Source organism: Alosa pseudoharengus, unplaced genomic scaffold (assembly GCF_046254945.1).
Source record: "Alosa pseudoharengus isolate Yale_2024_CS ecotype anadromous, Long Island Sound unplaced genomic scaffold, YU_APseudo_1.1 YU_APseudo_1.1_scf_1, whole genome shotgun sequence".
Classification (NCBI taxonomy): Eukaryota; Metazoa; Chordata; class Actinopteri; order Clupeiformes; family Clupeidae; genus Alosa; species Alosa pseudoharengus.
In genome coordinates, this window is record NW_027468564.1 from 48,873,210 (window position 1) to 49,007,377 (window position 134,168).

The 134,168-nt window shown below is 40.8% G+C and overlaps 2 protein-coding genes and 5 long non-coding RNA genes across 7 annotated transcripts; 5 read left to right on the forward strand and 2 right to left on the reverse strand.

Annotated features, from left to right (window-relative positions):
• Nucleotides 1–38,758: 38,758 nt before the first annotated feature.
• Nucleotides 38,759–40,941, reverse strand: LOC143131515 (uncharacterized). The gene is made up of 4 exons (XR_012988112.1): nucleotides 40,757–40,941; nucleotides 40,026–40,056; nucleotides 39,409–39,527; nucleotides 38,759–39,061 (listed from the first exon to the last, which is right to left on the reverse strand). It is a non-coding gene; the product is annotated as an uncharacterized LOC143131515 (long non-coding RNA).
• A 27,184-nt stretch (nucleotides 40,942–68,125) lies between these two features.
• LOC143131529 (uncharacterized) lies at nucleotides 68,126–68,850 on the forward strand. The gene is made up of 2 exons (XR_012988114.1): nucleotides 68,126–68,255; nucleotides 68,744–68,850. It is a non-coding gene; the product is annotated as an uncharacterized LOC143131529 (long non-coding RNA).
• A 12,171-nt stretch (nucleotides 68,851–81,021) lies between these two features.
• Nucleotides 81,022–83,140, forward strand: LOC143131521 (uncharacterized). The gene is made up of 3 exons (XR_012988113.1): nucleotides 81,022–81,209; nucleotides 81,748–81,838; nucleotides 81,986–83,140. It is a non-coding gene; the product is annotated as an uncharacterized LOC143131521 (long non-coding RNA).
• Nucleotides 83,141–87,592: 4,452 nt separating this feature from the next.
• LOC143131304 (sialoadhesin-like) lies at nucleotides 87,593–96,011 on the forward strand. Its single transcript, XM_076290836.1, has 13 exons — nucleotides 87,593–87,653; nucleotides 90,276–90,337; nucleotides 90,523–90,822; nucleotides 90,908–91,135; nucleotides 91,326–91,631; nucleotides 91,729–91,944; nucleotides 92,244–92,588; nucleotides 92,702–92,956; nucleotides 93,214–93,477; nucleotides 93,859–93,940; nucleotides 94,104–94,158; nucleotides 94,294–94,529; nucleotides 94,857–96,011. Exons 2-13 carry the CDS (start codon nucleotides 90,298–90,300, stop codon nucleotides 94,969–94,971), a joined length of 2,442 nt encoding a protein of 813 aa, XP_076146951.1. The 5' UTR covers nucleotides 87,593–87,653; nucleotides 90,276–90,297; the 3' UTR covers nucleotides 94,972–96,011.
• A 7,874-nt stretch (nucleotides 96,012–103,885) lies between these two features.
• Nucleotides 103,886–106,001, forward strand: LOC143131508 (uncharacterized). The gene is made up of 4 exons (XR_012988111.1): nucleotides 103,886–103,982; nucleotides 104,683–104,713; nucleotides 105,234–105,352; nucleotides 105,699–106,001. It is a non-coding gene; the product is annotated as an uncharacterized LOC143131508 (long non-coding RNA).
• A 3,690-nt stretch (nucleotides 106,002–109,691) lies between these two features.
• LOC143119330 (uncharacterized) lies at nucleotides 109,692–111,208 on the reverse strand. Its single transcript, XM_076280760.1, has 4 exons — nucleotides 111,166–111,208; nucleotides 110,880–111,117; nucleotides 110,544–110,789; nucleotides 109,692–110,445 (listed from the first exon to the last, which is right to left on the reverse strand). Exons 1-4 carry the CDS (start codon nucleotides 111,206–111,208, stop codon nucleotides 109,692–109,694), a joined length of 1,281 nt encoding a protein of 426 aa, XP_076136875.1.
• Nucleotides 111,209–128,709: 17,501 nt separating this feature from the next.
• LOC143131535 (uncharacterized) lies at nucleotides 128,710–129,500 on the forward strand. The gene is made up of 3 exons (XR_012988115.1): nucleotides 128,710–129,086; nucleotides 129,214–129,301; nucleotides 129,446–129,500. It is a non-coding gene; the product is annotated as an uncharacterized LOC143131535 (long non-coding RNA).
• The last annotated feature ends 4,668 nt before the right edge of the window (nucleotides 129,501–134,168 follow it).

Sequence of the window (134,168 nt, forward strand, 5' to 3'; positions counted from 1 at the left end):
CGTCCATAAACGTATGCACAGCCTTATTGGCTCTACAAAAATCACGTAGCATAACATGGGTGGTGGTGGTGGGGGAACGCACCGTGGAGGTTCATTAGAAATGGTAAGGTGGAGACGGAGAGTGTGTGGGACAAGGAGAGACAGAGAAAGGAAAGTTTATTCCACATAAGCAAAAAAGCAGAACCTAATTATGTATTCCCCCTTTTTTCTCAATACTGCCCCCAGGTGTCCACAACTAAAAACTGTTGAAAATATAACAAAATAATAAAGGTCTGCTATTAAATAAAGCAATTAACTAAACAAATAACTAGAAATTGTCATTCTTACTAATTTTAGCTATACAATTGTCCCTTAGAATGACGGTTTTTATCTTGGGTTAGATGTGCGAAAGGCACCGTTGCTTACAAACAAAAAGGTCGATTGGATAGTCAAAATGTCCAGGATTTTTGTCAGACACAGGTGGCAACCCTATGGTTAGCATAGTTAACATTATTAGCATTGCTAAATGATTATTGTTAGCATAACTGCTAGCAAACATTAGCTGAGTTAGCTAAGTAACATCAGTGTTTCCCCTACAATGTATTCATCAGCGGTGCAGCGCCGCTGCTGGAAATCAAGCGCCACTGCAAAAAAAAATTGCCTAATTAAAAAAAAAAAAAAAAAGACGCAAGTGAACTTCAGGAACAGCTGCCGTTCGTTCAGGTTTCATGTCAACAAATAATAGTAGGCTAACGTTGAAGGCGCAGTCAGGATTCCACAGGAGATCACGATTGTTTGTGTTTATGTTTAAGTTTATTAGCAGACGCATTTTGGTGCAAGAAAACGTAGCCTACATTATGTTAACCAAGGAACCAAATTAAACACGCCAGCGAGATAGCTGCCCCTACCTTCAGTAGCCTATTCCCAGATAAATTCCACGCATTGTTTCGTTTTTGTTTGTGATACAGGCAATGATTTCAAGCCGTGTTGCTAATACCTAGGCTGTGAAACTAAGGTCTAGCTAGCCTACTGGTGGGTTTAATTGAATTTGAGTAATAGGATACGCAACCATTTAGGCTACATCTGAGATAGTTTGTAATTCCTGTAGAGCTCACCAACATTATAGATATGATACAAGACACTTATCTGCTATAATCCAAGATAGATTTTCTTCGAGTTTTTGAGCATTTATTTTACCAAATGACATGGGAAACATAATTAATTTAATCCACATATGCACCATGCACAACAACGCTACTAAGTTTGTTAAAACCTTGAGAATCAAGCAAGCCGTCACGGCATTAAAGTGACAGGCACTCAATTCGACTTGCACAGCACCTGACATGAAAGAGAAGTCTATATAGTTTATACAGTGCTGTGCAAAAGTTAAGACACCCATGCTGAAATTGACTAAAGGGAGGAATAAAAAAATACTTTGCCTTTTGTCTTAATGCCTTAATTAAAAAAAAATAGGACATCAATTATTTTTTAATGTATCATGTATCATAAATAAACAAATGTTATTATATAAATAAATGTCAACTTATGCACAGCACTATTCTAAATAGTAATAGTTTGTACAGTGGCCTACAGTGTACCGTTGTACAGTGGCTAATTACTAATAATGTAAATGAAAAAGGTGAAAGAAAAACATGAATAATCCTGTTGAAGTACTGCAATAATCATGCTTTGTAAATGCTTGTGTTGATGGTTATGTCATAATTTGTAACTCAATCTGTCCATTTCTTTCACAAAATCCACCAGAAGTCACCATTTCAGGAATCATTTTTTCCAAAAAATTTTTTTGGGGGGGGGCTTTCTACGATCAACAGCACCGCTGCTGGAAAATTTTCTAGGGGAAACACTGAACATGGTTAGCATAGTTAACATTTAGCATTGCTAATATAGATAGATAAATACTTTATTGATCCCCAAGGGGAAATTCAAGGTCTCAGTAGCATACAGACATCACACACAACATGCACTTACAGCAGAAATGGTAGGCCTAAATATAATATATAACAAAACTCCACTGTACAATAGAGACAGTAGAAGATAAGAAAAACTAACAAAACTAAATATACTATATAAATTTAATTTAAAAAAAAATTCAGTGTGCGAGGATGATCAAGCATGAGACGCTTGCAGTGACAGGGCCGGGACGGGCCTGTAGTTCTGTGTGCATGGTAAGGTGCTCCAGAGAGTGAGTGTCATGGTGAAGGTGCAAAAAGTAGTCCAACAATGCAAGAATAAGGTCTAGAAACCAGCATAAACTAGATGTACCGCAGAGCGGTACAAAATATGACCGCCGCCCAGTCCAGCACATTTTTTCCACAAAAAGAAATCACGCTGAAAGGCCTATATGATTCTAACTGTCTCAATAAATTGCATTATCCACACTCAATTCTCACTGGTATCTGCTAGACAACAAGTACCAAAACATGATTAGTTCATAGATTTCACATGTAAAATTCATTTTATACAACCCCACCTCCATCTTGCCTGTTTATAATTCTGAGAAATTCTTGATTGTTTGTGTTATGTTTATGTTATGTGTGTGTGTGTGTGAGTGTGTATGTGTGTGTGTGTGTGTGTGCGTGCGTGCTTGTGTTTGTGCCTGCGTATGTGCCTGTGCATGCAAGCGTACATATGTCTACTGTGTGAGTATGTGTCATATACGTATGATTACTGTGAATGTATGTATGTGTGTGTGTGTGTATCTGTGCACATGTGTGCACATGAAATGGGTTAACATGACCCCTGGAGGCAAACATACAGAAAAAAATGGTCATCCTAGGCCCTACAGTTCTCAAGATATTCACAGAGAACTGTGTCTGGCCTACCCTCCTTTCGGGGGGTCCAGTCCAGCGGGGGGGCTACAGATCAAAACGAAAAATGACGGTTCCATGCTATCCATGTGGGGGTACATGCCCACCAAGTTTTGTGTACCCCGGTCTTTCAGTGTCCCGGGAATCCTTGTTGGTGTACGTCACTAAATGTACACATAAATTGTTTTATTGTAAGGCCCCCCATGAACGAAAGTACACAAAACTTGGCATGCATTCGGAGGGTGTCATAATGATCCTACACTTTCAATTTCGTGCAGTTTTGACCATGTCAGCCAGAGATATTGTGATGAAAACACCTAATTTTTTGCTTTTTAATTTTTAACTAGGTGGCGCTATACATGAAATAAGTGGTAATGGGATGGGTTGACATGGCCCCTTGAGATCAACATACAAAAAAAAGGTGGACCTCCTAGGCCCTACGGTTCTCGAGATATTCACAGAAAACTGTCTCCGGCCACCTACAGGCCAGTTGGTGTATAGTAACATAAATTAATTTATTGTGTGGCCCCCCATGAACGGAATTCCACGAAACTTGGCGTGCATTCAGAGGGTGTCATAATGATCCTACACTTCCAATTTCGTGCAGTTTTGACTATGTTAGGTCACAGATACCTGCGATTACAACACCTCATTTTTACTTTTTTGTGTTTAACTAGGTGGCGCTATACATGAAATGAGTGGTTATGGAATGGGTTGACATGGCCCCTTGAGATCAACATACAAAAAAAAAATGGTCCTCCTAAACCTTACGGTTCTCGAGATATTCACAGAAAACTGTGTCTGCCCTACCCTCCTTTCGGGGGGTGCAGTCCAGCGGGGGGGGCTACAGATCAAAACGAAAAACAATGGTTCCATGCTATCCATATGGGGTTACATGCCCACCAAGTTTCGTCTACCCCGGTCTTTCAGTGTCCCGGGAATCATTGACAGAAATTTGGACATGCGAAAAAGAAAAAAAGAAGAAAAAAAAAAAAAAGAAAAAAAATCTGACTAAACCTATATGACCGCCGCTTCGCTGCGCGGCGGTCATAATAAGAGAGTAATTTATAATGTAGACAAGGTATTATAAAAACTATGTCAGTGCAAGAATAGGTTGAGGTACAGCCATTCAGTATTGTAGCAGAAGCCATGGTCATATGTGCTAATATAGCATGAAAAATTCATAGGTGCCACCCTTTACTGTCTATGGTGCCACCTACATCACTATCAAATAGAACGCCGCCATATTTACAACCGATCTCGCCCAGTATGGCCACCCACACTGCACATTTGAATGTGTGTGTGTGTGTGTGAGAGATATGTGTAGAATGTTTTTAATTTTAGGCTCCGATCCTTATTTGTTACCCCCAGATTTATTTTGTCCCTTATTATCTGCCCCAGGCTTGCCCCGATGTTGTTCATAACCCCTCCCCGTACAGTGGGGATAGCTTGAAGGCATTCAAGAGTAGCTACCGTTACTGATGCCTATCAATATGCTGTGGCTGGATGGGTCAAAAACGTGAAAGTGGGCACCTGGCCACCAAGGATTTATATTTAATCATGGAAAATGTAAGTATTATGTAAAAACAATTCAAATGTCTGATTTTGGTGGTAGTTTACTCTGACTAGGTAGTAGCAAGTTGTTAGTTAAGTGGCTAACAGCTATCAAGCAAGCTACCACTCATTTTAGTGTCATTTAGCTCACAGCTAGCTGTCATTAATCTGGATAATATTCTTTAATGTCAGATGTGTTTGTACCTATTTTATACAGTCCATGGTTTATACTCATTGAAAGAAAATGAAGGGAAGGGAAACGAGGCGATTGTGACTTTATGGGAACAGTTTGTGGTGGGTTACTCTGATCATTGTTGATGTCAGTGCTGCTAGTGAGCATTTCAGCTTTCTGCTAGAGCAGCGGTTCTCAAACTTTCCCCCCTCCATCCTGACTCGGCTCGCGTAGGCTACACCATCCAAAACATAAAAACATAACACATTCTTTTGACGCATTCCGGCATTAGCCGCCCTATGATAACAAATAACAAATCAAAATGTTCTATGAGCTCTCACACACAACAAAAAAAACAGTGTGGAAAACAACATCATGAAACACACAGAAGAAAGAAAACATAGGCTTAAGGTAAAAATATATACATTTTAACACCTTTCCGACATTGCCCTTTTCATCTCGTGTAGCCTACCCCCTAGTGGAACCTCGCGTACCACCGATGGTACACCTACCACAGTTTGTGAATCCCTGGGCTAAAGCTTTAGCTGTTTAGTTTTAAGGCTAGCTTCTACCTGGATTGTTCTAAGGAGGTTTACAGAAGATCTACAACTCCAACTAATATAGTGCTGTCCATTACAGCATAGTAGGATAACTAGCCTTTGAAAAGATATTCATTATTTAACAGTTTGTTCTTCACCTAACAGGTCCATCATTCACAGGCTCTTAACACTAAGCCAACATGGCCATGGGTAGTGGTGCAGGAGCACCACTAACGTAACGGCACACTGCACTTGTATGGCTGGGCTGGGAGAGGTGTGCTCCCACGCTGCAGCACTAATGTTCTCACTCCTAGCTGCTGTTGAGCGCAGAGAGGGACAGACATGCACGGACAAAGCACGTGCATGGGAAGAGCCAAGGCAAAAACTTGTCAAATATGATGAGTTATCAAACATCTTTTAAAATAAGGAGAAAGGTAAAAAACAAGATGAGCACCATCACATGAAACCATCCACTGATGAACTCAAGCTGTTTTTTGAACAGCTCCACCACAGTGAAAACCAGGAGGTCATCCCTAAGAGAAGTGCCATTTTGTCAGTTGTTGAAGGCCATTCCATCAGATACATGCCCAAGACTGTACAGTTGGACATGCCACCACCTCTTCCTACACTGTACTCAAGCACCAGTATACAGTTTAGAAAGTAAGACATATTAACCATGCCTTTTTCTTGCAATTTCATCATGAATACACTCCAGAGATTATATGTTATGTAACAGTGTCATAGTATATTTAGGACAATGAAGGCTAGTTGGTTTTACATAAAGTGTGAAATATCATTGCTGACAGACTTATATGTTTTTATCAGATGGGGTCTGCAAAATGAAGACACTGCCAGGGAGTTGTACCTGAAGGCCATGCGAGACCTCCATGTCAACTTTAGCATTACAGCATCAGGGCTCATCATCAACCCGGACCTACCATGGCTAGGTGCATCGCCAGATGGTGTGCTGACCTGTGATTGCCATGGGGCTGGTATGCTGGAAATAAAATGTTCTTTTAATGCTAATGGCCGTGCTCTCAGGGATTGTGTCAGCGACCCACATTTCTGCCTTACTGTGACTGCGGAAGGTATGACGCATGCAGTTTTCAACAGCTATCAAGAAGAAAGGTCATGCCATGGATTTTTGTGAATGTTTCTTCTACATATGCAAGATTTTAGTCATCTTTAGTTCAAATGATATTCAACTTTATTGTCAATGCACAAATTAAGTACCAGTAGTCTAAAATGAAATGCAGTTTTACATCTAACCAGTGGTGCAAATAACTGACATGCCCAAAAGGGCCTTCATGAAATGCGTCGCTATACTGTTCATACACATTTTAACCGGCCAAGTTGAAGAGCTATTGTCCGTTATTGTTCGTACAAATAGGCTGATTCATGTTCCCTTGCATTTTTCAACTGTGAGGTCCATGGTTAGTCTGGCTTTCACCAGACCAAGCTCAATCTTTTAAGAAATCGAAAAAGAAATCGCCGGCAGATCAGGCTGGGTACATCCAGCCTAGTCCATGGTAGACGCCCGAAAAAAAATATTGTTTCATTTTGCGATTGAGATATCCAAGCTCTGGCGTCCCCGCTGCGACGTGTTCGCCCCCCTGTTTCAGAGCTATTCTAAATGCAAAAATGCATAGAGGGACTTGTGACAAAACCGTGACTGTTAACAAACTAGAGCCTAATAGAAAGCTGTTAGCTTTCCTAAGCTACATAAGGTATAAGCTAGGCCCACACAACATAAATTGTCACTAGGCTATGCTGGCGACCCAAATAAAATCTGCTTTGCGAACCAATGGCTTACAGTATCAAGCGGACTTAAGCTGGCACCTTGTGGCGAAAAGTTGTAATACATTTCACACAGCTGCGTGAATCACGGAAAGCGCAAATGAAGTGGCCACTTCTAAATGGGACCCAGTGTACAGTAGCTGAAGGTCTGTGGCTAAAGCAGCCATAATGAAAGTGTTATCATTGTTTGGATACTTCACACACACATGCTTTTTAATCGCATAGACTACAACTACCAAGCTGGAAACAAAGCACATCGATTCCCCTCTCACACCCTACACACGCACTTCAAACAAACACACAGGCGTCTCAGTCTCACGCATGTATAGCATACCTGTCAACACTCCCGTTTTTCCCGGGTTTCTCCCGTATTTCAAGGTCATCTCCCAGCACCCTCCCGTTTTGTTATTTCTCCCGGAAAACTCCCGTAATTTGCATGGCCATCAAACTTCATTTTAAAATCATTGATCCATTCAGGTTACCAGGTTGTGTATGAAATATACCCTACACATACACGATCACTTAGTTTCAATTTCAACTGTTTTGTCATAGGCTAAAACCTGGCAACCCAAAACCCAAATAAGGAAGCGGGTGCCAACTGCGCAGCCTGAGTCTCGTCGTAAGCAAGCGGGCTAGTTGAATGGCCTACTCCAGAACTAGCTGTTGTGAAACTGTAATTTATATAAACTGTTATTGAGTGTTGTTGAGTGTTGTTGAGTGTTGTTGATACACTGAACTTGTTCCCTCGGAACCAAATCTGACAGCAAGCAGCTTTGGAGTTTTAGAAGTAGGCTGCAGGCAGGCAGCTGGTGGATACATAACTGGCATGCGTAAGGTAATGGTAAGGTAAAAGCAACGACCGAAATGCAGTGTTGAAACACGTGTATGAAACGTATTAAATATGCAAACACAGATCCGGTATAAACACTAAATGCTAAATGTTGACAGGTATGATGTATAGCCATAGGCAAAACTGTATCGGACCGGTGTAACGTTGGTAGGCCTAAATCAGCCATCGCACAGAATAATTTTTGTAGCACGTGCAACAAATATGTGTACCTACAGCCCTGCCCTGGATACATCTCTCAAAGTGCGCTCTAAAATAATTGGTTTAAATGGAGATCATCACAGGTGCGTTAATAAATCTACACTGCGGCGAGTTGACACAAATTTCACTTTGACAAATTTATGTAGTCAATTACGTTGTCTCAGCTGAGTGACTGCATTGACCTGTCCTTTAACATTGATGGTTTACCTCTATTCAGGAATTCTGGAACATGCATGTGGCCTGTCCTCTGTGCAATGCACTTGAACCCCATCAGTCTTTCCCATCACCCTGTCATGTGGAGGGGCAAAGCCAGCAGACCTTCATTTCCTCAATGACACGGTTGCTGACATCAACGACCTACTTTCTGGTGGCTTGCAACACAGAGACAGACTCTGTATTGTCTGCGATGCTCCCGCAAAAGCTTTTGTAAAAAATGTTAAACTTTGCACAGGGTATTATGGATGTGACAGGTGTGAGCAACAAGGGGAATGGTACGGCAGAGTAACGTACCAGGAAACGGAAGCTGTAGCACGTACGGACATCTCTTTTCGTCAGCAAACAGGCTGAACATCACCATGGCAGCACACCCCTCCTTGATTTGCCCATTGACATGGTGGAGTCCTTCCCCATTGACTACATGCACCAAGCTTGCCTGGGTGTCATGAAAAAACTTTTGATTATGTGGTGCAGAGGAGAGAAGGGTAACAGAATGTCTGACTCGCAAATTAAAGAGGTAAGCAGAAGGCTCACCAGCCTCATATCCCATTTACATTTGCCCGAAAGCCTCATGACCTGAAGGGTGTCGAGAGATGGAAGGCGATAGAATTTAGACAGTTCATGCTGTATACAGGCAAAGTTGTCCTGAAAGGAATTCTAAGTGAGAGCCTATTTGAGCACTTCATGGCGTTCAGTGTTGCAATGTGCATACTAGTAAGTCCTGCTTTGGTCCAACAACAGTCACAGTATGCAGCTGCCCTCCTAAAATACTTTGTAGCAAGAGGTTGAGAACTTTATGGAAAAGAGTTCCTTGTGTACAACACTCACTCATTGCTCCACATGGCAGAATATGCAGTCGATTTAAGAGGCTTGGACAACTGCAGCGCATTCAAATTCGAGAACTATTTACAAATTGTGAAAAAGATGGTTAGAAGTGGAAGATGCCCTGTTGTTCAAGTTGCAAAGCGAATTGAGGAAATACAAAAACACTTGCCAATTGCAACCGGACAATTTTTTTTAGCAGCCTTGTGATTCAGGAATCATTGGAGTGATGAGGTTTAAACAAAATGACTGTGTGCTGAGGTGGATCCCAAAAGAAAACCTGAAAAAAAGTGCAATTAAAATTCCAGTTAGAGAAAAAATTATCTTCATGGCCATTCTACATGATTTATGACCGTATGTTGTTGTTGATGCTGTCATTATGTATTTATGCTGTTTTGCCATTTGTACCATTTCTTATATACACTGACTACACCCTTTCATTGACATTGTCCTCTTTCCTTCTTGTTTATCTATCTTGTTCTTAATTACAGAATGTATGAAATAGTGGAGTTCGCGGAAGAGGGGGCCGTGGGGATTGTGGCCAGGCAGTGGACCTTCACTATAGGAGAGGTAAGGAAACACGTATACATGAGTACATATTATAAGTACAAGTTAAGTATATAAGTAATAACACTTAAATGTTTGTGAATTGATAACATCAAAATTATTGGTTTGCTTTGGGTCTTTTTATTTCAGACATGGTACTGTTTCTGGCACCCAAAGACCAGACCAAGCTTGCCAAAGACAAATCGGTGCCTGATAAGAAGTCATGGACCAAAAGGCAAATAGGAAGAAAGTTCTCACATACAAGTAAGTTAACTATGGCCGCGTTCACTTTACACTCAATTAGGATTATTTTGCTATTCAGATGACGATCCTATCACCCTGGCTGCATGTTCATATTGCACAGTGCAATAAACTTTTTTCACAGCAGCCATTTTTTTAAACATGTTGAATCAAATTCAAAATGAATATATATTTTCCATGAAATAGTCCAAATTTTAATTTTCAACATTTGATATGTTGTCTATGTCCTTTTTGCTGCTAAATATGGATTTACGAGGCTTGTACCTATTAGGTAATGTACCAGTACATCCATACATTTACAAAAACACTACACAATTTCTAATCTGCTTTTGTTCAACCTGACTTTATCACTAGATGACTGGGAGCAGGTTGTCAGAAGGTGCCGAAGGTCGGAAGCCAAATCAAATGTGGACACGGAGTTGGAGGGGGACCAAAGACGGCCAACCAAATATACCCAAGAAGGTATACCTAAATTCTTGGTGTTGTGACTTCAGTGTAGTACATTCAGCTGTGCGAGATCATAGTTTCTTATCCTTGGGTGGGTGGGTTAGAGTTGGATGTCTCGAGACCTGTCTCGAGACCACTTTTACGTGGTCTCGGTCTTGTCACAGTCTCGACCGTCTTTGGTCTTGGTCTTGTCTTGGTCTCGGATCCCTCGGTCTTGTCTTGGTCTCATTGTCTTGGTCTCGCGGTCTCGGGTCGACATAGTGGTCGGGAGATTTGCAACAAATATGTCCATGATACAAAACATAACATTCGATAATGCAACATTAAATTATTTCGCCTTTCACGCCCTTCAAATGCAACCTTTCAAATGCAACCAATCAATGACATACATGTATTTTGTTGTGATTAAGAAACTGGCGCTCATCCAATCAAAAGACGCAAGTGTAGCCAGCGCGAAACGTTAGGTTTACGTCGTAGCTGTCAGTCTCAGTCAGACCTAGTAATAATAATGTCAGCGAATTCCGCCATCATTAAATTTGCATTCACGGAACATAAAGAAATTTGCAGTCCAGGGGCAAGAAAGAAGCATTCTGCAAAATGCAAGTTTTGCAAAGTCTCTCTCTCTCATCATTGTCATGCAATTGCTATAGCCTACATAGTTTATCTCACCCAGTCTACGAAAACATTTACAGTGAGTGAGCTCACAGTCACACACATTCATGACATGCTCTGTCTCTGCATTGTTCTGTCTGTAGTTGAAATAATACCTTCTTAAATTTAATTTAAACTGGGACTGAACCTCTTACCCCAGCAGGGTTCTCAAGTCTCACGCAATGGGCGTGAGACACACGCAATTCAACAAGTTCACACACCACACCTTGCATTTCTCACGGAGAAATATTAGGCTATAGGGATGTCATGTCATGGCATCTGCATAATTATTAGAGGAGGCGCAGGGATACGAGAGGATTTCTCGCAGAGTTCAGAACTAGCGCACCACTCACCAGCAAAATCAAAAAAATAAATAGCCACCGACATCCAATCAAAAAATAGTAGGCTATTCGTTGTATCCGGGTAAAATTCCAAAATAGCACATCTCCTCCCTACAACCACGTTATGCTTGTGTGGGGTTACACGTTTAAGATTTCAAAACTGCACCAACATTCTTTTTATTCAGAAATTCAACTGTCTGTCATTTGGTAAACCAGCCTACTTATGGTACTTTACAGGGTGTGTAAATCAAGCCTTTTCACGAACATTTGGCCTAGCCTACTTTATGGCAAAATTATTTCTTATCTATAAACTAAACTAAACTGTCGGTCATTAAGAAAACCTAATGATTGTGTCGTTATAGCTTTGTGTAAGCCAGACATCAGCAACGTTCATTTTACACGACCAATCACTCTCGTGGCTGCCTGCACTTTCCCTGTCGTCACGGCTGCAACTTTCACACTCGTTTGTGCTTTTTAGCGCCGTGTTCATCAGGTCGCGGGACACCGATCTGATCCTCCATGGACCATGTCAACAATGAATGAAAATTAGCTTATTATTAACGAGTGTTATCAATTTGAGCGAGTATGCTACACATAGGCCTACATTTTTTTCTAAACATACAGGACTGCTGCAGACAATGACCTGCCAACCACCATAATGTATAATGAACTTGCTGTCCTCGGTTTCGGCATGCACATGCTTAGTCTAATGATTCAGTGACAATATAGGCTACTCAAGTGAATAAAGCAATTAGCCTAATAAATAAAATATTTGTCTCACTCAGTACATATAGGCCTACATCTCGTAAATTGGTGAGCCATAGAATATCCCAGCGTCACGATTATTATATTTCAAGATTCCAATCTATCCCACCTAAATATGAAAAGTTATTTCTACTGACATGCTTCCTGGTGACATAAAAAAACAAATGGTTTCCCTTGATAAGGCTGACATAAGAGACATAGGCTATGCATTATACTTTCCCAGACAAAAACAAGATATAGGATGTAAAGATTACAATGACAAATTCAAGGTCTCAAAGGGTTAATGCTTCTTTCCAATTTTTTTTTATAATTAGTGAGTGAGTGCACCCCCCCCCCCCCCCCCCAATCTCACTCCAAGCTGAGCTCAAAACTTGAGAACCCTGCCCCAGTATGCTGCTCTTATTCAATTGAAGCAAGTTATGGTGTAACACCAGAGACTTTCTAATGTGGAGACACAGCACTCAAAAAATCCTCCATAGAAATGCATGGGGCTAGTTTGCAACGCCAATATGGCCGTTGTCTACACATATCCCACCCCTTCCTCGCCAAAATGTCGACATGTGTATACATTGAGCGAATCATGTGGTGTGAGTTGACTACTTTGAGCCAATTATGTGCTGTGTTGTGCAGACATTGTTCCAATCATGTGTTGTGAACTCGACACTGGAGCACGGTTGGTGTGATGAAGCCTTGCGCACGCGCATTCCTGCTGAATAGGATGCCCGATGAGTACCCAAAAAGCGTTGCAATATGGCCGCCGAGTGGAGGGACATGCCTAAAAGGACTTTGGTAACACTAGCTCGCTTTTTTTTTTTTTGGTCTCGGTCTTGGTCTCGGTCTCGTCTCGACTTTGTCTTGGTCTTGACTCAGTCTGTCTTGGCCTTGGTCTCGTCTTGGTCTCGGTCTTGATACCCTCTGGTCTTGGTAGTGTCTTGGTCTCGGTTTAGGCGGTCTTGACTACAAGTCTAGGGTGGGTGTGGAGGTTTTGGTTACATCCAATTAATCATTTAAAAAAATGAATGTCATCCAACCAGAGCAAATGCTGTCAACTGTGAAACTGTAAGGTATTCCTGCCCAAAAATCTTTGCTGCGCATCACCCATAGAGTAATTGTCTTTATTTCTGTTAAGATGAAGCCCTAGCAGGACAACCCCAAAAAAGAAAAAAAAAATTAATGAGGAAGAAGCAGCAACATAATGGTACATACATTACTCTTTTTTTTTGGGGGGGGGGGGTATTTAGGCCTACACTAACACTAGATTGATAACCATTTGATTCTGCTTTAAAGGAGGGGTTGAGAAGGCATCTCTTCCCCCACCACCTCCACCCCACCTACCACAGCAGAGAACCCAGTCTGAAGGGTGGTCTTATGGTAAAGTGTACACAAGAATTACTCTGATCCAGCAAGTATTTGAAACAACAAAAACATGACCAGAATTATTATCTTATACCTTACAGTGTTTCCCCTACAATGTATTCATCAGCGGCGCAGCGCCGCTGCTGGAAATCAAGCGCCACTGCAAAAAAAAGTTGCCTAATTAAAAAAAAAAAAAAAAAAGACGCAAGTGAACTTCAGGAACAGCTGCCGTTCGTTCAGGTTTCATGTCAACAAATAATAGTAGGCTAACGTTGAAGGCGCAGTCAGGATTCCACAGGAGATCACGCTTGTTTGTGTTTCTGTTTAAGTTTATTAGCAGACGCATTTTTGTGCAAGAAAACGTAGCCTACATTATGTTAACCAAGGAACCACGCCAGCGAGATAGCTGCCCCTACCTTCAGTAGCCTATTCCCAGATAAATTCCACGCATTGTTTCGTTTTTGTTTGTGATACAGGCAATGATTTCAAGCCGTGTTGCTAATACCTAGGCTGTGAAACTAAGGTCTAGCTAGCCTACTGGTGGGTTTAATTGAATTTGAGTAATAGGATACGCAACCATTTAGGCTACATCTGAGATGTAATTCCTGTAGAGCTCACCAACATTATAGATATGATACAAGACACTTATCTGCTATAATCCAAGATAGATTTTCTTCGAGTTTTTGAGCATTTATTTTACCAAATGACATGGGAAACATAATTAATTTAATCCACATATGCACCATGCACAACAACGCTACTAAGTTTGTTAAAACCTTGAGAATCAAGCAAGCCGTCGCGGCATTAAAGTGACAGGCACTCAATTCGACTTGCACAGCACCTGACATGAAAGAGAAGTCTATATAGTTTATACAGTGCTGTGCAAAAGTTAAGACACCCATGCTGAAATTGACTAAAGGGAGGAATAAAAAAATACTTTGCCTTTTGTCTTAATGCCTTAATTAAAAAAAAATAGGACATCAATTATTTTTTAATGTATCATGTATCATAAATAAACAAATGTTATTATATAAATAAATGTCAACTTATGCACAGCACTGTATATTCTAAATAGTAATAGTTTGTACAGTGGCCTACAGTGTACCGTTGTACAGTGGCTAATTACTAATAATGTAAATGAAAAAGGTGAAAGAAAAACATGAATAATCCTGTTGAAGTACTGCAATAATCATGCTTTGTAAATAAATGCTTGTGTTGATGGTTATGTCATAATTTGTAACTCAATCTGTCCATTTCTTTCACAAAATCCACCAGAATCACCATTTCAGGAATCATTTTTTCACATTTTTTTTTTTGGGGGGGGGGGCTTCCTACGATCAACAGCACCGCTGCTGGAAAATTTTCTAGGGGAAACACTGCCTTATGTAGACGTGCCACTTCGATCACCAAGACGACCAGGATCCCCAACCTCTGAAGGTAAACTGAAGCAAGTGAAAACATAAAAACATGGGAATTAAATCTTATTGTAACTGTAATATGTGTCTCAACTATTTATTGTAATTTGTAACAAAATCAACAAAAACAACAACCCTTATTTTACACTTTTCTATAGATTCACTGCAATTTTCACCAGCGCAGGATTCACCTCTCCCAGAATGACGGTAAAGTGGTGCCAAATGCTCCTTACAATTACAAATACAAGTCACTCTGACTTGCAACCTAAAAATATAAAAATGCTGTACTTTATGCAGACGCCTTACTTTCCTCTCCTGCTCCCTCCCCTCAACATGGAGCCTCAACAACAAACGGTAAAGTGGGACATATTGACTCTGTGATCATGAAATGACTCATGAAGTGAAGGGGCTATATGTAGAGAAATGTTTGCAAATAATAGGAAACTGCATCACTGACCAACTGATGTGTATTGCAGAGGGGACTGAAACAATGCCCATTTGGGCGAAAAACATACAGGGTAAGACTTTGGGTTAATTCATTTCAAAGGTTTTTGTATGAGTAATTATTTTTTATACCCTCAAGGTTCAAACGAGTCATAAAATTGCTATGAAAACTTCAGAGGGTCTGTTCCAGTCATGGAAAGTAGTTAGTAGTTCCAGTTAGTGATGGGCAAATGAAGCTTTGGTGAACCACTAAACCACAGCAGTGTGAAGCTAGCAACACTAATGAAAAAATCCAATATGGCTGCCACATGTAGATTTTTCAACATAAAAGTCCTTACCCAAACCAGTATATGTAACCAAAAATATTGGTTTGCTAAGGACTTTTATGTTGAAAAATGTAAGTGTGGCGGCCATCTTTTTGCTTTTCAGCTGGTGTCGCTAGGTTCACACTGCTGAGGTTCAGTGGTTCACCAAAGCTTCATTTTCCCATCACTAGTTCCAGTCATATAGTCAGCAAATATCAGGGACATCTTTTATTCAATTTTAAACTGTATTAATCAAAATGTGGCCTGTATTGGATTTATGATCAAGGTATGTGATTTATTGGGTTTCTTTATTAGGCCTATGTCTGTCCAAAAACAAGGCATTTTTTTATATAATTATTTGTTCTGCAGGTCATGTAAATTCAGTGTATAAACCCTGTATAAAAATTGACATTTCAATATTATTTACAGCAACACTCCAGGTCCTTTTAAGAAAAGTTAGTGAACTGGAGCAGACCCAAAAGGGAGTCATCCAGCTCTTGCGGGGGCAACAGGTGGCTCAGGCAGGAGAAGCTATTGACATTAACCCTGCAATCACCATCGCTGAATTGACGGAGTTGGAGGAGCGTTTGCTGGACCAACTATTCAGAGCCAAAATGGTACATGACAAATGCACAGCAATACAATACGTTGTGATCCCCCAAATTTCAACGGAAATGCTTACTTCAAGGGTTGTGTTGATTTTCCCCTTTGTTGCATAGATATCCCACCTCAGTCTGATAAGTGGGTCAAATGCAGGAGAATGTGTTAGGAGGGTGATGCAGGCAGTGGCAGCCAACGATGTTTGGAGACAGTATAGCCTGAAGGGGAAGAAGGGGAAGCTGCCACTGCTCGGAACACGAGTATGCGGCATAATAAAATGTAAGTAAACCTCAACACCTTACCCAAATGACACAAGCTACAAAGCAACTGAACCGTTACATTTTGTTTAGGCTAGCTAACAAAAAAGTCCATTGTAACATTTTCTAACTGACAGATTAGCCTAAGTGAAATAATTTCTCCAATTTCAGAGGTGGTCATGAAATGGAAGCCGGAGCTGGGGGAGAAGGTGGTGGAGCTCCTCATAGGGGAAACCCTCAAATATGCCCCATCAGCCCATCTGAAACAAATGGTGAGTATCCACGACTTCCAGCTGGGGCTGCCAGGAGGATACATGACAGCCTGGTACCTTCCCGCTCTTCCATTTTTCAAATGAGCAGTTTAACACAAATCTGACACTTCCCAAACTAAATTTTCTTCAAATCTGTAGCTGGTGCACCAGTAGAACGTAAGCTTAGCTCGGTCGATCATAAACTCATGCGTGTCTTAAACCGTTGAAACAAACTAGTTTTCTGTTGCACCATTGAACCCCGTAGTTAGTAGCTACTAAATATTGTCGCATAGAATTACGTTTTTACCATTGACCACCAATCATTAGGCGTGTTCGTCTTCATGCAGATCTGACTTAATGTGATGCATGCTGGGTTGTTCACAGCACGTGAAGTCAGCAGCAGCAGCAACTTCCAAATTAAATTGATTTAAATAAACGGTGTATATTCAAATGTGAAATGTCGCTCGTTCTTCTTAAATCAATGAATGGGCAAATGAGGACTGCACCTGCAGATCCGCCTATGTTTTTGAATGCAAAATGAGGACTGCATCTTCAGATCCGCCCAGAGCTGTTTTTTTAATGCAACATCCTGGCAACATTCTGGCGACCTCCAACATGGGTTTCAATGTTGCTATAACGTTGCGGTTACGTGGCCATTAAGTTGCAGGAAGGTTGCCTGCATGTCGCGGTAATGTTGTTAAATAACGTGGCGGCAACATCACGGCGTCTTTCACTTTTCCGGTGGCCGCCACGTTGGAAATTAACGTGGCGGCAACGTAAACATTGGTTGGAAAATCACGTTGCGGCCACGTGATGGCCACGTTAGTGTGTTTGCTGGGTACAGCCCTACAGGCTACTGCATGCAATCTGACTCCTTATTCACAACACTTCCATCGCCTTCCCTCCCCCTCACCCCACCCCCATTTAAAATCCATGTAGGTAATTTTCAGTGTCTATTTTTAGGTAATCACTCTCGGACTGTCAGGGGGTACCACAGTGAAGGAAACGGTTTGGAGGATCTTGAAGACGGCCATCAAGAATGACCTTGCCAAAATGGTTACCTGGCGGGGAGTCAATGGGAAAGTCAGCTTTGAAAAGCTGCACCTAAAAGCACTTAATGGGTAAGTTTTTTTCACTGTAATATAGTCTCACCAAAGGCCCCTGCAGGTAGGCTTTACGTTGTGAGATCATCATAAATGTACTCTGAATTTCTACCCCTAAAAATGACTTTAGTGACTTAAACTGGTTTCACTAAACAATTTCCGAGTCTACAGTACACTAAGTAATTATTTTTCCTTTGTCTTTGTGTGTTGTCTGTATTTTTTTCTTAGATGCTGTCAGAAGAAACCCTGTCTGCTCTGCCACCACAGAGGCAGATATCGCACAGGCCATCAAACTACTGGGCTGGGGATAGGGAAGGAGGGCGGACAAAATGCCTGCCAACAGCCAGCCAGGAATCAGCCAATGAATAAATGGAAATTTAATGAAATTAATAATTAAATAAATAAATAAATACAAATTGAAATGCATTTAATCTTCTTGTTTTTTTTGTACAAACCTAGACATACACAACATAATTAAACCTTATGACCCTAGATACTAGGACATAGTAATTAATAAATAATAATTCATTAATAATAAACTCACATAGACATATAGCAGATTAAAAATTAGAATATCTTTTAAGAGGAATATTAATGTAGCAGCAATCATTTGGCATAATTATGGCCTCACTTTGGGTCACTTGTGGCCAAGTTTTGGCACATTTGGGCTCTTTTTGGGACAGTTATGGTCATATTTTGGAATGCCACAATTTGTTTTGGGGGAGTTTTCGCCTACTTTTGTTTTGATTCTGGCATGCCAAATTTGGGCCATTTATTGGCTGTACATCCTTACAAAACTCTGCCAAAATGGCAAGCCAGTTTTGGGGCATAATGATTTTTCTATCTGTAGCGAAAGTGTTGCGTGCATGACTCTTACTGATGCACATGATAGGATTTGTGTACCTGTAACAAGGATTTGTGAACCTGTAGTCCCTATTTTGTGTTTACAAGGTATACCTGTAAGACAAATATGTACGACTTCAAATTTACTGTTACAGATTTGTGACTTTAGAGTGTGCATGTAAAGTTAAATGTGCTTACGACAGGTATATTTGGTGCAAAACTAATTTGTACAATCTTTCCTCGTAGCTCAGTGGCTTTGATTTGTATCTGTAGAGCTAGGGGGGCGGGCACTCAACAGACAACCTTTTTGGCCAATCAACGGTGCTGAATTTTCATTTGGACACCTATCCACAAGTTTCCTGCCAGTGGTTAGCCTACTGAAGAAACTACTTTCTTTTACTGTCTATGATGACACTTTAGGGGTCTAAAGACATTCCTGTTCAACATGCACTTAGTTCTTTATGGTTTGTATAATATTATTTTCTTAAAGTGCCCATATTATGACTATTTTTCAACAAGTTAAAATAGGTCTATGAGTTCCAGAAAACATGTTTCTGAAGTTGTTTGCTGGAAATAGCTTGTAGGAAAAGATTCTTACCTACCTCTATTACACTCTTTTTCAGTCCCTGTCAAAGTGTGCTGTTTCTGTTGCTCATTACATATTAATGAGCTGCTGCTCACTTACCCACACCCCACTCCATTAACTGTTACCAGGGTCATTCGTGCCAAATCAACAAATGCCTCCAGCCTAGCCTGACCATCTTGGCTTTGCTTCATCATATTACATTACAAAAGTTCACATTCGGTATCATGTTTCAACACACTTTCACAGATTTCATCGGGGTAAATCCAGCTGGTACCATCTTCATCCTATTGCCTGACAGTTCAGTCTAGACATTGTTTGGACTGTATGCTCACTGCAATACGGTGAATAAAGATCAACAGTCTCTCAGCATCTCTCGTCTTCGTTGGGTCCATCCGACGCTTGGTTCCAGAGTGCTAATTGAATCAAAGAGGTACAGAGGTGTTTTTTTCCCACGACACTATCTACTCTCAGACTTTAAGCATACAATCTGGCTCTCTTATCTTGTTCAACTGTTTCCTCTGCCCACAACTGTTTCCAAATAAAAGTCCCCATTACAATAATTCCCTATTAAATACTTTAACTGTAGCCAGTTTTAAACTTTTGTAGCCAGTTTTAAAACTAGACTTAAGACCAAACTGTTCTCAGATGCTTTCTGCTAACTTTGCCGAGTTACAAATTCTGAATCTGCCTTGATAATTATTCTACCTTGGCTTTCGTTACTTTTTTACTACTTCTGCCTTTGTTTTTGCTTACTAATTATTCTTTATTTTTAAATGATTTTACCTTGTGTTTTATGTTTTCTTTTTATTATGATCTTTACCTTTTGAACTATTCCTTCTATGCTTTTATTTGTTATTATTGTTTGGTTTTGTTTATGTAAAGCACATTGAATGACCTCTGTGTATGAAATGCGCTATATAAATAAACTTGACTTGACTTTAACCATTTAAACTATTAAACTATTTAACTGTTAGTCTAGGTCATGGGTTCCCAAAGTGGGGGTCGCGGGACACCGAGGGGTGGGTCGCGAAATGATTTCCTTAAATCAAATAAATGTGGGAAAAATAAAAGAGCTGTCACTTGACCGCACTTTAAAGACAGATTTTAATTCCAAGACGCTTTCTGAGTTCTGGATTTCAGTCGAGAGGGAATATCCACAGCTATTCAAGGCCGCGATGGACGTACTGACGCCGTTTGGCTCCACATACCTGTGCGAAAAGACTTTCTCTGCACTGACATATATTAAAAACAAATACAGATCGCGTCTAAATGTGGAGGATGATCTCCGTGTGGTCGTCTCCACAATTAAACCAAGAATGGACTTGCTGTATTCCGCGCATAGCGCGCATCCATCTCATTAGATGAGATTAACGCTGAAACATAGTTGGCAAAATGTAAATTTGCGCAGCAACAATGTACATATGTTTACAACAGTTTGTGGATATTACCCTGACTGAGATATTCTTCTGTTAAAATGGAAATTAAAGTAATGTTTCAAAGTTAAGTTTGCATGACAGCAATAATGTGCACTCATGTTACAAGGATATTAGTTTTTGACTAAGGTATTCTGCTTTTATCATATAGTAAATTTCTATATGTAAAATCATAACAGGCTGCTCTGTTCTTTTGTGTTGTCGTTAAGCCCGTGTTTGGATAAGCCTAGTGCATATGGCCGGTGCGCACATTTTATTTTATTTTTTGAGTCACATCCAGGGATAGTGGGGGTCGCCAGTCTCTGGCACGGTTATTTTGGGGGTCGCGGGTTGAAAAGTTTGGGAACCCCTGGTAGGTAGTCTAGCAACTCTCGGTAGGCTTGCAAGCTGGAAAAATGAAACTTCTATCAGGCCAATCACATCGTGATTGAACAGCGTGAACAGCGGTCTTTGAATCGCGACTTGAATTAAGCCTTTTTTAAATTGGCAAAAGTTTGATCAACTAGCCAACTAACTCCGCTGGTGGGAAAATGCATGGGACTCTATGTTATAGCGCTATCCTATTGCATGCAGAGGAGATTTAAAAAGACAACCACCCAGTAGTGGTAGGTCAGTCACGAACGAATCAGTTTGTTTACGGGTCTTTAAAATGAACGACCTGAACTGATTCGCCTTTCCAGTTCTTGTTTCTTTTGTTCAGCTGAATCACACTGACCTAGTGCTGCTGTGAATCAGCTTCCTAGGGTGAGAGCCAAACCAATCGTATGCTGTTGTCTGTGTTGTTTCTAAAACGTTCTCATCGAATTAGCCAATGAGGGGCAGGAAAGCATAGCAACCGTTTACATGGAAAAAAAAAAAACAAATGGGCTAGCGAGAGAGCATATCATAAAAAATAATGATAAAAAATAAATGGTTTACATTAACAATACAATTTTTACATTTCAATATTAGCATTGTCTAATGGTAAATGCTAGCCTGGCGGGCCATCCTATATCATTGAAATGTATAGTCTGGAATCGAACCATTCACCTCGCTTAATCCAAGGGGCGGGCAGAGAATTGTCTTTCAAACTGCCTAGGCATGCAATAGGCCAGCGCTACGACCATATCCGTATTCGGTCGGCAAAACGGCAAATACATCCTTCTTCGAAAGGAATGACTTAAGTGCATTGTGTTGCTCAACTTTCAAAGAAAAGCACAAGTCCAACTCCTCCAAAGTTGACGCCAACGCCGATTCAAACAACCGCTCTTCGTTCGCCATAGCCACCTTTCTTGTTGTTCACCGTCGCAGGACTGTCGTTATCCTGTTAAGCCCGCCTTAAGACTCTCTAACAAAATAGAGCGCTGTGATTGGATGATGTCCACGGTGTCAGCCAATAGAAATCCCTATGGTTTGATACTAGACGTAGCCTGGGTTTTCCCATGCTGCCTTGCGCGCGCGATTCAATTCGCGCTGCAAGGCAGCCTGGAAACCATGGAGCAAATTTTCGCCTGAGATAGGGGACCAATCACAGAGCGGGGAGGGTGCAGCAAGACGATGATGTCGAATATGCGACACACCGAAGCAGTTTGTTTACATCCAACATGGCAGCCGAAGCGAAGGTACCTTTCGACGCAGCCTTAGATAGTGTTTTAAGTAGCTTGGAACGCAAGTTTACTTTGAAAGAAGAGCAACTTTTGGCGTTGAAACATTTCGTGACCAAGAAGGATGTTTTTGCCCTGCTACCAACAGGCTTTTAGCCTGGCTAGCGTCACGTCATCAAGTACAATTGAAACGATTGGCTATGAACTAGGAACAGGCGCATTTGACAGACATTCGTAGCGCCCAATAAACGGCTCTGGGCATTCGTAAAGCACGCCTCAAATACGAGGAAATGAGCATGTGGTTTCCAGACCCCGTCTCATTTGAGATGAGGGTATGACGCTAGCCAGGCTATACTAGACGTACAGGCTGAGCAAATTAATTTGCCGCCGCTAGGGTGCGTCTAGATTTGTAGGCTAGGTAAATGCATGCTGTCTTTGTATTTTCTGTGTCATGCCAGGTTAATAAAATAATTGAATGTCTCTTCAATCTGTCTTGTTTGTTCTTTCATTCGTTCGTTCTCACAAAGACCCCCACCTGTTTGACTGCAGTCTGTCGTTCTTCTCGTTCAGTCAGTCACTCGTTCTTGGCTAGCCCAGAGTGATTATGGCTCTGTAGCCTAGGCAAAATGGGGACTTGAAACCTTTTCATCAATACAATCTTTCTGCCAAGCCTTTAAACATGTTTGTCGGCATAATGGGTCTTTGTTCCTATATGAATAAACAAGAAATTAGCTGATCTATCCATAGTCTACTCTATTTACCTTCAATATGTCAATTTAATGTAAGGTGAATGAACACATTAGCTATTGCTGCTTTGTCTAAAAGTATACATAATCATGAAGTTGCAGCTATATTTGCCGCTACTACAACTACAGTGTTGTGTTGACCGTTTGCATGATCGTTTGTGCACGAGGAGCTGAGAACCTGCATTCCATGATTCACCGCTGAACTACGTTGTACCAGAAATGCGACTGAACGAGCGAACAAACGAATCATCTTGGCGAACTGAACAACGCAAACTGTGTCATTAGAAAAAACGATAAAATCCATCACTACCACCCGGCGGATTGAGCAGTGCCAATGGTAAGTTCCCAGACAATACATCTTGATGTGGGTCTGGCTCGTCAGGCTAAAAACTGTCAGTTGTCATCAACTATGACTCCCATCAACTGTATCCTCTGCCTACAACTGTTTCAAAATATAAGTCCTCACTAGCTAGTTAACATTGTAAGCAAAGTCAACATTGTTAGCATAAGTAATAAAAACATTAGCTAAGTTAAAGTAACATGGTTAGCCTAGTTAACATAGTTAGCAAAACTGCTAAAACACTTTAGCTAAGTATAGGGTTGCCAATCGTTCCGTAAAATACGGAATCGTCCCGTATTTGCAAGGAAAAAGATGTGTTCCGTATTTGTTCCGTATTATTGAGAATCAACTCGTGCAAATCCATGACAGATCAGTATTATAAGTTAGACTATGAACGAAAAATACACAATTTGTATGAAATAAAGGGAAACTTTGCTGCTGTCATTTATCCCTCTCAGTTTGTCGGTCATCACTATCCCAACAGAGAATGCACTTTTCGTTTGAGCCACTGCGAGTCACGTATATTACGCTGATAGCGTAGCGTGAGATGACATGTCTTGTCATGAGTTTTACAGTGCATCTGTGCAAGATAAACAAATAGGCTAGCCTACTTGCTGCAGAGACAGAAAAAAGCCAGAAATAAAATAAGGCTTCACCAAATTCAGAGCTTCTGGAGCTGCTTGTGATGTTCAATATATTTTTTTCTATGACAGCATATCCGCCAGTTCAGTTTTCAGAGTTATTTGGTTTGAGTATAATAGGCTACAAACAGTTATTTCTTTATCAAGTGTTTTTGCATTGCATTTTAGTAAATAATAGCTCACAATTTTGTAAAATGATGCACTATTTAGTACAATAATACATACATAATTTCAATACCGCCCCCCCCCCCCCCCCCACTAACTGAAGTGGATGCCGGTGTACTTACTGAAGTGTATTATCGAAACACCCCCCCGTTCCTTATTTTCATATCAGAAAGTTGGCAACCCTAGCTAAGTAACATGGTTAGCATAACTGCTAAAATACTTTAGCTAAGTAACATCAAAGATTCTATAGTTAACTAAGATGAATCACCAATAGAGTATCACAGTCCTGCCCCTCCTCCGACAGAGCTTAGTTTCCGGAAGTAAATTTCCCATTCATTTCTCCCATTGACGTTTTGGAAAAATCCGTATCTAAAGAGTTTTAGAGCATGTCTTAGGCTAATCAGCTACGGCGTAACTCATAAGCATACAACATATCATTTCAAGTGAAAAAACGAATAGAAAGTCCAAAAAAAAGTCAAAGGTACAAGAATGTGTACATATTTTCATTTCCGAGCGAAGGAACTACTCATCCCATAAACCACCGGGCCTCACTGAAAAATATATAAGCAGCACGAACCAGTGCGAAATCATTCATTTCCAACCGGCGACAGCAGCGAACCCTCTCCTCCAAACAATGATTTTTATATAGTTAAAAGCAGTTATTTCAGGAGTAATCGTGTAAATAATAGTGTTTTGGTATTGAATGTTATATTTACCATCGTGTATTTTATATCGTGTGTGTGAAACTGATTTCGTCCTTGAAACTGAAATATTCACGGGCCGGGGGCATGGACGGTTTGCTAACCATTTTACTGCAGTGTCTACCCGGTGGTAGCATCCAGCTTTGCTATCAGCTAGCTAGCTAGTTCAAAGGTTTAAGTTCTTAATGGGGATATACAGGGCTTTTTATGCCTCGTCTAAGTTGATGTTTCATATAAACAACAATTCATGTTCATAGAAACAACAAGGTCACTAAAACATAATATATTTCATACCTGTGTTGAAGCATGTAGGCTAATGTTAGCAGCATTATAATGACATTCTAATGTCTGAAAGGCTAATGATTAGCTAGCCTATCGGCTACCTGAAAAGTTAAGTGTTCAAACTAGCATTTACCATGTTCTATTTGATGGTGTATAGAGCTGCACAGTCCCGCCCACAGCCGATGCCGGATGTAAAAATTCAATGCAATTTCTCCATTGACAATTGCGGTGTAAGCCATAAAAACTTAACTGCACGTGGTAGACTTAAAACCAGCTACGGTTGTACTAAGCGATTGTATATGCTCCTATAGACACCAAGAGTTTGTGGGGCACTAACCTTGTTTTGAGATAAATGCATTTTATTCGCGATCTCTTGGATAAGTACTTCATTACCCACAATCCCACAGTGATGCCTCTGATTGGTGGAAAGGCCGTTATGGTCATAGTTTGAAACTTTCTCAGTGGAAAAATACTGACAAACATGGCGGAGTTTTTTACTGCCTATGGCGAAATCTTAATGTGATTAAAAACTTTCTTGACGAATATTGGTACTTGTATCAACAAGAATTGGGGTTTATACATCACACGAACTTAGTCAGGGCCAATACACTATCAAATAGACCACTGTAAATGTTAGTTTAAACACTCAAACTTTTCAGGTAGGCTAGCACTAGCCGACAGGCTAACCTTTAGCATTTCCGACATTGTATGTCATTACATAATGCAGCTAACATTAGCCTACATGCTGCAACACAGGTATGAAATATATTATGTCCAAAGGGGTGAAAGCCACTTTAAATCGGGTCACATTATTGACTGTTGTGTGTCCGAGAGTCAGTTTGTGGGTTTTGTAAGGGTCAGCAGCATGAGGGACAAGACCTACAAAGTTGTGGTGAGTTAAGCAGGGAGGTTGGTGATGTTAATGCTGCTAGCAGTGCTAGTTAACATTAGCTAGGCTACTGTAGCCTTCATACTGTATGATTCATATCAATCATTAATCTAGGAATACTTTGTGCATTTAATGAACATTTTGTGTAATAATTCATGGCAAATTAATAAACTGAATATGGTGGTCCAAGAGCAGACCATGCACCAGTCCATGCATCAGCCCGACTGAGCAGTGATGACAGCATAGGATGAGTCAGGTAACGTTACGAAGCACTGCCGTTAACGTTAACCGCTTTCACACACACGATATAAAATACACGATGATAAATATAAAATTCAATATCAAAACACTATTATTTACACGATTACTCCTGAAATAACTGCTATTAACTGCACATTCACTATATAAAAATCACTGTTTGGAGGAAAGGGTTCGCGTGCTGTAGCCGGTTTTGAAATGACTTCGCGCGGTTCGTGCATTTTATATATTATTCAGTGAGGAGCGGTGGTTTATGGGATGAGTAGTTCCTTTGCTCGGAAATGAAAATATGTACACAGTCTTGTACCTTTGACTTTTTTTGGATTTTCTCTTCGTTTTTTCACTCGAAATGATATGTTGTATGCTTATGAGTTATGCCGTAGCTGGTTAGCCTAAGACATGCTGTAAAACTCTTTAGATACGGATTTTTCCAAACGTCAATGGGACAAATGAATGGGAATCTTACATCCGGCACCTAACCGCGTTTTGGCTGTGGGCGGGACTGTGCAGCTCTCTCGCTTTATCAACCGTCTCTGGTAACATGGTTAGCATAACTGCTAAAAACATTAGCTAAGTATCATATGGTTAGCACAGTTAACATTGTTAGCATAGAAAACACTAGCTATGTTAGCTAAGTAACATGGCCCTGACTAAGTTTGTGTGATATATAAACCACAATCCTTGTTGATACAAGTACCAATGTTCGTCTAGAAAGTTTTTATTCACATTAAGATTTTCGCCATAGGCAGTAAAAGACTCCGCCATCTTTGTCAATAATTTTCGCTGATTCAAGTTTCAAACTGTGACTGAACGGCCTTTCCACCAATCAGAGGCATCACTGTGAGATTGTTCAGGATTGTGGGTAATGAAGTACTTATCCAAGAGATCGCGAATAAAAGACATTTATCTCAAAACGAGGTTAGTGCCCCTTGAACTTCTGGCGTCTATATGAGCATACACAATCGCTTAGTACAGCCGTAGCTGGTTTTGAGTCTACCATGTGCAGTTAAGTTTTTATGGCTTATACCCGAATTGTCAATGGAGAAATTGCATTGAATTCTTACTTCCGGAAACTCCTGTGGGCAGGACTGTAATGCTCTATGTAACGAAATGGCACTAGTTCCGGACTCCTAAATAGGCGTGTTAAAACAAACTTTTCTCTGAATAATCAATAATAACATATACATATAATTGTGTATACTATTTTACAGTCATTGTTTGTGTGTGATGCCAATGAAACACTCTTTCGGACACGAAATGAATAATTTAATTTTCCCCGTTAACCGAGCTAGCTAACGTTAGCACAGTAAATGGAAAGTGAATGGGAATGTTCGCTAGCTAGCTAGCAGCTAAGAACTTTGGTTAAACTTATATATTGTTGCAAACAAACCTGAAATAACATATGTTCAGCAACTTTGTGGTAGTCTACTAGTTCTAGCAAAAAATATGTTAGGTTAGTTTTTCAACCATCTCTGAGTCTAGAGCCTCTGAGAACAGGTGGCTGTGCACCAGAGCTTTGAGGAGACAGTGACAGATCACGAACAAAGCTATTTTTGTCTTTATAGAGCTGCACAGTCCCGCCCACAGCCAAAACGCGGTTAGGTGCCGGATGTAAGATTCCCATTCATTTGTCCCATTGATGTTTGGAAAAATCTGTATCTAAAGGGTTTTACAGCATGTCTTAGGCTAACCAGCTACGGCATAACTCATAAGCATACAACATATCATTTCGTGTGAAAAAACGAAGAGAAAATCCAAAAAAAGTCAAAGGTACAAGACTGTGTACATATTTTCATTTCCGAGCGAATGAACTACTCATCCCATAAACCACCGCGCCTCACTGAATAATATATAAGTATTATTAGGTTAATGATTGATATGGCTCGTACAGTATGAAGGCTACAGTAGCCTAGCTAATGTTAACTAGCACTGCTAGCAGCATTAACGTTACCAACCTCCCTGCTTAACTCACCACAACTTTGCTAGGTCTTGTCCCTCATGCTGCTGACCCTTACAAAACCCACAAACTGACTCTCGGACACACAACAGTCAATAATGTGACCCGATTTAAAGTGGCTTTCACCCCTTTGGACACTCACTAAAACAATATATTTCATACCTGTGTTGCAGCATGTAGGCTAATGTTAGCTGCATTATGTAATGACATACAATGTCGGAAATGCTAAAGGTTAGCCTGTCGGCTAGTGCTAGCCTACCTGAAAAGTTTGAGTGTTTAAACTAACATTTACAGTGGTCTATTTGATAGTGTATTGGCCCTGACTAAGTTCGTGTGATGTATAAACCCCAATCCTTGTTGATACAAGTACCAATATTCGTCAAGAAAGTTTTTAATCACATTAAGATTTTCGCCATAGGCAGTAAAAAACGATAACGGCCTTTCCACCAATCAGAGTCATCACTGTGGGATTGTGGGATTGTTCAGGATTGTGGGTAATGAAGTACTTATCCAAGAGATCGCGAATAAAAGGCATTTATCTCAAAACAAGGTTAGTGCCCCACAAACTCTTGGTGTCTATAGGAGCATATACAATCGCTTAGTACAACCGTAGCTGGTTTTAAAGGAGAATTCCGGTGTGATATTGACCTAAAGTGTGTTGAAACATGATACCGAGTGTGAACGTATGTCTCATAGCCCACCTCAGCTTTTCCCCTGCACTCCAAAATCTGGCGCTTGTTAGCCAATGCTACCAACAGCTTTTTCAATGGTGGTGCTTCGGCATCGGGCTAGCCATGCAAATAAATCACTGTTTTACACCATTTACGAGGCTCAATGTATCTCCACACTTCATTGGTAGACTTCCGAGGGCCCTGACATTTAAAACGAGACATTGAGAACTTTGAAAAAGCACTGGTAGTTTACTTACAAGACGATTTATACAGACAGTATCTTCACGATGTTTAGCGTTTGCAGCCATCTTGAATTTAGTCACGATAAGTCGAGCGACGAGTAAGAATGAACAGGTATGATAAGGGATCAGATTCCAAAAATAATTCTGTGGAAATGCATGGATTCCAGTTTCTGTAGCTTTTTCAAAGTTCTCAATGTCTTGTTTTAAATGTCAGGACCCTCGGAAGTCTACCAATTAAGTGTGGAGATACATTGAGCCTCGTAAATGGTGTAAAACAGTGATTTATTTGCATGGCTAGCCCGATGCCGAAGCACCACCATTGAAAAAGCTGTTGGTAGCATCGGCTAACTAGCGCCAGATTTTGGAGTGCAGGGGACAAGCCGAGATGGGCTATGAGACATACGTTCACACTCGGTATCATGTTTCAACACACTTTCGGTCAATATCACACCGGAATTCTCCTTTAAGTCTACCACGTGCAGTTACGTTTTTATGGCTTACACCGCAATTGTCAATGGAGAAATTGCATTGAATTTTTACATCCGCCATCGGCTGTGGGCGGGACTGTGCAGCTCTATTTGTTTCGTTGGAAAATACAATTTCGGAATGTTAGGGAGACATGTGGCTTCTAGAAAATGGCTTCAAAACTTGCTGAATGCAGGGCTAAGGGATTGGTCATATTCCGTGAAAATGTTAATTTCTCCCATAGAAATACATAGACACTGGACCTCCTGCTAGACTCCTAAATGGGCGTGACAGCTTCGAACCCCACGTCACAACGTGCCAGAATTTACCCTCTTATGAATAGAGCTGCACAGTCCCGACCACAGCCGATGCCGGAAGTAAAAATTCAATGCAATTTCCCCATTGACAATTGCGGTATAAGCCATAAAAACTTAACTTAAAACCAGCTACGGCTGTACTAAGCGATTGTATATGCTCATATAGATGCCAAGAGTTCATGGGGCACTAACCTAGTTTTCAGATAAATGCCTTTTATTCGCGATCTCTTGGATAAGTACTTCATTACCCACAATCCTGAACAATCCCACAGTGATGCCTCTGATTGGTGGAAAGGCCGTTATGGTCATAGTTTGAAACTCTCGTAGCGAAAATTATTGACAAAGATGGCGTCAAAGATGGCTGCCTATGGCGAAAATCTTAATATGATTAAAAACTTTCTTGACGAATATTGGTACTTGTATCAACAAGGATTGTGGTTTATACATCACACGAACTTAGTCAGGGCCAATACACTATCAAATAGACCACTGTAAATGTTAGTTCAAACACTTCAGGTAGCGACGGCTAACCTTTAGCATTTCCGAGATTGTAGGCCTATGTCATTACATAATGCAGCTAACATTAGCCTACATGCTGCAACACAGGTATGAAATATATTATGTTTTAGTCAGTGTCCAAAGAGGTGAAAGCCACTTTAAATCGGGTCACATTATTGACTGTTGTGTGTCCGAGAGTCAGCTTGTGGGTTTTGTAAGGGCCAGCATGAGGGACAAGACCTACAAAGTTGTGGTGAGTTAAGCAGGGAGGTTGGTAACGTTAATGCTGCTACAGTAGTTAACATTAGCTAGGCTACCGTAGCCTTCATACTGTATGATTCATATCAATCATTAACATAGGAATACTTCTTCGTGCATTTAATGAACATTTTGTGTAATAATTCACGGCAAATTAATGTGGTCCAAGAGCAGACCATGCACTTGTCCATGCATCAGCCCAACTGAGCAGTGATGACAGCATAGGATGACAGCAGAGAATGTCTAATAGAGTGGTGAAGTCCCGCCCCTTCCGTTTGCCTCCATGGGACCTATCTTTCAAATAAATTTGAACGGCAGTCTATGGCGAAAAATAAATTATTTTCTGGTCCCGGTTGACTTGTGCCTTGAATTACCCATATGATGTTTGTCAATTTTAAAGACAATTTTTCATGTAAAGACATTTGCAGTTTGTTTCGTAACTATTGAATTACAACATTGTGAAAGATCGTAATTCCAACGACTACAAACCCATCAGTCGCGCTAGTGACGTTAGCTCATTCACAGCCACACTAGATTGTACAAGCATACCAGCAACAGGTCTTAATTGGGCTTTCCTTGCCGAAGAAAATACCATGAGTCAGAGGATTAAACACATCAGGTAAGTTGTATTCGTCCATAGACTGTACATTACATACTGTTAAGTGACATAGCAGGCAGCAAGATGCAACCGTTAACTAGCATAACAGCTCTTATCGTTTCATTACGTTGGTGACGTACATCGTTCGAGACGAGAGATGTAGTCCACTGAGTGGATTCGCACAAAACCAACATAACTTTTGAAGTCTATCGAACAACAGTACTTTCTAACGTGAAAAATTATCTTTTAAATTCACACACATCATATGTGAAATTCGTGGCACAATTCAAACTGGACCAAAAAATAATTGTTATCTCTCCATTAACTCCCGTTCATAATTTTTTGAAAGATAGGTCCCATGGACCGGAAGTAGAAGGGGCGGGACTTCACCACTCTATAAGGGGAGAACTGCCACTCGGAAAAGTTCCGGTTTCTGAACTGGTTGCAGTTTCTTCTGTGGTTCCACATGAGGGCGCTCGTCCACGAGTGCAGAATGCATGGAGGTCTATGGAGCTGTACCCCTCAAAAATCCACTTTTCTCGGGATATCATTTTTTTTCAAGTAATTTGAATATTGTATTCGAAAGGGGAGGCAAAGAAAATACACTTGGTGGAGTATTATATTTTTTAAAGTCACTTAATTGTTCTAAAAAGCCTTTCAAACGTGTCAATGACGTCACTCATTAGCACAATGCTAGCGTGTTATGGGCAACAACGACCCAAACTGTAAGAAATCAAAAGGACATAAGTACTCGTTCATTCCACTTTTGACCTATAACCCATGTTGAAGTTATACAAACTACAATCAAATCTGAGATTTGTCAACGACAATCAGGTGAAAGAGACAAATTTAGCCGTCTAGCTCCATTGACTCCCATTCATTCTGCACTCATGGCGATCGCCCCCAGTGGAAATATGGTGGAACTGCAACCAAAATTCGGTACAATGGGACTTAATACGGAGTGGCAAGGCTCTCCGTAGACGGGCTCTGATGACAGTCAGGTACGGCACACCATGTTGCTAACGTTAACGTTAACCGCTTTCACACACGCACGATATAAAATACACGATGATAAATATAAAATGTAATAAAAACACTATTATTTACACGATTACTCCTGAAATAACTGCTATTTAAAGGACAATTCCGGCGCAAAATGAACCTAGGGGTTAATAACACATGTGTACCGAGTTCGACCGTTCGCTGGGATTTGTTTTCATGCAAGTCGAATGTGACCAGTTTTATTGCAAACCGCTTATTAGCGGTTAACGCTAGCCTTCGGGGCACACGTACAGTAGAAATAAATCACTATTTCTATACCACTAACAAGGCTCAAAATAGCACCACACTTACACAGTAGCATAATGAGGGTCTCTACATGTAAACCGAAGCATTGAGAACTTTGTGTACAGGCAGTTTATTAAAAAGAAACACATTACCGTTCACGTCTGGTTCACATATACAGGCAGGCGATGTGAACTAAAATCAAACGTAATTTGCTCAATATAGGCCTATCAGAAATAATAGCTCCGATGTAACATAACTTGTGTAGTGTAGGCTACTTACTTAGTGGATCCATGTCCCTCTGGTAGCCTATGGATCGCCGCCGCCTGTGTGTGGTATTGACTACAGCTTCTAGCTCTCTCTCTCATAGCCCTTTCACGGAGCTCCCGCAGCTCTTCGTTGGTATTCCGACTCGAAAAGATAAGGACGTCCAATAAGGGTTCATCCTTGATGTCTTCAAATTCGTTCAAATAACCTGCCATCTCTTATGTCTCCTGTTGCGTTCAGTGCTTCTCTTTTGCACAGTCCTTCTGCAACAACGTTTCACCCGAGATTCACTTCACATCCCAGTTGTAACCAAGGCGCCTGCCTGTATGTGAACCAGACGTCAACGGTAATGTGTTTCTTTTTAATAAACTGCCTGTACACTTACAAAGTTCTCAATGCTTCGGTTTACATGTAGAGACCCTCATTATGCTACTGTGTAAGTGTGGGGCTATTTTGAGCCTTGTTAATGGTATAGAAATAGCGATTTCTTTCTCTGTACGTGTGCCCCGAAGGCTAGCTTTAACGCTAATAAGCGGTTTGCAATAAAACTGGTCACATTCGACTAGCATGAAAACAAATCCCAGCGAACGGTCGAACTCGGTACACATGTGTTATTAACCCCTAGGTTCATTTTGCGCCGGAATTGTCCTTTAACTGCACATTCACTATATAAAAATCACTGTTTGGAGGAAAGGGTTCGCGTGGTTTATGGGATGAGTAGTTCCTTCGCTCGGAAATGAAAATATGTACAGTCTTGTACCTTTGACTTTTTTTGGATTTTCTCTTCGTTTTTTCACTCGAAATGATATGTTGTATGCTTATGAGTTATGCCGTAGCTGGTTAGCCTAAGACATGCTGTAAAACTCTTTAGATACGGATTTTTCCCTACGTCAATGGGACAAATGAATGGGAATCTTACATCCGGCACCTAACCGCATTTTGGCTGTGGGCGGGACTGTGCAGCTCTCTCGCTTTATCAACCGTCTCTGGTAACATGGTTAGCATAACTGCTAAAAACATTAGCTAAGTATCATATGGTTAGCACAGTTAACATTGTTAGCATAGAAAACACTAGCTATGTTAGCTAAGTAACATGGTTAGCATTGTTAATATAAGCAAAACGTCCCGCAACTATTGCTAATCGCTAATATTATGATAACTAATGTAATGTCAAGCAGTGGCTGGCTATCGGGCAACCTGGTATCAGCTGGCTTGGTGATTTAAAAGCTAGCTAACAGTTTCTCATCCATGATAGGCAGTTTAGTAATCGATATATTCCACACACATAACTAAAAGTTTGTCCCTTCACAGGGCTGCCAACTTTTCAAAAAACCTTGAAGTGAGATTTGGTGGGGCCAACCAAAATGTTGCTGCGGAAATTTTTGTTTGGCTCATTCAGCATTATTACCGTACAGTAAAAAAAAAAAACGTACATCAGTTCTCAGGAAAAAATGAACTGTAAAATTTCACAGTAAAAAAATTTCACAGTTCAACTTAAGTTTTTTATAGTTCTACCATTGCCTTTACAGTTCGACCATGAATATATCATGACTTGACTATGAACTCTCCCATTACTATGAACTTCATGGTCGCACGTCTGATGCGGACTTTAAAGTTTACAGTTAATAAGTAAAGATGATGGTTGACTGCAATTCAGTTTATAGTCAGACTGCGGTCTTCATAATTATGAGGTTTATGAAGTTTACAGTTCAACTAAACATTTTCAATCACATCACATATCAATCACATCACATATCACATTTCTGGGATAATACCATGAAATAAAACATGAATTCCCTCTTTTTATATCCTTCACATTCCTGTGCTACCTCTACTTTTAAGCCTGTGGTCATCAAATAGACTATGCTGTGTTTACTTACTCACATGTATCGACTAAAGTTTAACAACATGACAGAAAAACTTTTGATTAAAGAACACAGTGTCATCCATTATCACTTATCATGAACACATCAAAATCGGTCATGCACTGTTAATAAATACTTCATGGTTGAACTGTAAAAGATCCATTAGTTGACAGTGTTACTATGAACTATCATAGTGAATTTTACAGTAAAACCATCAAATTACCACAAACAAATTAATGAGAATACCAGCACTCTTTTTATGGAAGCCATAGCTATGTAGCTACAGTATGACACCATGTGTGCAGGAAGACCATCTTACTCAATTTAGCTCTAATATTATCAGGGTCCTTGACTCTTTAGCACCTGCCAAGGTTAAAAAGACTTCAGTAAACCTAAAACACCATGGAGGAATATCACAACATTAGCAAATCAGAAGAGAGAATGTAGGAAAGCTGAACGTAAATGGAGAAACACTAAGCTTCAAATTAACTATATGACATCTTCAAAAAGAGACTTCACATTTATAACTCTGAGTTACGTAGGGCCAGGCAATCTTCATTAATTGTAACATTATTAACGCATTAATAACTCCTGTGCTCTTTTTGCCATTGTTGATAAGTTAACAAATTCCCCAACATAACAGAGCTACCTCAATATTTCAAGTCAACAAAAAAATGTAATGACGTTGGTTCTTTTTTTCCATCACAAAATTGAAAATATGGCCTACAGGCCTAGACAAAATGTAGCCTCCTTATCTGTATTTACTGCTATTGATGGCCAAACCCTTGAAAAAACTGTGCTGCAACTTAGTTCATACCTGCTGTCTTGACGCTCTGCCTAAACTTCTTTAAAAGTGTTTTCAGCTGTTTGGCATTTGGGCTTTTGCAAATTGTGAACCGTTCTCACCTCAGGCATTTTCCTAGCAGCACAAACCTCTCATGTTGTGTTTGCTGTCAAATGTGACCGATTGACAATTATTTTCTCTCAAAAATATTGTTACCTTATTCTGACTACCATGAGGCACCATGACACAGGGCACCTGAACACACAAAACAATTTTTGATAATTTTCATGACAATTTGAGTGTTTTATTTAACACCCATGTGTATTCCCGGTCTCAAATATGACCGGCCATTAGAAATGAATCTGTGAGAAAATGGTCAGTGTATAAAATTGAGTCCAGACACATACTTATTGATTAGATGGACTGTGTGCTTCTGTACATTAAAACACACACACAAACACACCCTCACCCCCCCCTATTTGCTTCTATGCCAGCCCCCACTGGAACCTTTCCCCAATAGAATCTTCCCCTTTCTGACTTGCATGAGCTCAGGTCAATGAGGCCTACAGGCCATAAACAGCAAATGGAAGTTCAATAGGTTATATCTATAGAACACACGTTCATACAAAGGTCTATCACACCATTAGATTATAATATATGTTCTACTATGGATTTATAACAAGTTATAATGCAGCGGTCATTTCTGACCGGGAACACAAAACTAGTAAACATGAAACGAACATAACAGGAGGGTTAAAAAAAGAAATCTGGATTAATCTATACTTAACAATTACAGGCATATTTCAAGCCTCCCCTTTATAGACAAGGTTATTGAAAAGTAGTTGAAAAGTAGTTTTCAATGACAACCTCCAGTCAGGCTTTCCTCAACATCATGCTGAATGCAGACTCTGGTAAAATATGATACATATATTTAATAAATTCAAGTCCTACCTAGTAGACAAGGACTACTTTGTTTCTATCAGCACCTATGTATCAGAGAAAACCACCATGCCATATGGGGTTCCACAGGGATCTATTCTTGGGCCCCTTAACCTGTACCTGTTTAACCTGTACATGCTCCCTCTTGGCCAAATCTTTCAAGAGTACAAGGTAGCTTATCTATGCAGATGACACCCAGGTCTACCTTGCTCTCTCACCAAATGATGTTGGTCCCATTGAGTCACTGGGCCAATCCCACAGACTTTGGTACACATTCTCGCAAAATTTGTAAGGGCTTAGGGCTGTCCCAATGCCGCATTTCAAAAAGCATGAGGGTTTGAGTATACACACTTACTGAGCCCCGTTCCATGAGTCTGCATTGGACTTCACCACAGGTAATTACCCACAGTTCAAAGCGTTGTGACGTTTACCGCAGAGACCAGAGAAATCCAGAAATTACAAAGGTAAACAACAGCACAACACACGTGCATAGTGCACGTGTCAGCAACGTCTTTGTTATTAACAATTGTGAAGTGCTGTCCCAATTCCATTGATACCTATGCCCATGTGGTTTCACACACTCACTCACTTAGCACCTGAGATCAAATAAGTCTGTCATTGTCTATACTAAATGGCCTAGGCCTAACATATATTGCAGACATGTTTTCACAATATAAACATACCAGGTCTCTTAGATCTACTGACGCTGGTCTGCTGGTAGTGCCCAAGGTCAAAACTAGGTTGAAATGGCATTTAGCCATATGGTGCCCACTGGAACTCAGATGTTATAAAGTGCATTTTTTATTTATTATTATTATTATTATTATTATTATTTTGTCTTTAGTGCTGTTTATATTAGGCTACTGTTTACATTATTGTGGGCTACATATTAATCTTGTGTCATTAGCCTACATGTAAAGCACATTAGATGACCACTGTGCATGATAATGCACCACCTTCTTTGTATCACATTGCACTTTTTTGCACTTCTGATTAGACACAAACTGCATTTTGTCTCTTTGTACTCTGCACAATGACAAAGTTTAATCTAATCTAATCAAATGTGCTATAAATAAATTTACAAACTAGAGCCTCAGAATGTAGGCTTCTAAACATGTCATTAGGTTAATTTATGTCTATCAAATATTAGCCTAAATAATTTAATGTAGATACTTTTTAATAACTATAGTTGCCAATGAAACTATTTTAGCTTCCTTAGTTCTATCAGAGACGGTTGATAAAGCGAGACGATTCACAGAAGGGTTCTTCCTGTTCCCCTATGACGTAGGGTTCACTAGCGCCACGCCTTTTTAGGAGACTAGCGAGAGATTCTTTACACTGTGGCCCTATGGAAGAAATCATTTTTTCTCGGATTATGCCCCAGCCCTTAATTATACAGCTCGAGATTGGGCATTTTAATGCATTTTCTGTAATTCACATGTGTTCCTTACATTCTGACATCGACATGGCGTTTTTCAGATGAACAGTTAATGAGAAAAACGACTTTGTTTGCCACTTGTCTGTCTGTTTCTGTAACCCACTGGCACGCGATCTACTAAGTAGCCGAAGGTTCTCTGGAATAAGTTACCGTTGCTTACCACTTCGATGTTGATCACTCAATCGCGAAAATGGATTGCGTTCAAATAGGCTGTATAGCAGACGGCCATACACATAAACTAGGGCAGTGGTTTCTCAACCTTTTTTCAGTGATGTACCCCCCTGTGAAATATTTTTTCAGCCAAGTAGCCTTCCCCCTAACCAGCGCAAAGCATTTTTGGTTGAGAAAAAAAAGATTTAAAACAGAGCACTGTGCCATCAGTGTCTAATTTATTAAACTTTGGAACTAATAAACACATACAAAATTCAAACATTTGGATAGTAATCCATGACTACATTTATTGCAAATTATTTGTATATTTTAAAATCTCACGTACCCCCATTTGAGAACCACTGTACTATAGTATTGCATATTATTGTTTAACAAGTAGGTCATATCACATAATAATCTGGACAGCCAGGGGTGCGTTTCCCAAAACCATAGTTTGCATTGTAACCAACAAAGTAGCTAACTTAGTTAGCAACTATGGTTATGGGAAACGTGCCCCTGGTTAACAAGTTGCTAACTAGCACACCTAACCAGACGTCTGCTTTCTCAATTAGCCTTACCTCTGATGTTTGATAAAGTAGCGCCAATCGATGTATCCCACAGCGCCGCCACACGGCCATATCTTTAGGCCTACTACCCACGCAAATTACAATGGAAATACACCACTTATTTTTTCATTGACATAAGGCTAAAAATATGATGAACACTGGCATTTCTCTTTCAGATACCATATTATTGAACTAGTAGAAGAAAGAGGTAGCTTGTTAATATAAGGAGTGCCGACTTGTCCATCCGATCCAAACAAGTAAACCTGAGGAAAGGAGGGTATAAAGTGTGTGAGGCTAACTTTGAATGGTATGGTTTTATTTGAAATTCACATTTTCAACAAATCCCACAATTTAACACCTGCATACATAGCCACATTCTGCAGTCTACCCACAAGGAAAAGAATAGCACAACTGCCCTAAACCCCCTCCATCAACTGCCAGTAGATGTGTCCTGCATTGAGTGGTAGTTAAGCATTTACAAAACTAAATACTGTTATTGTCTTTGAATTAACTAACATCCTGAATGGAGTGTAGGAAAGCAGGATCTCTTCGTTTGGTTGGATGAAGGTTGAAGTCATATGGCCAGCATTTACAGCACCTAAAACAGAGACAACACCACACAAAGTAAAAAAAAAAAAAAAAACATAATGAATTACAATTATGTTCTTATGTTCTTGAAATTAAGTTACTACACCTGCACATTGCTTTGCTTAATATGATCCTTCATACTATAAATGCTGTGATAACACAATAGGACTGAAGACTATGATACAGCTGGAGAGGCTGCCAAGTTAGGCAAATACTACGACTGACTTCTTTGAGGCCATGAACAGGCTTTTTGATGTCTTAAATTCACGGTATAAATGTCCATTCAAATCCCCTACTCCAGTTTTAGCATCAGTCAAATTGTGATTACAGCACTTGATTACAAACACAAACACTTACTTCTCAGGCGCATCTCTGACCCCAATCCATGGCGTCGTCCTATAGGACCACAAAGCAGACATCAGATCCACCATCTTACGGAGAGCCTTCAGTGGATTGAGTCTTGGACCTTCAGGTTGCTAGAGAACAATACATATAGTGCAGCAATCATTCTCAGTGTGTTAACTAATGTTGAATAATAGATCTTTTTTTCCATACAGAGGGAAGTTTAAATCTAGTTACAGAGTTTCATAGTGACAGGCTGTTGGTCGAAACATGCTTTTCCTTTGGAGTGCCTTTTGTAGAATTAGTTTCAACTTTATTTTGGTAGTGTTTCATGAAGTCTTCAGGTCTGATTGTTAGTAGCCTATATGAAATTATATTTGATATGTTTAACTTTGAAAGTCTGTAACTTGTATAGGGCAATTCCACGCAAAACTGTCACATCCATAATGCCAACTAAATACCATGGCATTGTGTTGGTGTTATGGATGTTACAGTTTTGCGTGGAATTGCCCTATACATTTGAATGGCCACAAGAGCGGACAGTTACAGAACACAGTACATAGCATTGACTTATCCTCTGAATAACACAGGTTCAAGTTCATTCCTCCCTGTCATCGCGGGTTCATCCTCACCATCCATAGCGTCCTTCTGCTCGTCCAACAACTGGGGAGAGAATTAGCAAACATGACGTTCATTTTAGTGCTGCTTGATAAGGGTCTGTGCAAGACCATCCGAGAAAAACTACTCACAACTGATGTAACGTTATTCAACACAATCGTTGAGCGCCACCCTGACTACACATTTGCCATCAGAGACAAACTTAATACAAAAATATGTAATGTGCAGGATCGGGGCAGAGATCAGTAGAGAAAATCGTCGCGTCATCAAGGACAGACAGAGAATATGGCGTAAAACTAAATGTTTCACTAGCTGCTACGCTAGGCTGATAATAAAATTCAGTGCACCAACAACTGTGTACATACGGTAGCTACTCATTTTTTACTAGCAACTAAACACATTTCAAAACTGCTAAATCAATGTCGCTTGCAGTAGATCTGATCCACAAGCTATAGTGATGCCGATTTAGGTAGAGCAAATATCAGGTTCGTAAATTATCTTTGTAGCCTAACTACCAAATTAATCTGGTAGCTAGTGCCTCAGCTAGCTCTGCTATCGGTATCAGATGGTTAGCTAGCTAACGTCAACTAACGTTACTCCTCAATGAGCTAACATTCATGACGGCGACACGAGATAATAATAATGTTATTACCTAAACTCCGCAGACATTTTACTACATAGATAACTCGTTACACTGACACAGACTAATCACAAATACCTTGCCACATTTCAAACTGCCACTTACCTGGAAATCAGACCGCATCTTGCCACGACGATGTACCAAATTCAGTCACCCAGGCCAGCTCCAGTTGGTCACAGCAAGAGAGAGGCGCGAAAATGAAAAATATTTGACGTTTTCATCAACGAGGTAGCGTCAGCGCATTCTGACCACGCCTTTTTAGGAGGCAGGAACTGTGTACAATTCCATTCCATTGTAGAAGCCAGTGCTGCTTTATCTTTGTATATTAAGGATCTTTGGTTCTATAGACTGTAAAAAATAGGTTCTATCGTGTCAGCTGCTTTTGGCGCCAAAAACTTGACGCTGTCATCAGACAACCAAGGGAGACGTTGAATGAAAGATTCTTTGAAGAAGACACTGGTTAGATCCATCCTCCAAGGCTGGACTTATTTTTCAAAGCTGAGTTGACAGAGGAGGTGAAGAGAGATTACATTGGATGAAGGGTAAGTGTAGTTTGTCTTTTTATGTTTGTAACGTTAGCTAATAATAATAGAAAATATGAACCACCATCTTCATGGCTAACATTAGCTATCTGCTAACGTTAGCTAGCTAGCTACTTAACCAGAGCTTTGCTGAGGAGCTAGGGTGAACATAGACCTAGTTTAGAAATAATTCGGCACCTTTTTGTCCCTTCATGCTACAAATAACTTACTATTAATATAGTAAGATCTAGCTCTATCTAGCTAGAGCTATCCCCACTAACACAAAACGTTAAGGGAACGTTCGGGAACGTTAGTGTATGGTTCCCTAAAGGGTAGTTCGAACCAAACCAAAACCTAACGGTTAGGGAACGTTACCTAAGGGTTCCTTAACGTTCCTAAACGTTAAGGGAACCAACCAACCAAAACGTTCTCCTATGGTTGCACAGTACCTTCACACAACGTTCCCGTTTGGTTGTTATTGGTTGTTTTTGGTTGTTCTGAGTGCTGTTTTGACATGTTTATTTTAACCAGCTCCGTTTAAGTTTTTGAAGTAGGCCTAGCATATACAAGGTTTGCAGTCACTTGATATTCACTAAAAATGATTGGCCTTATGTAATCAAATTAAGATAAGGAGTAAGAGAATATATTTATTTTTAGGCTGATATCAATTTTGCTATAAACAATACTTTTGTGCTTGATTTCAGTTTTGTAACCGTATGAAGTGAAAATGCTTAAAACACGAATCTATCAATAAAACAATTTTCACTTCTACATTTTACATTTCACTTAGCTCAATATAAAAGTCCAACCGTTACACCCCCACGCCAGTAGGGGGAAGACAACGCCTGGTCTGCATTCAGAACCGATTGCAGTTTCACGTTGGATTAAACAAACAATAATACTTTGGTAAATAAAATATAAAATATTTTTATAGTAGTTTTCTGCTATCACTAGAATACATTCAGAACATGTTTCATTTGTTCCTGTAGCCTACCATTACCATTTTACATTCACACATGTTACATTATTTGCATTCGAGGCTTCTGATTAGGTGGCAATGACGTCAATGGTAATGCGTCTCTATTCATTCCAATTCCATGCCGTGTTAAATGTGTTATATAGCATTGTGTGATTGATTGCGCCTCTATCAGCGTTAGAAACTGGAGACAATAACAACACAAGCTCCATTTCAGTTTTTGAAGTAACATACAAAATGTTTGCAGTCACTTGATTTAGATCCACTCAAATGATTGGTCTTAAAATCTAAGTAAGGTAAACATCATATCAAGATAATATTTATTTTAGGCTAATATCAATTTTACTAAATAAAAAATATATACTTTTGTGCTTTTTTTAACTTTAAACAAAAATCTATCAATAGAACACTTTTCACAACTAAGAAAATTCACTTATTTCATTTCACAATTCACTTCAGTTCAATCAGACAGGCTCTCCCTTACACGTAGGCCTACCCCCACGCCAGTAGGGGGAAGACAGCGCCTCTGCTTTCAGGTGATCGATTGAAGTCTTGTCCTGACTTCCGTAAACGGTCTCTGTTTGAATTCCGTGATTCTTGAACACCGCTGGAAGAAGTCTTGGAATGGATTACACTCGTCTTGAATTCGATCTCACGAAAGTAAGTGAAATATGTTACAGTTTCATGATGTAGGCCTAGTGGTTGTAATGCAAGGGTTTGAGGTTTAACCTTAAGTCCTTTCACTTGTAGGGCTTTGTTATATTCCGATTCTGCCAAGTTTGTAATTTACCAGAGCACATTGCTCGTTCGTCTTTGTTTGAGCTGTTCTCAACGTGTTATGTTTTGCAGCATTGTATGTTTTGTGTCATCGTGTTAACCTGCTCACGTTGATGTTACAAATAATAGCACTAGGCTACCGTTTCTTTTAATTAGTTTTAGTGTACAGTCAGTCCTTTTAGGCAAGTCACTCGGCAGCAGTGGTGTAGGCTAGTGGATATAGGCCTACTGTATGTAGCTGGATCTAGGCTACTGTGATGTAGGCTAGTTAGCTGTAGTGGGTAGGCTATACTGTGATCAACCCCAAATGTATCCTAGTCTATTTTAAGTGGGTATACTGAGATGGTGAGGCTTTTTAAGTTGGTATAACCTACTGAACAGTCCTGCATATGTAGGCTACACTAGAGCCATAGAGATGGCTATAGATAATGTATAGGCTACACTGTCGGCGGCCATTTTGCAACACAGTTGATCGGATAGACGATTCAAGTGAATAGACCTCTGAATTTTGCCTTCAAAAAGCTGAGATCCGGTAGCCTATCTTGCAATTTTTTGCTATGGGAAAATAACATGGGGAGAGAATTATTGCACTCTCCCGTGGACGAAGAAGTCTGAAATGCAGACATTTTGCTCAACACACGTTTGTCCTCTGCCTTCGAGTGGTAGGCTAACTGTGATCTTCAACAGGCCTACGTTAAGACAGCAACTTAGATTTTTGCTACCCCAGACCTAACTTGCAATGTAACTTGTCATAGGTAGTTAGGTTAAATTAACACCCTGATCTCCTTATAGGCAAAGATGGCAGTTTTGGTTCCTTTTTGTAGGCGAACTTCAGAGGTCTGTTAGGAAGCATACAGGAAGGGGCGGAATGTGTGTAGTAGGCTATACACAGCTGCCATACTGGCTTTACAAACTAAGCCCATGCATTTCTATGGATGCTGTGTCTCCCCATTAGAAATTCTCTGGGCTACAATACAAAAATCAAGTCAAAAGCTGGGCCAAATATCCAGTTAAGAAAATCTGGTTGTGTACAGATGACTGATTGCTGCAATACTATCAATAATAGTTTTCTCTATATGGAAATACGGCTTTGCTCTACTACTGGCTCACAAAAACGTTGTTCTCTTAACGTAGATTCATACACCAAAGCTATGGAAAAATGTCAGCGGCTGATGGACACTTCTAGCATTGAGGCGGAAGAAAATGCGAGCGTCCACAAAAGGCTGTGCATGGTCAAGTGATGGTAAGACCTCTTAAATACAGACTACATTATTTGCACAATTCAAATATTCTTTTTGCAATCAGTGCAGATTGTATGGTCTTTTATTTCAGATGAATCCGTTCCGCAAGCAAGAAAGCATTCCAGGATGGTGCGTGTGCCTGGAAGCCCTGTCTGTAAGTTAACATTTATACATGTATTATTTAAGAAAACCAGTTGAGTCATATTTCCTACCATGGAACTACTGACATTCATGTTTATTAACCTAGTGCATATCATGTTACTGTTCTGATGTATTTGTCTCTTCCTGCCTTTTATTAGGTCAGCAGATGTCACTGCCTCCACCACCTGCATGTGAGTTTTTCTTTTTAGCGATTGTTTAATGTAACAGCATAGGTTTATCTTTTGCAAATGTCATGTGCAAGAAACCTACCATAAATTAACTGACCAATATTCATATTTACTTTCTTTTTAGATGAGTCAACACCACACAGGCAACCAGCTCATTGCCCAGAGCTGGATGGGTCTATTATAACGCCTGCCACTTCATCTTGGGACCCAGTTGAAGGTACAGTGTCTTTGAATTTTCCATTTCCAAGTAAATACAATTTCATGACAAGGAACTTGAGAGTAAGTAACTTTTTTGTTGTTGTAAACAGCACAAGTGACTCATCACACAGAGGGAGGTGGCTTGGCCATGGAGACGGAAATAAGAGGTAAGAACACTCACTTAATTTGTTCACATATGCAGGTATATAATGTATTTAACAACTAAAACTAACACCATCCATTTTCCATAGCAATAAGGACAACCATTACCGCATGGCATAGCGAATGGACGCATTTGAGGAGAAGATGGATGAACTGCTCATGCTCTTAAGGAGCTCCCAGTCACCTCCCTCTGCTCCAGTCGATGACATATTGCTGTCGTCCTGCTCGACAGTCACTGAGCTGCAGGAGAGGAGGAACAAAATGCCCTCCCTCCAGGACTTGTACTCTGGGACCTAAGCGGGCAGAGACCATCACCAAAGACTCCACATATCCTGCACACACACTCTTTAACTTCCTCCCCTCTGGCAGGCGCTACAGATCCCTGCACACAAAAACAACCAGACACAAGAACAACTCTTTTCCCACTGCCGTCACTCTCCTGAACTGCAGATAAGTGGGGTCATCCCCACTTTGACCGTTTACCTGCCCATTACATACTTTATCATTCCAATATACGTCTTGCACTCTACATTTGCACTATTACTTTGCACTCAACAGCCCACTCCATGTGTACTTGTATTGGTATTATGTCTTTGTATATTGTGTTGGTATCTGCCACAATGTATATTGTTGTCTATTGTACAGTGTGTCTATTTGTTGAATGTAGCACCTACCAAAGTCAAATGCCTTATGTTAATATACTTAGCTAACACTAAGTCTAATTTATATATATATATATGTTATAAGTTCCATCGATTTTGCCTGTTCATTCTTTCCTGCTAATATATAATAATGCATTCCTGCTCGTGCTGTTTAAAGTAATTGGTATGCAAAGGTTGCAATGTTAGGGGAGGGTTCCCTAAAGGTTGCAATATTTAGGGAAGGGAACGTTCCCTAAATGCTAGGGAACGTTATGGGAACAGTTAGGGAACGTTAGGGGAAGGTTTCTAAAGTTTGCAACGGTTAGGGAACGTTAGGGGAAGGTTTTTTAAAGTTTGCAACGGTTGGGGAACGTTAGGGGAAGGTTCTCTAAAGTTTGCAACCTTTAACGTTTTATATAACCAAGAACTAACGTTTCCGGAACGTTCAGCAAACTTTCCATGGGAACCAAAACTTGCTCAAAAAATAACCTTAGGGTAACGTTTGGGAACCAAAAACTAACGTTTCCGAAACCAAAAACTATGGTTCCCAGAACGTTTTGGAAACCATAAATTGTTAGCTGGGATGTGTAATGTCAATGTTTAACCGTGATGTTAGTGGCTAATGGCTATCTTCCACATAACATTAGCAGTTAAGCATAATGGAGGTTTGGAAGAAAACGGCCATAGTCTCTCATTTGGCAATGTGACAAGTGAGTGTGATAATTACCTAACTTGTAGCTATTTTCTTGATTAATGCAATTTACTTCCTGCATTTCAGAGCCTTTACTTTTAAGATGAAGAAGTAAAGAAAGCCTTCTCTGCCTTACAGAGGAGTTGCTGGGGGTTCGTGGGCATCAAGATCCCTGTGGAACTAGATTCTGAAGGTGGGTTTAGCACATTTCTGTTTGCAACATATACCGGTATATATAATATATTGCAACTTGACATGTGTGATGTGTTACATTGCCCCTAATCTTTTGAATTCATTTCTGTAATCTCTTTATATATACATATTGCCAAAAGTATTGGGTCACCTGCCTTGACTCGCATATGAATTTAAGTGACATCCCATTCTTAATCCATAGGGTTTACTGTAATATGACGTCGGTCCACTATTTGCAGCTATAGCAGCTTCAACTCTTCCATTCTTCCAGAAGCGCATTTATGAGGTCACACTGATGTTGGACGAGAAGGCCTGGCTCTCAGTCTCCACTCTAATTCATCCCAAAGGTGCTCTATAGGGTTGAGGCATATGCGAATCAAGGCTGGTGACCTAATACTTTTGGCAATATAGTGTATGTATAGTAGGGGTGGGCGATATGGACAAAAAATAATATCTCGATATTTTTTGTGATTTTGACGATAACGATAATTAGTCGATATCCTTTAAAAAATTGTTTTTGTTAAAGTCTGAGTTACTTTACAGCCCATTATTTATGAATAGCATCATTAGGCCTACAATAATAACCAATAACCTAACCTGTGACTTTTTAACTTAATCAACCAATGCATTGTCACTCTATGACACATTTCCAATTCTGCCCCCACTTGTGTGTGTGGCAATGACATGGTCTAGCCAGCTACATTAGAGAAGATGAATAGGCCTAACAGTTTCCCAAGAGAAAGTCTGAAGCTGAAGTTCCTTTCAAACCTTTACATAGGATTCACTGTAAAACTAAGAGCAGACCAACAGAGTAGCTTACATCTCAGTTATTTCCTTCTATGTTTTGTTTTAGAGCAATCACGTAGGCTAGCATTCCAAGTTACAGAATAGAAACTAATGCGTTAGCTTATGGCTAATGTATATGAGAAATCCCATAGAGATGCTAACGGTTAGCATAATCGGTAAACGTAGATATTTAGAGCAAACTTCAGTCCATTTACAAAAGAGTTACATGAGAATAGTTATTTGTTTACAACTGACTATTAAAATACTCAAAGGCTAATGTTTTCTCTCCATATAATACCGTGTAGGAAAAAACGTGACTGTCTCATCAATGCTACTTGAACAGAAGTAAAATCCCAAGTAGGCTACTCTCGGCAAAGATTGTTAACAATCTTTGCTCTCGCTGCACAAAATAAACATTAGGCTGCGTGGGACAACGTTGTGACCCACTAGTGATCACGTGACACTTGCTCTGCTGCACTTCTCCCGCATAGCCTACCTCCTGGGAATGTATGAGTCTTCTGTACGTGATTTCGAGGGTTTTTTCCCCATAAGTAATTTGAATACTCAATAATGTCAATTTGCACATCGTTAAAACAACAATCACGATATTATCGCAGACGATATATATCGCCCACCCCTAATGTATAGGGTTGTTTTGTTACTGTAGGAGATTTCATGTGCTACCTAGATGGGTGCATGTACACTCTCTGTCGGAGGTTTACATTGTATACATCTTGTAAATGTTCAAGCTTAGGCTATCACAGAGAAGCTGAGACTACAGTGTCTTCCTAGCATTAGCCATTGTGATGTTTATTCTGTCAAACAATGAAAATATCGATACCTGAATTGAAAATGTTATACAATGTCACTCGCCCCTTAAACATTTCTCTCTCTCTCTGTCTCTCTCTTTTTCTCAACCCCCCCCCCCACACACACACACACACACATCTCTCTCTCTCTCTCTCTCTCTCTAATACATACCTCCCTCAAACACATATTGTTCTTTCACACGTGTCTCTCTCTCTCACACACAAACACACTCCCCTCTGTCACACATACACATACCCTCTACAGCGGGGGTCTCAAACACCCGGCCCGCGGGCCAGATCCGGCCCGCGTCCGGCCCAATTCCGGCCCGCGACGTATGTCAAAATAATAATGTAATCCGGCCCTGGATACTTTTTAATTGCGACAAACAACGATACTGATTAAAATAGACGATAGTTCCAAGTAGGTTGACAAATCTCATTTGTACTCTGCTCCACCACTATGTGCTAGACATCCAGAGCTTCATTCAAACCCAAAATCGCTGCGCAAAGTTTTCAGGTAATAGGCTACTTGTAATAGGCCTACACGCGAGAAACACAAAGACGTGCATTTGTAATGACGCGGAAGCGATGCAGGCCATAGTGTTGCACAAATTAAAGCAGAAATTAAGCAGAAATAGGCCTACACCAAATGTTGAAAAACGTTTACGTGTGATTAAGTCTTAGGTAGACTGTTATTCACCTATTCTAAATATGAAGGAGAATATCCTTTTGGAGATGACACACATACCTGTTTTTATGCTTTTCATTTGTTTTATAATTTGTATTAATATTTATTTTATCATTATTTTATTTATAAGCTAAGGTTGCTAGCACAGGTGTCTAAAACTAGATAAAAACACTTGCACTTTCTGTTTGCAGTTTTGTGTGGTATTTGAAAAAAAGAACATTGCATTTTCAGAAATAGCCGGCCCTCCAATCAGATGACGTTGGCAGAATTGGCCCCCAGCTCATTTGAGTTTGAGACCCCTGCTCTACAGTGTTTCCCCTAGAAATGTTTCCAGTAGCAGTGCTGTTACGTGCCTGAAGTTGTAATCAAGCCATGGCAGGGGGCTTATTTTTTTAATCTATGGATGTAAATATTTTGGCTGTAGCCTAAACTATTTTACACTTCAGAATTTTAACCATACACACACAGGTGGAATAGTTATGATGATGCAATAAGAAAGTATGAAATGGTCACCTGTGTTCAGCTAGTTAATCTAATTATAATGTAATGGCCATCTATGCTATACAGTCCCTCCAGGATTTTGCGATCGCAACAATTAATGCAAATTCAACAAATCCCCTCAAATTCTGTGTGACCTTGCAATTTTGTCCAAACACCGCAACTTGTCCACAAATTTGACCAATCATTGTGAAATTTCACCTACCACAACAAGTCCCTTGCGCAGAATATTGAGCTCATTCATCAACTCATTTTTGCAGACACGAGAGACCGCCAGAGACTTTTTCGTTTCGTTTTGATGACAATAAATAGAAGGCTAACATTAATGATCTGCTAACTTGCATCTCTCAACCTGGTGTTGCTAGGCTGTGAAAGTAAGTTCATATAGGACTACTTGGTTTACTTGGACTACCGTGTTGGGACTACCGTGTTTCTTACCTTGTAGCATCTACATTGTTCTGCCGAACTTATGCTAACCGTTTCACTAGCTTGTAAACAAATCCATGTCCTTTATCGTTACTTTTTTCCACAGTTTGAAATAGCATAATGCACAACTTCTCCAGCAGAGGGGGAAATATAGCTAATCCTACTAAGGGGGGGCTTTAATACGCATATCAAGATGATCAGTGTGATTTTGGTCTTACTAGCCTTAGTTGCCCTCAATAAAAAAAATCAACTCTTTTTGCAATTTTCCCTTTCTCCCGCAATTCCCTACACACCGCAACTTCCATCACAATTTTTTAGCAAAGTTGTCGCGGAATCTAAAAACATGATACATTCACAAAGAAAATGTGTGTCCTTAAAGGTTGGATTTTTCCTAATTTTTTTAATTTAAGGCATTAAGATCAATTTCCAAAAGATGATTCTTATTCCTCCTTTTAGTCAATTTTAGCATGGGTCTTAACTTTTGCACAGCACTGTATAAACTATATAGACTTCTCTTTCATGTCATTACACTGTGCTGTGCAGGCCGAATTGAGTGCCTGTCACTTTAATTGTTCTTGAATTTCCCCTTGGGGATCAATAAAGTATCTCTATCTATCTCTATCTATCTAAAGGCTATGACATGGGTCGGGAACCTGGGGCTCGTGAGCCACCAGTGGCTCTTTTGCTGGATGGCTGGGGCTCTCGGACGAAATGGGTTGGCAAAAGATGAACAAAAAACTCCAAAATGACAAGGTTTCGTGGCAAGTAGGTCTATCTGAGTAATTTAATATAACTTTCCACCTCACTTGACTCTGCACAATATTGTTACATTCGCGGTTCGTTGCCATGTCAATATCAAACAAAATCACAGATTTCCCTCCATTTCAGTCAACATGAACACTTTATTGTTGATATGTGCGCTTGCTGTAGGCTAGATAAGGAAAATGTGAAAAAGGAAACGTCAGCGAGCACAGCTTGCGAGCGCGAACACAAGCAGGCTGAAATGGGAAAGTTTCCATCCGAAGACTGTTTCTTAAACTAATCATAGACTGTAAAAATGCACTACACATGGCACTAAAAAACGAATAGATTATTTATAGTTCGACTACGGATATTTCACATCATGTTCGAATGCATATTCGAATATCGAATAAAAAGTGACAGCCCTACTCCCTGCATAGAGAGCTGACATTACTTTGGATTAAATGCATCTTTTAAAAATGAGCGTAGCCTAGTAGCCTGGTGTTACCATCCTACGTACTTCCGGCCAAAATTTGATTTCAGCCTCGCACGTAGTCTGGCCCAACCTACAGTATACGGCTCATGTGCGGGCGCGCCAATCAGCGAACAGTTGAGTGATGACGCGGAACTTGCCTGCCGAGTTGCTTGTAGTCCAGCGAAGCTTGTAGTTCAACAGCACAGCAACAATGGCGACGGAGGAAGAGACGCTAGAAGCTATCCGCAAAGTAGTCTCAACTCTCGAGGGCATCACGCAATTAAACCAGGAACAAGAGGCTTGTCTTGTCAATTTTATAAATGGCAAGGACGTCTTATAACTCTCCTTCCAACTGGCTTTGGGAAAAGTTTGATTTATCAGATGGTGATAGCTAAACCTAAACGCACATGTGTACTACATGCATCACTACTTATGTTTTCAAATAAACGTTTGCTGCTCGTTATTCTCCCCCCTACTCTCAAATTACCTTAACAAAATCAATGCAGCATAGGCCTACTTAAGGAACGGAATGTTAGCTACTAGCTACCCTACCGAGCGGGGCTCAAGGCGAGGCGGTGTGTCTTGACGTGAGCTAGCCGGTTACCGAGCGGAGCTCAAGGTAAGGCTGCTGTGATTGTGCTTGACTGGGACTAGCGGTTACCGAGCTGGGCTCAAGGTAAACCGCTCCGTGTTTGACAGAGGCTAGTGTGGCCGAGCTGGGCTCCAGGCGAGGCTACCGTGCTTGTGGACAGTAACGTTAGCCAGTCACCGAGCGTGGCTCAAGGTAGGCTGCGTTGTTTTATGCCGAACAATTGTTAGTTTAACTGAGCAAGCTCCAGGTTAAATAACACGTAGGTCGTCAGTACAATCCAACTTATCCGAGAGTGTAGTCTGAACAGCCCGTGGAGAACGAAGTAAGTTCCGACGAAGCCACCGGGCTGCGTAGAACAACAATCGTCTGATAAGCGGCGAGAAGAGATAAGAGGGAAAACTGGCGTGTGACAAGAGCTGATATAATCTCGGCGACGTGACGCTTTTGGTATACAACTCTCAGTCTGTGGCTGGCGCAAGTTAGAGATATATCCACTACGAAGAGACTGCCCTGGCGGTCAGGTAGCCTGCATACTAGCCAGCGGTCTGTTTACTACTGAGAGCAGAAGTGGGAAGCGTAAGAGCCTGAAGCGGAAGTGGTAAGCGTAAAAGCCTGAACTCCGGCGCACAGCATACGTCATTACCAAACGTTGCTGATTGGTTAAGGGAACTCCAATGATTTTATACCTCAAAATAAGCATCTGCCCATTACGGAGACAGATTATTATTACTTTGTTCCAGACTGTATGACGAAGAGAAACATAGTCACAGGCGGTAAGGACCAGGTTAGTAGCCTAGCACCTATTCCTGAACAATGAAATCAAATCGCAAACTCTCCAGTAACACTTGTTGATCGAGGTGCATTCTCGCCTGTTCCGTATATAATGCGTTATCAATAATGATAATAATAATAGTAGGCTAATAAAAGGAATGTAGCCTAGGCTACCTCTCCCAGGTGCACTCATTATCACCTACTCCTGAACAATGCTGAACTCAAATCTCGAAATTTGCCTGTCCTAGTTTCAGGCTCGACGTACCGCCCCCAGTTGGTGGGTCAGAGTATCACAGTTAATTTGTAGTGCGCAGGCGCTAACCTTAATCATATAGCGCGCATTCAGGACAACAGAAATTGGAGTATGCCTCATGTACGGTACGTGTCAAAAATAACGCACGTCTTCGACACGCGCAAATGTGACGGAGGAGCATACCATTTCATTAAGGCCGTGACGGCCCGTGAGGCTTGCTTGATTCTCATGGTTTTAAGCTAACTTTTGTTGCGCTAACTTTTGCGTTGCGTTGTTGCGCATGGTGCATAAGGATATGTGGATGAAATGAATTATGTTTTCCATGTCATTTCCATGTCAACAACTCAAAGAAAATCTATCTTGGATTGTAAGAGATAAGTGTCTTGTAATGATCATTTTGGTAAGCTCTACAGGAATTACAAACTATCTCCAGATGTAAATGGTTGCATATCCTATTACTCAAATTCAATTAAACCCACCAATAAGCTAGACCTTAGTTTCACAGTCTATGTATGTTAGCAACACAGGGCTTGAAAGTATTGACTGCATATATAGAACAAACAAAAATGAAACAATGTGTGGAATTTATCTGGGAATAGGCTACTGAAGGTAGGGGCGAGCTACCTTGCTGGCATATTTAATTTGGTTCCATGGTTAACATAATGTAGGCTACGTTTTTTTGCACAAAATTCCATCTGCTAATAACCTTAAACATAAACACAAACAAACGTGATCTCCTGTGGAATCCCTGACTGTGCCTTCAACGTTAGCCTACTATTATTTGTTGACATCAAACCTGGAGAGGAACGAATGGCAGCTGTTCCCGAAGTTTACTTGTGTTTTTTTTTTTTTTTAAATTAGGCAACTTTTTTGCAGCGGTGCTTGAATTCTAGGAGTGGCGCTGCATCGCTGCTCAATACATTGTAGGGGAAACACTGGAATTACAGAACTGGCACCAACCCTGGAGTTTCTGGAGGTAAAGTCTTTTTGGATTTTGTTATTTAACATTTTCACTTTATTGAACTGAAGCAAATACTGTATAATAGCTGCTATCGTGGCATGGGGGACTTCTCATGCTTGAAGGGGCGCAGTGGCCCAACTGTAGCTGTCATCTCCACTGTTGTATCTGAATAAAAGGCCTTAATAATAATAGTAAAAAAAAGATTTATTGCTTGAATGATGGTTTTGTTTGTTAATTGAGGCTTTGTGTTATTGGGGGCCAAGCAGCGAAGCTGTGTAGGCACCTATTGTGTTTGTATGTTTTCTTCCCTATTATTCCGCCATTGGAGTCTGGCAGCCCATAGAACCGTTTGATTGGGGACAGTCCAATGAATCATTTCACCAAGTTTCATGCCGGCACCTCTAGCGCCACCAACAGGCCAAAGTTGGATGTGCGTTCATGTGCGTAACTTTTGACCCATTGGCCTGATTTTCAAAAACGAGGTATCTTTGGAATCCTTGGACCAAGCCGAGTTCAACACATCCTATGCCGTCAATTTCCGCCATGATGGATTTTCCGCCAGATTGGATGTTATCAAAAATGAAACTAAATTTTCGCAGGTCACAAATGTTATCTAATCTGAATTATTTTCAGACCATGCCTTATCAATGCATTACTTTCTGGAACAATTGACAAAAGCATGCGTCTGTAACAGCCAATTGAAATTGGTGGCGAAGCCGCCAAACAGTAAGTGAGCTCATATCTTGGCAACCCTTTTAGGCATTAAAATCAAACATGGTACACGGACTAAGGGTCAAATTAGGAGAATGCTCAGCAAAAGTGCATTTTGGCTTGAAACTATTGATGTGTTTGGAATTAAAACTTACTAGTGGTGTCTGTTAATACTGTGGGAGGTCTGAAAGACGACAAATGGCAACTTCTGATGTCACCGTAATCGATCTGGCTGCCATCTTGGATTTTGTCGGAAACACAAAAACATTTTCACAGGTTCATCTTTACAGAATGCCTTATTAGTGCATTACTTTCTGAAGCAATTGACAAAATCGTTTGCTCGTGACAGCCAATCGAAATAGATGGCAACGCTGCTAAACAGGAAGTGAACTTATATTCTATGGAGTCAAAATAGGGTCTTTAATATTGAGAGCTTGTGAAAAGATGTTCACATGTGTAATAAAGTTTTGCAGCTGAAAATGATGTACCTGTAGAAATATTACGTACTTGTGTGAAAGAAATGTGTATCTGTAGAAATGTTTTGTACATATGTGGGGGGAAAATGCGGATCTGTAAAAATATTTTGTACACGTGTGGAAAAAATATGTACCTGCACAAATACTTTGTACGTGTGTGAATCTCCTACGCGATGCTTTCCTGCGCAACACTGAAAGTACGAGTGTGAAACTGAGATACAAGCTTACGGACTTTTGACCCTAATTTTACTGCCTTTCTGAAGAGCCAATCAACACATTGCTTACTGCCAACCAATCAGCGTTCCCCACCGACCACCCAGATTTTGCCGCTAACCCACAGATCTAGATTAGTTATTAAAACTGGTGGTAACAGCAAAGGCAGATAGGTCGTAACATTACTGTAAATGAACACCCATAAGTATTTCTGGACTAAAATATTGCAAAGCGATTTGGTTACTTTATTTGTCATGCTTTTATCAGTTGTAACATAGTCAAAACGTTAAGAATATCATACCAGAACATGAAATAATAACTGTATGATAGCTGCCATAGCTATCCTAGCTGACGTTTATCGTAGCTCATAGTGCTAGAGCTAATGTAACTCGTCAGTTTTTTACGTTGCCCAGCGAATAAGTAGGCTTAATTCTTACATGTCTTAAGTTAAAGAATTGAAAGAAATAGGAAATAAAGAAAACGCTTGAACGGGTTTATCCATTTACATTCAGATCTTGCCATAGACTTCTACCGTCCTGTTCAGTCTATGGTTGCTATAGCAACCGCTGCTGTGCTTCATAAACTGACGAGATAACCGTGTGGTTAAAATACTCCCCAAACACAAAGAAACCAAAACTATGTAAGAAAATAAGATGTTGTATTCCAAACAACAAACCAACAGTCCTGGAAGGGCATTACTATAATCTCACTCACTATAATCTCCTAGCTGTGGATGTCCCATTACAACCCATTCATTTGATTCGTCTATTTGCCGTCCACTAGGCTATTATTATAGGCTTGCAAAGGGTGATAAAATAAACGTGTTCTCATATCAAATAATAATAGCAGATAAACATAAATGTGTGTACAGTATTACTGTTTTTAATCATGAATGACACCACTGAATCACCCTTTCGGAAATGGAATGAATAATTCAACTATTTCGTCAACATTACTGCTAGCTAGAAGCTAACCTATAACGTTACAGTCTAAAAAGCGGATGGGATAGCTAACGTTAACATTACGGCTCCGCTTCAACCCTTTTTGCGATCACAGTATAAATTGAGCTACCACGTCACTCTTAATTAAGTTATAATTTTGCAACCCCAATCAAAGAGTATACCAGAGAATTTCTAATAAGACATTATAGACGGGCTCTGAGTATACTCTTCGATATGAAGCCAATCTGTTTAGCACTAAAATCTAGGTGGTCGGTGGGGAACGCTGATTGGTTGGCAGTAAGCAATGTGTTGATTGGCTCTTCAGAAAGGCAGTAAAATTAGGGTCAAAAGTCCGTAAGCTTGTATCTCAGTTTCACACTCGTACTTTCAGTGTTGCGCAGGAAAGCATCGCGTAGGAGATTCACACACGTACAAAGTATTTGTGCAGGTACATATTTTTTCCACACGTGTACAAAATATTTTTACAGATCCGCATTTTCCCCCCACATATGTACAAAACATTTCTACAGATACACATTTCTTTCACACAAGTACGTAATATTTCTACAGGTACATCATTTTTTCACACATGTACAAAATATTTCTACAGGTACGAAATTTCTTTTCACATGCAGAACTCATTTTGCACAGCTGCAAAACTTTATTACACATGTGAACATCTTTTCACAAGCTCTCAATATTAAAGACCCTATTTTGACTCCATAATATTCTAACCAATCTTTTGTTGTTTGACATGAAACTTTCCGTGACTGCTTATCCGACTCCACATCCGGCCCGTGGGCTTTCCCTGACCGGCCCGCATAAGGTCCGTGAAAGAACAATATTCAAGAGCCTAGCATAGAGATAATGCATGCAAATCAATATCGTTGCTTTTATTTTGAAAGCGACTGCTATTTGTACGCCCATACATTTGTGCGTGGATGCATACGACGTAAACACCCTCACTGATGTGCTGGTGAATAGAATTTATGCTTCTGCGTCGACACAATGCAGTTGCCTTTACGTCGGCGTAAACCTTTCAAAGTTTTGTGTCTCTTATGTCTGCGTCGCTCACCACCGCAAAGGTTGTTAGAATGAACTCCTACTGCTGCTCGTTGGCGATACGAAGTGTTCATTTCAAAACGTTACTGGCAGATAGACAGTTTACAATCGGATAACCCCGTAATTGTAACCAAAATATGTCTGAGTTTATTTGCAAAGCTTATGTTAGCGAACTAGTATGTTGCTACTACCCACAGGTTGCTTGAAGCAGCCGGCTCAACCAGGGGGTCAAGAGCGTGCAGATTAGCTTCGGCATGTTAGCATACGCCATTTTCAAATATGGCGCTGCATGGAGCATTTGGAACCAGCTCCATGCACGAAAATCCATGTTGGGCACGAGCTCTCATGCGCGTACATGTTGGTGGGCGGGTACCTATCCGGCGGCTACAGCCAAACGTTATTCAGTGCGTATTTCTTGAGGATCCTATGAGAAGACGTGCATATTATGGTTGTTTATCCATCATATGACAAATAAACAAATAAAGAAAATTGTATTGATCTTGTTTCGTTGTTGTTTGTCCCGAACAAACGTAGCCTAAACATGATTAAAGACAATAAATTAAACAACAGCGGCATAAAGACCTTGTCTCGTTACACCATGGGTCTCCAACACGTTGCTCTCAACCTATAGCCGCCCCCTTTGGAGCTTGCCAGAGGCTGAAGCACTAGGCTACTACATTTAAACACAATATTGCCGCGAGGCATTCCAGCCTACGAATTTAATAAAAAGTAAACCATGCATAATTAAAAAAAACTCAATTAGGCTACTTCGCTATGCAATAAGGATTCCATTAGAGCACAGTGCACGTTCAATGAATGAAAAAGGCCTTGTCTCACACTTTTTCAACTACACGAAACTTTACAGTGATCATCAAATACCCTCTAGATTTAAATGCCCATCAGCCTCAACATTTAACTATATAATACAAGTCAAAAAGTAAATTAAATCCCATACCAAAACCGAAAATCGTCTGCGTTTGATAGCTGGTATGCCGCTCCAAACAAAACGCATGTCTCACAATAACGTACAATGTAAGAAATAAAGGTCTGCCTCGAATAAGCATACCTCAAATAAATACCTGTGCTTTGCAGCCTAAGTAAATAGCAGACCCTGGACATAATTTAGGATTTACGGAAATGCAATCATACGATGTTGGACGCCTGGCGATGCTCTGGCCGTCTACTGTGCCTCTGACACCGCTGCCTCATTTGGATGGTAACTCCACAGGTGAGCGCGAAGATTGGACGTCGTGGATGCGTAAGTAAACTGTTCTTTGCTGAGTCCGCAGACAACATTCTCTTTAACCGTTACTTTACCATCTGCGGTGTACAACTCAAAGTAAAGACACCACATTTTAGATGAGTTGGGGACGTAATTGTCCGCTCAGGCTGACCGTTCTGTGCGTTATCTTCAATACTATCTTCAATAATATTGAATATCTTCAATATAATTTTCAAAACAGGGTGGCTATTGAGGGCTCTGGCTTCAGTCATTATTGTGGCTACTAGCTATTATTGGCTTGATTTGGTCATGGGCCAACGCTAGAATACGTTTAGAGCACCCGCTATGAGATGGCAAACAATAAAATAAAAAACAAACTTTTTACAAACTGTAAAAATGCGCTACACTTGGCACTAAAAACCGAATAGTTTATTTATAGTTCGACTACGGATATTTCACATCAAGTTCGAATGCATATTTGCAGCAGGACAGCAAGCAGACCGTTCTTAGTTAGAGCCGCTGTGTTATCCAATGAAATTAAGTTGCGCTTCAGGGCGACTCCACTCGGACTCCATGCGCGTTCCCGAGCAACTTTTTCTTCTTCTTGTTACGTGGCAAGCAAAGTATGTGCATTATCGCCACCCTCTTACTGGAGGACAACTCTCTTTTTACAGAATATCCAATAAAAATCGACGTGGTTCATGCGTCATTTCCAGCTTTAGAACTTGGCGCATGGTCAGAGCCGACTGGCGCTGGATCTGAGCCCCAGTGTTCAATATGGCGTTGACTATGAATTGGCCGGATTTACTAGCCTAGCCTCCACCATTCATTTGTATGGAGGGCGGGACTTTGTCACTCTCTCCAGTTATATATAATACCTCCATGGGCTCAACACACAGAGCGAATTGACCAATCACAGTTATGTGCTTAAAGTTAAAGCAAAAACATAGCCTACATTTTTTAAATAGTTTTCTTTGTGCATGTTGATTAACTAATGACAGCCTACTATTGTCTGCTCCACATTTTCGTAGTCTAATTCTGTAGTCTAATTAATTTAATGATGGTAATGATTTAATGATGAAATATTGCTGATGTTGATGAAATGGTGGCACAGGCCTATCGGTTGTACTGACTCCTCCACATTTTCATAACCTAGCCTAATTATATAGATATTGTAGTACTTTTTTATATCAGTCTTTGAAAACTGAAAAAAATGTCAATGTCAAAAAATCATTTTCGAGAATGAGGATTAAATACTGGACATAGATTAAATATTGCTGTTTTTCCTTTGTCTCCCTCACATTTTCATCTGTTCTTACCACTAGTAAACAAAACCATATGATTTACTTAATGTTATACAAGAACAGAATAGAATTGAGTTCAGACTTGAGTTCGGTATTTTGGGTCCGGCCCTCCTCAACAGTCCCAGTTTGTCATGTGGCCCCTTGGGGAAATTAGTTGCCCACCCCTGGCTTATAGCCATATATCTGATGTAACAACATTGAGTTGCATGGCAACTCCAGCTTGTTTGCTTAGCCCCCTCATTGCTGCTTGCAGCTATATTTAATAGTGTTTTTCTTTCTCTCTCTCTTCTCTTTCCCAAGGTGTTTCTATTCCATCAACCCAGCGAATAGATCTACAGTGGAGGAGACAAACACATCTGTCTTCATATGTACCCCAGAGTTCTTACCCCAATTCTCTGGTCATGATGTCTGATTATTGACTAAGCTCAGTAAGATTTTACTTTGATGTCTTTATCTGTTTAGTTCTTTAAGGTAAAGAGTTTAAGATATATTTTTGTTTACATTCCATTGTTACTGAGTGCTTTTTGCCAATGCCAGTTTGTTGTACACTAATGTCTGTAAACTCTTTCCCTAGAATTTACAGAGGTTTTGCTCCAATAAAGTCTTTTTGGTTAAAAAAAAACTTTGTGAGACAACTCTAGATCTGTGTATGAACAGATGATGAAACATACTTTTATAGAAGGCTGGTATTTCAGATCTATACTATACTTAAGTCTTTATACAATTGCAATATTCAGATATTGCTTTTGCATAAATAGTTATTAATCCATCAAAAGACATTACATCATAAATAATTGTTGAGGGGTATCTACAAACAAATTCAATTAAATAACACTCCTATAATGAGGCTTTTACAGTGAAATAATGTTGCTTGTTTAATATTTTTCAGTAAAATTGAATGGGATTTGATGTACAAGAAGTGGCAACTTGATATACATTTTACTGGGGAAAAAATTACATATAGCGTTTACATTTTCATAGTAGAACAGCGAATGCTGAACCGTGAAACATTCACAAGTTGATGTTTTCACCATGAACTTTGACAGTTAATTTCAAAGTAATTTCGACCAAATTACCACGAACTGCAATGAACTTTCATAGTAGAATTGTAAACATGGATGATTGTTTTAAAGTGAACTTTAATAGTTCAACCATGAAGTATTTTATAGTTTTAATATGAAATTTCACAGATCATATTTATACATTTTCATAGTAGAACTGTGAATGCTGAACTGTGAAACATTCACAAGTTGATGTTTTCACCATGAACTTTGACAGTTAATTTCAAAGTAATTTCAACCAAATTACCACGAAATGCAATGAACTTTCATAGTAAAATTGTAAACATGGATGACTGTTTTAAAGTGAACTTTAAAAGTTCAACCATGAAGTACTTTACAGTTTTAATATGAAATTTTACAGTTCATTTTTACCTGGGCAGGTAGGGACCAGGGTCCCAGAGTTTAATTAACATTGGTATCAAAGGGATCTACTATAGGACCTTGGCCTGAACCTGCGTTCATCTGATGCTGTGTCGTCCTAAGGGTGTTTTGTAAGAATTTTAGAAATGTTTGTATATTTTAACTTTTAAATGCATCAAACAGGTGCACTTTCAAAATAAATTGCTTATTTTTATGGAAATATTTGTGCTGTAGCCTAAACTATTTTGCACTTATAACCATGCACATACAGGTGGAATAGTTATGGTGATATTGCAATAAGTTCACAACCACAAAACATATGCTACAATTCACAGTTCAGAAATGTGTGTACATTTCAGCACTCCATGAAATTATGCAGAAGTGGTCATCTATGTTATTCAGCTAGTTCATTTAAGATAAGATATTGGTCATTGTAATGGCCATCTAGCCTATAGCCTACATGCTCTTTTTTTTTCAGGATGTACCCATATCTGGTGTGATGTGAATGTATGATGTGAAAGCATATGGCTTATGGTAACTGGCGTTGATAGGCCTGTATGGGAGCATGTGATTCCTCCGTTTGAATAACAATTATGATAAAAGTTTGTCTGCTTTTGTTTCCTTTTTTGTTGTATGTTTATTTTGCTGTGTGGGTGGATATGATTATATTTTGTCCTTGGGTTGGTTTAGTTCAATTTATCGTTTGGTTGTATTTCATGAGCCGTGTATGTCATGTAACCTTGAATGAACTTATATGACCTGGAAGCGTTAGGGTCAGGGAAAGGACTTCTGAAATGAGTTTGCGTGCACTGCGTTTGCAACGCTCCAGAGATTCTACCGCTGGTACAAGGCGTATACGGTAATTGCATGAATTTATTGTATTTTCTTTATACATTTTTTGTATGTCTTCTTGCAATATTAATGCATGGTATGTGTTTTGTTTGTTGTCTGCCAGTTTTCACGGTGCTCATGACGAGCAAAGAAAATTAAGAGTCATGACATGAAGCATGGACCAGGTTTTATTGACAACAGCAGTAGCTACAGCTTATTTCAGGCTTTATATCAATATTTGTGTCTCATTATTTGATTTTCTTCATATTTTTGCAATAATGTCACTAGGAAGCATGCCAATAGAAATAATTTATTTTATCTGTGTAAGGGATTGGCTGGAACCTGACAATATAAGAACCATGATAATCTATCTATGGCTGAGCAATTTACAAAAATGTACTGACACATAGTTTACATTAGAATACATTAGACTATAATTTCGCCCCAATGAGACTATGTAGAAATGTGTTGCAATTTCAAATGTGTTGTGTGAAGGGTTAGTGAAATATTTAACCGAGAGTAATGGGTGTGCTCTGTGTGCAAAATGCATTATGCTGGCCTAAATTGCATGTCAGTTCAATGTTAATTTTCTCACGAACCATTCATCACAGCAACTTTACTAATATGCGCTAATATCTTTGGAAAGCTTAAATTCCGCTCGTTCACACGATGTGTGATATGTATAGGTTTAGTTGAACCTCATCTGCCAGGTATTTGACCTATACTTCAGCGTGAAAAATACTCAATAATAATTTTATTGAACCTTGAACCCTTACCGTCTCTGAAAACGTAACTAGTCGAGTGGCTCAACAGGTAGATCTATAGATAAAACCATGGATAAAACTCATTTTTGCATCTGGCCGACCGGGTGGACACTTCAGCGTGACAAATCGGGGGTGTGAGCGTGTGTCTCACGGCCAATGCGTGAGAGTTGGCAGCTCTGCGAATTTGTGAAGGCACCTACCAGAGGCTAACTATATTCCAGTCCTAGCCTATGATCAGATAATGTCGAATCAGATTCTGGAATTTAGTTTTACTTTGATAAAATGTGTGACAGGGGCAATGGGGTGCAGTTGCCTGATTGCTCTTGTTCTGTACTTGAGTTTTTGGAATGGAATAATATCTGCTCAGCGTAGCCCACCCACTGAGCAAAGAGACGTTGATACGACGTCTTTTCTAAGTCATTTTTGGACGTCAAATGTAAGTCACCTGGACGTGCAGACTGTTACTCCAGGCGACGTCTTTTTTCGACATCTATTGAATGTCCATTTATGACGTCCACAGTACGTCCGTATAGGAGCTATTTCTAGTCCAAATGTGGTCTTCATGGACATTTTTTCGACGTCATTTTGTGGACGGTTTTTGACGTCATCTTTGTGGATGTCTTTTCATTCAGACTCATTTTAGACATTGATTTTATACTGTACTGCTTATAGTTTCTATGCATAACTGTAGTCCTGTCACGGCCCTTTTACTACTGCAGGTAATTCCCCAGACTCACAAACACATCAGGCTCAAGAACAGTTTACGCTTTTATTGCACAGTTACTAAAATTTACATAGAGGACTCGCAGCAGCCCAGCTATAAACATTGCAGTCCCGTCGCAAGCACCCCCAACTGGCAAGCAGAAACAGATTAATAATGCAGGTAAATAAGTTATCTAGGTGAATATACATTCAAAATACTGAGAGGGCACAGCAATTCATAATTAAACCCACACACAATGATCAGATTACGCTACACCTTAAATTCAGTTCCGCTCACCCAACGTCTTCTGTCCACTCTGCATTTACAGCTGGGCTGACGAGTCACGTAGACAACAGACACAACACATACCGACCAGAGTTTTAAAAGAATAGTCCACAGGACGCGCTCCGATGTAGCCGGTACTGCACTGTCGGCGCCAGGTCATCCACAAGTCCAAATCAGGACGGATCCTTCCCTGAATGTACTTCGGTTGTTCAGCAGACACAGTCAACGTTACATCCGGCGATGTTCATTGGCACTTCCAGCATTCCCCCAGATCGCGTTGTTGCTCGGCTGATGTAAACCTGAGCTGCAACGGACAACAAACATTTATGAGCCACCAGCCACTTTGTCTACCAACTTACTAACGCATAGCAAGTAGGGCTACAGAAATATAACTTTCCTTAACAGGGTACTTAGCTTCTGTTGATGGTGGGCTCTCTGCCGTTGTGCCAGTTGCTGTCGCATCTCCCTCTCAAGGCCCCCTCCTGCCGGTCACCTCGCAAGCTCATATAAAGCACCAGGCCAGGTGAAAGCAAGTGGTTAATCAACCAATGTGAATGAACCCCTCCCCCTTCACAGGTGCACAAAATCAGTCTATTACATCCCCATCAGTCCTCTCCAGGTGTCCCTAGTCAGTCCAATACACAGCCACTCAAGGAGTCCATTAACCCAAATGTTAAAATACACAGCAGGTAACAGCAAAAACAGTGTAACATGCATAGCAATAAGCTGCACATACACCATGCATACACAACAGTCCCATTTCAGAAGGTGGCATGCTGTTCCAGTTAATTTTCCTATAGCTTTATTTGACTTTCTCACCAGCAGATGGTAACTGGAAATGCATACCAAGACATACATTTCCACTTCAAATCTGCTGCCGAGCCAAATGAAGCTTCAGTAAAATTAACTGGAACAGGTTCCTACCTTCTGGACCCCTTACAGTCAGATTAACAATAAATCACAGTCCAATCCCGACTGTTGTTTCCCCCATCTTTACTGCAAACATGACCAGATTATTGCAAACATGACCAGATTCACCTAATGAAAATAAAAACTAATTCTGGGCTCTTTTTTTTTACACATATGCACTCAGCGTTCTCAGGGCAGCAGTCCTCACATCATAACGCCTGCAAACAGAGGGAACAGAGGGAGACTAAAATGAATAAGTTGCAAAACACACAGAACACAAAAAGACCATCACTGAAGCACTACTACTGAGGCGCAAGTCAGGTACATCAAACAAGGGGAAAATAAAGGCTATGAAATGAAGAACATGAAGACAAGCACTACTTCACAACCTAAAGTGTATCATACACCCAATTCCCCAAATGTATAATTGCCCCCATTCGCATCCACTACTACATTCATTTGTTTTACTGGTTCTCTTTTGTATTTAAATGTAAATAATGTTGCCTACCTAGGCCTATGTCTCATGGAAATTATCTAATGTTAACAACTCTCATCTGTGTCTGTAGAAGCTAAGTTGATATTAGCCTGCATGGAGACACTAAATAACAGTTAACTTACTTGCGCCTGATATTTCATTCAAACTAAAACTACATTCACAATGACATCTTACACAGATGTATTTTTGGATATGATATTAACTACCATTCCAGATATCCAACATAATGGTGAAGTTAGCTATTGGAAAAGTTAACATTAACTCCGTCAACATTAGCGATTCTTAGCTCGCTAACGTTAGCTAATTGCTAGCTAGTTCTAACATGACTTAGTTCGGTTTTGGTTAACATTACACTTTGAAACCAATATATTTATAATAAATTCGCGTTTTCAATTGGCATATGCGGAAGTACTGTAATTCTTACCTTGGATATGATGATGGCAGAGTTTGGACAGCTCACACAAGCAGAAAAGTAATAGTTGAAGTTACTGGATTTGAAAACTTTGTCAGGGGTGGGAGGCAGGGGATGAACGTTAGAAATCGCCCCACAATGCTGTGCGGTTCAAGTGCAATTCAAATTGCTGTCAGAGGGTTAAAAGCAGAGCAAGACTGAGAGGCAAACGTTTAACAACTTGTTGAAAGTGTCTTTTTTATCAGCAATCACCAAATGAAAGCTAGACAAAGCCAAAACGATTTCTTTGCAACTAGTAGACACAGGAGTTGCATAGCCTACACATGCTCATTAGTGGGTTTGATCCAGCAAGACCACAGCATGGCTGAGCATGGCTAGTAAACGTTAGCTATTTGCTGTTGTCATATGCTTTAGGCTATGTGATGGCCATTTATCACACTCATTTTAGGTACTACTTTTACGAGGTCTGTAGTTCTGTCAAAATGTATCTTATCGTTGAACAGACTACACGGTTATCTTCCTTAGACTTCGTAGATGTAGTTACTACAATTTGGAAGCGAATTTCGAAGTGTAAATATGGTTTTAATGTGTAAACAGACCAACCGCGATTTTGCAATTAAGTGAATGGAGTCTTTTTAGGTAGGGCTACTAGGCTCACGAAGTCTGTAGTTCTGTCAAAATGTATCTTGTCTATGAACGGACTACATGGTTATCTTCCTTAGACTTCGTAGATGTAGTTACTACAATTTGGAAGCGAATTTCGAAGTGTAAATATGGTTTTAATGTGTAAACAGACCAACCGCGATTTTGCAATTAAGTGAATGGAGTCTTTTTAGGTAGGGCTACTAGGCTCACGAAGTCTGTAGTTCTGTCAAAATGTATCTTATCTATGAACGGACTACATGGTTATCTTCCTTAGACTTCGTAGATGTAGTTACTACAATTTGGAAGCGAAATTCGAAGTGCAAATATGGTTTAAATGTGTAAACAAGACGCCTGATGTTTAATATATGTTAATGAATGGGCACAGTATTATTGTGTACAGTAATGGGCTATCAGTAGTATGTAAACAGTTCATGTGTAATGTGATTTACATAAACTAGTAAACTAGGGGTGGGTTCATGTAGGTGGGCCCTATGACCCCAAAGTATGCCTTGACTGGGCCTCAGGTCAAAGAAGTTTGAGAAAGGCTGATGTAGACGACAAAGCAGCAAGGAGGCGTCGTGTGATCATTTAAACAAGTTTTATGACAAGGTCGATGAGGGTGGGAAAAATCGTACATTTCTGTGCAAACTTTGCCCGCACTTCAGTCACATTGTCTTTTAAGAAAATGCAGTCCATTTTTCGGTTTCAGCAGTCAACAACCTTGACTATTTGAAGATACTAATCTATTGTGTACAGTAATGGGCTATCAGTAGTATGTAAACAGTTCATGTGTTATGTGATTTACATAAACTAGTAAACAACAGAAATGTTAAAAGCTGGTATTGTGTTTCCTGAATTCTTACATTCAGGCATTCAAATGAAATGTAATTAAATAGCATATCAATCATGCAACAATGCAAAAACAATGAAACTAGTGTAGGCCTAATTATATTTTACATTAGTAAAGCAGTACTCTGATGTGCATGCTTTCACAAACTTTTGTGAACAATCTTAGCACTTTAAACATTGACTGTTTTGAAGTGCATGTATAGCAATATAGTATAAAAATAATAATAATTGTGATGATATTACAATTTGATGGGGGGTGGGAGGAGGGGGTGGGTTCATGTAGGTGGGCCCTATGACCCCAAAGTATGCCTTGACTGGGCCTCAGGTCAAAGAAGTTTGAGAAAGGCTGATGTAGACGACAAAGCAGCAAGGAGGCGTCGTGTGATCATTTAAACAAGTTTTATGACAAGGTCGATGAGGGTGGGAAAAATCGTACATTTCTGTGCAAACTTTGCCCGCACTTCAGTCACATTGTCTTTTAAGAAAATGCAGTCCATTTTTCGGTTTCAGCAGTCAACAACCTCAGAACTGACCCTTCAGGCCTCTCAGGAGGCACTGGCCTTCTAACCTAGCGACCACCTGAGCAACCAGCATGATTGCCCTAGCAACCAGCATAGCAACCACGTTATTTATGCGTTTTAGCTTATTGGATGTTGCGTTGATGCAGATAACTTTTGATCCGTGTGCCCGATTTTCATAAATGAGGTACCTTTGGAATCCTTGGATGAGGCCGAGTTCCGTGCCCCAGATCAAACCCACTCTTGCAGTTCCTCGGAACCGCAATTCTAGTTCCTTATGGTATTTAACTCTCAAAGAATTTGTTGCAGTTCGCATTTTTCAGTAAAAAAGTGACTTAATGTGCCTGACATTTTTATTGTAGGCTACTCTTGAGATGTTGACCTTAAAATACTCAGTAAATTAACCCATTACTTAGGCTACCAGTGACCCAGACAGTGGGTAGAATACCATGTTGGAGATTGAGTTCCAAACCACCAACCCTGTGGCTGGATTATGGAAAATAACCCAGCATGGGCTAACATAACCCAATAAATGGTCAAACTGCCACAACCCAGTAATTGGGTGCAGAAATAACCCAGCATTTTTTAGATTGTACGAGGCCTAATACTACTACTACTAATAATAATGATCACATTCATCATGTTGGTAAGAACAATGTTGGTATTTTACATTTATTTTGTATTACTACTAGCCTACTGCTACTAGGCTACTACTACTACTAATAATAATAAATTACTTAAATCATGTTAATTCCCTGCACCTGTTTTAGACGTCCAAAAAAGTGACCTACACCGACGTCCAAATATTCAACTACATATTGACGTACACTCTAAACCCAGATTTAGTTGTAATAAATATGTTAGGTGGTCACTACTAATGTTTGTGTGTTTTGTGAAAACTCTGTCATAACTAAAAGAAATGAGTTGATTGTACTATTTAAATGAAATATACAGTGCACTGATCAAGCAGAGACAAAGATAAATGTTATGTTTTTGCAAGGCAGAGGAGGGGTCTAAAAAAATTCTGCCCATCAACCGTTCCTCCTGCTTCTCAGTCCAGATGAATGACTCCATGCCTCCTGCTGCTGTGACAAATAGGCTACTACATCAAATGGTGGGTGAACTTTCTGATGAACTTGTTGAAAGATTAAAATTCTGATGAAATAACCGAAAATTATGTTCAGTTTGACCAATAGTTAGCTAAATGTTTGTTTACGTGATTAACTTACATTAACCTGAGAAAAGTAAGGTAACATTAGCTCCATTGTTAGCATGCTAGTAGTCTTTCGGACAGTTAGCTCATGGTAGCTACCTTCCAATGGGTGTGTATGCCAGATTATAACAATATCACATATGTTTTCGTGTAAATATACTTGTCTTGGTGCTACTAAGTTTAATTCAGACTTTATCATTGAAATAGGTGTTTCTGTCTGTAGACAGTTTTAGCTAACCATAGCAGCACATGTTGGTTAGCTTTTGGCTAATGTTAGCCGATGTCCATTCACTTATTTGTTGCATTCATAGGTGATATAACAAACTTTTATTTCAACTGTGTAAATGAACATGGACTAAAAAATTGTTTTCTTATGTTCTTTTTTATAGGTTCTTCGTCTTTTTTTATAGGTTCTTCATCTACAGTGGATGTGGAATATTTATGAGTTTAAATGTTGTTTGTTCATGTTTTATCAATAATAAAAGGCATTCCTATACATTGTGATGAATTTCTTTTCAATTTTTAATAAAACAATTAAATTAATACAGTACCCTAATCTTAAAATAAAAAAAACAATAGGCCTATCTACAGAACTTAGTTCATATTTTAATGAATTTGTTAACATGCATTTTAACCTAGTTATTTTATACAACTGCAACTTCTGAAACAATAAGTTAAGTGAACTAAAGATTTTTAGTAAAGACTACATGGTTCTCAAACTTTTTCTTTCATTCTCCACTTTGATCAAAGGGGCATTCTCGAGCCCCACCTGTCCCTCATCGCTCTAAGAAAGTGGTAGGTCAAGCTTAAAATTGTCAAATTTATTGAAATAATGACAAGTTCTAAATATATCCTCTTCAACAGAGTTATCAGTTGGTGCTGCAGATATAATAATAAATAAATACATAACACACATATTTCTGTTTTACAGCAACATATTAGGAAGCATAGGCCATTTTACAGCATTGTACAATGTACACTATATTCAATGAAATACCAACATGCTGCATTAAATGGATCCATAATCCAGTCATACTGAGCACTGCTGGTTGGGAAATATTTTTGAAATAAACTTTGCAGGGATGTGATGTAGGCCTACTGTTTAATACATGGGATCACAAGAGTGCCTCCCAATCAGATGTTTCAGCGATTTCGCTCAAAGGCATAATTGTCGCGATCAAGGCGCCTGTCCCATACTCAAGTTTTTTTTTGGTGAATACAGTAATCTTATTTGCTAGGTGAGGTAGGTGCTTGTCTTTGCCTTGTAACTGGACATTTAACTCAAATGTATCGCTAAGATATATCAAATATATCGCTAAGATAGGCCAGCTTCGTCAAGAAATGTTCATGAACGTGCTTGCAGATTCAAACATGCGCTCTTCCTCCAAGAAGAGGCGACTCGGAGCTCAAACACGCGCGACAGCACTTTATCTCGGGAAAGCCACCTTGCCTCGCTGTGAAACAGTACAGCCTTTTGGTCAGCTACCATCTCTTCGCAAAGTGCGGAGACGCGCTTTTAAGGGCCGGGTTTTGACGAAATTCACCACTTTCACAACAACGTTCAAAATCTCATGTAGGTCGGGACTAACTAAGCTGCCTTGACACGAGCGCTTCCCTGTGGGAAGAACAGTGCGTTCTTTGCGCATCGGGTGCTACCTGGGCCCAGGCTACAGATAAAAAAATAAATAAAAAAACTCCTGCTTTTCACGTAAGTTCGCGCCCCACCTGCCATGTCTCCGCGACCCAGTAGGTCGCGACCCATAGTTTGAGAAACGCTGGCGTAGCCTATAGGCCTAATAATTGGCAGGCTATGTTAGGCAGAAATCACTGAACTCAAATCAAAGATCAATTAGCCTTATTAAAGTTGTTGGCCAGAGAAGGTCCTTTTTATGAGTCAACATTTATTTAAAATAGCTTAGCTTATGGTTATTTATCTATAATAGCGACTGCTGACCAGTTTAAGGCCGATAGGCGACAACTAATTGATTTGCATCTAAACCAATCTGAACAGTCCAGCTAGGATACAGTCCAGCAACCATACATGCGTCACAATTATGAGGTCACAATAGCGTTCCTGTCACCCTTGGCGAAAACTCTATTTCACATCAGTTGGAACTTCTCAGAAAGAATCACACTTACTTTTCAGTAGATCCTTTTCGATTTTGTCAAATCAAATTTTGCATAACAATCTACGGTCTTTGACACAGTTTTGTATTTTAAGTTCAAGGCGTTTAATTTCAGTTCATTGTCATCACCAAGTTGGAAATGTAGGCTAGCTACTGTCTGTGAATTAGCTTTAAGTTCAATGGATTCCCAAAGTCTTAAAGGAGAGCTGGATAAAATCCGCGCTCAAAACCAGGAGATAATTACCAAAATGCGGCAGCACCTAAAGAAACAGATGCCGAACAACTGGACCTCTGTGTGTGTGAGTTCCCTCAACAATCTTATTATAGCTGAAATGTTATGTAAATGTTGTATCCCTTATTTTCTGGTGCCTATAATAAGTTGTGATAAATAACACTTCAAGTAGCACACTTTAGAAAGTAATCTTTCAGAAAGTAGAAAGGTTAAAGGTCAAATTTAGTTTGATGACCTAAACTGGTAACCAAAGATTGTCTAGTTACCCGTCTCTGCTGGTAACTAATCTTAAATAATCTTTGGCTCAACCACAATTATGGGTTAGTGGTTACCATAAGAACTATATAAACTTTCAGGGATCACCACATACAAAATTGCTACGTTTATGGTTCATACAGATACATAATAATATTACACTTGGATTGATAATGCAGTGTGTGTGTGTGTGTGTTTGACATGTTTGATGACGTGTTGCCTCCTTCCTGTCTGCAGTCTCAGCATCAGCTGTTTCATCCTCATCATCATCCTCATGTTGAGCCTGTGCTGCCGTCAGAACACAATCCCACAATGCTCTGCGGTTCACTGCAGCCACTCGGAGCCTGTGTAGCGCCTGGCCAGCGCAAGCTGTTGCCCCCTATCAGCCCTGCACCCCCCCAGCAGCAGCGGTCCAGCGCCTCATTCCCCTCCTTGCCCGCGATCGCCAAGGTCCAAGACCCGGTCCTGATGCAGCTGTTGGTAGGTGACAGATTCCCCTCTGCAGCTCCCAAACGAGTTGCCCTGCGATCCCTAGGCAGGAAGAAGTTGACAGGCCTTGATCGCGCTCACCCTCTGAAGCCAATCCATCACGACAGAGCCCTGAGTGGCGTTGATACTGGCAGCATGGCACCTGCTCCACCTGAGGAAACAGGAGAAAGCCAGAACAAGCCAAACAAGATCAGGGCCAGGCGCTGTGTCAGAGCTGTCCAAGCTGCCCATGACCAAAACCATGACAGCGATGGTCAAGCTGAAGCCCAGGACGTGGGGTGCATGCAGGAGCCCCTGAGTGTCGCTAAGGAGGTCGCTTGCAACAGTGTCCTCAAGCACGTCTCAGATGGCAGAGGCAGCTCCACTCCACCTATTGCCTCCGCTGTCCCTGCCCCCCCAGAGACAGCTAAACCCCAGGCAACCTGTCAGAGACAGTTCATCAGCAGACTGCCCCGCTTCAAGAAAACAACATCACTCAGTGTGGCCACTGCTGTGACAGGTGAGTAGTGAAGTTAGGAAAGTTAGGTACTGTACACACCAGTGGCGGCTGGTGGTATTTTTTTCTAGTGAAGCAGTTATGAAATTATGACCCCCCCCCCCCTCAAGGAAACGAACATTGTGCCTAACACACCTGGCAAAGTTGGTGAGGTTGAATGTATGAGACACATGATGACATTGAACTGTCTGCAATGGCATAAACAAAAGCTATGTTTGATCAGTCAGAGAGCTCAGAGTAATTTGTTGAGAAATCAAGACCTGTTTACCACCATCTCGAAGTACAGGCCACAAATGGGGTGTAGTGGGCCTAAGACTGGACAAGACAGTAAACAAGGTTTATGTATTATTATTATTATTATAAGTTTGCATATTTTTGTTAGACATATTGCTTGCAGAGACTAGGCTATCTATGGTCATGCCCCCAAAAAAGAGCATCTCCACTTTAGCACTTATTAGTGACTAGGTACGTTTTTGCAGTGTATTAATGCCAAGTTGTTGATGTCCACAACATCTTGAAACAACAACCTTCCAATATTCTAAGCTACTAATTATGCCCCATAAGCAATGTCAAATTCAGTAGCCTATTAAGAGACACATTCTTGCCTCTGGGATATATTAAGAAATTATACCATGACTGTTGCTCTGGCATATGTTTGACCAACCAGTTTGTTTCTGTCACTGCCTTCCTTCTCTACAAAAGTAAAGATCCACTTGGCATTTGCCTCTGATACATTGAAGAATCCTAGATTTTTTTCTAAATCAAATCAGTGTCTATTTCGTTTTTAAATGGTAGTTGAAATTTAGCTTCAAGCAGATTGTTCTGAATTGTCTTTGACAAAGTTGAGGTTTTAAAATGGGAAGCCAAGACGTTAGGCCTATAACACATCCATAACATAGGCTAATGTTATCATAACACATCAATGAACTTACAGGATGGCTACGTTGAGAAGCTGCACTTTCTAATGCATAGCCTACTGTAGCCTACAGTTTATCAAGTTTATCCTTACCGTAGCCAAAGTAGCACCCACGAACTGTGTTAATTTCACAGGAGGTCTCTTGGTCTCCCCTCTGCATTCACTCATAGGTCCTCATTTAAAAAAACTGTAAAGAATCCTGTACGTTGCGGTCAACGATGTTCATCGCCTGAAACTTCCGTCGAAACCATCTTGCTAGGACTTAGCTTCTAGCTTCTAGCGAGTCACTAACGTTAGCTGACTGGTGGGGGAGACCCCTAGCTGATGTTAGAAAACACAGAGCTACACACAATAATCCTAAATAAAACGTTCTCTCCTACACAGAAAAAAATCCGATGTACCTTACAAAATTAATGTAAAACAAACTATGCGAATGAATTACACAATTCATAATGAAACTCTAGTAAGGTCACTGAAGGCAACTGAAAAGTGATGGCAAGCTAATGGAGACAGTGATTGGCCAGAGTGTTGCGTCAATCATATTCAACGGCAGGAAGTGTGAAATTCTGCCCAATCGGTCACTGCTTCACGGGTGGGACTTATCTGCCATAACTGAAAAAATCCACGAGCCGCCTGGGGTTTCACTCGATTTACATTGAAGTCAATGGGGAAAGATCTATGGTAGTGAAGCAAAACGAAAAGTTGGTGAAGCAGTCTGATTCACTGTAATTCTCTGTTTCACCGCGGGTGCGATGGCGCTGTTGTCACTCACAGAACTGATTTCAGGAAAACAGCTTGTGTTAGTAACTGTATTTCTGTTTCAAAGGAGTAAAATTGTGATAATTGTAAGATTTTTTTTGTGTTTTGTTTTTTTACTTTTTTTTGGTGAAGCACTGCTTCACCTGTAGTCTTATAGAAGCCTCCTCTGGTACACACCCCTACCCCCCTCTTACACACACACACACTCAAGGCTCTGGCATGGTCGTGCGTCATTTTTGCCGTGGACGTGAAGCATACTCCAAATTCTGCTGTCCTGAATGCATAGATATATACACTAGATGTCGCCTTGACTACTGCTGTTCATTGGAACGAATGCGTCAATCGAGACGCCATCTTGCTTCAGTGATCCACTCCTCTATAATGCATTAGCGTCAATCTGGGCAAAGATCTAGCGAAAATAAAATCACCATAAATCGTCAAAATCTCAAGCAATTATCTAGTTTTTTGGGTTGTTCCAACTGACAGGCATGTATTTATGGTTGAGTCTAGAGAAAACTAAGCTTAAGACGATAATAAAGATACATTTTACCCGTCTAGCCCCATAGACTCCCATTCATTCTGCACTAGCTAGCGGCGGCCCCTAGAGGAACAATGAGTAAACTGCAACCAGGTTCGATACAATGAAAGTAAACAGGCTCTTCGTAGACAGGCTCTGGTTGAGGCCACATACCCCTCGTCTCGTTTACTCATGTAAGTTGTAATCTCACCAGAAGTTGCTGTAGATCTGTAGAACATTTACCTCTGCTACTACATAGGCTACGCCAGTCGTTACTTTTATAATCATGGGTCAGTGCCATGGGCAAACGAGATGTAGCTGAATTCATAAATGACAAAGCCACGAGAAAGGTGATTTTCTTACGTTTCAACAACAAAGAAGCCGATCTGCCATCATTGTGAGAAGTTCCCAAATTTGTCGCTAATCGCTAAAAATGTTTTCTATCGCTGGGGATGGCCAAACGTCGCTAAATAGGTAACGCTGACAATACAGGAGAACTAGTTTAGCGCTTCAGATCCCTGTACCAAGATGGCGGCGGTGTTGACGCATGCTGAGAAGCAGAAGGCGACATCTAGTGTATATATCTATGTCCTGAATGCACTTTAAATCGTTAAGGTTAGCGCCTGCGCACTACGGCTTAACTGTGATACTCTGCCCCACCAACTGGGGGCGGTACGTCGAGCCTGAAAGTAGGACACAACCACCAAAGAAGCCTGAAACGCATGAAGAAAAGAATAACGTGGGATGTGCGAGCACTCAACGATGGAAGAGCTGATGAAGGAAAAAGCACCACGAGTACGTTCGCCTGTCTGCTGGGAAGTTTGATAAGCTGGCCCATCGCATCGCTCCATTTATCATCCACCAGAACACACACAGCACACCTGTTGGTATAGCTGAGAGACTAGCTTAGACTACTTGCTTATTAGGCTACTTAGGCTACAAGCCTATAGCTAAGTGACTCGGTGCTGCGAGGGCAGCAATAATTGGGACATTTTTCTAAACACAGCATGGTAAGAACGAGTTGTGCGTACATGTCCTCAGTTAAATTTGTATTGAGTCTTCACACCTGCCTCATACCAAAAAGTATGAACCAAAAACCTGTAAATATGACATGTCAATAAAAGTTTTGAAGTAACTATTTGTGTTCATAATGTATAATGTCTCACTGTGATAATGGGTGTATTTAGAGCGAGAGGTAGCCTAGGTTATTCCTTCAATTATTATTATGATAATGCACATCCGGTGTTGACAGGCGAGTTTCGAGATTTGAGTTCAGCATTGTTCAGGAGCTAGGTGATAATGATTGCACCTGGGAGAGGTAGGCTACATTCCCTTTATTATTATAATCACTATTGATAACGCATTATATACGGAACAGGCGAGAATGCATCTCGATCAGCAAGTGTGGGTTTCGCCTGAGCGTTGTAGATAGATGCCTTTATATGGCTCTGGGTTTCGCGATTTGATTTCAGCATTGTTCAGTAATAGGTGCTAGGCTACGCTCATTTTTAAAAGATGCATTTAATCCGAAGTCATGTCAGCTCTCTATGCAGGGAGTAGCTGTCACTTTTTATTTAAACATGACGTGAAATATCCGTAGTCAAACTATAAATAAACTATTCGGTTTTTAGTGCTGTGTAGCGCATTTCTACAGTCTATGATTAGTTTTATTTTATTGTTTGCCATCTCATTCAGTGCTACATGATCCAGGGCTCATGACCAAAGCAAGCCAATATAATAGCCAGTAGCCACAATGAGCCATATGCAGCCACCAGGGGCGTAGCATCAAATTCTGGGCCCTATGCACAAGTGGTGGCCATGCCCCCCCCCCCCCCCCCCCCCCAACCAACCAACCAACCAACCACCGGCTGTAAGCATGAAGCATGAGGTTCACAACTAACTACTATCTAATCACACATTGAAATAATCTAACAACTCTTATATGTACTGTATAACAGAAAATAATCTTATTATCCAAGACTTCACTGAATTTCTGTTTTATTTGAAGAATGTTTAAAAGCTAGAACATGAAATGAATGAAAACACTTTTGGCTGAGAGAACAGCTATCTATACAAATTGAACACTTTTGGCTGAGAGAACAGCTATCTATAGCTAACTGAGTGTGATGCGTTTCACAAGTTAGCTTTGCTACTAATTTGACAGCCTTTCCTCATGAACCTATATAACATTGAGCCTACTAAGTTAAGCTATTAGCTCATAATAATTTTCGAATTAGTAGGCTATTGAAATGTTGTGGTAGGCTATAAATCAGGCATCATGTTATTTCTAATTTTGTGTCAGGAGTTCATTTCATTTGTAGACTATTGCTTTCACATTGGGCTCACCTTTCTTGGGAAAGAAGGCTGTTAACACTTGTTTTCCCTCATTTCTTTTTTTCTCCCTTTCTTGCCTCTCTTTTCTTTTCTGGGAACCGGATTTAGCTTTCTTAGACTTAGACATCTTCACACCGTGACCGTCTGCATTGCCGCTTAGGCAGAATGAACGTTACTTCAAAAATGCGCCTAGCAGGGGAAGGCGGACTGAACCATTTCGTGCAAGGGAGAGGGTGCCTGCCCTCAAACAATGTTGGCTTGGACACAATTTAATACATCGATCAACTGATGCATTTACCCGAAATATTTGCATCTATATTAGTTAATAACATTTATTAAGATCTTTAAATTAAGGAAATTATTTATTATTAAGGGAAATATAATTCAACTCCTTAGGGGCCCTCTCCCCACTTGGGGCCCGGGTAATTTATTCCCACTTGTCCCCCCACTACGACGCCCTTGGCAGCCACCCTGTTTCGACAATCAGGTGACGTACAGAACGGCCAGCAGATAATTACGTCCCCAACTCATCTAAAATGTGGTGTCTTGAAATACTTTGGGTTCAACAACATAAAGTGACCGTTAAATATAATGTTAAAGAATGTATCTGTGGATAATTGTGGCTTTAATCGGTCGAAGTTGTCTCACGTAACTCAAAGCCAGGCAAGTTGAGGACAGGCGCTCTCTCTGTTCCATCGTCGTTATGGTAACCAAACAAGTCTTCTTCTGTCTAGGTTTGTTTGTAGGTTTAAGTGTTGTTCTTCTATGTGGTCCACCTACTGGAGGGGAGTGTTTACAGCAGTTCCGTTTCACACATGCGCAGTCTACGCGTCACTTTGACGCGCGGTCTTAAAATTCGGTCGACTCAAAGACGCGACGCATGATGTAAAAATTACGCAATTCTCGTCACGCGCTCACCAGTGCCGCGTGCGCGGGACGCAGACGCGGGAGCGTACCATACGCTTCAGTAACTCAGTATTGTCTCATATAGCTTTGGTTGTAACATGAAAATAATCTACAAATGGGCATGAGGTGATCAATATAAAGAGATTACTGAGCAGCACATAAAGAACACGTTATACAGTCTTAACACAGCTTACTTACACATCAGTGCAGTTATTACATAATTATGTATAGTAATAGTTTGCCAGTGTAGACAGGATGTCAGACAAACACATTTGACCTTTAACCTCCCAGAGCAAAAGCCCATGGAGTCTCTGGCAGGGAAGGAGGAAGTGAGGGAGCAGGTGAAGAAGAAGAGAGTGATAGTGGAGAAGCAGACAAGCAGCACCCAGCAGATCAGGGAGCTCCCAGAGCTGGCCAAACTGCCCCCTGTGTCCTGCCCTGAGCAGGCCATCCTGCAGGCCTTCAGGCTGCTCAGAGACGACGACTGGTGGGAGTATAGCTAAAATAGGCTAGGCTAATACTGTACATCTAAGCAGTTTACAAGTCTTTAGCTGTGACATTGTAGGTTACATTAACATTTTGACTTCAGACAGATGATAGGCTTTCAGCTAAAATAGGATATAGTCTAGACATGATGACACATGTGTTAGAAGAATGTGTTCCTTCATTGAAGATAGCCTGCCCTATGCTAGGGCTATATGCTAAAGTCAAGTCTATGTATCCTCATGTTCCTCTGAGTTGAGTGTGTTTTCTCTTTAGGGAGCAGAAGATCGAGGCCCTGACCTCCATCAGGTCTCTGTCCCAGCACCACGCTGAGGTGCTGCTGCCCAGGCTGCATGATGTGTGTCTGGCCGTCTACCGCGAGGTCAGAGGCTCTCTGCTGGAAAACAAGCTGGAGCTCATGATGCATTTGTTCTGATTCAGACTAGATAGAGAATGTGTATTCAAATGACTTAATGATGCTACACATAGTTCAATGAGTTTACATTTCTTAATGCCACTACAATCTATAATCATACTGGGCATTCACTTTTGTGAATAGAACACACAGCTGTAACTCTATTCTAGATATTTTAAGTCAGAGTGGTAACCTATCATTCTGCATCACCCCTCCCACCCAGGTGAAGAACCTGCGCTCAATGGTGTCCCGAGTTGCCATGGTGACGCTGGCCCACCTGCACGCTCACCTGGGGCGAGCTATGGACGCAGAGGCCGAGGGCACAGCCCAGACGCTGCTGCCTAAAGCTGGAGAGGCCAGTGGCTTCATCAGGGAGGACATGGAGCTGGCACTGGGGTACATGGTGCTCAACGTCACCCCCTCTCGCAGCATGAACGCCCTCATCAACACAGGACTCAGGTGAGGGGAAACAGAATCTTGGTGACCCTCCACTTCAGACTCCTTCCTTGTTTACTGTTTTTTGTGGTTCTGCAGATGCTACAGTTTTACTGGTCCTCAACAAGTTATCTCTGTTACATGGTTCTCTTTTTCACCTGGTTCTCCTGGCTCTGTGGTTCTTTGTCTCCTCTGGTTCTCTTGGTTTGTCTCAATGGTTCTCTGTTTCTTAGGCACCGTAATGCGGCCGTGAGGAAGACCACAGCACAGTTCCTGGAGAGACTGGCAGAGGTCATGGGGGCATCCCGCATCTTGTCTGGCAAAAAGGACTTGACTGACCGGTTTATCCACTCCATCAGCTGCCTGGCCCTCGACAGTGCACAGGAAGTCAGGTGGGAGCACTACTTTTTGTTTCTAAATTAGTCAATCAGCTACCATATCAAAACAATCAGCTCTCCAAAAAAATAATAAGTGATCAGTGCAGGGGACTTGAAATTGTGTGATTACCACAATAAGAATGAAGTAGTTAGTGGAAAAATGTTTACGTTCACTATACGTTTTGTACATATTGTACAATGTGAATGAATTAGTGTCAAACGTACTGAGCAACGACAAAAGTCCGTATGGCATCACATCTAATTTGAATGTTATTTTAAGGTATAACAACTACATAATGTTACTTTAATGCTGCCATTGTCAATGACTATTATGTCCTCATTGTAAATAAATGAATGTTGATGTATTTTGTGTCTGAAACAGGACCCATGCCCGTAACACCCTGGCATTCCTGGCTTCCCACCCTAACCTTATCAAGATGGTGGACAGGTTCGCCCCTCAGAGAGACCAAGTCACTGTCAAGGATGTTATCAACAAATGCCAGAAAAGGTGGGTGCAAAACATTAGTGGACACCATGAACATTAAACATTTTTATTTTACATCATTATCTATCACACTGAAAAAAGTGATTTTGACATGTAGTAATTTTTTCTTAAATGAAACTGTATTTATATACTCAATTTGTTTGTGTTTTGCAAAAACTCATTTCAGATAAGTAATATCTGCAAGAAAAAAAGGGGTTTGCTTCAGATTTGTTTGTGTTTTACAAAAAACTAATTTCAGTTAAGTAATATCTGCAAGAAAAAAGGGTTTTGCTTCAGAGGCAGTGCTGCGCATGCGTTTATTTGGCTGCCAAAAGATGATTGTCCTCCATTTTGCAAACGGTTCCGTTGGCTTGAAGGGATCTGCACTTGAAATCTTCGCTTTTGACTTTTAACGGTAAGTGGTATATTATTAAACGTCATTTGACAGTCAGTTTACCATTACAAATTTGGAGTGTCTTTAATTGCCTTATTTGACACGATAGAGCTGTTTTCTTGAATATTTAAGAAATCGTCTAGCAAGCTAGCTAAAGTTAACTTTACCTAGCAGTTCTACTCCAATATAATGTTAACTGGGCTAACAAGTTCATCTTAAAGTTTACTTTTATTACCTCCTCGACGTAATTGATTGAATAACTTCAAAATGAATATATACCTTAATGTTAGACAATTTAGGTCGTTGAAACTCAGTGGACCCATTAAAGTTTGTACAGTTAACATTAGCTGCTAACTGAATTGGAACACAGATCTTGCCTGAAATATGGTTGACCTTAACGTTGCTAGTTAGCTAACCGAACACGTTATGCAGCAGACCAAACACGTTTTCACCGACCCCTGTGGAGTCAACTGACACTTAACTTGAGCAATGCCGAGTTTGCAAAATACATTTGTTTGGAGACTCAGAATGCAGGCCAAGGTACATGTAAAAAGGAAAGAAATAGGACGCATGTTTTGTGAGTGATTAGGTCAGGTCATAACTCGGACAATGTTGGGCAAAAGCCACATTTACGCTAGGTTTAGAAACGTGTTTATTTATTCTGTCAGTAATGGAGTACCACTATTTCATGTCATCGCCAGCGCTGAATATGCATGGTGGTGGTGGTGGCATTTCTCAAACTCAACAGCAGTGCAAGATCTGGACAGGCTGATGCTACGCACCTGTTAAGCAGATATTGCTTGAACATTTTATTTGTTCCATGGTGTTGAAATTCGAAATGTTTTCCCTTCAAGGGGACAGTCAGACCAACAAGCAGGGCTGTGTAGCTATTGTTGGTAGATTGTAAGATAATGTGTCAAATGTCAATTAAATGAAGTGTCAAAATCGTTTGATTAACTAGCACCATTTGTGTATGTATTAAATAAGTATATTTCATAAATGTATACTTTATATTTATATTATAAATGTGTTTCTATCTATGTATTGAGAAATGTCCTTGCTTGATGACTGGATCAGGAAATGCCTGTGATGCTTGGGTATTCAGGCAAGCTACAGGTCAAAGATGCGTAACCTTGGATGTCCAGTGACCGCCGTTTTCCAGAAGAAGAAGGTCATAAGTTCCAGAAGAAGGTTTAAAGGACATAAAATGACCAAACATTTGAGGATTTTGCAAGGTGTAAGTTTGTATTACTATTATTGTTTACTTCTCTTACATATTACATACAATGATCACATTGGATCTGTTTCTGCTATTTGCAACTGCCATCACTTATAGTCACCCTACTCACACATTGCTCTTATGTTCCTTATTACAACATAGCGACAGATAGAGGCATTATAATTTTGTGTCTAACTATAACTGGACTCCTCAGGGTTGATACGACTACATGAGTCGTCATACATTTACCCACTCACTCATTTTCCCGTTGCTCACATTGTTCCTTCCCCAACTGGTACACTCACTTATTAGCCTGATGTCGTTATACTCAATTCCTGTCAGAATTTAAGTCTGGCGCTGCTTCGTTGGGACGTGATTATGGGGTGTGTTTCAACCAATACAGGGGAAAGACATGCTTGCCAAATGCCTGTTTTCTGTTGCAAAGCACTCTGAACTGAATCTTCCGTATTAAAAGTGCTTTATAAATAGAGGTTATTATTATTTAGAGTATTGATTGTATTTTCACAAAATAATTAATATCCCTGTATCTGAACAGACAGAGACTGTACATCTGAGGAGGGAGGCAGCCATCAAGACCCCGTGCCTTTATTTTGGTGAAGATGATGATTCTCTCATACATGTACATGGTAAGTAACACTAACCAAGGGCATGTTGAAATTGCAATAAAAATTGCATTTTTATGCCAATTTTTAAGCCAAAAACCTTTAAGCCAGCTCCCAGCTCGTACCTTTTCTCAAGCGTCAACCTAAAGCAGCTTTTTACATTTTGTACAGGATATCCATGGCAAGGAGGTGTCAAGAGAAAACCACCCCTTGGAACATGAGGACATCGGCATCGTTGTGGATGGAGGCATCATTTTGGAGGAACCTTGGTCTGTTGCACAAGGCTGTGCAGTGAAGCCAGAGACTTTCTAATGAGGAGACACAGCACTCAAAAAATCCTCCAATCATGTCTTGTGAACTCGGTGCTGGAGTAAGGTTGGTGTCGTGAAGCCTTGCGCACGCGCATTTCTGCCGAATAGGATGCCCGATGAGTGCCAAAAAAGCATTGCATTATGGCTGCCGAGTGCAGGGACTTGCCTAAAAGGACTTTGGTGAAGCTAGGGGTCATATACACATTGAATCAATGTTGAACTCTTCAATACTATTACAAATTCATGCAAAAAGTTGTCATTCAGATGGATGGTGATAAGCTCCTACCCAAGGTTCTCAATCTTAAGAACCAAATCATTAGATGGGCAAGTGGGCCTCTTCTCTCTCTTCCCTGCTGTCTCTCTTTCTCTCTCTCTCTTTATCGTTCGTCCTCTCTCTCTGCACACTTTTACACACACACACAGTCATGATTGACTTGATTTGAAAGATTCAATAAATGGTTGTGAACCTTTCTTTCTTTCTCACTGTCTTTCTCTCATTCTTTCTTTCTCACTGTCTTTCTGTCATTCTATCTCGGCACATTTACTTACACACGCACGCATGCACACACACACACACACAATCACTCACTGGTAAGGTGTTTGGCTTTGGTCAAAGGTTCACAACCATTTATTGAATCTTTCTTTCTCTCTTTTGGTGCTCACACTCTCTCTCTTTGGCACTACTGCCTTTGCTTTTGCTTTGGTTTGAGAGCGGGAAAATTATTATTTTTTAGAGCAAAGGGTCACAATGTGTGTTCATATGTGTGTTTCTGTGTTGAACATTTGTTTTAATAAAGACAGTTATACCATTTCTGTTTGAGATTTAAGTTAATACTATTTAACCTGAATTTGAAGTTTAACTTAATTTTTACCAATGAAATTATATACAAATATTAAGCAAATTCAACTAAATCTATATGGCTGGATGTAGCTAAATTAAATTGAGTGCAAATGGTTACCTAAAAAAAATTAAGTAATTCTTGCATTAGAGAATATTAAGCAAATTCAACTAAATCTATATGGCTGGATGAAGCTAAATTAAATTGAGTGCAAATGGTTACCTAAAAAAAATTAAGTAATTCTTGCATTAGAGAATATTAAGCAAATTCAACTAAATCTATATGGCTGGATGTAGCTAAATTAAATTGTGTGCAAATGGTTACCTAATACTAATTTTTACTCAAAATATTTGATTGGAGTTTGCTTGGCTTGATTTAGTTGTAACTACTCAATTTAGTTTAGCTTTAATTGCAAGAAAATATTAAGCAAATTCAACTAAATCTATATGGCTGGATGTAGCTAAATTAAATTGAGTGCAAATGGTTACCTAAATAAAATTAAGTAATTCTTGCATGTCATTTTTTTCAGTGCAGTGTGAAAATGTATCAATTGTTTTTATTTAACCTGAGAGAATACAGAGGGGAAATATATTGGTAAAGTGTTGTGTTTTTTTCTCCTACAGAAATTTGCATTAAAGTAAACATCCAAGTCAGAAGAATGCAATAATTGATTTTGGATTACAAACAAATCTGCAAATGTTTGATATGAGGTGCAATCAAAAAGAGGCTAGGCCTATGAAAGGCAGCCGCAAAGGATCACCCAGCAACTACAGTATTCTATCATCCTTTTTCCTACAAATTAAAAATACAAAAACAAATTAAATTAAAATTAAAAACACAAGTGCATTTGCCTCTATTGCCTCAAGATTGCTAATCATAAACTTTGTAACAATAAACTTCACAGTTTAAGTCAATTGGTCCAATAAAGTTCATCGCGTTTGCACTTTCTCCAGTGTCAGACTGTTAGCAGCGAGTTCTATTCTAACGTTCTGAGGTGACATGGTTGAACTTTGACCCCATTTACCACTGACCTTGACTGAATGCTGACAATTACTCAGTGTGACACATTGAAACATATATCTCAGATACATCAATGTCTGTATATAGATCTTGAAGATGTATTTAAAAGACCACAAACATCTGCATGGGCTAATTGAGTGAAGTTTGCTCTTTTTACTGAGTTTGTATCATGGAGGTATTATATATAACTGGAGAGAGTGACTAAATCCCGCCCCCATTCATTTCAATGGCCCATGCTAGGCTAGCTACTTCAGCCAAAAAAGCATGAAATTGACCGCAGCCATCTTTACGAAAATGGCGTTTCATGAAGAATTCTAGAATTAGCCTATTAGATTCCACGTTACAGACGAAGACAACGTAAGGTACAACGGTATGTCGTTGATGAAGATTGGCCATTCCCTCAGAGGAAAAGAAGTTGTTCTGGAACGCGCTTCACCTCGTTATAAGCGCAAATTCATTTAATTGGTTGGGAACATTTTGGGAATGGTGGTAAAGTTTGCCCTGTCTCTGAAGTCCTAGGTTATTTAATGTGATGTTCATATGTGATAATAAACTATGCGAATCAATATTGTGTCACTTTAGGCTTCACAAATAATGATCCCTAAATACTATATTTGGACAGGTAGGCATATTACGCAATAGGCTATCCAACGAAAATTACTATTAATTAAGTAGACATGAAACGTGTGGATAGCTGGGATTTTTGCTGCACCCAGTGTGAATTTGCAGCTTGTTAAGCCTAGGCTACATTTGCAGGTAGACGGAATGAGCAAGTTAAACTTCCGATAGAAGCGCACATCCCTCGGGTATTGTGGTTCGAGCAGGCATAGTCTGCAACTGTTGTTGGACATTTGGCTTTTGCCTCGACTGGCAGCCTGAACATTTAAACCAAATGCATAGCCTAATCATGTCAATGTTGCAAGAAAGCAAACGAAATAAGTCATTGACATTTGTTCCGTTTTAAAACACTTGGGGAGACATAGGTTACATGATCCAGACGTTGCGTTCTACAGAACTACAGCCTGTGCGTTTTAAAATAGTCTTCATACACAACGCAATAAGTAGGCTAATAATTGGATATAGGTCATTGCTATGCATCTGCCAAAGTGTATGGTCATAGTCAGTTACTTTAAGGTAATTGGTACCCCGCATATACGGCAAATAATAGCCTAATATGACAACATTAACATTTTTCTTTTATTTACCACAAAGTCCGGTAATACAGCCTAAACCATGTAAGCATTAAGTCAAGTATCAGTAGCTTAATCCAAGTAGTTAGTTGTTTTATTTGTCGTCTTCCAGAAATGCAAACCAACACGGACGTGCGAGGACGCTCGTGCCCAACACTAAACTCGTGCATGAGCTGTCATCTACCAATCAGCATGTAAAAACTGGTGCCGGAAGTTGCAACCATGTTTTCAAAAATGTCGGCGGCCAAATGCCATGTTAAGTGGCTGAAGCTAACCCTTTAAATCCTGACCCCCTGGTTTGTATGCACAGACGTGTGTAGACCATGTATGTAGAATACAGTGAAGAGTTAGTAGCATCAACATGTGAGCTTTCCAACTTGAGATCATAACACCCTTGATCACGCATACACTCGTCCATAAAGCCATGCCTACAAAGTACTCCCCCGCCCAGACCTCGGCAAATGGGATCACTCTTCAGTGACAGAAACTCAGAAACCAAGTAATGCATGGGGTAACGTGAGGTGAGTTAGACAGAACAGGTGCCTGTCTTAGAAGCCTATTCCTGAATCCAGTCCCTTTCAAACTATGTTAAGATTGTGTGGACGCCAGTGTAAGACAACAAAACCTATGAGTCTAAAAGTCTTAGTTTTAAAAAAATCTTCAGTAAGTAATTGGTCAAAGAACCATTGCATTCTCTGCAATACAGATGTTAATAAAGATAGTTTCGGAGCAATGATTTACTGAGGAACTATTTTTTGTGGAGGATGCTTCAGGTAGTTCGCTGCCCCACCTTCCGACGCACGCGCCTGGTGAATACACAAAGCTCCAGGACCTGAGAACATCCCAGGTCGTGTTCTCAAGGCTTGTGCATCTAAACTGGCTGAGGTCTTAATGGACATTTTTCCTATCTCCCTGCTTCAGTTTGTTATCCCCACATGTTTTAAGAGGTCTATGCTTTTTATTTTAACAGAGTGAGGACTGTGAGTGAGTGACCTGCCTCACAGACGTTCTAATAAGGAGACACAACACTCATCCTCCAAATCCTCCATAGAAAGGCATAGGGTTAGTTCTTCATGCCAATATGGCAGTTGTCTACACATATCCCACCCCTTCTGCATCCAAAAGTCGACAAGTGAATATTGTGCCAATCATGTGAAGAGTTGTGAATACATTGTACCAATCATGTGTTGTGATCTCGCCGCTGGAGCAAGGTTGGTGTTGTGAAGCCTTGTGCACGCACAGTTCTGCCCGAAATTGCATTGCAATATGGCCGCTGAGTGGAGGGACTTGCCTAAAAGGACTTTGCCTGCCTCTCCAGAGAACAGCCTAGGACTTTATGAGACTGCAGAGAAGGAGCTCAAGGAGCAACCATGATTGTCCACCGAGTGAGGGACTTGCCTAAAAGCACTTTGCTATAGTTGCAGCCTCACTATGCTTCCGCAGTGTGTAAATTGCTCTGTTTTAAATTACTAATTAAGATGCTGTCCCATGACAAAGGGATTGTGATGCGATCGACCCTGTCCTTCCTGTTCCCTTATGTTGTTTCTCTTTTTTACTGAATGGACTGTCCTCTACTTGTCAAGTTCTAATCTCAGATTGGCTGAATAGTGTTGAAAGCCATTGTAAAGCACCCCACAACCTTTCACGTTGACTCCACATTGTACATTATTGTGTCACAAATTGATAAAAAAAAAACGTTGCAAAGTTGCAACTGCGTCTGCTACATAAATTACATACATCTTAGGAACAGCTGGAAATGGGAAAGAAGAAATGTTTGTGGCTTTTTAGCTCAAAATTGCTAGTTAAAACAGGACCTCAAACTGATGAGTGGTTCATTATCTGGCCTTAACATGGACTAGGCCTACTAATTTCTTTGTGGACAGCCTAGCATCTTTCATGTGCACTTGGTAACATTGTGCATGTGTGTGTGTGTGTGTGTGTGTGGAGTGGAACAATGTGAAACAACATGGGGGCGAAGGGAATATGACATTATACTTTAACAGACTGGAACTCTGGTCATTGGTAGGTCACAGATCTAGAAAGAAGGGCCGGGTGCATTGTTCAAAACAGAAATGAGCAGGAAGTGCTTCAGCACATCCTGCTCTGTCTAAAGAGGTGTTAACCACAATGCTTCAAAGAAATCCACAAATGACAATGGACAAAGGATAATCATATATGTGTCATGTCATATATATTTCATGTATTGATAGATCGAGACAGATAGATAGATAGATAGATACTATTATTGATCATGAGGGAAATTCCACAGGAAGAACTGGAGGAGGTGTGACATGGACTTTACAGCAGAACACACTGGCCTGAGAAAGTTGTTTGTGGTGGAAGAATGAAACGTAAGCTACAACCATCACTGACTGAAAAACCCACAGCACAGAAATGAAAGCACATTCACACATTTTGTTCAGTCAGTCGTAAAAGTTGCTGTTCGTGACAGAAGAGACGGACAGCTGTCCATCAGAAGGTAGGTGCAGATCTGTTCATGTACAGTATGTTCATAGCTATGGTTATGCACAAGAGTAACACATGGGGTCTGTGAATCTGGCATTATACTGACACACACACACACACACTGTCATACTGTAATTAAAGAACAGTTTTCAGAGTTCCTGAAACATTAGTCAGGATAGATAGATACATAGATAGATTGATACTTTATTCATCCCAAGGGAAGTTTTAGGCATCCAGTAGCTTATAAAATATATATCTCACATACATAAAAATCACTCACAGAAATGTAAAAATGTAAAGAGTTAAAAATGTGTTAAGTGATTGCAAAGGTCTGGTATGGACTGATCATGTGATGTGTGTGCAAAGGTGGTAGTCCAAAAGTGAACAGTGCAGGAATTGAACAGTGCAATAGCTTTGCTTATTATTAAATATTATGACTTATGAAAAGACAAGAATGTAAGCATAATAGAATTGCTTGACAGAAAAAAATAATATACTTTAAGAACAATATTTAACAGACTTAAACTCTGACCATTTGTAGGCTGTTACTTTTACTAAAAATAGGTCACTTGTGACCTGAGATGTCTTGTGTTTTTATCGATTGACAGATCTAGAAACAAGGCCGGGGTGCATGGTTCACCACAGAAATGAGCAGGGGGAAGTGCTTCAGCACCTTCTCTGTCTGAAGAGGTGTTAACCACTTATAAACATAAAGTATGTATGCAAAAAATGAACAAATGACTATGGGTCATATCAATAAATAAATAGATAGATAGACATTATTTTTGATCTTAAAGTAAATTCCTTCTCTCCACTTTACTCATCCGTGGTGAGTGAACACACACACACACAGTTATCTTACAGAAAAGTATGAAAAACCCTAGATATTTTAGGACCTTGGTACGAACCATTGTTATTGAATAGAAAGGAGATAAGTAACTCATGAATGCAGTCGTTCATTCTATACAAAAGCCGCCTAGAGAGCACCAGCGTCTGTCCTTCCAGAGACTCTCTGATGAAGTACTGGAGGTGTGACGTGACTGTCACAGGCGCCCCAATAGAACATGAATTGTTGTGGTGGAAGAATGTTTGTGGTGGAAGAATGAAACGTTGACAACACCATCTTCATTTTATCGGCAAAAACCCACAGATCTAAAAGGGAAGCATTTAATCAGCATCATGTTTCACATTCACACGTTCTGTTCAGTCAGTCGTCAAAGTTGCCGTTAGTGACAGACAACACGGTCACCTGTCCATCAGAGGGTAGGTGCAGATCTGTTCATGCAGTATGTCCATAACTATGGTGATTATGCTTTATAGATAAGATTGATTCTGACTCATTTGGTCGTGAATTTCAATGTTAGTGTGTTTGTTTCTGCACAGATTTAGAGCCGTCCATTTTTGTAAAGTCCTTTCTACTCTGTGCCCTCTACATATGCATACATACACACACACATACCCACACACACACACACATACTGTATGGATATATTGTATACATTTATATATTATTTGGAAGGATAACAAAAGAAGCATCATGTACATAATTGGACTGTTGCAGTGCATGTTGCTTACTGACAAAAAAGGGAAATCATCAACTGCTATCTCCTATTAATATGTTTCCTCTTTATATGTTGTGTGTTATACAGCATGTTGTTTGCAGCATGTTTCTGACACAGTAAATGTGTCCTCTCTTGTAAGCATTGTACTATCTGTCATGGCTATCAACTAGCCATGTCGACGTTTTCCTCTTTGGAGATTTTTTTTATAATTTTGTTCTGCGGTGTATTGGTGGCATCATAGCAAATGTATCCTTTATGCTCTTCTATGTAAGCATGCTTTTCTGAATTGTTACTGAAGTCCAGTATGTAATTGCTTTCTGTTTCTGATGTGAATGCAAACATTACACTGAACACTACTGAAACAAATTCAGAGAATGCCAATAATGCCTTGGGTGACCCAAGAGGGTTTTTCTGCATTAAAACACATAAAATTGGCAGTGGAGACAGTATTTTTTTGACAGTAATATACGGTCTCCATAGCTTATTTGATGTGTTTAAATGCAGAAAAACACCCTTGCTTCAATTTTCGCTGGATTTACGTTTTAATTTTTAAAGGCGCTCTAAGTGATGCCACGTGTTTTTAGGCTAAAACATTTTATGTCACTTACTGCAAACACCTAACCAACCAATGGCTGTCTGTGTCCTAAATACACTGTAGAAAAAGTGATCTCTGTGGACAGCCCAGGCTCCAAAAACGGCAACAAAAACAACCTGGGCAAACCCAGCCCATAAAAACATAACAAACTGTTCCAGCATATCACAGACGAGATGCGCATTTAGGAGAATTTCAATTGCACGGGAGGGAGGGGGAGGAAGTAGCGAACTAGCTCTCTGTTTTGTTTGAAAGTCAACAGAAGTGATGTTACCCAGCATTGCTTAGAGCACCTTTAATGTATTCTCTTTAAAGTTAAAAAAAAAAAATTAAATAAATTCAGCCTGAGTATAAAAAGTCAGTAATATGAGTACCTGGTGTTTTACTACAGCAGGAAAAGAAATGTGTTTTAAAAGCATGCACATCTTGACAGTATTACTAATATTACAGTATTACTGTGTATTGTGTTTTACTACAACAGGGAAATAATAGGTTTTACAAGCATGCACCTGTTGACTGCAATACTTCTCCTGAGGCTGCCAGGTAAAGTGGACATAATCTAAAGTAATACTCTCATGACATGCTTGGGTGATATGGTTATAACTTGTTTTGAAGCATATTAACGGTGTTATTTTAACATGTCTACTTGGCATTTGGCAAACACTCCACACACTGAGAATGTTCTCAATATTTTATTGACTCTTAAAATCATCTTGACTGTGTTTCAGGTCTGTTGTGTGGACCCAGTGTGACCTACTCCTCTACTCGAGTCTGTGGTCTTAAAGGGTCATCAGTGGTCCTGCCCTGCACATATTACTATCCTTGGGGTCATATTTATCAGGGAGGAGAGTGGCAGAAGGAGCAGAGTGGGAGAGTCAGAGAACACAGCAACTCTAAATATCCTGACTGCAGCCTGAACATAGACAACCTTTCAGATGAAGACTCTGGTGTTTATCGGTTTCGGTTTTACACAACCCTATACCTGAGTTGGATAACTGGCAGTTCTGCTGTTTCACTCTCAGTCACAGGTAGTGATATAAAAAAAGAAAAAAAAATATATATATAATTTCAAAGGGAATGATATTCAAAAGTAATAATTGTCTAACCTCTCAGACCTGCAGGTGAAGGAGGTTGCTATTGTAGGGTATCAGAATCAGACTACTAAAGTGACCTGCAGCACCTCCTGCAGTTTGGGCTCTCAGTATGTCTGGTACAAGAATGGACAGACTCTACAAGGCAAAACCACATCCTCCATACTACTAGACTCAACCAGACCTTCTGAAAAGGGAAACTACTCCTGTTCTGTGAAAGGTCATGAGGCTCACAGCTCTTCTGCAGTGTGTGAGTGTGAATAAATGTCTTTACAACTCTACTTCAGGTAATAAAGTCTAAGAATAATCAAAATCAGTTGTTGCTGATGATCACAATGGTAACATAATTCAGCAGATCATATAATTCCTCAACTTATTACAAGCCATTGCTACAACAGAGGCCTTTTTACACTGAAATACCCATTCAAAAACTGTTATAGGTGTTCCAAGGAAACAGTGTTGGAGTGTGAGCTACTCCTCTACACGAGTCTGTGGTCTTAAAGGGGCATCAGTGGTCCTGCCCTGCACATACCAGTATCCATGGAAGGACACGTATCAGAGAGGAGAGTGGTATGAAGAACAGAGAGGGAGAGTCAGAGAACACAGCAGCTATAAATATCCTGACTGCAGCCTGAACATGGACAACCTTTCAGATGAAGACTCTGGTGTTTACCAGTTTCGCTTTCAGACAAACCTACACAGCAGCTGGATAACTGCCAATTCTGCTGCTATACTCTCAGTCACAGGTAGTGATTAAAAAAAAATATATATACTGTATATTTTATTTCATAAGGTAATGATATTCAAAGTTGACACACTCACTAATGATTTCTAACCTCTTAGATCTGCAGGTGAAGGAGGAGGCTGTTGAAGAGAATCAGAATCTCATTAAGGTGAGCTGCAGCACCTCCTGCAGTTTGGGCTCTCAGTATGTCTGGTACAAGAATGGACAGACTCTAGAACACAAAACCACAGCCTCCATGCAACTGGACTCAACCAGACCCTCAGAGGAGGGAAGTTACTCCTGTGCAATGAAAGGTCACCGCTCCCCTGCAGTGTGTGAGTGCAGATGAAATTCCAGTCAAAATCCATCGTCAGAATTTAGCAAGAATAGAAGTCTTTTCATCTAAATCTGCTCTGATACAGTATGTAAGAACATTCATGTGGTTTACAAAAATTATTCTTGGATCTGAAGAACACATAGAGGAATCAACAGAACAATTGTTTCACTTTTTTTTACTACAAATAGTTTTTCATATATCCTACTTATAATAATAATAATTTAATTTCTAATTTCCACAGCCTTAACATGTGATAAATATGGTGTTCTGATCCTCAAATTCCAAACCTGACTGCAGGTGTTCCAGCTGAACAGTGTTGGGGTGTGGCCTACTCATCTAACAGCATCTGTGGATTGAAGGGTTCATCTGTGGATATTTCCTGCACTTACAAATATCCCAGAGATCAAAGTATCAACACAACATTCTGGTTTAACCATCAAAAAACAAGCAATCACCCTATAGACCTACATTTGGATAAAGACTATCAAAACCACACAGAGTATATTGGGATTGAAAGGAATAATTGCACCCTGACACTGAAAGACATCAGAGAGAGTCACTCTGGTGAATACAGCTTCAGATTTATAACAAGGCGGGGGCAGGGTTTCTCTGGATTACCTGGAGTCAACATCACTGTAACAGGTAAGTCCTCTTTGAAATTAGCTCTATAATTATTTTGGTAATGAAATGTACTGTAGGTGCCCATAGAAAAACACTGTCTCTCCCTCAACATAATACACCTCTATATCCTCCAGCTCTGCAGGTGTTCATAACTCCTGAAGCAGTGACAGAAGGAGAGAGAGTGACCCTCACCTGTGATACCACCTGCATTATGACCAACCCGATCTTCGCCTGGTACAAGAATGGGCAGCCTGTGATCTATAAACACACAACCAGAGACAACAAGCTGCATCTAAACCCAGTCAGCAGTGAGGATGCAGGCAGTTACTCCTGTTCTGTAAAAGGAGATGAGAGTCTCTCCACAAATGCTGTCTTTCTCAATGTGAGATGTACGTTGCCACAGCTGACTATGCAAAACAATAGAACAACACTAAGCGAACAATTACAAACTCCTCTGCTATAAATAAGCGCAATCATACACAATTGAAATGTCATCATTTGTCATGTTTACTTCTGTTATTTCAGATATACACAGCTGATGTAGGAAGTTCAGTCTTTGTCTGGATTTCTTTAGAGTTGTGTGTTATGTTATTTTTGTCATTTTTACTTTTGTTGTTTAAGAAAACGTGCACATGTGCTTTAACAGACGTGCCAAGGAAAATCTCATTGTCTATCAGTCCTGGTAAAACAGAAGTGGGCAGTTCAGTGACTCTGACCTGCAGTAGTGATGCCAACCCACCAGTGCACAACTACACCTGGTATATGAAGAATGGAGCTGAATCTCTTGTTAGGGGCACAGGGGAGAGCATCAGCTTCAATGTGACCTCTGATACCAGTGGACTTTACTACTGTGTGGCACAGAATGAACTTGGCTCTCAGAACTCTACTGATGCTGCAGTTCCTTCTGAAGGTTAGTGAGGTTTAATGTAAGAGCAAATAGTTTCAATCTGAAAATAACAACATTTGGCAGTTCCTGTTCAGACATAGTTCATTATTTTGCATGTAATTTCGCTACCTTAGAATAATAAGGTTCTATCTGACATTTTTGTCAAAATGGAGTTATTTACATATTTTTATTCTTTGAAAGTTTCTTAAGTTCAGATGAAGTGTTTCTTAAAGTTCTGTACATATTTGGACTTTATATCAAAAAGAACTTGTTCAATTTACCATGTAACTCTATGGAATTCTAAAACTTTGAAGCTCAATATCTCAGAACTACTCAAAACGCAGATAGAACCTTATTATTCTAGGGTATATTAATATAAAAATCTTCCATTTTTCCTGTCTAAAGGCCCAGAAGTTGTTATGATGCTGGTGGCTAGTATCTCCATGTTCATCATTCTTGCTCTGATACTTGGAATGGTGCTCTTGAGGTGATTCTGTGAAATTATCTCGTTTTTGTGCAAAAATAAATATGCATTTCAGAACTGCATATTATTTCTAGTAGATGTGACTTCAAAAACACATTTACTTTTTTTCATAAAATCATTAAATTAGTATCAGCTTTAAATGCATATTGTCCTATCAACAAAACAGGAAGAAGATTGCAAAAACCACAGGAGACGGAAGGTTCACAGATGCTAACATGCAGGTGAGGAACTTGGCTGTCAAAGTTGTCAAGCCTTAAAATATCCCCTGGTGTATCCTACATGTCACCATTGAGTCTCACTGCACCTTCACATCTGCCTCACTCAAAATAACATGATGATTTCTCTTTCCTGATCAGAGTGACTCAGGTCTCGTGTACAGCACCGTCACAGCAAGAGCCATGACCTCTGACCCCACACAGAGCATAACCACACATGATCAAGATGACGTTCAGTATGCCACTGTTCAGATCCATCTCTCCAAAAGACAGGAAGTACCTCTATACTCCACTGTCCAGATGCCTCAAACCTCTGCACAGGATGACGACGTTGCCTACGCTTCAGTCCAGTTCCAGAGAGGGAGTGCTGCCACCAGGTGGGACTTTTCTCAGCTTCTCACAGACATTCACAGCCATTCCTAACACCAACCTGTATCCAATATTCAGTCATTCCAAAAACCAACCTGTTTCCAGCATCTGAGCACATTTACTGATACCATACACCGGTTGTTCAGCACTGACAGTTGATGTTTATGAGTAAGTGGTCTTAACACTCATTAATGTTCAGTGAACAGCATGGCAGAAGTGCAGCCATCGCTTGCATGTCATGCAGAAGATGTGTTGCTGCTTTCAGTCTGAGTCCAACCTCATTTCTTCAACTGAAGTTGTAACAGGAAGTGTTGTGTGCTGTTGTGTGTTTGCAGAGCTGAGGATGACAGTGTGATCTACAGTAGGCTACAGTCCACAAACCCTGACCGGCGAGAGAAACAGCAGACCAGAAATACCCTCAGGTCATCTCAGCTGTCCAGTGGAAAATAGAGGACACAGTCAGTTCATAAGAAGTATTACTTTTAAAGGTTAGACTGTATTAAGATTCATTTTAATCATTCCTGGTTAATAAATGTTGTGCTGAAATTGTGGATATATCCTCAATTAGTAACCTAATCAGTCAATATCTTATGAACTCTGACCGTGCCTGTAGTAGACTGCACACTGTTTCTTGAATATGGAGCACTGTGGCACAGACCTCAGCACTGGTGACGTAGTTTACCAGCTTCCAGCAAGTGGGGCAGGAAAGGTCAGGATTTAGATGTGATCTCTGATAGGCTACTGTGACATTATTCATGTTTGTTTTATCATGTTTGTAATAAAAGAAGTGCAATAGAGTAATAATGTTTTTATATATATATATATAGTCCTTAGTTCACATTCTAAATTTGCGAAAAGAGAATCAAGCAAAAGCGTGCTTAGCAAGGTCTTTAGCCAGGGTCATGAAGTGCTTTAACGGGATTGTGCAGAAGTCTACTGTGCAGGCTGTACCTGATAAAGAGTCTGACGCTGTAGGCGTGGCAAATTTTGTTACACTCCACCCGAACTTTTTTGTAAATCTAAATGTTGTAAGGATGGTACATCAGAGGCCCGTTGCACAAAACTAGGATAAGGGATTAAGCCGGGATATCTTGCTTATCCTGGCTCAATTTATCCGTGATCCAGTTGCACAAACGCGGGATAGGGGGCAGCAGGATATGTTATGGTATAAGTGCATGGCGATTTATTCTGTGGAGCTAGCCTGCTCCAGACCAGGGGCCTATTGCACAAAACTAGGATAAGGGATTAAGCCGGGATATCTTGGTTATCCTGGCTCAATTTATCCGTGATCCAGTTGCACAAAAGCAGGATAGGGGGCAGCAGGATATGTTATGGTATAAGTTACCATGGCGATTTATTCTGTGGAGCTAGCCTGCTCCAGACCAGGCTAAGTTCCAGGATCTATTTAATCTCATCCCTTATCTCAGTCAGCAGTCACCACAAACGGAAACCAATAGTTATTCCACTGCCCACTACACATTGTCATCACATATACCTAGACCCAGGGGCGTAGCACCAAATTCTGGGCCCTATGCACAAGTGGTGGCCATGGGCCCCCCCCCCCCCCCAACCTAACAACCAACCACCGGCTGTAAGCATGAAGCATGAGGTTCACAACTAACTAGGCCTACTATCTAATCACACATTGAATTAATCTAACAACTCTTACTGTACTGTACTGTATAACAGAAAATAATCTTATTACCCAAGACTTCACTGAATTTCTTATGTTTAAAGAATGTTTAAAAGCTAGAACATGAAATGAATGAAAACACTTTTGGCTGAGAGAAGCTATCTATAGCTAACTGAGTGTGATGCGTTTCACAAGTTAGCTTTGCTATTAATTTGACAGCCTTTCCTCATGAACCTATAACATTGAGCCTACTAAGTTAAGCTATTAGCTCATAATAATTTTCGAATTAGTAGGCTATTGAAATGTTGTGGTAGGCTATAAATCAGGCATCATGTTATTTCTAATTTTGTGTTAATGCTGTTTTAGCACTGATAATCGCGGATTCGCGGTGGTATTGAAGTGTTTTGTAACCTTCAGGAGTTCATTTCATTTGTAGACTATTGCTTTCACATTGGGCTCACCTTTCTTGGGAAAGAAAGCTGTTAACACTTGTTTTCCCTCATTTCTTTTTTTCTCCCTTTCTTGCCTCTCTTTTCTTTTCTGGGAACCGGATTTAGCTTTCTTAGACTTAGACATCTTCACACCGTGACCGTCTGCATTACCGCTTAGGCAGAATGAACGTTACTTCAAAAATGCGCCTATAGCAGGGGAAGGCGGACTGAACCATTTCGTGCAAGGGAGAGGGTGCCTGCCCTCAAACAATGTTGGCTTGGACACAATTTAATACATCAATCAACTGATGCATTTACCCGAAATATTTGCATCTATATTAGTTAATAACATTTATTAAGATCTTTAAATTAAGGAAATTATTTATTATTAAGGAAAATAAAATTCAACTCCTTAGGGGCCCTCCCCCCACTTGGGGCCCGGGTAATTTATTCCCACTTGTCCCCCCACTACGACGCCCTTGCCTAGACCCACGGTCATTATTTAAATGTTTGTGATCATTAATTAACTTTTACATACTCGCCATTCCCGACCTGTCATGAGACAATGTGACGTCACGGGAGTGCCTAAACATTTCGCACGTGGTGGTCGCGGAACTAGTTGCAATATTCTCCTAAACAGAGGTGTTGCTGTTTGTTGCTTTTGTGAAAAGGCTATCGCTACCTACTTCACACCGTAGAAGAAGCAATGAAGCCACTCTAGTTGCCATGGTGAATCAGTGAATCTGTGATCGGTGGCGGGGTCTATTTGAGGGAGCCGTGAATGCGCACTTATCCAGGATAGGTTTCACCTGGCTTGATGAATCCGTGTCTGCTCATCCTGGCTTGGTCTTTGTGCAACCAATTAAGCCTGTACGCTCGTGTTTTGGATTCATTGAGCGCAGCTCAGTAACTTATCCCGGATGTCTTAATTCTGCTTTTGTGCAACGGACCCCAGGCTAAGTTCCAGGATCTCATCCCTTAACTCAGTCAGCAGTCACCACAAACAGAAACCAATAATTTTCCACTGCCCACTACACATTGTTATCACATATACCTAGACCCACTGTCATTATTTAAACGTTTGTGATCATTAAATAACTTTTACATACTCGCCATTCCCGACCTGTCATGCGACAATGTGACGTCACGGGAGTGCCTAACCATTTTGCGCGTGGTGGTCGCGGCACTAGTTGCAATATTCTCCTAAACAGAGGTGTTGCTGTTTGTTGCTGTTGTCAAAAGGCTATCACTACCTACTTCACACCGTAGAAGAAGCAATGAAGCCGCTCTAGTTGCCATGGTGAATCCGTGAATCTGTGATCGGTGGCGGGGGCTATTTGAGGGAGCCGTGAGCGCGCACTTATCCAGGATAGGTTTCACCTGGCTTGATGAATCCGTGTCTGCTCATCCTGGCTTGGTCTTTGTGCAACCAATTAAGCCTGTACGCTCTTGTTTTGGATTCATTGAGCGCAGCTCAGTAACTTATCCCGGATGTCTTAATTCTTCTTTTGTGCAATAGGCCCCATGTTGATAATTGTATTTGTTTTGATAATGTCTATGTCTTAATAAAAAGAATGTTGTTTGCAACTTACGTCAGTTCTTGTTCCTTAAATATTAAATTACCAGGGTGCCAAGAACGCCAGAAATCATACAATAATCTACTTTTTATTCACTCTTAACACACGCACACACACACACACACTCCTCTGTAAACCGGCACCTGAGGGTAGAGTTGGATGTCTCGAGACCGGTCTTGGTCTCGAGACCGGTCTCGAGATCACTTTTACGTGGTCTCGGTCTTGTCACAGTCTCGACCGTCTTTGGTCTTGGTCTTGTCTTGGTCTCGGATCCCTCGGTCTTGTCTTGGTCTCATTGTCTTGGTCTCGCGGTCTCGGGTCGACATAGTGGTCGGGAGATTTGCAACAAATATGTCCATGATACAAAACATAACATTCGATAATGCAACATTAATTTATTTCGCCTTTCACGCCCTTCAAATGCAACCTTTCAAATGCAACCAATCAATGACATACATGTATTTTGTTGTGATTAAGAAACGGGCGCTCATCCAATCAAAAGACGCAAGTGTAGCCAGCGCGAAACGTTAGGTTTACGTCGTAGCTGTCAGTCTCAGTCAGACCTAGTAATAATAATGTCAGCGAATTCCGCCATCATTAAATTTGCATTCACGGAACATAAAGAAATTTGCAGTCCAGGGGCAAGAAAGAAGCATTCTGCAAAATGCAAGTTTTGCAAAGTCTCTCTCTCTCATCATTGTCATGCAATTGCTATAGCCTACATAGTTTATCTCACCCAGTCTACGAAAACATTTACAGTGAGTGAGCTCACAGTCACACACATTCATGACATGCTCTGTCTCTGCATTGTTCTGTCTGTAGTTGAAATAATACCTTCATAAATTTAATTTAAACTGGGACTGAACCTCTTACCCCAGCAGGGTTCTCAAGTCTCACGCAATGGGCGTGAGACACACGCAATTCAACAAGTTCACACACCACACCTTGCATTTCTCACGGAGAAATATTAGGCTATAGGGATGTCATGTCATGGCATCTGCATAATTATTAGAGGAGGCGCAGGGATACGAGAGGATTTCTCGCAGAGTTCAGAACTAGCGCACCACTCACCAGCAAAATCAAAAAAATAAATAGCCACCGACATCCAATCAAAAAATAGTAGGCTATTCGTTGTATCCGGGTAAAATTCCAAAATAGCACATCCCCTCCCTACAACCACGTTATGCTTGTGTGGGGTTACACGTTTAAGATTTCAAAACTGCACCAACATTCTTTTTATTCAGAAATTCAACTGTCTGTCATTTGGTAAACCAGCCTACTTATGGTACTTTACAGGGTGTGTAAATCAAGCCTTTTCACGAACATTTGGCCTACTTTATGGCAAAATTATTTCTTATCTATAAACTAAACTAAACTGTCGGTCATTAAGAAAACCTAATGATTGTGTCGTTATAGCTTTGTGTAAGCCAGACATCAGCAACGTTCATTTTACACGACCAATCACTCTCGTGGCTGCCTGCACTTTCCCTGTCGTCACGGCTGCAACTTTCACACTCGTTTGTGCTTTTTAGCGCCGTGTTCATCAGGTCGCGGGACACCGATCTGATCCTCCATGGACCATGTCAACAATGAATGAAAATTAGCTTATTATTAACGAGTGTTATCAATTTGAGCGAGTATGCTACACATAGGCCTACATTTTTTTCTAAACATACAGGACTGCTGCAGACAATGACCTGCCAACCACCATAATGTATAATGAACTTGCTGTCCTCGGTTTCGGCATGCACATGCTTAGTCTAATGATTCAGTGACAATATAGGCTACTCAAGTGAATAAAGCAATTAGCCTAATAAATAAAATATTTGTCTCACTCAGTACATATAGGCCTACATCTCGTAAATTGGTGAGCCATAGAATATCCCAGCGTCACGATTATTATGACCGCCGCTAGCGAAGCTATAGGGATTGTCAAAGTTTTTTTTTTTTTTTTTTTTTTTTTTTCGTCATCTACTTCCTGCATTTTTGGTCAACGATACCCGGGACACCGAACCACCGGGGCACATGAAATTTGGTGGGTATGTAGCCCCACTAGACTTTTACGGAAAAATTTCGTTTCGTCCCCGGGGTCCACTCCCCCCCCGTGCTGGGCCCCCCGAACCGCAAAAAAAGCAGTTTTTCCTAAATAACTACCTGAACCGTGGCACCGAGGATGAAGAATCTTTTATGGTATGTTGGTCTCAAGGGCCCACATCAATCTGGCCCATAATCACTCATTTGTGATTTGCACCCCCCGGTAAAAAATGAAAATGCAATATTATTCTGCTTTAATCGTCCCTATCTTCAGTTAAGATGTTCAGAACTGCACCAAATTTTATGTGTATGATTGACCTGGCATTCTCTGGGGGTATGCCAAGTTTCGTAGAATTTCATCCATGGGGGGGTCTTTAAAAAAATAGATTATGTGTACATTTAGTGACTGTACACTCATTGGCCTGTAGATGGCGGTGCACACATATACACATGCACACACACACAGGCACCCACATACTATCGGTATTAGAACGGCTGATACATAATTACAAATTCAGTAGGATTAAAAGAAAGCCAAAATAAATATTCATCATCATCATCATCATGGCTGCATTTCCAGTATTGGCGATAAGTAGTCGTTTGTCCACTAGATGGCGCATCGTTGCAGTGAGACGTAATTTTGTTGGAAGTTAAACGTGGGTTGGAATACAATGGCCGCTTCCTACAAGGACTATAGTTTACCGCAGAGAACGTCTAATAAGGATAGGATGATGTTCACATGAAATGTAATTCCCATTTCTTCTTGAAGTCGAAATAAATCTGAGGATGTTTATCGGACATGCTTGGTTTTTACTGCAGGTACGTTAATCTTATAATATCAATAAGGACCTAGGCAATGTTACCGTTAGCGTTGGTTGAGTGATGGAGGCCAATTTGATTGATTGCATTTGTAGAAAACTATAAATGCGGTTATACCAAGCAAATTGATAACAGCACTGTAATTGTATCTTTCGACTGTCATTTGTTGCACGTGCTACAAAAATCATTCTGTGCAATGGAAGATTTACCAACGTTACACCGATCTGATACAGTTTTGCCTACATGCGTGAGACTGAGACGCCTGTTTATTAAAGGACAATTCCGGCGCAAAATGAACCTAGGGGTTAATAACACATGTGTACCGAGTTCGACCGTTCGCTGGGATTTGTTTTCATGCTAGTCGAATGTGACCAGTTTTATTGCAAACCGCTTATTAGCGGTTAACGCTAGCCTTCGGGGCACACGTACAGTAGAAATAAATCACTATTTCTATACCACTAACAAGGCTCAAAATAGCACCACACTTACACAGTAGCATAATGAGGGTCTCTACATGTAAACCGAAGCATTGAGAACTTTGTAAGTGTACAGGCAGTTTATTAAAAAGAAACACATTACCGTTCACGTCTGGTTCACATATACAGGCAGGCGATGTGAACTAAAATCAAACGTAATTTGCTCAATATAGGCCTATCAGAAATAATAGCTCCGATGTAACATAACTTGTGTAGTGTAGGCTACTTACTTAGTGGATCCATGTCCCTCTGGTAGCCTATGGATCGCCGCCGCCTGTGTGTGGTATTGACTACAGCTTCTAGCTCTCTCTCTCATAGCCCTTTCACGGAGCTCCCGCAGCTCTTCGTTGGTATTCCGACTCGAAAAGATAAGGACGTCCAATAAGGGTTCATCCTTGATGTCTTCAAATTCGTTCAAATAACCTGCCATCTCTTATGTCTCCTGTTGCGTTCAGTGCTTCTCTTTTGCACAGTCCTTCTGCAACAACGTTTCACCCGAGATTCACTTCACATCCCAGTTGTAACCAAGGCGCCTGCCTGTATGTGAACCAGACGTCAACGGTAATGTGTTTCTTTTTAATAAACTGCCTGTACACTTACAAAGTTCTCAATGCTTCGGTTTACATGTAGAGACCCTCATTATGCTACTGTGTAAGTGTGGGGCTATTTTGAGCCTTGTTAATGGTATAGAAATAGCGATTTCTTTCTCTGTACGTGTGCCCCGAAGGCTAGCTTTAACGCTAATAAGCGGTTTGCAATAAAACTGGTCACATTCGACTAGCATGAAAACAAATCCCAGCGAACGGTCGAACTCGGTACACATGTGTTATTAACCCCTAGGTTCATTTTGCGCCGGAATTGTCCTTTAAGTGTGCTTGCAAAGCAGCACACTTATTGTTCTTCTTAAGTTTTCTTCTTATTATTATAGTGCATGAAAATGCACTATATTGTTCTTCCAAGTCTTCTTATTATAGTGCATGAAAATGCACTATATTGTTCTTCCAAGTCTTCTTATTAGAGTGCATGAAAATGCACTCTACTGTTCTTCCTAGGCTTCTTCTTCTTCTTCTTCTTATTCTTCTTCTAACGCAGTTAATGCAGCTTCAACCGTTTAACGTAGAAACTTCATTTAAACTGCGTTGCGTAGGTCTTACTTAGGACATGTAGGCTTTGTATTTTTCATCTTTGTAACTTTTATACTTTTTAAACTATTAATTAAAAACTACTCAAAATTTCCCCATAGACTTAACATGGGCTGATGACATCACAATGGAGTAATTAACTTGATTTGCACCTGTATCTTCTTCCAGCTGCTCATCTAGGCCCCATCAAAGAATCAGTTCAACTGATTGCACCTGTATCAACTGCTTTCTACTGAACTAGACCAACTCTCTGTGTCTCTACATTCTACAAGGATATAAGACACATTTCATCCAACTTTCTATCCATTCATCCTATTCAAACCATTCACTCATCCACCCATTAAACTATCCATCAACATCCATTAAACAATCTGCCTATCAACATCCAGTCTATCAACATCCATTACACTATCTACATTTAACTTTTAAACTATATACTCTGTCTCAGGCTTTAAGCATACAATATGGCTCTATTAAGACTGCCGTAAAGCAATTAGAATCCCAGGCCAGGTGGCCAGGCCACCTGCACCCTATCAGTTTCTCAGGCTAACCTTTTACACTATCCACCTATTTGACTGTTCAGTCAGTCCAACTATATTAAACCTCATCTACCTAGTTCAGTCATTCCAATATATTAAACCTCATCTACCTAGCAAATAATTTAACCTTTTACACTATCCACCTATTTAACCGTTCAGTCATTCCAACTATATTAAACCTCATCTACCTAGTTCAGTCATTCCAACTATATTAAACCTCATCTACCTAGTTGTCATTCCAACTATATTAAACCTCATCTACCTAGCAAATAATTTAACCATTTGAATCCTATGGCAGGTGTTCGGGCCACCTGCATCAACTGCCAGTCTCAGGCTTTAAGCATACAAACTGGCCCTATTAAGACTACACATCCTGTTCAACTGCATCCTCTGCCAAAAACTGTTTCAAAATAAAAGTCCTCACTACAATATTTCACTGTTAAACAATTTAACCCTTTAAACTACTGAACTTTTTAACTGTTCAGCCATTGTAACTGTTACTTGTCATCAACTATGACTCCTACCCACTGTAGCTAGTTAGCATAGTTAGCATGCTAGCATGTTAGCATACTAGCATCAAAGATCCTTAATATACAAAGATAAAGCAGCACAGGCTTCTACAATGGAATGGAATTGTACACAGTTCCTGCCTCCTAAAAAGGCGTGGTCAGAATGCGCTGACGCTACCTCGTTGATGAAAACATCAAATATTTTTCATTTTCGCGCCTCTCTCTTGCTGTGACCAACTGGAGCTGGCCTGGGTGACTGAATTTGGTACATCGTCGTGGCAAGATGCGGTCTGATTTCCAGGTAAGTGGCAGTTTGAAATGTGGCAAGGTATTTGTGATTAGTCTGTGTCAGTGTAACGAGTTATCTATGTAGTAAAATGTCTGCGGAGTTTAGGTAATAACATTATTATTATCTCGTGTCGCCGTCATGAATGTTAGCTCATTGAGGAGTAACGTTAGTTGACGTTAGCTAGCTAACCATCTGATACCGATAGCAGAGCTAGCTGAGGCACTAGCTACCAGATTAATTTGGTAGTTAGGCTACAAAGATAATTTACGAACCTGATATTTGCTCTACCTAAATCGGCATCACTATAGCTTGTGGATCAGATCTACTGCAAGCGACATTGATTTAGCAGTTTTGAAATGTGTTTAGTTGCTAGTAAAAAATGAGTAGCTACCGTATGTACACAGTTGTTGGTGCACTGAATTTTATTATCAGCCTAGCGTAGCAGCTAGTGAAACATTTAGTTTTACGCCATATTCTCTGTCTGTCCTTGATGACGCGACGATTTTCTCTACTGATCTCTGCCCCGATCCTGCACATTACATATTTTTGTATTAAGTTTGTCTCTGATGGCAAATGTGTAGTCAGGGTGGCGCTCAACGATTGTGTTGAATAACGTTACATCAGTTGTGAGTAGTTTTTCTCGGATGGTCTTGCACAGACCCTTATCAAGCAGCACTAAAATGAACGTCATGTTTGCTAATTCTCTCCCCAGTTGTTGGACGAGCAGAAGGACGCTATGGATGGTGAGGATGAACCCGCGATGACAGGGAGGAATGAACTTGAACCTGTGTTATTCAGAGGATAAGTCAATGCTATGTACTGTGTTCTGTAACTGTCCGCTCTTGTGGCCATTCAAATGTATAGGGCAATTCCACGCAAAACTGTAACATCCATAACACCAACACAATGCCATGGTATTTAGTTGGCATTATGGATGTGACAGTTTTGCGTGGAATTGCCCTATACAAGTTACAGACTTTCAAAGTTAAACATATCAAATATAATTTCATATAGGCTACTAACAATCAGACCTGAAGACTTCATGAAACACTACCAAAATAAAGTTGAAACTAATTCTACAAAAGGCACTCCAAAGGAAAAGCCTTTTTGGCTGCATTGGCCAACATGTTTCGACCAACAGCCTGTCACTATGAAACTCTGTAACTAGATTTAAACTTCCCTCTGTATGGAAAAAAAGATCTATTATTCAACATTAGTTAACACACTGAGAATGATTGCTGCACTATATGTATTGTTCTCTAGCAACCTGAAGGTCCAAGACTCAATCCACTGAAGGCTCTCCGTAAGATGGTGGATCTGATGTCTGCTTTGTGGTCCTATAGGACGACGCCATGGATTGGGGTCAGAGATGCGCCTGAGAAGTAAGTGTTTGTGTTTGTAATCAAGTGCTGTAATCACAATTTGACTGATGCTAAAACTGGAGTAGGGGATTTGAATGGACATTTATACCGTGAATTTAAGACATCAAAAAGCCTGTTCATGGCCTCAAAGAAGTCAGTCGTAGTATTTGCCTAACTTGGCAGCCTCTCCAGCTGTATCATAGTCTTCAGTCCTATTGTGTTATCACAGCATTTATAGTATGAAGGATCATATTAAGCAAAGCAATGTGCAGGTGTAGTAACTTAATTTCAAGAACATAAGAACATAATTGTAATTCATTATGTTTTTTTTTTTTTTTTACTTTGCGTGGTGTTGTCTCTGTTTTAGGTGCTGTAAATGCTGGCCATATGACTTCAACCTTCATCCAACCAAACGAAGAGATCCTGCTTTCCTACACTCCATTCAGGATGTTAGTTAATTCAAAGACAATAACAGTATTTAGTTTTGTAAATGCTTAACTACCACTCAATGCAGGACACATCTACTGGCAGTTGATGGAGGGGGTTTAGGGCAGTTGTGCTATTCTTTTCCTTGTGGGTAGACTGCAGAATGTGGCTATGTATGCAGGTGTTAAATTGTGGGATTTGTTGAAAATGTGAATTTCAAATAAAACCATACCATTCAAAGTTAGCCTCACACACTTTATACCCTCCTTTCCTCAGGTTTACTTGTTTGGATCGGATGGACAAGTCGGCACTCCTTATATTAACAAGCTACCTCTTTCTTCTACTAGTTCAATAATATGGTATCTGAAAGAGAAATGCCAGTGTTCATCATATTTTTAGCCTTATGTCAATGAAAAAATAAGTGGTGTATTTCCATTGTAATTTGCGTGGGTAGTAGGCCTAAAGATATGGCCGTGTGGCGGCGCTGTGGGATACATCGATTGGCGCTACTTTATCAAACATCAGAGGTAAGGCTAATTGAGAAAGCAGACGTCTGGTTAGGTGTGCTAGTTAGCAACTTGTTAACCAGGGGCACGTTTCCCATAACCATAGTTGCTAACTAAGTTAGCTACTTTGTTGGTTACAATGCAAACTATGGTTTTGGGAAACGCACCCCCTGGCTGTCCAGATTATTATGTGATATGACCTACTTGTTAAACAATAATATGCAATACTATAGTACAGTGGTTCTCAAATGGGGGTACGTGAGATTTTAAAATATACAAATAATTTGCAATAAATGTAGTCATGGATTACTATCCAAATGTTTGAATTTTTCTATGTGTTTATTAGTTCCAAAGTTTAATAAATTAGACACTGATGGCACAGTGCTCTGTTTTAAATCTTTTTTTTCTCAACCAAAAATGCTTTGCGCTGGTTAGGGGGAAGGCTACTTGGCTGAAAAAATATTTCACAGGGGGGGTACATCACTGAAAAAAGGTTGAGAAACCACTGCCCTAGTTTATGTGTATGGCCGTCTGCTATACAGCCTATTTGAACGCAATCCATTTTCGCGATTGAGTGATCAACATCGAAGTGGTAAGCAACGGTAACTTATTCCAGAGAACCTTCGGCTACTTAGTAGATCGCGTGCCAGTGGGTTACAGAAACAGACAGACAAGTGGCAAACAAAGTCGTTTTTCTCATTAACTGTTCATCTGAAAAACGCCATGTCAATGTCAGAATGTAAGGAACACATGTGAATTACAGAAAATGCATTAAAATGCCCAATCTCGAGCTGTATAATTAAGGGCTGGGGCATAATCCGAGAAAAAATGATTTCTTCCATAGGGCCACAGTGTAAAGAATCTCTCGCTAGTCTCCTAAAAAGGCGTGGCGCTAGTGAACCCTACGTCATAGGGGAACAGGAAGAACCCTTCTGTGAATCGTCTCGCTTTATCAACCTTTATCAAACATCTGCTAGCATGTTAGCATGCTAGTTAGCATTTTTAGCAAAACTGCTAAAAATTATTAGCTAAGTTAGCTAAGTCACATGGTTAGCATAGTTAGCATGCTAACATGTTAGCATGCTAGTTAACATTTTTAGCAAAACTGCTGAAAATGATTAGTTAAGTTAGCTAAGTCACATGGTTAGCATAGTTAGCATGCTAACATGTTAGTTAGCATTTTTAGTAAAATTGCTAAAAATAATTAGCTAAGTCACATGGTTAACATAGTTAACATGCTAGCATGTTAGTTAGCATAACTATTAAAAATGTTTAGCGAAGTTAGCTAAGTCACATGGTTAACATAATTAGCATGTTAGCATGCTAATTAGCATAGTTATCATAACTAATAACAATGATTAGCTAGGTTAGCTAAGTCATATGGTTAGCATAGTTAACATTTTAACATTGTTAGCATGCTAGTTAGCATGGTTACTTGGTTAGCATTATTATCTTTGTTAACATAGTTAGCATAACTACTAGCAAACATTGGAGCCATTCCAACTGTTAGTTATCGTCAACTATCTGCCTAAATAATTTAACCATTTCAATTATCAACCTATTTAACTGTTCAGTCATTCCAACTATAGTAAACCTTATCTACCAAGCAAATAATTTAACCATATGAACTCATCATATTTTTGCATTTTCATGCACTGTATTTCCTTCAGGAAATGCTTTTCTAGTTATTATTATTCCCGTCTCCCTTAATTTTTTTCTCCCTGTGCCTAGGCCCTTTGAGACAGAGACACCGTTCCAACTTTAAAACGTCCAGGCAGTACCGGTGTAACTTGCTCGAGAAGATGACGTCAAGTGGGCGTGTCGTTCGTCCGCCATATTGGATTGAATAGAAAGCGAAACTAAATTTTCACAGGTCACAAATTTGGTCCGAACGCCACGAAACTTGACGTACATCATCATTGGACCAAGCCTCACAAAAGTTACTAGAAGGATTTTTGATTTTCGAAAGCGTTTGCCCGTCAAAGCCAAACGAAATCGGCGGCGAAGCTCCGAAACAGGAAGTCGTCCATATCACAGGAACACTGTCACATATCGATACCAAATTTTGTATATGAACTGGGGACTCCAGTGTGAGGGTGCATAAGCTGAAAAAAAAAAAGAAATATTCCAAAAGTTTCCATCATTTGGCAAACCACCCACAGGTATTTGGTAACTCTCCCCATTCACCTTTACACCACTCACCTTCTATCACAACGCCTTCCAAGTATGCTCAATCAATGCCTCTGGGTATCCACAATGTCTCCAGGCAACTTTGCCCAATCATGAAATCCTTGCTCTGCCATGGGATAGTATGCGCCAAGGCCATCGCGTGTTGGTCGACGTTTGTAACCATAAAGTATCCATAAGCGCCCCCTAAAGCCCCGGTTCGAATCCCGCCATGCACGTTCATATTTGCATTGATATTACGCTACAGATGTCCGTCGTTGTATGGAATAATACTGACGTGTCACACATGCTACGGTATGAACGCTAATTAAGAGAAATGAGGATGATACTCACGTTTATTTTTCACTTAATGTCACGTGTCATTTGCTCTGATAATCCCATTTGCACATGCATGACTGAATGAACTTCGTTTTTAATTCAAATCTTTATAAAGGATAAATAGGCTATAATCTGCTCGCTAGTACTATGGAAAGATGAGAGGGGCAGGCCAGTTTAAAATAACTCTCTTCTTAACAGTTAGCTGTATTATGCATAATAATGTTGCTGTAATTAAAAGCCTGGAAATAAAAGTCTAGCTAGAAGTCAAACTATGCCTGTTTTCTTACTTTTGGTTTGCATAATTGCTTATTTATTTCGATATCCTAATTCTTATATGGGTAGGCAAATATGCAGTGGTTAATGTTACATTTCATATTTCAATCTTTGATGAGATGTCAAATTGTGTGTAAGGAATTAAAGGCCTGTCTGATAAAGACGCCTGTCCCACATACAAGTAGGGTCAGTTAGATGATTTATGGAAAATAAAAGCCCTGGCTTTTTATGGCCTTTGCAGTTTCATAAATACCTACCTTTTCTACAGTAAATGGTTCATCAATGGCTCCAGACTTGTGATGAATTATGACAGAGAAGTCCTTATCAATTACTTTACCATAACCATGTCAGAGAAAAATACAGTTGAACTACTTCACCATTGATTTCCACCTCAGGGAATGAGTTACAGATTATATGAAGTAGATCAAATATAAATGGAATCATACAGGGGGTGAAAAACATGATTTTATTCACAAACTATTAACAGAAGTTGAATGGTTTCAAAATAAGATTTTATATACACTATGTACAGTTTTATTAATTATATTATATATACACTATGTACAGTTTTATTAATTATATTATATATACACTATGTACAGTTTTATTAATTATTATTATTTTATTTACACTATTTACTCCTCCTCCTTTCAGTCTCCCCCCTTTCCCTTCTCCGCCACTGTCCTTCTTCTCCCATACCCTTTGGCTACCAGCTGCTGCCTCCATTCCGACACTGGTATTGTGGCTGTCTCTTCACAGTACCAGTTTCCGAAGTACTGCTGGTGCCCAGGAAGCCTGCGGTCCTTCAGGCAGCTTTTACATAGTACCTGGTCTGTTTTTTTTACATATTTTCGTCTGTAAATGCCTGCACCTTCCCTCTCCATTTTCCTCTTCCTGTATAGCAGGGTTGTGTATGGGATGTCTTCCCCCTGGCAGGGTGGCATTGACACCACAGGAGATTGAGGAGATGAGGCTGGCAGTATCAGCCTGAAATGCTGGCTGGTAGGATCCTGTGAAGGTGGGAGAGGATGCAAAGCCAGCACTGGAGCGGTGGAAAAGGCAGGGTGTTGTAGCAAAGACGGTGTGGGTGTGGCTGTTGCAGCGGCAGGATGTTGCAGCCAAGACGGTGTGGGTGTGGGTATGGCTGCTGCAGCGGCAGGATGTTGCAGCCAAGACGGTGTGGGTGTTGCTGTTGCAAAGGTCAGCCGCCTCTTAATTTTGGCGGTGCCTGCAGTGTTCTCAGGCAGCACAAATAGGTGGGGATCATCACTGGAAACCATGGCTGCCACAGCCTCTTTTTGCGGGGTGGATGATAGGCGCAAAGGACCCATCACAGCAGCCTCTGGTGTGTCTATGCCTTGCCGCAGCACCTCTGTCTCCTGTGCCTTCACACGCTTATTGTACCTGAACAACAACAACATTCCATGAATAGGGTTGTTCTTACTAACTATCTATAGTTGTACAGATCTACAGATGTTAACAAATATTTATGATTTACTCACCACTGTGCCAGTGTTGCCGTGTTAACTTCTGGCAGCTGGATGGTGGTCTCGGCCATCACATTCGCGTTGCCCAGGATGCATTCACGAATGTTCTTGTATGAGTGGATGACCCGAGTCCACCGGCTCTGGCTTCCCATAGGGCTTTTTTTGCGGCCAGTGATGGCCATGCATAATTTAATAAATGTGGCCTCCACCAGCCGATTACAGTCTGGCCACTGGGCCGGACCATGTGACCCGACAAAACACCTGAAAAATAAAATGACTTGTTGAAAAACATAGCAAGAACAGATATGGTCACAAGGACAGTAAATAAAAAAGAAAAGTCAAAGAACGTACCGTCTGGTGGATTCAACCCCTGGTGCAACTATCTTTTTTGTTGCCCTGAACCGACCCTTGTTCAGGGTGTCTTGGTGACGAGGGGAGTACTGCGTGCGGCCCTTGTCATAGTCACCTAGGTCCTGCCAGAGGGATATGACAGTACGAGCCTCCTCCTGCGTCAGCGCAAGACTGTGGCTCCTTAAGGCCACAAGGTAGCTAGCCAACTTCTGCACTGCTGCATAGCCCGGGATGTTATCTGGACCAACAGAGTCCTACAATAATGAAATAAAACACAGTGACACACTTGCAATGTAAAGGATATTTGGGTGGATTTTTAAATCAGTCATGTATAAAGTGAAATCTTACATCAAGGTCAGACGGAGACAAAGATAGCTCTGTAACAGCAGGAGGACTAGCTGAAGATGGGAGAGGGGATGCCCAGGCAGAAGTAGTGGCAGCAGAGGTTGAATGACCAAGAGAAGGAACGGTGGTGGTAGAGGCTCTTGGAGCAGGAGTGGTGGGTGGAGGAGCGGTGGGTTGGAGAGCAGGAGTGGTGGGTGGAGGAGCGGTGGGTTGGAGAGCAGGAGTGGTGGGTGGAGGAGCGGTGGGTTGAAGAGCAGGAGTGGGTGGAGGAGCGGTGGGTTGGAGAGCAGGAGTGGTGGGTGGAGGAGCGGTGGGTTGGAGAGCAGGAGTGGGTGGAGGAGCGGTGGGTTGGAGAGCAGGAGTGGTGGGTGGAGGAGCGGTGGGTTGGAGAGCAGGAGTAGTGGGTGGAGGAGCGGTGGGAGCAGGTATGGCGGGAAGAGGTGCCTCTAGGATGGGGACAGTGAAGTCCTCAAACTCCTCAGGCTCAACATAGCCCTCATCCTCGGCCACAGTCACGTCCTCCGTCTCCAGTGCAGCCAGGGTGAGCTTGTAATCTTCCAGAGCAGAGCCAGTCTGGTCATACAAGTACTCAACCCCTATGAGTTCTCCTGAAGACAAAACATAATAATAAAAACAAAAATGAATAAAATAAACACTAAACACGGGTTATGAACAGGTAGACATAAGGAGGTGCAAGTAATTACTTATGTTTTTATACAGACAAAAAATGTGTACCTGTATATTTCCGCGGCGGTGTGTAGTCCACCAGCTTCATTCCTACAATGTCCTCTGCGAGCTGGTTGACCGCATGTCGGAGAAGGCCACTGTAAGAGTGCGGCTGCACTCTCCCCTCTGCTGCTCTGGCCCGGTCCTCATTCCACCTTGCAAGGCCATCCACCAGATAGGCCTGGAAAAAAGTGGCACTCGCCAAAGTTCCTAAAGAAGGAAATAGTTGTGTTATTTAATAATCTACAATATATTCTGCTTAATGCTCTATATGAAATTACATTTCTGTGGGAAAGTTGGCGTGAGCTCTCACCTGGGATGAACCGGTTCATATGAAGATGGAAGCTCTCCAGAGAAGTGGACCCTCTGGCGCATCTGTACGTTGGCAGACTGTGCCCCCCCTTCTGCAGGGTTCCTGTCTGCATGTACAGAAGAACACCAGGAGGATCCTGGAGGCAACAGAGATGTTTTTTCTGTGCCTTCCAGATCTCTTCCATCCGTGCCGAGTTGATCAGAGGCACACCAAGAGTGTTGCACCCCTTCTCTCCTTCATAGGCCTGGAGAAGCTGAGAGATGAGTGCCTCCATCTCGCTGCTACTCCGTGTTGTACGCTTACAGTGCAGCGCCATTTCTGCACGTGTGATGTGCCTCATCACATCTGCGTCTGAAGGGTGGATGCGCTTTGCCTCCAGCTCTGCACGCTTGGCCTCCTTCAGTGCATGAACGTCCTGCTCGTCCCAGAGAAAAATGCACTGGCTTAGCTGGTTCATAAAGCCAGCGTAGAGGGAGTGTGAGTCGGTGGTGCACCCCACAGCAATCCTGCGCATGAAGTGCCATATGTCGAGCCGAATCTGCATACTGCCCCATTGCCGGAACATGCTGCGCAGATGTGTGGACCCACAACAGTCCCGGTCGACATACAGCACTTCAGGAGGCGGCACTCCAGCATCCTCGTAGCGGCTGATGAGGCCACCGATCATCTTTCCCAGACCGTAGCCCTCACTGGCTGTCAGCACCGACATGACGATCTGGCCATGCTCGTTCCCGATGTTGGTGGCCCAGGATGCTGTTGCACGGCTCTCCCCTGCCAGCTTTTTCACAATTTTTTTGGTCGAGTCCATCTTAAGAACTCGACCAAACTGAGATGTGATGGAGGCCTTTATCTCCTCCAGCCTGCTCAGCACATCCTGGGAGTACACCTGCATCAGCCAGCGATGCTTTGGCACTGTGAGCATCGCTGGCAGATCCCCAAAGTCAACAGGAGCCACCAGCCCTGAAGCAACAGCCTGCATAAGCCCCCTGCAGTCTGTGAGGAACTGGAGCTGCTTCTGCAACCAGACCTCAGAGTGTTGCTCTTCCAGTTGCTTTTGGACCTGGCTGCTGCTGTTCCCCAGGCCCCTCTGGCGCATCTGCCGCACCACCTGCATGTCGCAGCCCAGCTTGGAGGTGAGCAGACATGGGAACTGCACCCGGTGGCCGATGTCCAGCTGGCTGACGATGTTGTGGCTCCAGCTGATCACCTTCCTTTTGCACCCCTTACAGGCAAGATATTCGGCTGCCATGAAATAAGGGCTGGCAACACCTACCACCCGCCTTATTTTCTGGTGCAGTCCAGCAGAGGTGAGTTCATGTCTGCCACAATCTTCATGTGGACAGATCAGACGCACACGCCAGAGTTTCCTTGGCATCCAGAGGACCAAGGGATGTCCAAAGTACCGCTCCATCGCTGGAACGCCAGTGGGGGCAAGTGTTGGCTGCGGGGGGTACCACCACATCTTGTCCACCCTGGCAAAGTCCAGCTCTGGCTGTCCAGTCCGGGACCACTTAAATAATGCCTTGGACATCCACTGCTGGTCCAGAATCGGCAAGACGGGTATCCAGCCAGCAGGGAGGCAAACTTTACTCTCTATTAAACAGAACAAGAAAAAAATACTGTATATTAGGCACCTGTTTTGTGTATGATATGTGTGAGCATGCGTGCATTCATGTGGATGTGTGGATGTGTGTGTGTGTGTGTTTAATGCAACAATCAAATACAATAAGATCTTTGTGAGTATCTTACGTGTTGCTATGGCCTCCTCTGCATGCTCTGCTGCCACTACAAGGTCCAGGTCATCCATTTCGCAAATCACCTGAGGCTCCTCCTGCACATGCTGCACAGCTGGAACAGCTAAACAGGAAAATAATTCATGTAAATCATCTGGCATTATATGTATTTCAAAAATATTTCCATTGTACACCTTATATTAGATTATACACGTACAAGGCTGAAACCTGGGTGCTGAGACAAGTCGTTTCACAGACTTGTCCAGTGTCCTTTGACACATGGTCTTTCCCACCAACAAGGACCGCAGTGAGGAAACTGCCTGGTTGGGAGAAGGTTGTGTCCTGGTGGCGGAGGCTAGGGCACTGGTGGCAGAGGCTGTGACCCTGGTGGCGGAGGGTGTGACCCTGGTGGCGGAGGGTGTGACCCTGGTAGCGGAGGCTAGGGCACTGGTGGCAGAGGCTGTGACCCTGGTGGCGGAGGGTGTGACCCTGGTGGCGGAGGGTGTGACCCTGGTGGCAGAGGGTGTGACCCTGGTAGCGGAGGCTAGGGCACTGGTGGCAGAGGCTGTGACCCTGGTGGCGGAGGGTGTGACCCTGGTGGCGGAGGGTGTGACCCTGGTGGCAGAGGGTGTGACCCTGGTAGCGGAGGCTAGGGCACTGGTGGCAGAGGCTGTGACCCTGGTGGCGGAGGGTGTGACCCTGGTGGCGGAGGGTGTGACCCTGGTGGCAGAGGGTGTGACCCTGGTAGCGGAGACTAGGGCACTGGTGGCAGAGGCTGTGACCCTGGTGGCGGAGGCTGTGACCCTGGTGGCAGAGGGTATGACCCTGGTGGCGGAGGCTGGGGCACTGATGGTGGAGGAGGTGGACTGGGAACTGGAGGAGGAAGCCTGGGACCGCTGGAGTTTGAAGGCGATAGCCTCCCGGCCCTCAGGAAACACACACTCCATATACTCCCTAAAAGACTCCTTGTTGGCCCTGTTGCATATGGAGTCTTTCACCTCACCGCTCTCCTGGATCATAGATGCCACAAGGTATCCCCCAAACCCCAGAGCGTTCTCTACCACCCACCTAAAGGTTTGGCCCCTGAAGGGGCCAAACTGTAAATGATACAGCCCTAGCACAGACATTTTATCTTCCGGGTCAATGCCCATTGAAGATGCTGCCTTTCTGGCAGCCGCCAACACATCGTGAGGGGGAAGAGGACGAGACCACTGTCTGTTCTCCCTCTTCACTTTCATGCCAGCATGGGAATCATTTAAAATGATGCTGCCATCAGCCCTCTTCCGAAATGTTGGTTCCATTTCTGTCAGGGAATAAAAAAAGACAAATGTTAACTGACTAAAAAAAAGTAAACTGGAAGAACAAGAACACCTAGCAGACCCTAGGCTATGTTTGAATGTATGCTTATATAACTGCCCAATAGACAATTAACAGGTGATCAAAGACCATTTGTCATTAAGCACTGCATAGGCTATATAGACTCCTTTATTATATTATTATTACTATTATTATATTGCTGGACGCATCTCCAGTTCTACCCTGGCAAGTAGGCTACATTTCTCCTGTGTGGGATTAAATAACGTCCTACGTTAACATTATCTTAGCAGCTATATATTGTCTTATCGTTAAGGCTGACAACATGATAATAACGTGTAGTAGCCCAATATTTATATCAAATCCCATCACCTCGACCGTAAATACGTTGTGTTTTTATTGACAATTTAAACGGTTGACAAACACGATAAAATAACGTTAACGTTAGGCTACCTTTAACGCTACAGTGTTAAACAACCCCAGTTACCTCAGGCTATAAAGTAACAAGTTAACGGCTGGGGGGAGGGGGGATATTGAACCATTTACAGTGCGAATGAATGACACTGCCGAGACAGACTCCCAAACACGTACCAATAGCCTGGTGTTATAATAAAGTTGTAAAGGTCCAACACAAAATTACATCGAATAAAAATAAAATATAGTCTACCGATAAGGTTAGATAACAACGTTAACGTTAACTTATGAGGTGTTAGCAGATCAACGTTAACATTAACTTAGCCTCCGTCTTAGGATAGGCGAACTAACTTACAAGCGAATGTACGTTCACAATCGTTCGTAGCTAACTTAATGTTATAGTATTATTGGCAAAATCGTAATTTTCCATTCAGTTAAAGCTTTAGAAATACAGCAGATATCAGCCGGTCATTTCCAAGTGGGGGAAGGTAGCGGTCGGTAACTTTGAACTTACGTTAAATTAGGGGGTTATCAGCGATTATTCAGTAGCCTAAATTAGTCCTTCGCTAACATACACTTTAGTGGCAGTCAGTCAAATACTATAATGTAAAACGAAAAAGCACTTACCAGAGCAGTCGATTTCTTTATATGTCCACAGATAGACGCTCAATTCCAGCAGGTAAATTCTCTTGAAGGCGTTTACCTGAGATGCGCTGAATGAATTAAAAACCCCGCTACGAGGGCTGCGGGAATGACGTCGCCCATGGTAACGTCTCTCTGATTGGCTCATCGTTTACGCGGGCCCTCGGAAACGCTCGGAAAGCGGTTGGAATCGGGATTGGATGTTCTAGCGCTTCGTGGTTGCAAGCAGCTCCGTCATTGGCCAATTCGCTGTTGCTTTGCGGTTGCTACCCGTGCCGTGATTGGCTGGAACGGAGGGGCAGTTGCTCGACTCACAGCCGGCCGTACGCGGACTTACGAACTGAAATAGCAAGGAGAACGGTAGCTATATATAGCTTACATAATAGAGTTGTTTTCACATTGACGGTATTCAAATAAAATGTTTCATTATTGTTACATATCATGATGGGAGAGTATTATTAAAAATGTTACAAGTATGCAAATGCATATGTTTACGGGCATTTAGGTTTTACTGTGTTGTTTTGTTGTAAAGACATGCAAGGCATTCTGGGCCATGTAGATGCTAATAGACAAACAGTGGTCGGCAGCGTTAACTTAATTTCCATACGTATTAATATGAATAGATGTTTCTGTAAACCTAGGGACAATAAACAGCTATCTCTGTTACAAAAACGAACTGGTAATCGCTCATTGAAGAGGGAACTATGATAAAAATATTTTTTTCCTCAAAGCATGGATTTGACGACAGTACAAGCAGGAAATACCTTGAAAAGACTCTCCGTTTATTTGATGTTGCCATAGCAACGCAGCCTTCAGAGCAAAGATTCTAGAAGAGCTTCAGGGAGACACGTTTTGAGTTCGTGGCCATTGGCCAAGTACCTAAAATATCGGTTTCCATGTGTATGTGCTGGATGGCGTGCTTCATTTATGAAAGTAAGTGTTTTATAGAGTTACAGACATAATGAGTCATGTTGTAGTGGTCAACATAAATGTGCCCCTTCTGTTATTAGAATGCTAAGCGGAGATTTAAAATCATTCATTTCTTGTGTGGCTAGAAGCTAGCTAGCTATGTCAGGGAGGAGATGTTGCTGTAACGTTAACGTTATGAGATTTATGTTGCTTGATATGCTTGTACTCGTAACTTCGTCACTCGTAACTTTAGGACTCCTATTTTTTTTTACTAAGAGTAATTCAGGAAGCATTTTAGCCCTAAGTAGCGCCTGAGTCTGTGACGGCTTAAGCGAGGACTCCTAATAAGACCGATTCACAAACAATGTTTTGTGGTGACATTTCACGTCGCGATGTTTTGAAATGCGTCTAACAATCACGAGGGAACAATTTTGCATTGTAGGCATAATAACTAAGGGATGCAGTAACACCACCAACAACAACCAAAACTAGCCTACTCATTGTTTACATGTACATTAAATGTAACGTTTCATTGTGAATCAAATTAAAAGATTCTCCTCTTTGCAAACGTTGGCATAGGCATATGGTGACAGATTAATTTAATAATGCTGCTGTATGAATCACGGTAAGCACGAATGAAGTGGCCACTTCTTAATGGGACTCACTGTATGGAAGTAGGCTAAGTAAAATAGAGATGTTTAAAATAAGATAAAGTTAGGATATGCCCGCTTGACAACGGCAGAGATAACTGTGGCCTTTGGCCATAGCAACCATCCATTTAGAACGACTGGCCTTCATAGCAACCAAGGATCTTAGCTGTGATTCATGTAGCTACAGTATGCATGCAATGTGATGCAAAGTATAGAAAGGTGATGAAATATACAGAGACAGGTCAAGAAATATAGTGCAATGTAGACAGTAGTATACAGTTGATTTACAGAAGGTGGTTTAGAGTAATATGAATTAAATATAAATATGTGCAGTGTATTAGCAGTTATCTCATACAATAAGTAGAATAATGTATGTAGATGTAGCAGTAACATTATAATAATAGAAATAATAATATAGATATATGCAGTGTATTAACAGAATACAATAAAACAGAATAAATATGGATATTCAATATGACAAATATATAACAGATATGTAGCCTACATAACATACAGCTATGTGCAGTGTGGAAACAGTGTCATTGTAGTGCAGAAACAACATTATAAGAGTAGTAAGAATAAGTCTATGTGCAGGATGAATAGTATAAAGATCAGTAGAATAACTATGTATAAATGTAATTACAGTAGGTCTATGTACATTTGTAAATAAATAGAAAACTATGGGTGAGAGGGATAAATTAATTTTATTTAATCGTAAAAGTAAATTGCATTCAATTATATTGCAATTAAAAATCTTTCCAGTAGGCTTTAATGTCACGCAAAAAGTACAACCAAAGCTGAGCTTGATCACCTAGAACGTCTAAAGAACCAGAACTTGATTGTTGTTTTTTGCTGGGTCCCAGGCCATGTTGGTCTGAGGGGAAATGAGAAAGCGGACAGTGCTGCTAAGCAAGCCCTCAATGAAGAAGTCACAGAATGTCAAATCCCTGCCCCAGACCTTAAACTTATACTGAACTCTTACATCTCAGATAAGTGGCAATCTGAATGGGATTAATGTACCAACAACAAGCAAGGAATGTGAATTTTGGCACATTTTCATGATCCACTGGGTCGTTATGGGCCACACAAAATATGGTGTTGCTAAAATTACTCCTATTGTGGCTATTAGAGACATGCGTTCATGAGTATCCAGCTACATTCAATGAGTTAAATACATTCACACACACACAAAAAACATCACTAATGTTGTGGACATTCCTTTATTCTGAGATACATCAATAGGCTCTCAAAACAATCCCAAACAGATATAAGGTCTTTATAGAGCAAATCCATATAGATTATTTGTCAAATAAACCAGTAAAACAGAATTAGGGGATGGAATATATAACATTCACACTCATAGCTCATATTTTTAAAACAAATCAGTGAAAAGTATCCTGACAAACAAGCAGCATTTTAATGCCTTAGTCATATTTTATAATTTCAAAATTTTCTCTAGGTTACCTGATAGCCCAGTTTGAGAGGTGCAAGACGCGTGACATTATTTATTTTTGCAGCCAATCACTGCTGTTGTTTTATTTGATTGATTTGATTTTAGTCATAGAAGCTAAATTCGAAGGCAGGCCACAGGTAAAAGCCAACGAACCGCATTCACCCCGCAAGGCAATAGTTGAATAGAGCTTTTGAGGTATTGCCACTGCTCCAACACTGAAAGGCACTGTTAGAATGCTTGGATCAAGCCAGGTTCAGCATAGCGTATGTCACTGTCTGCTCACGTTGGTGACCGGACCAGGGCAAGCACACTTTCGCAGTTCCCGCCGGAAATGCAGTCTAGTTTTGTTTGAAGTGCGTGCAGGGTGTGAGAGGGGAATCGATGTGCTTTGATTCCAGCTTGGTAGTTGTAGTCTGTGAAATTAAAAAGCACGTGTGTGTGAAGTATCCAAACAATGACACCTTCATTTCATTATGGCTGCTTTAGCAACACACCATAAGCTACTGTGTAGGCTAGTGGGTCCCATTTAGAGGTGGCTACTTCATTCGCGCTTTCCTTGACTCATGGAGCTGCGTGAATTTTATTACAACTTTTCGCCACGATATGGCAATTTAAGTCCGCTTGATACTGTAAGGCTTAAGCCATTGGTTTCCAAAGGAGATTTTATTTGTGTCGCCAGCATAGCTTATTGACAATTTATGTTGTAAATAGGCCTACCTTATAAGCCTACCTGTAGCTTAAGGAAGCTAACAGCTTTCTATTAGGATCTAGTTTGTTAGTTACAGTTTTGTCATAACTCCCTGATGCATTTTTGCATTTAGAATAGCCAGAGCGTGAACAATATCGGGTGCCTATGGACTAGGCTCGCTTGGTGAACCCAGCCTGATCTGCCCGCTATTTATTTTTTGATTTCTTAAAAGATTGAGCTTGGTCTGGTGAAAGCCAGACTAGCCATGGACCTCAGTTACACAATGCAAGGGAACATGAATCAGCCTATATTTGCACGAACAATAACGGACAACAGCTTTTCAACTTTGGCCCGTTAAAATGTGTATGAACAGTCTAGCGACGCATTTCATCAAGGCCCATTTGGACATGTCAGTTATTTGCACCACTAGTAAAACAGCATTTCGTTTCAGACTACTGTTACTTAATTTGTGCATTAACAATAACGTTTCAGACTACTGTTACTTAATTTGTGCATTGACAATAAAGTATTACATGAACTAAAGATGACTAAAATCTTATGTAGAAGAAGAAACATTCACAAAAAAATCCATCCATCCAAAAATGACCTTTGTTTTTGATAGCTGTTGAAAACGGCTGAGATGTTTTTGTAAATAAATAAATAAATAAACAAATAAATAAATAAATAACATTATGCTGATACCTTTTGCTTTTCCCAAATACAATGTAGCCTACAGGTGTAAGTGACCTTTCATCAATCCAGTTGCAATGGATGAACTGTGATGAACTGCCCTACTTGTGATTGTTTAGAGATTTTAAAGGTTTTATAACAATGCTACATCTTCTTTGGCTATTCTACAATCTATTCACCTTTTCAGCACCAGTAGGCTACTTTCTGTGCAGCCGCACACACACACTCAGGCATGCCAAACAAGCATACACAAAAGTTTCAAGAGTGGGGGATGGAGTAAAATATGGAGACAAATTGAAGTGTGCTTTATTTTCGCGGAACGGATGTACAGGACTGAGCGGCGGTCATATTTTGTACCGCTATGCGGTACATCTAGTTATATTTCAAGATTCCAATCTATCCCACCTAAATATGAAAAGTTATTTCTACTGACATGCTTCCTGGTGACATAAAAAAACAAATGGTTTCCCTTGATAAGGCTGACATAAGAGACATAGGCTATGCATTATACTTTCCCAGACAAAAACAAGATATAGGATGTATAGATTACAATGACAAATTCAAGGTCTCAAAGGGTTAATGCTTCTTTCCAATTTTTTTTATAATTAGTGAGTGAGTGCACCCCCCCTCCCCCCCCAATCTCACTCCAAGCTGAGCTCAAAACTTGAGAACCCTGCCCCAGTATGCTGCTCTTATTCAATTGAAGCAAGTTATGGTGTAACACCAGAGACTTTCTAATGTGGAGACACAGCACTCAAAAAATCCTCCATAGAAATGCATGGGGCTAGTTTGCAACGCCAATATGGCCGTTGTCTACACATATCCCACCCCTTCCTCGCCAAAATGTCGACATGTGTATACATTGAGCGAATCATGTGGTGTGAGTTGACTACTTTGAGCCAATTATGTGCTGTGTTGTGCAGACATTGTGCCAATCATGTGTTGTGAACTCGACACTGGAGCACGGTTGGTGTGGTGAAGCCTTGCGCACGCGCATTCCTGCTGAATAGGATGCCCGATGAGTACCCAAAAAGCGTTCCAATATGGCCGCCGAGTGGAGGGACATGCCTAAAAGGACTTTGGTAACACTAGCTCGCTTTTTTTTTTTTTGGTCTCGGTCTTGGTCTCGGTCTCGTCTCGACTTTGTCTTGGTCTTGACTCAGTCTGTCTTGGCCTTGGTCTCGTCTTGGTCTCGGTCTTGATACCCTCTGGTCTTGGTAGTGTCTTGGTCTCGGTTTAGGCGGTCTTGACTACAAGTCTACCTGAGGGTCCTTCCAGACCTCAAGTGCACCATTCTCTGACCTAACAGGCGCTGACGGTAAATTGGAGAAAGTGAAACGAGGCCATCGGCACATACATACCCCGGTCATCTTCACTTGACTGTGCAAAAACTGTCTGTGGGAAAAGAGATGCATTTCATCTGCAGCTCTTCATTGTTTAATCATCAGTCACTCGTCATAGTTGCCCATTAATGAGTCTCTTGTGTGACGGTAGGTGCATATCTGTCCATCCATTCATGAAAGTGATGTATGTGTAAGTTCATTCTTACTACTGCCTGTTTTTTGTTTTTTAGAAATTCTTAAAGGAACACGCCACCCAAAATCAGTAGTGATATATGTTCTTACCGTAACTTTCACGAGTTGAGTCTTACCTCTCCCGCGTCGGTAGGTGCACTCAAACGCTCTGTCGCGCGGCGCGAATGTGTTAGCATGTTGCTATGCTAGCGGGCTCTGCCGTGGCCGTAGAGAGAGGCACATAGCAGTATTCAAACACCTCCACGTTTTACCTACTTAAATACAGTTGCACGAGTAGTTGATGAAAAATGTTAGGGCACACAACATGAAACGTGACGATTTTCCAAGCGAATAAACATGAGAACTACAATGTGTGGCGCAATAGCACTTGGGAGTACTTCGACCTAGCGTGGTAATATTATTAACACCTAATTGTAGATCGATCCTATCCACCACAGAGTTTAGAATCCATGCTGGATCGACCCTCAGCCTCTCCCTCCCCTCTGAGCGAGAGAGGCACACACACTAGAGATGCGCTGATGGGCTATTATTTCAACCATAACTGCATAGCAAAACTTATCATCCATCAGCCATCCATCAGCACCAAAGTTTGTTTCAAAACTGCACCTGCCCACCATCCGCTGGTTGTTTTAATGTAGGCTATATGGGTGATGCAGCGCTGCTGACGTGAGGCTAGAAAGCCCTTGCCTGTTCTAGAAAGACTAATCTAATGCAGTAAATATATTAAAAGGCAAAAGTAGTACATTGGCTAGGCCTATCCCCAGAATATCAGCAGCAAACTCAGTCTCTGTCGCGCAAAACAGTCTCCAAATAAAACGCACATCGGCCTGTTGCCTATTCTGCCAGCTTGTGACAATATATTGTCCAAAATGCTTGATTGCATTGCATTCTCCACATTTTTAGCTACATTTTCATGTACCACATCAGCATTTTTGTTCAGTGAATCTTTTGTAAATTGCTTTACAATTACCGTCGGGCCCTTGTCAGCAGACTTCGGCTTGCCTCTTGCCATATTCACTCCTTGTCTTCCGATGTCATTTCTGAGTCATCTACAGATGTTCACCTCCCTAAATAGAACCAACTTCAACCTGTGTTATATCCTAGATGAGACTGCCTGGGTTATTTTGTTTAGATATTAGCCTATATATAAAACACATAATTGTAGCCTATATTCAGGGAATAGGCATTTAAAAGAGAGACAGAGAGTGATATGACTAAGAAATGACATCGGGCGATGGCAGTGCGAGATGTTCAGAACGTAAGAGCTAAAACTTCTACAAACTCACTAACATCCACAGCGGAAAAAGAAGGTAAGAAAAATAGTCGGAAAACTTAGATGTGTAAGGCAAGCAAGCAAGTTTGGTGGTTGTTACTAAAAATGTGAACATGCACGTTGCATTGTTGTGCGGTGGACTTTCAGAATGAATGGAGTCGGAGTTTCTTTAATATCGAGGCGTCATATTTGTCCGATGGCCTGCTATAAAATGAATTGCGATGTCTGTCTGAAAAAGACGCGCTCGTGCAGTCAAAATGAATGGGAGTCTTCAGAACAGGCTTGTCAGTCAACCTGACATAACAGTGTGTAAAGTAGCCTATAATGTGAATGACTTGTTATTTTATCAAGGATTTCTTTCTTTTTGCAAAAAATAAAGTACAATAGGCATTAATTAGTAGGCCAGGAGCATGCTGAAATTATGTGGCAAATTTCGTTTTTTATTACAATGATAAAATTGTAAAAGGACGTGACCGAAGCTGAGGCAAGCCAGGCAATAGGCCTATAGGCCCGACGGTAATTGTAAAGCAATTTACAAAAGATTCACTGAACAAAAATGCTGATGTGGTACATGAAAATGTAGCTAAAAATGTGGAGAATGCAATGCAATCAAGCATTTTGGACGATAAATTGTCACAAGCTGGCAGAATAGGCAACAGGCCGATGTGCGTTTTATTTGGAGACTGTTTTGCGCGACAGAGACTGAGTTTGCTGCTGATATTCTGGGGATAGGCCTAGCCAATGTACGACTTTAGCCTTTTAATATATTTGCTGCATTAGATCAGTCTTTCTAGAACAGGCAAGGGCTTTCTAGCCTCACGTCAGCAGCGCTGCATCACCCATATAGCCTACATTAAAACAACCAGCGGATGGTGGGCGGGTGCAGTTTTGAAAATTGGTCAACAAACTTTGGTGCTGATGGATGGCTGATGGATGATAAGTTTTGCTATGCAGTTATGGTTGAAATAATAGCCCATCAGCGCATCTCTAGTGTGTGTGCCTCTCTCGCTCAGAGGGGAGGGAGAGGCTGAGGGTCGATCCAGCATGGATTCTAAACTCTGTGGTGGATAGGATCTACAATTAGGTGTTAATAATATTACCACGCTAGGTCGAAGTACTCCCAAGTGCTATTGCGCCACACATTGTAGTTCTCATGTTTATTCGCTTGGAAAATCGTCACGTTTCATGTTGTGTGCCCTAACATTTTTCATCAACTACTCGTGCAACTGTATTTAAGTAGGTAAAACGTGGAGGTGTTTGAATACTGCTATGTGCCTCTCTCTACGGCCACGGCAGAGCCCGCTAGCATAGCAACATGCTAACACGTTCGCACCGCGCGACAGAGCGTTTGAGTGCACCTACCGACGCGGGAGAGGTACGACTCAACTCGTGAAAGTTACGGTAAGAACATATATCACTACTGATTTTGGGTGGCGTGTTCCTTTAATCATAGCATGTTTGTTTCTGCATATTTGTAAAATTGCAGCTTCCTGTTTTTGTGAGTCATGTCTGCACAGACTTGTCTGCATATTGAATTTTAAGGAGGACATTTGGTTACACTTTACTTGAAGGTAGGCATAAGAGTGACATGACACTGTCATGAACATGTCATAAACATTACAAACAGTGTCATGTCACTTTTATGTAGAAACCTAAAGTAAAGTGTTACCGGACATTTCAGTCACTGATGTCAGATCTTTTTTTTGAGAGGTTGTAGGCTGTACGAAACTATGAATATCTTTCTCCACTGCAGAAAAAAAGAATGTTCCATGTGATTGTTACAGCAATATCTCTTTATTTTAGTAAATAGCAGTCACAAAGTATATAGAACTGAGTGCAGTCACAAAATATGGAGGAATGCTGTAGGGCTGGAATACAAGTCATATTTACTATTTAAGACACGTCCTTCTGTAAATGGATTATAATTCAAACAGGTCTGGTCACGTATTGTTTTCTGTATTCTGTAGGTTTTTCTGATCCCTTGCCTGAGACTTCTCAGTGGGCTTTCCCCATTCCCATAATGCAATTGGTATCTATCGTCAGTTTGATTCCTGATAGGTATCTGAATAATGGCAGGGTGTGGAAATTAATTTTGATTTCATAAGATTACAATTTAGAAAACTAGATGTACCGCAGAGCGGTACAAAATATGACCGCCGCCCAGTCCAGCACATTTTTTCCACAAAAATAAATCACGCTGAAAGGCCTATATGATTCTAACTGTCTCACTAAATTGCATTAGCCACACTCAATTCTCACTGGTATCTGCTAGACAACAAGTACCAAAACATGATTAGTTCATAGATTTCACATGTAAAATTCATTTTATACAACCCCACCCCCATCTTGCCTGTTCATAATTCTGAGAAATTCTTGAATTGTGTGCATGTGTGCATGTACACGTTTATGTTTATGTGTGTGGGTGTGTGTGTGTGTGTGTGCGTGCTTGTGTGTTTGCCTGCGTATGTGTGTTTGTGCATGTGCATCTTGCCTGTTCATAATTCTGAGAAATTCTTGAATTGTGTGCATGTGTGCGTGTACACGTTTATGTTTATGTGTGTGGGTGTGTGTGTGTGTGTGTGTGTGTGTGTGCGTGCTTGTGTGTTTGCCTGCGTATGTGTGTTTGTGCATGTGCATGTATGCGTACATATGTCTACTGTGTGAGTATGTGTCATACGTATGATTACTGTGAATGTATGTGTGTGCGTGTGTATCTGTTTATGCACATGTGTGCACATGGAATGGGTTAACATGACCCCTGGAGGCAAACATACGGAAAAAAAATGGTCCTACGGACATACGGAAAACCCTACGGTTCTCGAGATATTTACAGAAAACTGTGTCTGCCCTACCCTCCTTTCGGGGTGTCCAGTCCAGCGGGGGGGGGGGCTACAGATCAAAACGAAAAACGACGGTTCCATGCTATCCATGTGGGGTTACATGCCCACCAAGTTTCGTGTACCCCGGTCTTTCAGTGTCCCGGGAATCATTGACGGAAATTTGGGCATGCGAAAAAGTAAAAAAAAAAAAATCTGACTAAACCGTCGCTGCGCGGCGGTCATAATTATAGGGGCCATATATTTTGGTGGTGACAACAGTTTTTTTTTTCTAATGTTCTCGGTAAGGATATTGTAATACTTTACATGGCACTGCAATCTCTCTTTAGTAAGTATACTTATTTCCTAATCGACCAACCGTTTTCCATTTCCTTTAATTGGTCAGGGTTCCATGATTGAATTCAAGTGAACTTTTTTAGTAGGACATGACTTGCTTTGATTATGCGATCGGCAGCAGGTTCAGCATATTAGTAAAGGCCTAAAAGCATCAGATACCGTGTGCTCTCTGACACGTCCTAGTCTCTACTGCACTCTCCAAATGTACATTTATCTGGGTTTCTTTTCTGCTCTTAAAATGTGGTATATTTACTTAAGCTTACACTTGACAAAACATTCCAATATAAAAATGTAGATGCAATTGTTGTAAAATGGTGCAGCTCCTTTAAGAGAGCCCTGTGCGCAGGGATGGAGAGAGAGAAAGCGAGAGGGGATATGTGGGTTAGAACTGAGATGCGTGTGGAAAAAGTAGACGTGCTGTTGAGACTGGAGCTAGTCATATTCAAAATAATGCAAAAATAAATCCGCAGATAAAACCAAAATCCTCGTTCATTTGCTAACCATTTTCAGATAGAGTGTTAGGGAGTTACTGTAGCCCCGAAGTTACGGATAACTTCGGCCCTGGAGTGGTAAGCTCCCTGTTCTCCGACTAGGTCAGAAGAAAAAAACTGTAAAGGTTAACGCTATCAAACAAACCCAGAAACTACTAGGCATACTTCTACTAACTACGATACAGTGCTGGCCAAAAGTATTGGCACCCATGCTAAAGTTGACTGAAAAGAGGAATATAAAATCATCTTTTGGAAATTGATCTTAATGCCTTAAGTGAAAAATGAGGAAATATCTAACCTTTAAGGACACCAATTTTCTTAGTGAATGAATAATGTATCATAAATAAATAAATGTTCTTCCTTAAAATACAGGGGTCATAAGTATTGGCACCCCTATGTTAAATTCCCATAGAGACAGGCAGATTTTTATTTTTAAAGGGCAGTTATTTCATGGATCCAGAATACTGTGCATCCTGATAAAGTTACCTTGGCCTTTGGAATTAAAATAGCCCCACATCATCACATACCCTTCACCATACCTAGAGATTGGCATGGGTGTTATTTCAGTTAGCCTATTAGCTGGTTTGATTTGCATTGAGCTCAATGAGCATCAAACCAGCTAATAGGCTAACTGAAATAACACCCATGATTTTATATTCCTCTTTTCAGTCAACTTTAGCATGGGTTCCAATACTTTTGGCCAACACTGTATGAGATATAGCCTACCTGCGAGCCGATAAACTATATTTGTCATCGGATGACAGGGCTTAGTTTAGAAGTGAAGTAGACTGCGCCACGTAACCTCCTCTCCATTTAGGTGATGGGCTTACCTAATGTTCCTGATTGATTAGCTACGGAATAATACAGATTTTACAAGTTTTATTTGCTACTTGCTATATTGACAAACGTATAGGCTAGGCCTACATTTAATAAGTGTTCTTATTAAATGTAGGCCTATCAATCTATGGGATTAGGGTTGGTTGAAGCAGCCAAGCTCGTCCAGGGCAGGCACAGATGACTTCCAGGACGGGCCTGGCCCCCCAAAGCCCCCCCATGCCACCGGGACTGACAAGAATGGACAGACTCTACAAGATGAAACCACAGCATATATACTACTGGACTCTACTAGACCTTCTGAAGGAACCCGTTACTCCTGTGCTGTGAAAGGTCATGAAGGTCACCGCTCCCCTGCAGTGTGTTAGTGTGAATAAATGTCTTTACTTTACAACTCTACTTCAGGCACACTAACCAAAATCTGCTGTTCAGAAGCACAATATTACCATAAATCAACAAATCAGCAGATTTAATTGCTGCTTTAACAATGTTATTTTATCATGTCTGGCATTTGGCACATACTGAGAATTTGCAACTGATTACATTTACATTTATTGATTTAGCAGACACTTTTATCCAAAGTGTCTGCTAAATTACATTGGATTACATTGTCCCAGGAGCAACTTGGGGTTAAAACCACTACACTACAACCGCCCCATATGATACCTGATTAGTGCCGGATCACAAAGCTTTTTGCAATTAAATCGTTTTATGAACTCTTAAATCATTGTGTCTGTTTCAGGTGTGCTGTGTGGACCCAGTGTGAGCTACTCCTCTACACAAGTCTGTGGTCTTAAAGGGGCATCAGTGGTCCTGTCCTGCACATACTATCCTCAGGGTCATTCATATAGACAAGGAAAGTGGTATGAAAAGAAGAGAGGGAGAGTCAGAGAACTGAATCTCTTGTTAGGGGCACAGGGGAGAGTATCAGCTTCAATGTGACCTCTGATACCACTGGACTTTACTACTGTGAGGCACAGAATGAAGTAGGCTCTCAGAACTGATGCTGCAGTTGCTTCTAAAGGTCAGTGAGGTTTAATTGAAATGCAAATAGTTTAAATCTGAAAATAACAACATTTGGCAGTTCCTGTTCAGACACAGTAAATTATTAATGTTTTTTTTTTCATTTAAATTTTTTTCTCCGTCTAAAGGCCCAGAAGTTGTTATGATGCTGGTGGCTAGTATCTCCATATTCATCATTCTTGCTTTGCTGCTGATACTTGGAATGATGCTCTTGAGGTGATTCTGTGAAATTTGTCGTGTATTTTGAGAAAAGCATAATAATTTCTAGTAGATATGACAACATTCTCTAGTGAATGCATTATGCTTTCATTATGTTGGTACCATCAGCTTTAAATGCATATTGTCTTATCAACAAAACAGGAAGAATAATGCAAAAACCACAGGAGACAGAAGGTCCACAGATGCTAACATGCAGGTGAGGAACTTGGCTGTCAAAGTTGTTTAGTCTGTCGAGCATATGAAGCATAAATGAAACATCTGGCAGCATCCAAGTCCTACATGTCACCAATGTGTCTTATTGCAGCTGCACTTCTGCATCACTCGTCATAAATAATAACATGATGATTTCTCTTTCCTGACCAGAGTAACTCAGGTCTTGTGTACAGCACTGTCACAGCAAGAGCCATGACCTCTGACCCCGCACAGAGCGTGACCATATGATCAAGACGACGTTCAGTTAGCCACTGTTCAGATCAATCTCTCCAAAAGACAGGAAGTGCCTCTATACTCCACTGTCCAGATGCCTCAAACCTCTGCACAGGATGACGACGTTGCCTACGCTTCAGTCCAGTTCCAAAGAGGGAGTGCTGCCACCAGGTGGGACTTTTCTAAGCTTCTCATTCACAGCCATTCCTAACACCAACCTGTTTCCGGCATTTACAGACATTCCTACGCCAACCTACCCTGGAAATCGCGAGAGCACAATGGAATTGTCTCTGCGAAACACTCTGGCAAAGAGCAATAATGCACGTTACTTTTTCCCCTTGCATTCCGGGGAACCAGCTAAACTGATGAAGACAGCGCTGCAACGTTGGAGGACAGTACACATTGGCCGTAGTGTTATCCGATTGCGTCGAAGTCCGAAATCATTCAGAGTAAACATGGTCTAGTGTTATCCAATTGCGTGCAGTGAGATTTTTAAATGCATGTTTGTTGCCGCCCCTCAAGTTGGGCCATTACATTGCTCTTTGCCAGACCCCCTTAATCTTTCTAGATTATCAGGGTCTGGATTTTCCAGGCTAACACCAACCTGTATCCATCTGAACACATTTACTGATACTGTGCACCAGCTGCTCAGCAGTGAAAAAGTGTTGATGGTCATGTTGACATAAGTAGTAAGTGGTCTTACATTCTAATGCTCACTAAACAGCATGGCAGAATGCAGCCCTCGCTTGCATGTCATGCAGAAAATGTGTCTTGCAGAGTCCAACCTCATTTCTTGAGACTGAAGTTGTAACAGAAAGTGTTGTATGCTGTTGTGTGTTTACAGAGCTGAGGATGATGACAGTGTGATCTACAGTACAGCCCACAAACCCTGACCGGTCAGGGAAACAGCAGACCAGAAATACCCTCAGGTCATCTCAGCTGTTCATTGGAAAACTGCATTAAGATGATTTTTTTAAAGATTGATTTGTAATCATTCCTGGTTAATTAATAAATGTTAAATGTTGGATATTTCCTCAATAACCTTTCAGTCAAAATCTTATGAACACTGACCATGTATGTAGTGGCATTTTAGACTGTAGACTGCCTGTTAAATATTTAGCACTTTTAGCAACATAGAAGCAATACATACAATAATAAAGACTGTGTTAAGATTAATTTTTAATCATTCCTGGTTAATACATTTTGCAGCCTACTGAAATTGTGGATATTTCCTCAATATCTTATGAACTCATGTCTGTTGTAGGTTTTTAGACCGTAGACTGTCTCTTAAATATGTAGCACTGTGGCACAGACCTCAGCACTGGTGATGTAGTTTACCAGCTTCCAGCAAGTGAGCAGGAAAGGTCAGGATTTAGATGTGATCTCTGATATATACTGTGACATTATTCATGTTTATGATTATTCTCTCTGATTGAAGTGCAATAGTAATAATGTTTTTTTTTTGATAATCCTTAGTTCACATTCTAAATTTGCAAAAAGAGAATCAAACAAAAGGTCTTTATCCAGGGTCATGAAGTGCTTCAAAGGGATTGTGCAGAAGTCTACTGTGCAGGCTGTACCTGATAAAGAGTCTGATGCTGTAGGCGTGGCACATTTTGCCACACTGCTCCCGAGCTTCTGTTTAGAACATCGGTTGTAGGCCTTGTTTTTTACATCAGGTTGATAATTGTAGTTGTTTTTATAATGTATGTCTTAATAAAACAAATGAGCTCTTTTTTCCTTAAAAATGAAATTAAAGGGTTAAAAGATTTTAACCAGGGTTCCAAGAATTGCAGAAATCATGCAATAATTTCCTTTTTATTCCCACTTAATTGTTTTCTGGTTTGTGTATTTAAATAGGTAATAGAATGTTAGCTACTTCCATTCTTACATTTATTTAAGACTTTTATTGAACCATAGCAACCCATTAGGGTTGGGTGTTACATTTGTTTTATAGCCTACTGTTTAGATATCACAAAATCACAAGTAATAGAAACCGTTGTAGTTAGAGAACTTGATCTGTTAGGCTAATAGAAGATGAAACACCACTAGGCCTATTATTGTGAGAGATTACATTACTGCTTTATAAGCACTGCTTGACTGCAGCGCCATCTACTGGAGATGAAAGAAGTGTCACATCTATTCACATGATAACTCTACAAACAGGCCGCTATTGTCAGCACAGTTAAATGCTGCTATACCAGTTGAATGACCAAAACAAAGAAATCTGGTAAAAGAACACTCAGGTAATGGTCAATGGGTGATGCTGAGGGTAGGGTTTTAGTTGGGGCACAAAAACTAATTAAATTAAATTATTTTACTCATTTTCTCCTTTCTTTTCAGTATGAGATTAGGCTGATTGTCCAACGGGTGAATTTATTATATAGCATTTCTAACATATCTAACTCATCTTCACCAGGGGCGCCAATATACATTTGGATGGGGTTGTAAGTAAGTCAGTAAAGTTTATTTATATCTTTGTGTGTATATCTGTGTATGGAAGTTAGTAAACGGGCTAATAAGATCACACCAAGAGCCCACACTTCTTCCACACAAGACATTCTGCAAAATGTGGTTGCGGAAACATTGCTCTATATTTACAACTGGAACAGAAGTCACTGTAGCAGTTCTACACCTCTTAACCGCATAGAGGAAATCATGTTGGTCATATACGTGGTCTAAAATCAAATAGCCAATCAGAGACAAGAGGGGGGGAGGAGGGCAAGACCAGTAGCACAGAAAAACCCTCCTCTGGGTGAAGCAGAAACAGGAACACTGCAGTGTGGTTCAAACCAAGAGTGCAAAAGGTTAATTAAACAAGCAGAGCTAAATAAAAAAGCACATGCATGCCATGAGAAATGTGAGCAATAAAGTTATTAGTACACTCAGTTGAGGGAGAACCAGCTTGAACCAGTCTGTATACCGTGATGTCATAGGTTTAATCAAAGTACTGAGTTATGTTTTGTCAAGATAAGCCAAATGCAAACCAGGGTCCTTTACACATTATTACGTGGACTTTTAGATATTTTCAGATGTTGGATGTTCAGACGGTTGTATTCTTTTATTTTACTTGATATAATAAAGAACATAATAGAAATGGCACATAGATATATGATATATATGACAAGAGATATATGATGAAATGTTATCCTTATGGTCATCGTGGTGCATAGAGACCCCCCCCCCCCTCCCTTTTCTTTTTGTGTCCCACAAATAATAATATTCTGTCCCCCTGCTGTGGTCATGTCTCTTATACACCACTAGTCAGCTTCACCACACAGGTCGAGTTCATCCTCCCAGACCTAGAGTGGACCTGCCTCTGCCCTGGTGTGTATCTTTAATTTCCCCTGGGGATCAATAAAGTATCTATCTATCTATCTCTCTGTACATCTGTACATTGAGACACACTGATGACAAACTGGATAAGTACATTCACACACGCACACACACGCATACACACACACACACACACACACACACACAAACACCCTCATTCCCCCTCTTTGTTTCTGGTCAGACCCCACCTTTCCCCAATAGAATCTTCCCATTTCCCATTTTCCCATTTCATGCCATGCGTTTTCTGCCCCCTGGAAAACTCTAAGTTTGTGCTGTGATCTCCAACATCTTCACTTGACTGTGAAAAAAACGTCTGTGGAAAAAGAGAAGTATTTCATCTGCAGCTCCTTTTCAACATTCACACATTTTGATGAGTCACTCGTCATAGTTTCCCTTGAGTGAGTCTCTTGTGTGACGGTAGGTGCATATCTGTTCATCCATGTTCATGAAAGTGATGTATTTTGTAAGTTTATTCTTTACCCTAATGTTGCTCAAATGACTGAATAAAACAACATTTATCCTGCAGAGGAGTTGCTTATATCTCGTGACAGTGCGATGTGCTCCATACGTGTCTCTCGCCTCTCCCCTAATCACTTTTAACCGTCATTACCAATTTGCAAATGATGGTGAATAACTACTCATCATGAGATGTACAGTATTTCGTAATATCTTTATTCTAATTATGTTTCCCATTGTAATCGTGCAATGTAATGCTTTGCATGGACGTGCGCTGGTGTGCGTTCATGAATGATAGAAGGATGGTGCGTGCACCTGCCAATATGACTGTTGACATGCGCTCTTAAAATAGCATATGAACAACTCGCCATTGACTTCTGACCAGGTTTAGGCGGTGTATGATAGCGATTTTTAGACAATGCGCGAGTCCCCTCCCTAGGTTGGTAATTGCCACACCCCTGGGCTCAATGCTTAAAAAATAAACGTGCAAAATACCGAATTCAACTTTCCGCGGGTGAATAATGAGTATTACGCCATGCGCTGGTGACCCAAAATACAGCCCTAAGGTTCGAATCAGCTAGGTCAGATATGGATGGCTGCTAGGTTGTTGCACCCCATCCTGTTGGTTGCTATGGTGGTTGCTAGG

Bases quoted from the DNA above. Each gene is read 5' to 3' on its own strand.
- LOC143131304 (XM_076290836.1), top strand. From the start codon at position 90,298: ATGCACCTGTTGACTGCAATACTTCTCCTGAGGCTGCCAG. The intron at 91,945-92,243 runs GTGAGTGCAGAT...ACCTGACTGCAG, and splicing joins TCACCGCTCCCCTGCAGTGT to GTGTTCCAGCTGAACAGTGT. The intron at 92,589-92,701 runs GTAAGTCCTCTT...TATATCCTCCAG, and splicing joins AGTCAACATCACTGTAACAG to CTCTGCAGGTGTTCATAACT.
- LOC143119330 (XM_076280760.1), bottom strand. From the start codon at position 111,208: ATGACTGATTTAAAAATCCACCCAAATATCCTTTACATTGCAA. The intron at 111,118-111,165 runs GTGTGTCACTGT...CTGTTGGTCCAG, and splicing joins AAATATCCTTTACATTGCAA to ATAACATCCCGGGCTATGCA. The intron at 110,446-110,543 runs GTGAGTAAATCA...GTTGTTGTTCAG, and splicing joins ACGGCAACACTGGCACAGTG to GTACAATAAGCGTGTGAAGG.